The 140,648-nt window shown below is 35.2% G+C and overlaps 8 protein-coding genes, 1 long non-coding RNA gene and 1 pseudogene across 22 annotated transcripts in view; 7 read left to right on the forward strand and 3 right to left on the reverse strand.

Moving 5' to 3' along the window:
• The window catches only part of LOC130046426 (uncharacterized), a 37,868-nt pseudogene extending 10,323 nt beyond the window's left edge, over positions 1-27,545 (forward strand).
• On the forward strand, positions 7,418-13,686 carry LOC125676680 (glucose dehydrogenase [FAD, quinone]-like). Its single transcript, XM_056160193.1, has 6 exons — positions 7,418-7,535; positions 7,892-8,018; positions 8,386-8,594; positions 9,006-9,195; positions 10,756-10,887; positions 13,507-13,686. Exons 2-6 carry the CDS (start codon positions 7,898-7,900, stop codon positions 13,638-13,640), a joined length of 786 nt encoding a protein of 261 aa, XP_056016168.1. The 5' UTR covers positions 7,418-7,535; positions 7,892-7,897; the 3' UTR covers positions 13,641-13,686.
• A 3,601-nt stretch (positions 27,546-31,146) lies between the features above and the next one.
• LOC125674799 (glucose dehydrogenase [FAD, quinone]-like) lies at positions 31,147-45,734 on the forward strand. 8 transcript variants are annotated; one of them, XM_048912090.2, is made up of 13 exons: positions 31,147-31,367; positions 31,478-31,549; positions 34,184-34,341; positions 36,137-36,345; positions 36,711-36,900; positions 37,655-37,786; positions 38,595-38,716; positions 39,024-39,191; positions 41,930-42,080; positions 43,587-43,735; positions 44,315-44,507; positions 44,884-45,115; positions 45,202-45,734. In XM_048912090.2, the coding sequence occupies exons 3-13, from the start codon at positions 34,221-34,223 to the stop codon at positions 45,368-45,370; spliced, it is 1,836 nt and encodes a 611-aa protein (XP_048768047.1). In that variant the 5' UTR covers positions 31,147-31,367; positions 31,478-31,549; positions 34,184-34,220; the 3' UTR covers positions 45,371-45,734. The 8 variants fall into 8 exon arrangements, with proteins under 8 accessions (XP_048768047.1, XP_056016158.1, XP_048768049.1 ...); XM_048912092.2 differs by having other exon boundaries at positions 31,151-31,367; positions 31,478-31,519; XM_048912091.2 differs by having other exon boundaries at positions 31,154-31,190.
• On the reverse strand, positions 44,382-48,965 carry LOC125674813 (uncharacterized). The gene is made up of 3 exons (XR_007370268.2): positions 48,591-48,965; positions 44,822-45,013; positions 44,382-44,500 (listed from the first exon to the last, which is right to left on the reverse strand). It is a non-coding gene; the product is annotated as an uncharacterized LOC125674813 (long non-coding RNA).
• LOC125674798 (glucose dehydrogenase [FAD, quinone]-like) lies at positions 48,221-65,286 on the forward strand. 2 transcript variants are annotated; one of them, XM_048912088.2, is made up of 12 exons: positions 48,221-48,383; positions 49,911-50,067; positions 50,324-50,532; positions 50,642-50,831; positions 51,236-51,367; positions 54,409-54,530; positions 56,612-56,779; positions 57,159-57,309; positions 61,408-61,556; positions 61,898-62,090; positions 62,445-62,676; positions 62,828-65,285. In XM_048912088.2, exons 2-12 carry the CDS (start codon positions 49,926-49,928, stop codon positions 62,991-62,993), a joined length of 1,854 nt encoding a protein of 617 aa, XP_048768045.2. In that variant the 5' UTR covers positions 48,221-48,383; positions 49,911-49,925; the 3' UTR covers positions 62,994-65,285. The 2 variants fall into 2 exon arrangements, with proteins under 2 accessions (XP_048768045.2, XP_048768046.2); XM_048912089.2 differs by having other exon boundaries at positions 48,273-48,383; positions 49,914-50,067; positions 62,828-65,286.
• A 10,616-nt stretch (positions 65,287-75,902) lies between these two features.
• On the forward strand, positions 75,903-96,791 carry LOC125674797 (armadillo repeat-containing protein 2-like). Of its 2 annotated transcripts, XM_048912085.2 has the most exons (21): positions 75,903-76,005; positions 76,277-76,567; positions 79,346-79,421; positions 85,510-85,539; positions 86,160-86,340; positions 86,834-86,993; positions 87,450-87,517; positions 88,254-88,349; positions 88,544-88,719; positions 88,855-88,957; positions 89,079-89,251; positions 89,572-89,622; positions 89,850-89,995; positions 91,047-91,146; positions 92,743-92,883; positions 93,131-93,305; positions 93,903-94,025; positions 94,209-94,322; positions 94,499-94,631; positions 95,007-95,167; positions 95,351-96,791. In XM_048912085.2, the coding sequence occupies exons 2-21, from the start codon at positions 76,338-76,340 to the stop codon at positions 95,521-95,523; spliced, it is 2,610 nt and encodes an 869-aa protein (XP_048768042.1). In that variant the 5' UTR covers positions 75,903-76,005; positions 76,277-76,337; the 3' UTR covers positions 95,524-96,791. The 2 variants fall into 2 exon arrangements, with proteins under 2 accessions (XP_048768042.1, XP_048768043.1); XM_048912086.2 differs by lacking the exon at positions 85,510-85,539.
• Positions 96,792-97,617: 826 nt separating this feature from the next.
• On the forward strand, positions 97,618-110,491 carry LOC125677478 (uncharacterized). 2 transcript variants are annotated; one of them, XM_048915555.2, is made up of 12 exons: positions 97,618-97,761; positions 98,404-98,626; positions 99,761-99,878; positions 103,263-103,428; positions 103,655-103,684; positions 103,961-104,026; positions 104,190-104,345; positions 105,723-105,941; positions 106,240-106,334; positions 106,812-107,819; positions 108,246-108,510; positions 109,104-110,491. In XM_048915555.2, the coding sequence occupies exons 1-12, from the start codon at positions 97,726-97,728 to the stop codon at positions 109,449-109,451; spliced, it is 2,730 nt and encodes a 909-aa protein (XP_048771512.2). In that variant the 5' UTR covers positions 97,618-97,725; the 3' UTR covers positions 109,452-110,491. The 2 variants fall into 2 exon arrangements, with proteins under 2 accessions (XP_048771512.2, XP_048771513.2); XM_048915556.2 differs by having other exon boundaries at positions 97,624-97,761; positions 109,108-109,300.
• Positions 110,492-113,120: 2,629 nt separating this feature from the next.
• LOC125677062 (betaine--homocysteine S-methyltransferase 1-like) lies at positions 113,121-121,132 on the reverse strand. The gene is made up of 7 exons (XM_048915030.2): positions 121,007-121,132; positions 115,868-116,058; positions 115,373-115,567; positions 114,696-114,807; positions 114,256-114,434; positions 113,956-114,037; positions 113,121-113,873 (listed from the first exon to the last, which is right to left on the reverse strand). Exons 1-7 carry the CDS (start codon positions 121,023-121,025, stop codon positions 113,593-113,595), a joined length of 1,059 nt encoding a protein of 352 aa, XP_048770987.2. The 5' UTR covers positions 121,026-121,132; the 3' UTR covers positions 113,121-113,592.
• Positions 121,133-130,276: 9,144 nt separating this feature from the next.
• On the reverse strand, positions 130,277-134,549 carry LOC125676682 (heavy metal-binding protein HIP-like). The gene is made up of 3 exons (XM_056160198.1): positions 134,463-134,549; positions 131,098-131,258; positions 130,277-130,707 (listed from the first exon to the last, which is right to left on the reverse strand). Coding segments are annotated over exons 1-3 (555 nt in total). The 5' UTR covers positions 134,465-134,549; the 3' UTR covers positions 130,277-130,315.
• A 4,924-nt stretch (positions 134,550-139,473) lies between these two features.
• LOC125648164 (uncharacterized) overlaps positions 139,474-140,648 on the forward strand; it is a 3,748-nt gene continuing 2,573 nt past the window's right edge. For 2 of the 4 annotated variants that reach the window (XM_056160201.1, XM_056160202.1), the window contains exon 1: positions 139,477-140,648. This exon is cut by the window's right edge and continues 1,607 nt beyond it. Coding sequence is in view for 1 of the 4 variants with exons in the window: in XM_056160200.1 (XP_056016175.1) it covers positions 139,660-139,674 (15 nt within the window). In the remaining 3 variants the exon portion in view is untranslated. The other 2 variants (XM_056160199.1, XM_056160200.1) reach the window with 2 other exon arrangements.

Consider the following 140,648-nt stretch of genomic DNA (forward strand, 5'->3'; position numbering starts at 1 on the left):
CGCATGTAGCTTTTGATGTTATTATAATTCTTTATTTGATAGCTGTCCAATCTGTTACAGAATGTGTGTAGCACACATTCCTAAAAAATAAGTGTATGTGTGATAATACCTTGCACAATCCTTAATTTTTTAGGGGTACGTGAGATTTTACGGCTAGGTAACACTAAAGCTTTTCAATCAATCGGTGCCTCACCACAGGATCCTTTTGAGGCATACACGCCCCAGTGTGATGACTTACGGAGAGATTCAGATGACTACTGGTTCTGCAGACTAAGGCACTACACTCTCACGGTCTATCACCCCACCTCGACTTGTCGAATGGGAGCCAAGGATGATCCCACAGCAGTGGTTGATCCTGAACTCAGGTTTGCACATGTTTAATGAAACAGACGAAGACAACAAGCAGTGAGCTATACAAAATATAATGCAAAATTGAGAGTAGGGTAAACGCCAACAATTAGAAATATGAAAGGTGAGATCAGTTCCAAACTAGGAGTAAGCACACCAGTTCTATGTCTTATAGAAGTAATGCATTCTAGTTTTACACATTGAATGGTGTTGGTAACGTTAAAAAAAAAAAACAGAAATAGAAAATGGACTTCAATGTGTCAGTTTATAATTGCTATACAACAAAATGAATAGTGACATTAAAATTTGTTGAATATTTGACATATAATTTCTTTTTTTTAAATGCAGAGTTAGAGGAATCCAAAATCTACGGGTTGTCGATGCGTCCGTCATGCGCAATGTTCCTTCCGGAAATCCAAACGCTCCAACCATAATGATTGCAGAAAAAGCGGCAGATATGATAAAAAATATCGATAGTGTGAAATCTATTCGAGAGAAAACCGGACAATTATGATATATATTGATAATGAACATTATTGATGTTGCTGTGAACGAAATATGACTAGTGCAATCTATAACGTTAAATCCATTGAGTCTGGTGCTTCCTAGCAGCGGATATTGCACCATTCGAGCATAATATACATAATGTACATTTACCAATCTATAATATTAATGAAGTTTGAAACTTTACAGAAAGCTGGTTATTGTTTACAAAGCAAAAGGAAGTCACATATTTTCCTGGAAAACGTTTTTAAATGTTATCTTTCCCCAATGTTATGTGAGGAAATTCAAAACTTTGATCATTCACATTTTCCCTTTATCGATGGAGCCATCGATATTGTGTATTCCATTGAGGTCTGGTTCTTCGTAACAAAGAATATACCGTCATTCCAGGATAAATTACATTTACAAGTTTTTTTTAAAAAATTGAAATTTTACAGAACGCTAGTGATTGTTACTAGTGCTTTCACCAGTTTTATTTGTTTGTTTACAGTAGCGCGCAGATTACCTTTCAATATTAAAACTTATACCAATTCATCACAAATGATGCTGATTATTCCTGGAGTAATTTCTATGTTATTCTACTGTTGGTATATCTACAACAACGTTGTATATGATATTTCTATGACTTCGAAAAATATGTGTTATTATACAAATAGTGAAATTATGTATTTTCATATAAATCATATATGTGCCTTATATAAAATAATAATCATAATAAAATACATTCAATACCCTGGAACCATTGGTGGGAATTATGCGGGAGTATCCGAGGATATTTTATATCCCAAATAATAATGTGTATACTTTCTAATAAATGATGAAATTATTTATAAAAAATGATGCTGATTGTACTAATTACCTCGATGAATACAGAAATCCAATAATACAAACTACCAGGTCAAGAGTTGTGAATATATTTCTTCACTATTAATGATGTTTAAGAAAAGATGAAGATAACGAACAGTCATCAATCTCGGAACTCCTATAAGCAATACAAAATAGAGAGTTTGGCAAACATGGGCCCTTGGATATAACGGAAATGGGATCGATCAGATGCCTAGAAGGAGTTAGCATCTCCTGTCAACCAGTCACACCCACCGAGAATCCTATATTTGGATCAGATAAACAGAGTAATCTGCAGTCAGAATAATTGTGTCATGTCAGAATGACTTAACAATTGGCATGAAATACGCCAGATAGCATCTGGGCCAATGACAGATTGTGTCTGCAATCTAGATCGTTATAACGACGATAGAATTTGCGAACGCTGAATATAAACGAGACTGTTTTAAACCCTTGTAACATCAGCTTATTTGTTAGTAGGCTGCCTTAATTCAGAACCTGATCATACCTAGAATATGGTTTTGTGCATCGAATCAGTTGAGAGATATAAGCACCATATGCAGGTGATAATTGAGTATTGGTGCATAAATATGGAAAAAGTATTGTCTTCAGGACCCTTTTATCGCCTTCATTCCGACGTCTATTATGATAAACAGCCTACTATATACTTTGGGCAGTTTTGTATGGGTTTCCATTTCTATAGATTTTTTCTGTATCTACAGGCAGCTGTATGAAAGGTGAAGATAACGAACAGTGATCAATCTCATAATTCCTATAAGCAGTATAAAATAGATAGTTGGGCAAACACGGACCCCTGGACACGCCAGAGATGGGGTCAGGTGCCTAGGAGGAGTAAGCATCCCCTGTTGAGCCCTATATCCTGATCAGGTAAACGGAATTATCGTAGTGAAAATAAGTGTGGCAAGAACGTCTAACAATCGGTGTGAAACACGTCAGACAACATTTGACTCAATGATAGGTTGTGTTGACAAACTAGATCATATAACGACCATATAATTTGCGAAATGCTGACTTTAATTGAGATTGTTAAAACAGCTGTACCATCAACTTATTTGTCCGTAGCTTGCCTCGATTAAAAAACTGACCATACGCAGAACAAGTTCTTGTGTATCGAATCAGATGAGAGATATATGTATATAGTATATATTAGTATCCCACAATGGTTGCACTTTTATTATGCATGTACTTTAGATAGTACTAAATTACAATTTACGTAACTCTAGGTCTCCTATAAAACTTAATAAAAATTGCACACTGAGTACTCAGAATGACTCAGGGTGGGTATCGACGGAGAAATCACATTTTTAAAAGAAGTTATCTGCTCTACATTTGATTTTTATTTAATGAGGGTATTGTAGAAATGACAGATTTTAAAAATGCAACACCTATTTTTTTTGTAGATGAAAGCTGAACATGAGGACCAGTGATCAATCTCATAACTCCTATAATGTAAAACTTATACGGTGCCAATTTTGATGCACCAGATGCGCATTTCGACAAATAATGTCACTTCAGTAATGCTCGACCGAAATGTTTGAAATCCGAAGTAACAATAAACTTGTAACAACTATTTTAGGGAAAAACAGAGTGTTTAAAAGTGGAGTCAAATTCGTCTCAGGATAAAAGCTATGCATAAGAAGAAATTTGAAAGGAATTTCTAAATTTTATCACAGCAATTAAATATACATCCGTATTTTCAAGCTAGTAACGAAATACTTAGCTACTGAGCAGTAGAGACCCTCGGGGACTAACAGTCCACCAGCAGAGGTCTCGACCCAGGGGTTATAATGTAAAACTTGTACGGTACCAATTTTCATGCACCAGATGCGCATTTCGACAAATAATGTCTCTTCAGTGATGCTCAACCGAATTTTGTGAAATTCGAAATAACAATAAACTTGTAAGAGCTAGCTTAAGGAACAACAGAGTGCCAAAAAGTGGAGTTAAATTCGTTTAAGGATAAGAGCTATGCATGAGGGAGACAGATTGATCACTATTCGTTATCTTCACCTTTCATAAGCAATACAAAATAGAGAGTTGGGCAAACTGAGAGCCCTAGACATAAAAAAATGTTATTCTTTCAAACGTACAATCAAACATCGGTTTATTATTTTTAAAATGCACTACTATTTACAATGTAATCGTGCTAATTGTTTACAACGTATACGTAGCATTGCAAGAAATTTTCCAGACGGTATTCCAAAAATAATGACAATGTAAAAACCAATTTCATCATCGTGAAACAACTCGATTGTTGATTACAAATTTACTTACATCTCATTTTTTTATAGAAAATTAAACAATACCCCTTTTACGCAATGGTTTACGAAATCAAGCACTCTGTATGGTGCGTAGGCGTCAGTCAGCGGTCAGTTGTCAGTAGTCAGTCAGCGGTCAGTTGTCAGTAGTCAGTCAGTGGTCAGTTGTCAGTAGTCAGTCGTTTAAACGTCACCTTGCACGATAAGTTGATCGATACGACGTCATCGCGAATCAGGGTCCATAATTGATCGTAAATCGCCGTCGATCATTTGTGAAAACACAATGTAAATAGGCGTTCATATGGCAAAGTCAATTAATGAATAAGTTTACGGCTTCCGCGACGACGGAGAGGCAAACAATAGGACGTCATGGTAAGGCATTTCACCGCAGAACAGTCTCTCGAGTATCAAAACGTCATGAAATTATCTTCAGACAACTTAAACCTAATCATCGATGCTACAGTGTGCAATGGGCGTTTGACAACGGTTCAATAAACGCTAAAACTTGACACCGGTCTCGTTTTCTAACGAATCAAGATTTAAAGTCAGTAATGCAGACGGTAGAATACGAGTTTACCGACGTGTGCATGAACACTACGTGGAACGATTTGGTGGAGGTAGCGTCATGGATTGGGGCGCCATGAACACAAATGTGTCCTTTTAAATGGGTGTTCAGAGGCTCGTGTCTTTGTACACCGTCGAGCTATTGCATATAGTTATCCATTTCCCATAATGAGAAACTCCTGAAGATGTTGTAATGTTTAAATAACAAGATGCTGTGATAAGACAGTAAGACCCCGACAAGCAAGTGTTTTCCTTTATATATATACATATACCCTCCATCTTACTTATGTAACTAGCAAAGAAGCCACAATAGTTGCCATATAACATACATTTGTACACTACACCATATATGTATGTTTGCTGTATACATCACGATGCATTGAGTATTCTGTTCGGTAAGTGTACTGCGTACTGGGGTCATTTCAGACCCTACTTCATAATTCTTTAAATATATTTAAAACAATTGTGGTACTGATCCCAAACTGATATCCATTCCTGTTGCACATATAAGGATCGACGCATTGAGTATTCTGATGGGCAAGTGCCCCAGTTTCATCCCAACTTCCATCATTTTTTATTGTTCAAATATATCTAAAATGGTTGAGATTCACTGATCACCAGGTTTTCGTTCGTGGTTGTTCCACTCCATTTGCCCCTTAAGGTAAAAAATAATTCAAATATGTTATGTGCATTTAAAGGACACTGAAAGATGGCTTGCCTATTGTATAAAATGTAAGAGGGGTTCTGGGAATCAGTTTTACTCGATAGAAACGTCGTTTTTAACCTCCAATTCACCCCGAGGATGTTAATAAAAAAATTAAACCTTATTGCATATCTGCAGAACACCACTAATCCTCTCTCAAAAGATGATTTGGCTGCTATATAAATTGAAAGAGGACTTCTGGTAACCAGCGGTTGTCTCTATATAAAAAAATGTTTTTGCCCCTAATCGGCCCCCAGGGTTAAAATTAAAATTCTGAGACCTTATTCCATATAGATCACTACTAATCAACCTCCAAAAGATTATTTCGCTAAAAACGTATGATAATGAATAGTGATCCATTTCATAAAGCTGGGGGTCACTAAGGCAAACCACATAGTAAAATGTATAAGGGGTTCTGGAAACAATATTTGTTCGTTTTCTCCTTTTTTCAAAGAAATAAAAACAGAGTACAATTGAAAAGCTTGAAACTTTATTGGAAATCGATATGACATCACCAATTTCCTTCCAAACGATGGTTTGGCTCCTGCCTAAATGTAAGAGAGGTTATGGGAAACAGGTTTTATGATCGAGAAAACGTCGTTGTTTTTTTTACCCCCAGGATGAAAATTCCGAAATCTTATTGCAAATCTACAGGACACAACAAACCATCCTCCGAATGAGGACTAGTTACGGCATAAATTGTAAGAGCAGTTCTGGTAAAAAAATAAAACAACATCGTTTTATGAACCCCATGTGGGCTCAGAGCGAAAAGGAAAATTCCAAAACCCTATTGCATATCTAGAACACATCTCCAAACATTTTCCAAAAGATGATTTGGCTACTGTGTGAAATATAAGAGTTATGTAGACGAATTCTTTTTAAATAAAGAAAACATCGTTTTTTACCCCCAGGGTAAATTTTCAAGACACAATTGCACATCTACAGGACACCACCTATAATATTCCAAAAGATTAAATAGTTAATGCTTAAAATAAATGAGGAGTTTGAATATGAATGAAATGTGACAGACGGACGGACGGATCCTGCTAACAACAATGTACAAATTCTTTAGAAAAGGCGGGTATAAAAGCAAAACACAGAGATGACCAGAATGCGGAATCGAAAGTTTTAAGTCGGAGCAGTCGCAGTATCGCAATCAGGAATAACTACAGATCAGCTAATGATTCATGACAATACGTTATTGATTCTATTTTACCTTTAAGACACCGAGAGGCGAACAGTGTTAACAAATCATTATATTCAAACCATTTTAGCTATGCATGTTTTAACTTTATTCATCTTAATACACCGGTATTGACTGTATATCCAGGGGTCCGTGTTTGTCCAGCTCCCTAGTTTGTGTTGCTTATGTTGTGTTGACACCAACAGACAAATCAAGTTTAATTGAATGGATTTCAAGTGCAAAAGAGTCATGTTTAGAACACTGTAGCTCAATAACAAGACTTGGTACCCCATTTTGTCTTATTAATTTCCTAATTCTCCTTCAATGTAGAAATCAAAAATATATACACTTCCCAAAAATGACATTACTCCATTACTCCAAATCTCAGGTGCGAACCTCTATAAGGATTTGAACTCAAACATGTAACCTCGCTATTACATTCGAATCCCGACCAGGACAGACCCAAGTCGTTAAAATGGGTAGTGATAGTTCCATGGACAAACACTCGGCATCAGGTGTGAGTCACGGGTCCTCGGAGATGACCTTATAAACAGATGTCCTGTGTCACAGTAGGTGTGGCACGCTAAAGAACCCTCACTGCTCAATGACCGTAAACGCCGAGCATAGGTCTAAATTTGAAGCCCTTCACCGGTCTTGGTGACGTCTCAATATGAATGAAAAATTCTCGAGCGAGACGTTAAGCAAGATACAATCAATCAATCAATCGAAATTACATGTACAAGGTATCAGTTATCTGGCAAAGTGATGGTTACATGGAGATTTGATATTATTCTTAAGGAAAACATAATTGAAATTCATTTCATCTTATGAATAGAATATTTTCTGATTCGTACTTTCATTTGAAAGGAATATTAAAATGACCTCGGATAATATTTTCATAGGGTGAAAATGACTATGCACCCTTTTTTCAGGGTATGATAAAACACGAACTACCATAGGTAAATAACATGCGTCTCATATAGAGTGTTTTTCTTTTGTTGAAGTGCGATGTGTACAAATTAATGAGTGAACCTTTCTACTGTAGAAACCTGTATATGTTGGATTAACAAACTGTGGACACTGGCAGAGTGGAAACAAGAACGCATATTTGGTAATAAAAATATTTAGCAAATGTCATTAGGCTACGATCCCTACGACGTCTTTTGATACGGCGATATGGTGATGATGACAATAATGCTGGTGAATACATTAATGTAATAATGAAAATAATGATAGTAATAATAATGATCATGATCACGATAACATAATAGTAATAATGCAAAACACTTGAATGTATCGACGTTTTTCAAATCGCAATGATTTACGGCAGGCTGGGTTTAAAATAAATAGGTCACTACTGCTGGCAATTGCATTTTCCTCAATGTAAAGTACATACGCTCGACATTGATGTTTTTTGTCATTTTAGTTGCAATTTGTATTTGACTTCATTGTTGTGGGGATTTTTAGGAGAATATGGTACTGAAGGCGGCCGTGATTGTTTTAATCCTTGCTGTAGCAGTTATGTATTTCACAAAGAACAGAAACAACACAGATGAACAAATTTTGTTAAATTCGTCCTATGATTACATTATACGTAAGTAAAACCAGTATCTACTGAAATCATAAATTCATTTAAAATAGACGAGCACATCTAGAGAATATCTAAATGAAGTTGAAAAAGAATTTCGTAAGATGTTTATTTTCTTTGGAATAATATTTTCATAAATCCTTATTTCAATGACCCTGTTCTTGGAATTACTTAACGTCTCATACGTTTTCATGAAAAACAAAATAGTGTATATGTAAAACTTATAAGGTACCATTTTTGATGCATCAGATGCGCATTTCGACAAATAATGTTTCTTCAGTGATGCTCAACCAAAATGTTTGAAATCCGATATAACAATTATTCAGTAAAAACGATGATAATATAAAACGTCATTCCCTCCAATGGTTCTCAGTAGGAGCAGGTTCCGCTGGATGTGTTCTTGCAAACAGATTGTCGGAGAATCCGGAATCCTCAGTACTTATCCTAGAAGCCGGTGCTTCCGAACTTGAAAATGTCAATATCAGTATCCCATTTGCCGCCGGAAGTGTACAGTTATCAAAGGAAGACTGGATGTTTAAAAGCGTACCTCAGAAAAAAGCATGTTTGGCAATGCGTGACAAGGTATATTTCTATTAATGTACCATAATCACAAGTCCTCTTTCTGACTGACAACTCAAACAATGATTTGGGTATTTTGACAGCTATGATATCTTGTTTGTATGTTGAAGTGCCATAACAAAATATATTGTACCTATGAGTGGCTCACAGGGTTGTAACATTGTGTTTGTGCTATTACCACACCGCCTACCGAGAGTATTTATGGTCACATTAAAAAGACTCGTGCCTTTCGCCTCCAATGCTGGGCGCAAGGCAATACAGCATGCACTATCTCATTTTCATATGTTACGCATGCCTTCCTGCCGGGATCGAGAATCGGGAACCCTAGCCTCTATTGTTCTTTCTATTTTCCAAATGAACCAAATTGTGATTACTATTTGTATATGTACATGGAATAATATATTTGGAATTTAGCGAAGTGCCTGGCCACGAGGAAGAGTTCTTGGAGGAACTAGTAACATGAACTACATGCAATATATCCGCGGCAGTCGTCATGACTACGATGGTTGGGCAAGAGAGGGGTGTACAGGATGGAGTTATAGAGACGTTCTCCCATATTTCATCAAATCAGAAGATGTTCAGATACCGGAACTTCAAAACTCAGGTTGATATATACATGTCAACTGACAAGATACCGTTTTCGTCACTTTCAGTCAGTGATCGATTTTGTATAATAACTAGTAAATATAAATTGTAGAAATGTTTAGCCCCTAACCACCTTTAGAAATTTCACACCCATGCAAGTATCAAATCTAATCAGGAGAAAATTTAAATTACGATTATGATAAAATGAAGAAAATCTAAAGAGCAAGGCGATAATTCGTTTTTTTTGGGGGGGGGGGGGTTCTACAAAAAATATTTATTTGACGCATATGATTGTTATTGTTTTTCATTTATTTATTTGAATATATTGGGAACTACCACCTTATCAACCCAAATATGCGTTATTGTAACAGTGGTGTACCTTTGTAAAAAAAAAAATAAAAATAAAAAAAATAAATTGAATCGGTCTCATCATGTTTGGTTACACCCGAATTGTTTAGATTATATATAATCATTGGAAATCTAAACATCGGTATTTATTGGACAATTAATTGGTGTTATGTTTCAAAGATTTACTAAAGGATGCGTGTTTTATGATTAAGTTCTATCTTGTGACAATTTGGTTTATTATGTATGCAACTAAATCAAAGTTAGAAGCTCTCAACTCTAACTGAGATAGGCATATATCATGTAAACTACTTTTATTGATTGTTGACAAATTGATGTTCATATAAAGATAAGACAGTCTTCGCCTCATTCGTAATGGCTGTGTGCTAGATTATATTTTTTATTGCGGATGGACAGGGCCACATTATAAAATTTCTCATAGTTTGTTTTTCTTAATTCATCATAGAGCACACATCTTGTTGGACAGGTCAATAAGGATCCCTACTCCTCCTGACACCAAATTCCAACCCTGGCATGTCCGGGAGTCAGCGTTCCACTGTCTCCATTTTGTATTCGTAATATCATTTACGAAAGTAATTAATTTGCGAATACAAGCTATTACTGAGTCAAATGCTGTGTGGCGAGCTACATATCATTTTTAGACCATTCTTTACATATTGATGTTGACTATGAATTACTCCATTATAGGACACCCGACATGTGTGACCTGTCATCAGAGGATGATTACTCGTCCTAGCACCTGATCCCACCTCTGATATATCCAATGGTCCGGGTTTACCCTTCTCGTCGTAATTTTGTATTTTTGATAGAATTGTGAGAATGATAACTGTTTGTTATCTTCGTTTCTTAATTAATCGCTGTTTGCTCTCATTAGATAGTCCGAATAGACAGCTTTATGTTTTATCAAAAACAATAGAGTATATGTTTGGAAATAAAAAACGATGTAATATCATTCCAATAACATTATTGAGTAAATGTAATTCAAATGTGCATTTGAGTATTTATTCGCTCTAAGTAAATATGTGACCTGAAATAAGCGCAAATTTAACTCACCTTTGATAATGGATTCAGGTTTTCGTTTTAGAGTGTTTTAAATGTCAAATGTAAGTTTCACATTTCAGCACCTCAAAACACGCCATAATTATTGTTAGATGTCAAACAATAACAATGTTTATTTGCATTACTTATTAATTTTTATATTTTGTATGATCAGAATACCATGGAAAAGGCGGTTATTTGTCGGTCAGTGACGGGACTGCCACACCCCTCAATAAGAATGTATATGCCCGAGCAATGGAAGAACTCGGATACCCCACCACAGATTGTAATGGCAAATCACAAATAGGTAAAATAATAACATTCTTGAGTTTCAGTGGTCTATAAATATATTATCACCTCGATATCTTGTCAGCTTCTGCGTTATATTATAGCGTTACATTGAGGGTGGCATTATAAAAAGTTTAGCCATTTTAGTTCATCAATTAGGTAACATGTAGTTGATCAACTGATGAATTATTCTACTTGTATTGTCTTCCACATATGACAAGGTATGCAAACAATAAAAATTGTTTTCGTTTAGTTCTTAAAATTTCAGTAAATGGTGTGGTGTTCTGCACTTGAAACACACATATACATGTATTTAAAGCCATTTTATTTGTGGTAGGTTTTATGATGATTGAACACGATTGACAGATACATGAATTGGCTTCAACTTTTATCTCGAACATAGAACTATAACAGTACACACAGCGACATACAAATTGGTCACATGGTAAGCAACATTTACAACAGCCAATATCAGTTTCATTTTTCTATTGTTTTCGAAGTCCTGAGTAATTCTACTGGACAATTTCAGAAACAATTTTAAATGATTATGTTCAAGCTATTATCACAGTTAGCTATACTTACTTGGCTGTATGACGCACGCTATGTTTACATTCGTTACAGTCCCCCGGGCAGACTTATTATGTAAAATCATGGTTTCTGACATCTGGTTGTTTGTATTCTTATCAGAGGATATAAAAAGGTATTTAATATTTTTTACCTGAAAAGGGTGGCGGCTGGCGAAATGATTTTGGTGTTATATCGGATTATAGCGTGTATATAAATTCGTTCTGCAAATTTTGATGGCAGTATCCAAGGGTGGCGATATAACGAGTGATGATATAGCGAGGTGACACTGTATACATAATTGAAATTTATATTCAAAACAGGATGAATCTGATTTTATACATAAATAGAATACAACTATATGCACCTTATAGTCAGTTAGATACTTCGAAGTAATCACTATTTCGTATTTGATATATTTTAATTCTGTCATAAATGATTAACCAAAGAGGAAGATGGAATCGTAAATCCACGGCACAAGTATTATGTTATAATGCCCCTTCCTAGAGCAAGAAATTAACAGATAAATATTTAACATCATAATTACTTAGAAAAACATCAAAATTATCTGAAAAGTTTAGATTGAAGGGAATATTCTTATTTATAGTCCTCTTGCCTTTTTTATTGGTGTAGAATTCACATTTTGACTTTGACGCAAACACCCTATGCAGTGTCATATTTCATGAATCATTAATATTCGCCGGCATTCCAGTGCTTTCCATGATCGGGAAGTCGTGAGTTTGAGTCCCGATAGTGCAATGGCCGTGCACAGCTATGTTAAGGCTTCCCGGAGTTTGAAATGCGTTCAAAACATACATTGGATTGCGAGATCGGTTTTTGGTTTTCACTTGTAATTTATATACTTAAGTACAGACAATTTAAATAGAAGGTTCTCTCGGCTATATATTAGCATATCTGTGATGATATCACATGACTTCGTTGATCACGTGACGGTCATTTATAATTGTTTGAAGTGTTTTACATAAATTGCTTCAGCGAAGCTCATTTAACAATTATTTTTAACTTTTTGTTTGATAAATAAACTCATCGTATCCTTGTGTATCCAAAATGTGCTTGGGAAAAATGGCAGTACTACTTGCGTGCAAAATACACGTGTTTCATGAAAAGTTCAACTTACCGACACACTTACCTACACATTTGGGGGTAATCTGTATTCAAACAAAGCCATCAAACATTTAACCAAGCAAGATTCGGGTAGAGAACAAACTCCTCTTACGATTTCCGTAAAAGATCTCAAATGAATCCTCAATTGCCTGCGCTAGACTCTTTTATAAACACATCATAAATTCTACCTCTCATCACTGGTATAAAATAGAGTACATTTCAAAAGTATATTTTTCGAAAACAATGTAAACACGCTGAATTTCAATCAAGGGTAATTAAACAAACTATTTTGAAATATTCGGACATATAAGATATTAAAATACAATTCAGACACGTGAAATTTGCAATAGCGTTCTGACATCTTATAGTCAGTTTGAAATAAGGTTTGAAGTTTTTGACACTCTCCCCGTCATAACAGCTCAAGTTTGCAGTGACTTGACGTCATTTTCCATTATGACGTCATACATTGGTAGTTCAGAGAAGTAAAGGCATAAAGTGCACTGTAATATTCTATAAGGGAATCCTTAACCTACCCGCGTGTCAAACCTACGACGCAAAGATAGGCAGTGATTACTCCTTCGCCAAACACTTGACATGTAGTAGTAAGAATGACGGTCTTTCGGAAAAAGAGTCTATCTACGAGTATTCCCTATCGTCACAGGCTTTGTGACAACCCTCAATGCTTTGACCCTGGGCGCTAAGCAGAGGTTCAAGTTTTAGTACTTTAGTTCTACAGCTGGCGATGTCTCAATACGTGCCTAAAGGACATAAAAGCAAACAAGTAAACAAATACAATCATTTAATTTATGATTTCTTATCAATGAATTACATTGTCCCTCTGGTGTGTCTAGGGGTCCGTGTTTGCCCAACTCTTTATTTTGTATTGCTTAAAGGTGTTATGAGATTGATCATTGTTCGTTATATTCGCTTTTCATTGTATCAATCCTAGGTTACTGCTCGTCTCAGGAAACGGTTAATAAAGGAGAGCGTTACAGCAACGCCAAAGCCTTTCTAAGACCTGTCATGGGACACAAGAACCTTCACGTCTCCATCAATTCTCATGTTACAAAGGCATGTACATAATTATTGATTATTAATTAGCTTTAACTACTTTCTTACGTACTTACTTACAAACATATTGTATCAGTGGTATTTATTTGGTGTAAAAAGAAATGAGTTTTTCTTAGATTCTGATCAACGACAAGAAGGCAGTGGGTGTCATGTTTGTGAACGACAACAGGAAGCACGTGATAATGGCAAACAAAGAAGTTATAGTCTCCGCAGGAGCTGTCAGTTCACCCCAGATCCTGATGCTGTCTGGAATAGGACCGAGGGAGCATCTAAAATCAAAGGGGGTACAATATAATTATCATTAATATGGTTTCAGTTACAAAACAAGGCTGGAGATAGAAAACACACAACTCATTTACTAATAATCATATCCAAAGAAAGTACGTTGTCAAACACCACTCTGATTCGACGCACAAGTACTCTGAAAAAGAAATATGCTAGAGTTTCTCATTGATAATATCTTCGAGGTCTTTGGTGATCAGGTCTTCCAATAGTCTGTTGAAATCCCCATGGGCACGAATGGTACTCCTTTGTTAGCTGGCCTGTTTTTATATTCATATCAAGAATTATTTATTTAAAAACTTCTACCTGAAAAGTAAATGCAAGGTGAAGATAACGAACAGTGATCAATCTCATAACTCCTACAAGCAATACAAAATAGATATTTCGGCAAACACGGACTCCTGGACACACCAGAGGTTGGATCAGGTGCCTAGGAGGAGTAAGCATCCCCTGTTGACCGGTCACACCCGCCGTGAGCCCCATATCCTGATCAGGCAAACGGAGTTATCCGCAGTCAAAATCAGTATGCCAAGAACGGCTTAACAATCGGTATGAAACACGTCAGACAGCATTTGACCCAAATGCGAGGTTGTATTGACGAACTAGATCGTTATAACGACCATAGAATTTGCGAAATGCTGACTTCAATCGAGACTGTTGACATCCCTGTACCATCAACTTGTTTGTCAGTAGCTTACCTCGATTTAAAAACTGACTATACCTAGAATAAGCTCTTGCATATCGAATCAGTTGAGATATATAAACACCATATGCAGGTGATAATGGAATATTGCTACATAAATATGGGAAGTTGACGATGGAGAAGCTGAAATCATCCCGTTTGTCATACAGTTGAGTTGTTAGTTTGCCGTTAATGTCTACTTTCAATAAAATATCTAAGTATGAAACAGAAGTGGACATGATGTATTAGTCGTAGAAAACATTGTGTTCTTGGTTTTAGTTTTACAGCGATTTTCAAATTACGCAATGTTCAACGTATTTCAATACATAACCTATCATTGGGTCAAATGCTATCTGGTGTATTTTATACCGATTGTTAGGCCGCTCTTGGCACACCGATTTAACTACGGATAACTTCCTTTACCTGATCAGGATATAGGGCTAATGCCGAGTGTAACCCGTCGACAGGGGATGCTTAGTCCTCCTAGGCACCTGGTACCACCTCGGATATGTCCAGGTTTCCGTATTTGCCCAACTATCTATTTTGTTTTGCTTATAGGAGTTATGAGATTGATCCCTGTTCGTTATTTTCGTCTTTCATAAGTCATGTGTAGGGAATATTTTGATAACTACATTTAATTACCTAAATGATCGATCACTGTAACTCTGTGGTAGAATGTTCGCTTCGTAGCCGGGGGACGTAACATCGAGTTCCGCTTTTGCCATGACCACGTTAAACCCAAGACATTAAAATCTTAATATGGAGGTCCCGTGTCGTTGATGGCATTGGCATGAAAAAGTACAATCACCCCTATTGCCCTGTGAAATACTCCCTACGGGACGTAGATAAGCAATCAATTAAATAGATAAATGCAGTCAAACAAAGTTATTCAACTGTCAGTGAGATAAAAAAATGATTTATTTCTCAGCACGCAATTTAAGACATTCAAACATTTTTTGTAATAATTGTCTAATTACGTTGAGTGTATGTCAAATTTAGGTATTTTGAGCAAAACCCATGTTGAGGGCACGGCGTTTATCACGGACGACGAAAATCTTCCGCCTCATTTACAGTTTCACTTCTTCAGCTTTTCTTACGTTCCAGAACTCACTCAGCAATTTATAGAGATGCTTAATCTAAATTTAAAGGTATTTACCCCATATTTCTTCTAGGGGTGCACTTGTCGTTAATTTCAAATTGTAAATTTGCAGACAAATTTGCAAATCTGATCAATTCCAAATGATTTCAAAATCATTTCCTGTAAGATGACATGATTTATATATCATTCAAAACTGAATTTCATACACCTGTATAATTGTTCGTTGACTAACATAAAAATATTAGTGACATATGTATTCTATTTTGTAAATACAATGCGCTCTGATTGTGCATTTAAAGTTACAAGAAGGCAAAGAAAAGGAATTTCAAAAAAAGAAAGACAGAAACATAGGAACATTTATCGTGCTACCGATTCTTCTCCATCCCAAAAGTAGAGGGATCATACGTCTTCAGAGTGATGATCCTTTTGATCCGCCACTAATAGATCCAAACTACCTTGATCACCCAGACGACATAAAGACGTTCTTGAGGGGTATGTATATTCTAAAAACAAAGATAAAGATAGCAATCGGTGATCAATATCATAACAGCTATAAGGAATATAAAAGAAAGAGTTGGGAAGCATGTATCCCTGACGTACCAGAGGTAGGATTAGAGGAGCAAAAAATCCCTGCTGACCGGTTACATCCGCCGTGAGTCATATGTATTGATCCGGAAAGCAGAGTAATCCGTGGTCAAAATCAGTGTGTCGAGAACAGCCTAACAATCGGTATGAAACACGTTAGACAGCACTTGAACTAATTATCAATTCAAAACGATACTCAGTAATTTGCTAAATGCTGAGTTTAAATGAGACTTTTGAAACTCCAACAACCTTAACTTATTTTTTCTGTAGGTTGTCTTTGCTTTACAAAGTTTCCGAGACTGCGAATGCATGGAATAATGATAAGCGGTGCAATGGGTCGTCGACGTCGATAATCTTCGAAAATTGTCTTCCCATTGAACCCATCTTCCTAGCTTTAATATTATTAACGAATAGAGAAAGAAATGGGGACCAATTCATACTTTTTATTTGTCTCCTTTTGGATTCTTTCGATATTACGATGAAAGGGGAGCAAATTGAAATACAGTGCTAAGCCGTGACCACAACTATCGTCGGCGATCAAATGAAAACTGTAAACTTTGTATAATAAGTCACTTTGAAAAATGCATTTTAGAAGAAAATATTACATTAAAACATTTGCTTTTGCATTCTTGTCAAAAATTGTAAAACATTCTAGCAGAACCAACATTGCGATGATCGACAATAATTTCAACAAATTTGCATTTTACCTGTCGAGGAACTAACCCCAGCATCCGTTCGGAAATATGGTACTGTTAGGGTAGATAATTATTTGTGTGTGACCTCAGTGCGTCTTCTCGATCGAAGAAGATGTTGACGTCAAGGTATAGGGATTTGATATAAAATTATTTTGATATACACAATGCTCTATGATATAACCCATGTCTACCCTGACATTCTTATTGAAAGATGTTTAATCTGTTGTCAAATATGTGTATGGCACATTCTTGATTATACAGTGTACTTGAATTTTTTATAATACCTTGCACATTCCTTTATTTTGTAGGAGTACGAGCTATTTTACGACTTGGTGACACTAAAGCTTTTCAATCAATTGGTGCCTCACCACATGATCCTTTGGAGGCATACACTCCCCAGTGTGATGACTTACCACAAGGTTAAGGCGAGTACTGGTTTTGCAGACTGAGGCATTACACCTACACGGACTATCACCCGACATCCACTTGTCGAATGGGAGCCCCAGATGATCCCACAGCGGTGGTTGATCCTGAACTCAGGTTTGTATTTGTGAAATGAAATGCATGAAGATGACTAACAGTGGTGTATTTATGGTTTCCTATATATAATACAAGGAGTGGAGGAAGGGATAGTCAGAACTATGAATTCACTAGAGATCAGGTCAGGTGCATAAGAGGGGCGTCCCCTGTTGGCCGGTCAAACTAACTGTAAGGCATAAAAACTGAAGATAGTGAACATTAATCAATCTTATAATTCCTATAAAGAACGCAAAATTACGATTAGGGCACAACATATCTCCTGTATATATCGGTGGTAAGATCTAGTACCTATGAGGAGTAAACAATCTCCTGTTGATCGTTCACATCCGCCCTGAATCACATACCTTGATTAGGTAAACGGAGTGAACAATATTCAAAACAGTATGTAAAGAACTTTCTAACAATGCGTATGAAAGACGTCATTGACCTGATGACAGGTCGTTTTACTAAATTAGATAGTTATAGTTACCATAGACTTTGAACGGGGCTGTTGAAACCCTGTATCATCAGCATATTTGTCAGCAGCCTGCCTGAATGTAACACCTGATCATACACAGACTACTCAAGTACATGTTGAATCAGTTATAGTAATTACAAACCATATGCAGATAATATTGGAATATTGTTACATAGATATGAGGAGTTTACGATGACGAAGCTGAATCCATTCCCTTTGCCATATACTTAAGTTGTTAGTTTGCAGTTAACAGGTATGATCAATACAATATTCAGGAACGAAGCACATATGGAAGACTGTATTTTTTATGAGTTCATTAAGATATATCGCATCGACATATGATTGACAATGATAATTATCTATAAATAAAACATCGTCGATATTTCCAAACGTCAAGTTGAAGGCAACAGAAAGCGGTTATTTTCTTCTCAATTAAACGTTTTTGTATAAATTCCACCTCGAAAGAATAAGGCAACAGAAAGCGGTTATTTTCTTCTTAGTTAGACGTTTTTGTATAAATTCCACCTCGAAAGAATATAAAAACTTCTCAGCTAAAAATGTAACATAATTCCTGCCCATGGGAATTTCAAGGGACTATTGGAAGATATAATCATCGTACATATTGTCAATGAGGAACACAAGCATCTATTTTTAATTTAGAGTACTTTTGCATAAAATCAAGGTGGTGTTTAGCAACGTAGTTTTTTTGGATGACTGTTCACCAAATATAAGAATTTCTGTGTTATTCTTTATTAACGAAGTAGGAGTCTATACTATCAAAAGCCTAGTCTTTGATTTCTTATGAGGAATGGTCATGTACAATATCGAAAAGTCATGCTTTTTGATGTTGTTGATTTTGGAAAAGTAATTTGATTTCAAATCTACTGAAAGTTCCTTGAAATGCTTTAGAATTCAAAGTTGATTGATACCACTTCTTTGAGATGTTGTGCCACACTATGTTTGAAGGTTTTATTTCGTCTCAGTTAATGTTTTGGTGAAAAGCAAATATAGCAACTTGGCAGAACATTTACAGGATCCAGAAATGTATCTCTGTAATGTTTTTTTCTGAAGTTATGAAATCCAGTATAGATCATATATCTTAATGCATTGATGTATCGATTTTCACTAAATGTATTTTATACATTAAATGAAATTGGTGATCTTTAAAACCAGAAACAAACAATGGACTTAACTGTGACAGTTTATAATCAAACTACAAAAAGGGGTATTATAACACAATTTAGTGAATTATTGACATTTTTTATACAGAGTTAGAGGAATCCAAAATCTACGGGTTGTCGATGCTTCCGCCATGCGCAATGTTCCTTCCGGAAATGTGAACGCTCCAACCATAATGATTGCAGAAAAAGCGGCTGATATGATTAGAAATATCGATAGTGTGAAATATATTCGAGAGAAATCTGGACAATTATGATAGGTGATGTAATGGTCAATTGTAGTAAATGATGATACTCGAAAAGTCCAAAGAGAATCTTCCATAATGAATATATTCTGTGATGTTGAAAGGAATGAAATATGACTAGTGAAATCGATAATATGAAATCCAACGAGGCCTGGTGCTTCCCAACATAGAAAATGCCATCATTCGAGCATAATATACATCATGTACATTTACTAGTCTATAATTTTCAAGAATTCATTTATATATATGTTTTGAAATTTATCACAAAATCAACAAAAATTGATCGACTTTTTCAAAAATTCCACATATTGTAATGATGTGATTAGAAAAATAGAAATGATCTAATAAATGGAAGGAATCAATAGCTTAATTTATTGCAGTAATCGTTGTGGAAAATGGCGAAATTCACATGTATGCAAGGTGAAGATAACGAACAGTGATCAATCTCATAACTCCAATAAGCAATACAAAATAGATAGTTGGGCAAACTATATGGAGTTTTTTAGATTTGTTTAGGATATCAAACAGTGATAGAAATAATGTTATTCCACTTTTCCATTTAAATCAAGTTTGTAATGCATACATAATATGCTGAATCATGGAATTAAGGGATAAGCTTTGTTCGGTTCTGTGACCTTAAATGATGTAAGATCCCGATGTGATCTGGCTTAGAATAGGTCCTCAGTACCCCTTTCTTGTCGTAGAAGGCGACTAAATGGGGCGGTCCTTCGAATGAGACCGTAGAAACCAAAGTCCAGTGTCACAGCAGGTGTGCTACGATAAATATCCCTCCCTGCTCAAAGGCCATAAGCACCGAACATAGGCCAAAATCTGCCAGCCCTTCACCGGCAGTGGTAACGTCTCCATATGAGTGAAAAATTCTCGAGAGGGACGTTAAACAATAGTCAATCAATCAATCAATTTATGTATGACTTGTTTCATAAAATTGCTTTCATGGCAATTTTAGATTGTTACCTCTTCCTGATCAAGATAAAATCTTCATCTGTGATGTTTAAAGGGCTCGTGTTTCCCTACTGAAATTTGGTATTCTTTTTCAGATTTAAGAGATTGTTCACTGTCCTTGATCTATAGATGATATGAATACCTATCATTGTACATTTAATATATTTTTCATTATTGGAAAATGAGATGCATTTTGAGGTTTTCCAAACAGTCACACAATCGTATTTCTAAAATATAGCAAATCACACAAATCTATATTTGTATGCATTTATTATGTATGTATGTATCTATCTAACTACCAATATATATATATATATATATATATATATATATATATATATATATATATATATATATATGTATATATATATATTAAAAGAAATAGAATAAACAGTACACAAAGTTAAAAATTTAACGCAAGCGCTTTCATTTTATAATCCTCAGGCGTTACATTTTAAAATAGTTTTGAAATGGTTTGACGTCATAAAGGCGTCCTAACATTTCACGTACCCCTGTGGAAAACATTATATCGGTGAAACTGGAACTACTCTGCGAACTCGTATACGAGTTCATAAACAACACATTTCAGCACCCGAATACAGAAAAATTAAAGTTAGTGAACATATAGATGTGTGTGGCCACGGACAATTCAATGTATTTCCGTTTTATAAACTGTATACAGAAAATACTATTTCCCGACGAGAAAAAGAAAGACACTTTATTAAGACTTTAAAACCGGCTCTCAATAGCTTACTGTAAAATATGTTTACTGTTATTATCTATGACGTCATAATATGCTTAACGTAAAATCCTTTTCCCTTCATTCGTTTATGACGTCGTTATGTACGTGAAATGTTAGGACGCCTTTATGACGTCAAACCATTTCAAAACTATTTTAAAATGTAACGCCTGAGGATTATAAAATGAAAGCGCTTGCGTTAAATTTTTAACTTTGTGTACTGTTTATTCTATTTCTTTTAATATTTTATACCGGACACTGTGATTTTTAAAAAAAAACACAATTTGGATATATATATATATATATATATATATATATATATATATATATATATATATATACATGTATATATATGCATCGAGAGATCCACTCTCCTTATAAAATATCTTAAACACTGAATGACACAGCGACTGTGTGGGATTGCATCAGTGTGTATAAGTAGCGCTTTAGGAGCATAACAAAGCTTCCTTTCTAGGGAAGTCGTTGTGCCCGAGTGGACTTACGCACGGGTTTGACAATCTTGCTAGGCGGTGGGTGCCGTACGTCGCCGGTTCGACCCCGGGCTGGGGCAAAAATTTTCAGTACCTAGTTGTGATTATTTAGTGCTTTATATATATATATATATATATATATATATAAGGTAGAATAAAATTCACCACATCTAGATACTCACTTTGGCACCTACTTGGGGATGAACTTATGATCCGCTTATCCAAATATCTCAGCAGCGCATGGCCATCACTCTTGACCGCATGACAATTTATACAATTTAAAAAAAAACATGTCTTCGATGACATTTGATGGAGCATTATGGTATGCAGAATTATGACATGTAAATACTATTAACCATCGACCACAATCAACATACAGTAGATGGATAGTTGCAGGGTTAGAGAAAGATGTGACGTCCGTCAACGAAAAGCGGGAATGAGAGGGAAAGGTTGTATAGAGACTGAGTGCATATAATCTAGAAATTCAGCATGCAAAATCGACAATGATAACATTTTCTTTTCCTATCCAAATTCAAACCTTACGCAGAAGATACAAACACCGACAATGATGGTCGGAAAATTGGGGTATTTCAATACTTTTTATAGGACAGGAGAATACAGACCCTAAAGCGTGAATGCAGTGTAAAAGAGAGAAAACCGATGGGTTCCCACGATGGGACATAGGTATTGTGGGGAAGTTTGTTAGGGATTTTTTTGAGGGCGATGCAAGAATATAGCGATTCACGGCCTCAACTGTGCGCATATTTTTCTGCGCCGTAAAAGTGTTTTAGGAGAGTTGGGTCTTAGCTCCTACAGATAGATGTACGCACCTTTATCTGTACATTCTGTATATTCTGAAAAAGTGAAATATTTTCTATGTACTTAATCGAAAAAAAATCACAGCTTTGCATATTCATACTTAATAAGAATTAATTTATGAAAGGTGTCACAGAAAAGATGCATGTGTATGCAGTGACAGCTTACACCAAATGGGAAGATCATTTACAAACTTCAACGAAACTATCAAGAATGACTCGGTTTCCATTTCGTTTAGACACGAGACCTCTTACCATATGAAATACTCGTCGTTGTGCATAGATTGGTATCTTTTTCAGTGTAGATACCCTAAAATGCGACACTGATTACTTAATATTTGATACATTTGAATTAAAGATGATTCTACATGCATGCATCATTTAAGATCTGAACCACACACGACATTCTATAAATATTTCAAAACTGACCTCATGACACGCACTGCTTTACAAGACACACACCCGCAGTTCTACAGCATATGGGGATATCATTACACCGAAGCTGCAATGGATTATCACAGGGGAAAACCCCCAGTAGAAAATGTAAATACAAATGAATTTGTATATATGTGTACATGGATCGCGTGGATACAACCAAATATTTAAATGTATAACAAATGCAGAAAATCGATGTTTTAAGGACTATGTTCTCAAATCATTCATAATATAAAATATTTCGCTTAATACCGATTACTTTGTGTTGTATTCTGCCATTTGTCCATTATACATGTAACATGTCTTGTGAAAATAAACTGTCAATTTCATTCAATGGATGAATATTAAAGATAAAAAGCTTAAGTGCTTGTCTCAGATAAAACCATGCAAAACAGTCCAGAAGCACATGTTACCAATCCTTGTAATATTTTACATGGAGAATCATCTATGGGTTCTATCTCCATTTACAAAATATTTCAGTGATATATCCATGCATGTTCTTTGTATACAGCGCCACCTATTCCAGGCATATTGGTCTCAATTATCAAGCCAAAATACAGCTTTTTCAGCTATTTTTGATATCCGAAATATAGATAACTGAGATAGGCAGTCCAATTCTGGACAGATCTGAAAAAGTACCTCCTCTATGCTATAAGTGAAACTAAAATTGAGGTGAAAATGTTTTATCATAATCGAGTACCGATGCCTTTATTATGTGTACCCCCCACAAATAGCTGATTCAGCATTTTTTCCTTATGTTTGGAGCCATCAGCCTTCCAAGGTAGGCCAAATTTGAGGGTTTTGTGTTCATTTAGTAAAAGCTCTGTCGTATATGGCCAACTCATGAAAATATTGAGCTCGGCAAATAATATTGTCCAATTCATCAAGGGATGCGAAGAGACTACCATTAGAAGATCTGAAAAAGTCGATAAAATCCACCACACAATGAATTTCACATACCATACCAACAATTATATCAATACCAAAGGAAAAAAAAACATTCTTATTTTAAGAAAATTTTAATAAAAACTAATTTTGAAATTGGTAATTCAAAGTATCTTATACAAATCATAGTAATTATACACCAAAACTGTATTAATATGCACAATTTCAAAATAATCCACATGTTTGACCACATAAATCTGATCCCCTGATCGTTAAATATATTTCTGTTACTCCAACTCCTTTAACCAAGTGTCTTAAAATTGAATAGGGTTTATGTACTAGGATACATCAGCTTGCCTTAGGAAACCTATACAGAAAAGTATTTTCTAATACCATGTCTGTCTATAAACCAACTGAGAGATAGACCAATATGTGCAAAGCAATACACCAATCTTCTTTCAAGGAGAGTTAAGGTGGCTCACTACAATTTAAAGAGTTTTTCAAATCAGCACAAAAATGATTTCATCATGAAGGATATGATACATCATAAGTATATATGTCAAAAAGGCAGACAATATGCAATTTTGGATAAAAATGACATGATTTTAAAAATTAATATCATTAACTATGAAAAACAGCCTATGGCGGATTTGAACTCAGGATCTAAGGTTCATCAGCCCAATGCTTTATTCACTGAGCCACAATGATAGACATGCAACCAAATCAATCGATAAAACAATTTCACAAAACATTCAAATTGCTAACTTGTGATATGAGCCTTGGTGTAATGAGCTACCTTAAATATCTTGTAGATGAAACAATCTACAAAGATGTTTTTAACAATGTACATAATATTTAAAAATCGATAACAATCAAAGCTGTCTAAATGTTTGAGGGATCTTGTAGAATTACTGAAGTAGAAATAGATACAGTATAGTAATATATAAATTTAACCTCATCCCTGAACATGGACATAATTATTATTTCATGAGATTGACTTTTGTGCAAGATTTAACAAGTGTAACATAATAAAAACATCATTTGCATGAAATGTATTTGACCTTACATGTAAATGCGACCTTAAACATGACTTTCATTCATTGGGTTTCTATCGATCTATTTGTAAAAAAAAAAGTGACTTTGAATATGGCCTTTACTTTCATTAAATTTCATTTATCTTGATTAAGCTTCAGTCCTTCACTACAAGTTTTATGTTTTGAAGGTAAACAATAAAACATTGATATCAAATAAAAAAAAACACATTTTCATCCACTAAGTTTTAACAACCTATCTTATGGAGCATTTTGAGAGAAAATTCAGTTCTTTACAAAATCCTTGCATTATGTTTAATGAGAATGGGGCCTAAAATGAAAATTACCGTGTTTCCACTGTTTTGAAATTATACCTCCTACCCTAGAATTTAAGATAAAATATATATTGTATTGATTTTAGGAGTTATGAGTTTGATCAATATCCGTTATTTTCACCTTTCATAGTTTAATGAAATACTAACGGCAAACTGACAACTTTACTTTATGATAAACGATATGATTTCAGTTTCTCCAACGTCAACGTCCCATATTTATATAGCAATATTCCATAATCACCTGCATATGGTGTTTATATTTCTCAACGGATTCGATACGCAAGAGCTTCTTCCACGTGTGATCAGTTTGTAGATTTAGGCAGGCTACTGACAAACAAGTTGAAATGATCTCGTTTAAAGTCAGTATTTCTCAAATTCTATAGTGGTTATAATAAATCTCGTTTGCCAATGTAACTTATCATTGGGTCAGATGTTATCTGACTTGTTTCAAACCGATTGTTAGGCCGTCCTTGATTCACTGATTTGACTATGTCAACAGCATATGAATGTTATTTCAGGTATCATGAGCAAGACTTACCTCGAGGGCATGTCGTTTTTCACTGATGGCGAAAATCTCTCACCTTACCTTCAGATCGCATTTTACAGTTTTATGTTTTTTAAAGAGATTGATGATAGTTACATAGATGCATTTAATCTTGACCATAAGGTAAACCTTTTCATCAATACTTGATTTGTGTTTGATTTGGCAATAGGCTACTTTGTAACAAAATATATAATTGACTGTTCTCCTCCTTTACAACAAAAATCATTGCAAAGTAGTATTTGAAGAGGATATGTCAGTAGACAGCTGTCGGTTTTGATTGTTCTGGAGGTAAAACAGATTTGCTTTACTCTTCAATATAGTATTTTTCCTAATCGGTTGGAGAATATGAAAGCCTATATATTGTACATGTGGATGCGAATTGCTAATTTACTGATGTGTTGTTGTATACATTTTGATTATCAACTTAAATCAATTTCTGATTTCTGCATATATCATTTGTACTATGAAGCTCAAAGAAGGTAAAGAAAAAGAATTTCAAAGATATAAAGACCGAAATATAGGAACGTTCAGCATGCTACCGATTGTTCTCCATCCTAAGAGTAAAGGGACCATACGCCTTCAGAGTAGTGATCCATTTGATCCACCACTCATAGATCCAAACTACGTCGACCATCCAGACGACGTCAAAGCATTTTTAAGAGGCATGTACATTTCAAAATAAGTTTCACAGAGGATTATTTGTTGTTTATATCGATAGACTCTTACGACCTATTGTTAATATCATCATATATAATTGCCTTTAATATATCATGTACTAGTAAGTTAGTGTTATCCCTACAAATACCAGAAATTAGAGACAAAGTAAATCCTAAACCTACCGACTTTTATTACATGTCAGTAATATGATAAAACATTAAACTACGTTGTATTCAAATTAGCTTATTTCCAATAATACATTCGAACGTACAGCGTATTTTAATTCAAAACATTGCCATGGCGTTAACATCGATATCATGACTAAGAAAATCGTTTCATCCCTAATAATTGTGTATATACTTATCACCTAATATTCCCTACCTTGTTTGATTTTGTTTCTAGGAGTGCGAGATATTTTAAGGATAAGTGACACTATGGCATTCAAGTCCATTGGTGCCTCACCACAGGATCCTTTAGAGGCATACACTCCACAATGTGATGATTTACCTCTAGATTCAGACGAGTATTGGGTCTGTAGAATAAGACATTATACCTATGCGATGCTTCATCCGACTTCCACCTGTCGAATGGGAGCCAACGATGATCCGACGGCAGTGGTGGATCCCGAGCTAAGGTTCGTCAGGTTTTTAAAATCACAACTTTTTGGAATCAATATTTGTAGTTCGACCTGGAAAATTAGCATTGTAGGTGAAACAGTTTAATCTAACACATGCATGTTGGTCTTAAATGATCAACATGACTAAATTTGTTTTATCTTGCAGAGTGAAAGGGATACAAAATCTGCGAGTGGTCGATGCTTCCGTCATGCGCAATGTGCCGTCTGGAAATACCAATGCTCCAACAATTATGATTGCAGAAAAGGCAGCAGATATCATCAGAAATATCGACAGTGTGAAACATAGTAGAGAAAGAAGTGTCAATTTATAAGAAAACAGGTTTAGCCTGGGCCCTTTGATAGAAACAATTGCATATTCAACAATCTATCAATATTATCAAGTTACAATTTGAAAATATTCATGTATATATCCATGAATATAGTGAAGGACCTGAAATGGACTGACTCATATATATGCCCTTGTCTGCTTTCGAAAGTTGGAATTTTCTTTACAAAGAAATGCTGATCTGATTATTAAGATTCGGTATAAATATTTTTGATATTTTCAATTTTATTTCAATCATAAGAACAAAAGATTGTCGTTTACTAATTAACTTTTAACATCCAATGCATTGGCATGATCATCTACAAACAGGGTTCACAAATTTCAAAACTTAACCCTGTTAATATTCTCTTCATGTACATCATCATCAAAAGGAAGCTTCTATTCATCAAACATTGTATGCAAGGTGAAGATAGCGAACAGTGATCAATCTCATAACTCCTATAAGCAATACAAAATAGATAGTTGGGCGAACACGGACCCCTGGACACACCAGGGGTGGGATCAGGTGCCTAGGAGGAGTGAGCATCTCATTTGATTTAAGAGTGGAAATGGCACACAAACTAGGTTAACTTTCTTATTTCCTAGAAAAGAATTACGCTAGCATATATTGGATGGCCAATACTTGCTTTCGTCAACCATAAAGTTTGTGTTTCGCTTTTTAGACCATTATCATTAGCATTAGAGTTTTTCATATTACGACAATCTCTCATCGATAAAAACGTATAATTAATGACATCTCTTAATCACATCTATATCGCTATTTCCCTTTCGCCAAATCCACTGTATGACCACTCGGACTCTTTGTAGCAAGTATTGATCTCTCCTGAAAAACCTCGACCGAGATCATGACCTCATAAGTACCCTCAAAATCGTTTACAACCAAAATTTCAATGAAGAAAATCTTCGCACATTGTGGATCAGGATTTTGGGTGACTAGGACTTGTTCTAATTTACTCCCTAGAAAGCATTGATTGGGGAGCCCAAACAATAAACATAGAATACTAATATATACAGTGTAAATATGTTTGTAGATTTAATGTAGTTTTAGTGCTGGTTTCTTTTATATGAAAGGTGGAGATCACGAACAGCAATCAATTTCATAACTCCTATAAGCAATACAAAAGAGAGAGTTGGGCAAACATAGAACCCTGTATATACGAGAGGTGGGATCAGGTGTCTAGGAGGAGTAAGCATCCCCTGTCGTCCGCCCACACCCGCCGTGAGCCTTATGTATATACAATAAAACTCTGATATAGCGAATTTCTGGGGACCCTCTATAAAAATTCGCTATAAGCGTAATTCGCTATACGTTTATAGCGAATTCATAATTCAAATATAACGAATTCGTTATAAAACTGATTTGTTCTACATGTATAAGGGTTATATAAAAAAGCAGCAATTGATATACTTGCGTTTGTATTGTCTTTAAGTGAAATGAAGCCTATATATTTCCGAGAAGAAATTTTTATACAAGAAATATACACATTGATTTAAATATGATACATGTAATTTACCTTGATAGATTATTACAATGTAAGTCATGCAAGAACATGTGGAGAGAGAAATGTCAACAAAATTTTGCGCAATACATACATGTACAGTCGATTGCAATTGTCATTTACTTGTTGCTTTACGCAAATAAAGGAGTGTACAATAAAATAAATGCAATCAACCTTCAAATTTAATTAACGAGAATAGTAAACAATACCGACAATATATTTCCTAAATGTAGGTGTAAGTATTGTTTTGCGCTAACAACCTTTTTTGAAAAAATATAAACAGAAATTTTGTAATAAGTGTGGATCCTTTATGTCAATGGAAAACGATTGTTAAAAATCACAAAGAGTTTAAAATGAAAAAAATAAATTCGGTATAAAGGGTGATTTTTACGTTCATTTTTAATTCAAGGGGAATTGAAATTTACTTCGTTATATCCGTAAATTCGCTATATCCGTGTTCGTTATAGACGTAGATTTTTATATATAGAATATACAAAGAATTTGCCGGGGAAATCGTTTTCACTTCGCTATAACCGTAATTTCGCTATATCCGTGTTCGCTGTATTCGAGTTTTATTGTAGTTAACCATCTTAAGTAAACCCTTTCGTTTGTCCTACGAAAGAGACAAATCGTCCAGACATTCTGTACTACGGCCCTGAACACTAAGCATAGATCTAAATTTGTGTTACATCACCTACAATTGCGGACGTCTCAATATGAATGACAAATTCTCGACGGGGAGTAAAACACACAGAACATCAGATAAACAACATTACAGCATTGCTACTCAAATAATACAATAAAGTGGAATCCAAGACTGGCTAACTTTTGCATGACCCCTGCAGCAGTTTTGTGTGTCGAGGTAGCCCCTGTTGGTGAAACATACACAATGTATTAATTACAGCGAAATGTAGAAACTCTTTCAAAAATAAAGTTAGTCGGTGGTAATAGATTTTGAGGGAGTAAGTATCATGACTTTGAATTTAATTCCATTGTGTTTTAATGAAAATAATTAAAGCACGCGCAAGCATGATTTTTTCGGCAAATGTTTATAACTTTAATTTTGTTTTGATAAGATATAGGCAAAACGAATGGGTTGTATCCTGTTTAACACCCCTTTCGAAAATTTTTCACTCATATGGACACGTCATCAATACCGGTGAAGGGCTTCAAATTTAGGCCTTTGTTCGGCACTTACAGCAATTGAGCATCGAAGGTTTTTTAGCGTGCCACACCTATTGTGACATGGGACATCAGTTTTTAAGGTCATTTCCGATGACCCGTGGCATTCACACCTGATGCAGAGCGTATGGCAATGGAACTATCACCACCTGTTTTAACGAGCAAGGTCTGTCGCGACCGGGATTCGAGCCCCAATCTTCTGCATGCTGGGCGAACCCTCTACCACTAGACTAATAAGTCTATGATATTCCATATTAATGGTCTTCGGCGATTGGCTGAGAAAATCGGTGTTTCATTAGACAGTACGTGAGAAATATTAAATTTAAAAAAAACAGAATCAAATAAATCAGATTGCAGTGACAATTATGATATTTATTTCATTATCTATTGTGATGTCATTTAAAAAAATTGAAAGTATTTCAGTCACTGCTGGCCGTTTCCCCGAGTATTTGAAATGCATTAGTGGTAAGAAGGCTTTTTCAAACGGTACCGATGATAGAAAAGTAAAGGGATTTCACTAGTAGTTTGATGACAGAATATTTACAAGCGCGATAGACCAAATGAACATACGGACAAACGGCTGCCATCAATGCAGTCCATGGAACCTGAGAACGGTATTCGCTGCATGATATGTCCGTGAGAAGGTTATACAGGGTGTTTATTATAAGATGTATGTTCTGTGACATTGATTAGCAACATGACATAAATGCCAGGAGTTGTAGAGCTTTTTTTAAGGTAGTATCAGCCATCATCAAGCTGTGATATACTTTGCTTTGTAACATGTGAATAAAGGAAAGTCAGCAGTATTTCACCTGAGGACTTGTAGCTGAAGTTTTATTTCTTTGAATTGCCGTTTTTTGGTTGTTACTGTTATTCATGGTAATTCCGATCCACAACAAGGCTCATATATTTGTGTTGCTGTTTTCAGGTCCAAATGAATTTTGGAGAAATTGAGAAATTCTAGTCCCATTGTTGTCTTTAAACAATTTTATTTGTGTATGTGACATACTGGTTGATTGACGATTTCAAGAATGCAACATTGTCAAAAGATATATTCTGAGATAAAATGAAATGATGAAATCCTTAAAGTCTGTGTATGTAACACTTTAATGAGCAACAACGCTGTCTGCTCTGAATAATGGGCGCTGTAACTGTATAAAATTTTGTAAGGGTGCTGAAATTGATATTGCACAACGGTGATTCCATAAATAAATTGTGTGTGTATGTGAAGCGAGACAAAATTCGGGTTTACGCTATATAGGTGAGCCGTGCACTTTTTTAAAGTTAGTCTGCAATATGATCTCATTGTTCAGGTTACGGACTGTAAAAAGGCATGCTAGTTTGTCACTCGACTTTGTTGCATAATAGGCATGTGTGTGAAGTGATTTGGCATTACAGATAATTGAATGATGAACGTATTGATTGGGATTATCAACTGGTAAATATGTTTTCTCATCTAAATAAGTAGTTAAAGCTGAAACGAGTATATGATTTTGTTTCATCTTTCATATCTTTGTATTGAATTGTGTGTATTTTATAACTGTTAAGGAATACAGTAGCAGTATAGATCCGACGTACAGCAGACCAAACGTAAGAAAAATACAGGAATTCCATAAAAATGTATGCAGCACTTTCGCACATTATATATATCTTTGTGTGGTGGAGGAAGTGCATGTGCGCGAGCGTGAATGCATGCGTGCGTGTGTGTCTGTGTGTGTGCGTGCGTGCGTGTGTGTGTGTGAGAAAGTGAGAGAGTCAAGACAAAATTAGGCTTCAATAAGAAAACAACGGCTATTCCCCCTTTTTCACCAAGTCTTTATTAACAATTATTAGCAAATAAGAGGTTGGCCATTCAGGTTAAAATCTCCGCGGATACCCCTTCGTAATAGATTTGCAATTTTGTTCCATAATATAGTTCTGATTTTGTTTTTATCTCAACTTTACGTACAAGCCATAAGTGACACTGACAAAGGAGGACTGCATGTGGTGATTATCGTAGACACATCAACTGCCACTCTGAGGTCCATTCTGTGATAGTTTGAATAAAATACACATTTAAGTATGATGATCATCAATGTCAGAACCCTCATACAGCATGGTCTCTTTCTTTTATGAGGAGATATATCCAGCATAGATCTTAATGATGGCGACCCCACAATATCAGTGCTTATCACTGCTTATCACTTATTCCGGTAGAATAATATTCGTCACGTTTTCTCCGGTTTTCATTAAGCAAAGAAGTTCACTGGGTTTTTTTTTTTAAAAACCAGTTTGTAGCTTTCCGAGAATTTATTGACCGTTTTAGAAAACAAAATTAAGCATAACTCCCTCGATCTTTAATCACAGACATTGATTTTCATTTTACATCGATCCAACGTCATTTTAATGCTATCACCTGTGATGTGATATTTTAAGTGTGCATTAACATAGATTAAAAGACTCACATAAATTAGATATAACCCGTGTGTAACTGCCTTAAGGTCCGCGGACAATGCTGACATTTTGAGGAATACACTTGGTTAAGTAACGTTCACCACGGATCAGACAATTTCTCGGGTGAAACTCGCTCATGAATCTATCCAGTTTAATTATGGAATAGATATTACCAGCATTTGAAAAATGTAGTTGAGTGCACCCCGTAACTATTTTCAAAGTCTGATGACAATATTTCACATTAACACACACTTTCACATTGTTGACTTTAAAAAGAAATGATATAATAATTAATAATGTAGCAATCTCAATTACGATTCTACTATGCAACTGGTTTTTTTTTTTTTTTTGATAAAATGTGCAATTAGTACTCAGTAACTGGCATTTGTTTTGTATTGATGCATCTAAATATGTATATAAAAGTGATACGATATTTAAAAGGGGGTGTCCACTCTGCGACGCCATACCTGATTAAATAAATGAAGTTTTATTGAAATGATTCATGTTTTAAGGTAACTCCATACTTGGAGTTTTATCTGATACAAGTTTAGAAAGTGTATTTATTTCCATTCATTAGAGTTAAAACTAACAAATTATCAAATAAAATACATAGGTCATCACACTTTTTAAGATGTGAGACGTACATAATCAGAATCATATATCACTGTCAGAAAATTACAATTTTCCTTAAACAGCGTTATCAAAATCTCATAAAAACTAGTTATGACGATATAGTAGCATTCATAACAATTTCATGAAACTGTATCTTCACAAAAATATACAAAATGTGTGTAAAAAATAAAGGAAATCATCGCATAATAGACTTGACAAAGAAACCAATAGAAACAGAGTTATTGTCCTTGGATTCAATATTTTGAAACGTATCATTGATTATTCATCTATAACTTAGACTTTTGAAATATTTTATTTTTAACAAGATTTTTTACAATACCTATAGGAAAAGACTCCAACAAAATTTATGTTCCTATCATGTATAAATCTGAATAAATCATTGATTTTGCAAAATCTGATGACATCACAGGAGGGTGGAATTACTTTAATTTGAAATCAAACCTACAAAGAATGTCAAAAACTCATTGTGCTGAGAGGAAACAAAAACAAACAATAAACCCAGTGACCTAGTTGCTAATCAATTAATTATATATGCATATATGATTGCTTTCATTTGTAAAGCGCAATTAATTTTGATTCCATCTGAGTTTATCAACATTCATTCCGTATAAAAAGCTGCTGTTTTAAAAATCGCTTTTTTGTCAATTTCTAAAATTTCACATATCGTTAAGGTATTTTATCAAAATTCAAAAGGGAACTAAAAAAAGTGGAAATTAGAGATAAGATTTTTTTTATTATAATTTGTATATTATATATGTTTGAAAAAAATATATCAACCAAATTAATAAATTACAACTAGTTACAAGTCTCAACTACTTGGATCATAAATTATAAAACTGAAATACACGTACATGAGTATAAAATAGAAGATACATTGCATGAAACAGAAACTGTAATATCATACACATTTAGAACTTTTTGATTAATCAATCTTTCCGCCACAAAATATAGTCCACGCCAAACCCTTTCAGATTGTGAATTGACACACTTTTTTTCAACTAGGTATGGGGTTTAGTAATAGATGTGTAATATGTTTATACCAATGATATCAATATTGAACCAGTAAAGTCATAGTTGTAGCATCCTGCGTAATTGTACTCAAAAGCTCAAGAGCTAATTTTCTTAAGTATTTTCTAAAAATATCTGTAATATTTCTCAAACAATTAACAGTTTTTTTATTTACTTCAGATTGAAGCAACGGATCAAAACTTTTTATTTCAAGAAAATGGGATTTAAGGTAACCATAGTCGTTTTAGTCCTTGCTGTAGCGGTGGTGTATTTCACGAAGTATAAACACAACACGGTAGACCCTGTCATACTCAACTCCTCCTACGATTACGTCATATGTAAGTAATGGATACAATGCGATTATGTAGATATTTTTATTATCAGGGTCATTAGAAATTTAAAAGAGGCAGAAACAATGTTCCATCACACGGCTTTCTGTCTGCATATTGTATACACATTGCTTTATATCCCATTCGAGGATTTTCACTCGTGTACATGTTATATACGTTATTGGCTGTCGTATATATGCGAAATATATTGATTTCATGAAATATTACAGGGGAGTCCATGTGAGATTCAATTTAGCAAGTTCTAGAAATGAAACTCCAGTTCAAACTACTAAAATAACTATGCACTGCGTAATAGCAAATGAAAAAGCCTGTAAAACCATTGATGAATTTTTATAGCATATCGTTTGGCAGAACTACCTGTTCCTAACGAAAAGGTGAAGATAAGAAAGACTGATCAATTCCATATTTCCTACAAAGAATATATAATTGAAAGTCCTGCAAACACTGACTTCTGAAAAATAAATCCTAGGAGAACTAAACATCCCCCATTTGGCTGATCACAACGTACGTAAGCTCTATATCTTGATCAGGTGAACGGAGGAATCCCAAGACAAAATCAATATCAAACAACGACTTAACAATTGGTAGGAAACACGTCAGTTAGAAATCAATCTAATGACACGCTGTATTTGCAAACAAGAGCATGATAACCATAGAATTTTCGAAATGTTGACTTTAAACGAGACTGATAAGATTTCGTGACATAATTTTTTTATCAGTAGCTTACCTCGGTTTAGATCATACTCAGAACATGCTGTTATGTATATAATTAGTTGAGAGACATGAACATCAAATGCAAGTGATAATAGAATATTGATGCATAAATATGGAAGGTTAGCAACGGGAAAGATATCGTATCCCCGTTTTTCATAAAGCTGAGTTGATAGTTTGCTTTTTGACGTTTGTGTTCAGTACAATATTCAAAATAAGAAGCTGGTGTGGAAGCCCCTGTGATGTATTCTATTTGGAGTACATGAAAATGTGAAGATAATGAACAATGATCAATCCCATAATTCCTGTGAGGAATACAAAATTAAGAGTTGGGCAAACACGTACCCTCAGATATACAAGAGGTAGGATCAAGTGACTAGGAAGAGCAATCGCCCCTCTCAACCAGTTACACTGACCGTGAACCCCATATTTTGATCAGGTAGACGGAGTCATCTGTAGTCAAAATCAGTGTAACAAGAATGGCTAAAAATATGTATGAAACACGTCAGACAACATTTGACCGTCAGGTTGTATGGCAAACTAGATCGTTGGAAGATCTACAGACTTTAAGCTGTTGAAACCCCTGTAACATCGATTTGTTTCTCAGTAGTCTGCCTCGATTAAAAAACTGATCATACATAGAACATGCTCTTATGTATCGAATCCGTTGAGATAAATAAACATCATAGGAAGGTGATAATGGAATTTTGCTACATGAATATAGGGAGTTGACGATTGAAAGGTGAATTACCCCTGTTTGTCACAAAGTTGAGCTATCAGTTTGCCTTAAACATCTATGTTCAATAAAATATCTAACTACGAATCGAGATATGGATGAAAGTAAATATTGTGAATAGACAAAACTCATGAATTCCATCTTGAAAGCCATGAAAAAAAGCATTATTCTCAATAATAGAGGTAGGTAAACAGGCAATTGAATGAAATACTCATACTCACACGCCGGTAATGTTTTAAGATGGACAACACCTGAAATCCGTATGTGCATTCAATTCACTCCCGACAAATCACAGTGATTATTCCTCCTTCGAATTCATTATTTCTTGTTGCCTAGTGGGTGCAGGTTCGGCTGGCTGTGTCCTTGCGAACAGACTTTCAGAAAATCCAGAATCAACGGTACTAATTATAGAAGCTGGGGGTTCCGAAGATGGAAATTTTAACATCAGTACCCCATTCCTTGCGGGAAGTACTCAGCTATCCAATGAGGACTGGAAGTTCCGAACCGAACCTCAAAAGAAAGCATGCTTGGCAATGCATGAAAGGGTATCTTAACTAAATCATTGATGTAAAGATGCAAAATAGCGATCCAAATTACAAAAAAAAAAAACATGACAAGCAAAGAGTTCATTGGAATGAAAGCCAAAATATTAGAACATGTATGTGAATGATATAATTTTTACCTGATTATTATCTTATTCTATGCATCAAAATTTATTATTTATTGGATAATTGATAGATGTTTACTCCTCCTAGGCCCCTGGTTTCACCTCTGGTATATCCAAGGAGCCGTGTTTGCCCAACATTGTTCGTTATCCTCGCCTTTCATTGTATAATTCATAAAATAGAAAACAAATAAATGCAGAGATAAATACATGTAGATGGATATAGATATACATTATTATATTTAGAGATCCTACTGGCCACGAGGAAGAGTTCTTGGAGGAACTAGTAACCTTAACTACATGCAATATATCCGCGGCAGTCGTCATGACTACGATGGTTGGGCAAGAGAGGGGTGTACAGGATGGAGCTATAGAGACGTTCTCCCATATTTCATTAAATCAGAAGATATGCAGATTCCAGAGCTTCAAAAGTCAGGTAAATTTGCATTGTCTAGGGTTTTCGATTTTCAGAGATAATATGGGGCTCACGGCGGGTGTGACCGGTCAACAAGGGATGCTTACTCCTCCTAGGCACCTGATCCCACCTCTGGTGTGTCCAGGGGTCCGTGTTTGCCCAACTATCTATTTTATATTGCTTGTAGGAGTTATGAGATTGATCACTGTTCGTTATCTTCACCTTGCATGTGCCGGTTAAACAATAGTGCAACGAAGGTATATGTATATACCATTCCCCCGGTCATGTTAGTCTGTAGTTTCAATTGGAGCTCTAAAAATTCATGAGGCAGAGTCCACTTTCTGGAGGAAAGAATTTTAGTTCCGCACATATACACTGTGTACATATAGAGTTTCTCGTTGGCTCTGATGGTAGCACCGTCAACATATTAGCACATGTTTGAAAACAATAGATTTATTTATGAAATAAAGTTTTGAATCAGTTGACTTCCGTTGAGATTCGGTGCTACTTAGTTGGATGTTTAAATTAATAATGACTCATTATAAAAATGAACGAGAAAGTAAAAAAAAAATGTGCATATGTTTTAAAGGTAACAGTGACTGACACGTCTCCAATTTCAAGAAGTGGATACCGTAATGGTTCCGGTGATTTGTCTTATTGTATAGTTACAGTAGATTATGAGAAAATATGGATACATACGACATCATATATCACAAAATATTCTGCTTCATTTCCAATATTTTGAAGAAAAAAAATCATTCAATCATCTTCATAGACTATCATGGAATAGGGGGCTATTTGTCAATCAGTGACGGGACTGCCACTCCTCTCAGTAAGAAAGTGTATGCCCGGGCAATGGAGGAACTCGGTCACCCTACCACAGATTGTAATGGCAAATCGCAAATAGGTAAGTTTGATTTATACACAAAGGTTTGATAATTCCAAACATATTTCTGGGTATGCTGGACATGTATTTGCAAACTACTTGCTTTTACACAGGACGATCACATTGATTTTCATTAACGTTAGGTAGCTGAAAATCATCATTCAATAACAACCTTCTTTTACCATAATGTAATTTCCAAAATACTCCACTATGAGACTCAAAAATGTGTGAAAAAGTTAGATTTATTTAAAACAATACAAACTGTAACTGACGGTAATTTTAACACCTAACAGTATAGCAATGAAATCTCCATGTTTTGGTGAAAAATTTAGCAAAATAAATAGCGGATTATTGCTTGAGAGCATACCTACAATGAGAGTTTCATATATAATGCGTGACAGCCTCGGACGCATGTGTCGTATACTCCGACAAAGAAACGATTCTGAGAGTGTTTAGGACGGCTACAATCCACAAATTACAAAAAACCTATATTAATAGCAATAAGCCCTCTGGGGCACTCATATGACCTAACGACGCTACTCGTATTTGACGTCATACAACCAATGCACTGTACGGGATCTGAATCCCAGGCAGATTACGACCAACAGCGGCTGATAACTAGTTGCTCTTAATCATTTGTGTAACTTTCGGGGGTCACATATATATATCATTCAAATATTTGTGCAAATTTCTGTTACAATTTTTCTCTATTTTATGTCTATCTGTCTGTCTGAGAATTTTGTCTCTTAAGGATTTCAATTCGATTGTCCGTAGCTAATGTGAAATATTATTTTCTTAATCCTAGGTTATTGTTTCCTCGATTATGTAGGTTATTGTCCAACCCAGGAAACGGTAAAGAATGGAGAGCGCTGTAGTACTGTTAAAGCCTTCCTAAGACCCGCTATGGGACGCAAGAACCTTCACGTCTCCACGAATTCACATGTTACAAAGGCAACTTTTAAGGGATATTGAATTCAATTTAAACAGTGAAATTGATACTTTATTTCTTATATATGCATTTCTTATACTGACATTCAACTTTAGAGAGAGAGAGAGAGAGAGAGAGAGAGAGAGAGAGAGAGAGAGAGAGAGAGAGAGACAGACAGACAGACAGAGACAGACAGAGAGAGAGATTATTCAAAATAATAAGAACCAGATTCTATCGTATTCATCTCATCGACTAAAATTCATGAATATGACCTATCTCTGCGTAATTCAACACAGGCACTTTAAAACTGAACTAACAGTCTTTTTAAAGATCATCATCAAAGACAAGAAAGCCATAGGTGTATCGTTCGTGAGAAACAACAGGAAGCACGTGATAATGGCAAACAAAGAAGTGATTGTGTCCGCGGGAGCTGTCAGCTCACCCCAGATCCTGATGCTGTCTGGAATAGGACCGCAGGAGCATCTGAAATCCAAGGGGGTATGACAAACCAAAGTTATCATATTTGGTATTGATAATACAGTTTTACCAGTTAGAGAATAACTATCTTCTCATTTGTTATTTTCGAGCGTTAGCACTGATTTGATGGTCACAAACTGAAATTTACCGACGACGTGTTTTCATTGCAATGCAGTTTATTGTATATATACCCATCAATAATCCGTGTTTTGATACTATTAAACAGAGCGATATCCATCCTTCCGAATAAACACATTGTGGTGATTTAATTTCAGATCATGTCTCCCTGAAACTTATGAATCAACACGGGTTTTTTTGTGGAAAATGATAGACCATGTCATAAACAAACACTAATACTAATTAGGAATGCATTCATAATCATATTCCTTTGCATTTAAAATTGGGGATTCTGAGTTAGAATAGGTCCTCAGTATCCCTTGCTTGTCGTAAGAGGCGACTAAATGGGGCGGTCCTTTGGGTGAAACCGTAAAAACCGAGGTCCCGTGTCACAGCAGGTGTTATACGATCAAAAACCTTCCCTGCTCAGAGGCCGTAAGCGCCGAACATAGGCCTAATTGTTTTCAGCCCTTCACCGGCAATGATGAGGTCTGCATATGAGTGAAAGGTTCTTGAGAGGGACGTTAAACAATATCTAATAAATCAATCAATCTAAAAATAGATAAGGATTATACATGTATATGATAAATTTATTATTACAACTGTAGCCATTCGAAGATTCGGATCACATCGGGTTGACAGGCACATATCACCAGATCAAACTGAACGCTTCGTATATGGTTTGATCTCATAGACCACACCTGTCAACTGGACATGATCCGATTCTTTGCATCAAGTTACTGAAGTATTAATATATATAAATGCTTTTTGTTTGATGTTTATCCCTTTTCTGATGTATCCAGGGGGCCGTGATTGTCCTAGTCTTTTTTATATACTTTATAGGAATTATGAGTATTGACCTGAAACTGTTCGTTGGGCTTTTCTTCTCTTTTTTCATCAAATACGAAGAGGAGATGTTAACGTATGATGTGATGTTTTTACGTCACAATGGAACACTTTCCATCTCGTTAATGCTCTTTTAACTGCCTCAAACATCAGTTGAGCAGCCGATAAAATGCAGCTAACAAAACAGACTGAAGATTCAAAGTTTATATTTGCTTTTGGGTTTTTGTTAATTAATTTTTCGATAATTCTGGAGTTCATTTCACTGTAATACATAGGAAAAGGGGGCCTAAATACTAAACAGAATCTTTTTGTGGAACAAGAGTTTTCAATGAATGAAATCAACATACCTGCATAATATCGATAGATTCTTAGTGTTTCATACATACATATCCCATGCATGCCATATATATCCTGTAGTCCATATTTTGTTGATACTTTCATGACAGTTTCAACGGGTTCTGCACATATGTCGTCGTTACTCGATACGAAATTATGACATCATCAGTTTGCTTTCACACTGATCATTCAAAAAGTAAACGATAGGAGAAGGATGTTAATATTTTTTCGGTCTTTATAGATTAGTGTTTATTTTATGCATAAAACAGACTTACAGCGCAATTTACATTTATTTGTTTTAGTTAGAAACATTATAAGTGCAATTAACCTACCTTACCGTAAACTGAGAAAGAAAATATCTGATTGATTACGAGACTAGACAAGAAAAAAACATCATGTTCACTAGATCGAAATAAAATATTTAAATCCCTTGAACTTGTTTCATAGAAATTATCTTGCATGAAAACGATTCAAAAGTTAATTGACAATAAAGTTAGATCATTTTCAAATGAATATATTTAGAGGATGTAAAGAAGACGTCTGACGTCATTACACAAATCCATTTCAATTCATGCGCACAGGTTGAAAGCAGATATATATTGTGTTGCTGGTGTTATGTGTAAATATGCGTGTAATGTATACTGGACGCATATTAAATCTACCAAACGATGTTGTGTGATTCGCTTCCATAGTACATATTCATATATTCTATTTGTTCTTATTTGTAAATAGAACATATCATTACGTTGAATTTCGTGTATCATTGCTTCACCGTTCTTTACATACTGATTTTGACTAGGGCTTACTCGATTTACTTAATCAAACTGTATACTTACTCCTCTTCATCTGATCCTACATCTGGTGTTTAAACTAACCCCACCTCTGGTATTCCAAGGGGTCCGTGTTTGCACCGTTCTAGATTCCGTATTTTATAAAGTTACGATTTATGAGATTGATCGCTGTTTTTCTCATTTTTAATATGCACAAAATAATAGATTGATATAATATAATTCATACATTGATTTTTCTGAAAGCTCTGCTTTGTGTTGCAACAGTGCACGCTCCATAACAATGTGTTAGAACGAAGCCAATTTGTATCAGTCTAATCCTGACAATACCCTTTGCTTGCCCCTAAAATTGACTGAATATCTTCATATTTATTTAATTGTATTCGATTGTTATGAGATTTAATTGTTGTGATAGAATATAGAAATTCATTTCAAAAAGTATGATCTCCTCCACGCATGGCTTTTATCTTCGACGAATTTGGCTCCACTTTTTGGCACTCTGTTTTCCCCTAAAATAGCTCTAACAAGTATGTTGTTATTTCGGATTTCACAAAATTCGGTTGAGCATCACTGAAGAGACATCATTTGTCGAAATGCGTATCTAGTGCATCAAAATTGGTACCGTATAAGTTTTACATTGATCACTGTTCCTTATCGTCGCCTTTTATCTAGATCCCAGTGATTGTTGATCTTCCGGTCGGACAAAATTTACAGGACCATATCATGACGATTTTAGATTTCCATGACAACACAACAAGTGTGACTACTATAGAAAAGCTTATGTCACCTATCAGCATATTCCAGTATTTGGCATTTAAGTCAGGTAATTTCATTCTAACTCGTCTTTATTTCATATAAGTAGGGTCCAGAAATGAAACGTTTTATGTTTATTTGAATGACATGTTTCTCTTTCATTCGTTTCTCCTCTTTAGTTTGAATTCACTGGGATTAAATGTATCACGTGATCACTGGACACTATCAACTTGGAACAGGATATCTATCTGTGTTATATTTTGTCAACCTTCAGAGCCTACAATACAAACTTATTGAATATGGAATAGTATCTGAGATGACAATGCGCTATGGATAGATTTAGCTCAGAAATATGATAATATCAAAATCAAATGAATTTGATCGACTTCAGTAATTCTCAGTGTATGATTACAGACTTGAGAGAAATGTAAATCCATGTCCGTGTTTACAGCATCTACATATCATTCTAGGTATTAGTTAGGGCTGTGCGGTGCACCGAAAATTTCGGTGCACCGCGATTCATACCATTCGATTCGATGCACCGATTACAAATTCCGGATTTCGGTTCGGTTCGGTTTAGATTTTACTTACACCAAAACAACAAATATGGCGTCCGAGTGATGTGAAAACATGTGGTTTTTTATGCAACGGAGATTTAAATCCCTACTGTGTTAAGAGTTAGCATTTTCACCACTCATATACCAACAGAATATGGTCCGTAAGATCATTGCTGTTTATCTTTACATGACATATAGCATTTCTGTCAGTGGTGGAGTGAAATCAACATCGTAGGTAATGACACAGATTTGACAGTTAACATGAGAGAAGTAAATCAACAAAGGAGAGGTGTTCAAAGACTCTCAATTGATAGAATTGTTGAATTTTTGCATATCAATGAAAACAATATCATATACATTTTAGATTCACTATAGATTTGTTTAATAATCCAAAACTTATGCAGCACATTAATATAACAAATTTTGATAGACTGTCAGCGTTTTCTTTTTTCTATCAAAGTTATAAAATGCCATTATGAATAGATATGATGTTTACAAATGACAACATATAGTTATATAACTTGAATTAAATCAAATCAAATATGCTACTCATTAAAATTGTTAATTTTTGTGGTGTCATTAGATAAATTGGACCTAACATGAACCGAATCGAAAATAACCGAACCGTGCTGTTCTGAATCGAAACCGAACCGAATCGAGCTAACCCTGAATCGTCCCAGCCCTAGTATTAGTACAACATGTACATGCTATTTTAGGCATTACTATGATATATATTTGTCATTTTAGGTATTACTACAACATATATACATGCTATTTTAGGCATTACTATGATATATACTTGTCATTTAGGTATTACTACAACATATGTACATGCTATTTTAGGCATTACTATGATATATACATGTTATTGTAGGTATTACTCCAACATGTACAAGTCATTTTAGGTATTACTATAGTATATATATATCATTTTAGGTATTACTACAGTATGTACATGTCAGTTTAGGTATTATCAATATGACTATAGAATATATACATGTACACACATGCTATTTCAGGTATTATGAGCAAGACTCACCTGGAGGGCACGTCATTTATCACGGATGACGAAAATCTTCCGCCTCATCTTCAGTTTAATTTCTTCAGTGCTATGTTTCCAGCGAAATTTGTTGATACATATATAAAAACTTTTAATCTTGATCATAAGGTATAGTATTTTTGACATGAAACATGAAATTTGATTGGTGGCGGCTTTTGTGATATATGAGATTGATGTACATTGACATTATATATTTGATAAATTAGAAATACGACAATTCTATGTATAGAAACTTGAATATGGATGCACAAGTTTTAATTTGCTGGATATAATGTTTCATGTGGATTTAAATAAAATATTTAGAATTCCATGTACGTTGCCGCAGATTAATATAGCTGGAGTTATTTACAGTCCTGACAGAATTCAATAAAATATATGATGTTGAAAAACATATTGTAATTCAAAAAGTTTTGAAACATCATTGTTAGAATGAAAATTTTTTTGATTCAATATAACATTTTTATGCAGATTATATGTAGATATATAAATACATGTAGATACATGTGAATAGAGAGATGGGTGAGTGTGTTGGTACAAGAATTCGTCATGACATTTATTCAATATTCTTTGCTTTCCATTTGAAAAAAAAATAAAACAAATTCGAAATGCAACACAATGTATTCTAGATATCTACATCAATCATATCTGTATTTGTATCTATTGTCCTCAATATATTTCATTTTGAAGCTAACAGAAGGCAAAGCAAGGGAGTTACAAAGACATGAAGATAGAAAGATAGGGAAGTTTCTGGCATATCCGATCCTGCTCCACCCTAAGAGTAAAGGGACAATACGTCTCCGGAGTCGTGATCCATTTGATCCGCCACTCATAGATCCAAATTACCTCGACCATCCCGACGATGCAAAAATACTCCTAAAGGGTTTGTAAATTCAAAGGGTTTTCCTTGATTTGATTTTACGATAGTGTATGTAATGGAATATCGATGAATTAACAAATGTATTTGGAACTCATAATCAATCAAAATTAAGCCTGAAAACTGTTATTCATTTTGAGTATCGCGTGAAACATGCATGTACAAACAATTTGTAAACACAACATAAGCATAGACATAACCACATGTGTACTATTGATCAAATTTGTAAGTGTTGCAAAATCAATTTTGACTAATTATGCCTCACGTTGACATTTTTGTTTCAATTTGATACCGCCATTGCCAATAATTGAACTTCCTACCTTATTCATTAGCAGAGATGCGTCGATTTGAATAAAACTCTTGCACCATACCTATTTTGTAGGAGTACGTAAAGTTTTAAAGCTCAGTGACACTAAGGCTTTTCAGTCAATTGGTGCCTCGCCACAGGATCCTCTGGAGGCATACGCTCCTTTTTGTGACAATTTCACAGAAGATTCAGACGAATACTGGATCTGTAGAATAAAATATTACACGTTAACAGCGTATCACTCGACCTCCACTTGTCGAATGGGAACCAAAGATGATCCAACGGCAGTGGTTGATCCTGAACTCAGGTTTGTCTGTAAACTTTTAAAAGATAAATTATTGTGTATTGTTCTGAATATCCATGTTTTGAAAACATCTTATTTTTTTGGTACAGAGTGAAAGGGATTGAAAACCTTCGAGTTGTCGATGCTTCCGTCATGCGCGATGTGCCTTCCGGAAATACGAACGCCCCAACCATAATGATTGCAGAAAAAGCAGCAGATATGATAAGAAATATAGATAGTGTGAAATCTATTCGAGAAAGAATTGGACAATTGTTATAAACTATGATGCTGGTCAATTGTTATTATAATAATGAATGAATGAATGTAACCAAAGAAGTCCAAATAGTTAATTATGCATCGCGCAATCCAATGTTAACAAAATGAGTTATGAGAATATATAGCGGAGGGGGACTGTTACGCCGCGGAGGAAAAAAACTTTTTTAGCACTGCCTTACAAAAAAGGTGTCCATGTATTTGTATTGAAATGATATGCATGCACTTACCAACTGCTTTTTAAAAGATATATAGTTTTTTTTGTACCAGAATTCTTCCTTTACTTTGTCACATGTACATGACAAACTGATTAGATTATCTATATTTGTTTATCCAAGAAAATAAAAAAATTCTTAATTTGTAAATGTGAGGAATCGATATAAACTTCCAGTATGAGTTTATATATACCAGTAAAGTTGCACACATCATATTTGTAATCAATGTATTTTTCTTATGAACTCTGTTGTAGAGTTTAGAGTTTATGGGTCAATGATATGTAAATCTATGGGCAATACTTGGTACGGTGTCAAACCATGATTTGACCAGAATATGTGACGTTTGCTGAAACATTGAAAATGACAAGTGTCAAATTCCCCTGATCTAAAATACTTGTCGTTTTAAGACAAATATGTGAACAAAAATAAAATGTTGCTAAAAGTACAGGAATAAAAGTCATTACAGGTTGCGTAAGAGTGCAGTCTGTTATGACATACGTTTTCAAACTGTACAAGACATACGTTTCTGCGGAATTAATGTTTGCCTTTCTGTGGAACTGATGTAAATGTATTCTTAAAAATATTTCAAAATCAATGCAATATGTACTTTTAAAATAAGGAGTTGAAATTATTGTTGATATTAGCCTTTGAGTTGTATAAACCTTTGAGATAAAGCCGGCGTATTAACATGAAAAATGGATCAAAATAGCAGTTGTCACTTTCTACTGCGTTTGTTTCGGGTTCAATTTATTCCATTTATTAATCTATGTGATATATTCAATTCATGAAATACAAAAGGGTACGTAGTGTTTTCTGGATGTAAAACTATTTTATGTGATACATTCAAAAGTTTCTACTAACTGATTTGCTAACTACAGCAACTACGATATCTTCAATAAAATATGACTTCACAATTCTTCCTGAAGGGATGACAAATGTACAAAATATACACCATCAGTGTGGTCCGGTCTAAAGTAAAATAGAAAAAGAAAAAAAGAATGATTTCTTTTCATCTTTTAGGGCCTGATATCTTTGACGCTTTCTCGAAGCCAGCTGTAATTTTTCACTGAATCGCATGTACCCAAAAAACTGTGGACTTTTCTGCAGATAAAAAAATGTGATCAAATGTCATTGCGTTTTCACTTATATATCTGTATGGTAAATGTGTACACTATAGAACAAGACAACATGTATTGGTATCGATAAAAAAACAATTAAGTGTAGTTTTAATGTCATTATTGGGGAAGATTATGGTCGTCAGCGTTGTAGAAAAAATTGAATGACGCGCTTTGATAGCATATGTACTTGTTTTCCGTTCATATGCATACTTAAAACTATCAATTTCGATATCTCTCATATACATGCATACTGAGTAACAAGAATTGAAAGTTCATTATCGGTGAAATAGTGTCGTCAGGACAAATAGAAAAGATTTACAAACGGTGGCTAAAGACAGTAAAACATGTGTAGCGTACAGTATAGAGGGAACTAATTTTGTCTAGCAATGGAGCTAGCTTTTCTAGTGATGTGGTTGAGTCTCTCTCTCTCTTGACCACGCAAGTTAAGCAACGGCGAGCGTGATCAGCACTTGGAAGGGTGACCAATACACGTTAAAAATTGATGACAGATTTGGTGGGAGGCATACTTCAGGTAGAGTACAGACGTGGCATAGATAGATAGATAGAAAGAAAGATAGATAGATAGAAAAACATAAGCAGCCTAGGAAATCGAATCATCATCAGACATTCCCGTACTGATCATGTCTAGTGTAGATGTGTAAAATGAAAATGAAATACGCATATATATGTTTATCACTACACCCCTTTAATTTTAACTTAAGAACCAAGGGGGCGCAATAAAATGACCTGGGTGATGTCGTGAAATCACCAGTGTACCCAGGCCCAGGCTGAAGCCATGGTAGGGGCTAGAGATGAGGGGTAAGCTCCCTTGAAGCTATAGTGTTCTGACAAAATTAAGAAGTACATGTATATAGATAGTTATATAGATAGATAAATAGATATAAAAGCACTCAGTTCCAACAACACCCGATACTTAAAAGTGTCGGATCTACAACATGGATACAAGGTCAAATACAAAAAAATTATACAAAGCACTAAAATGACCAACGACACAAACACCACATTGTGTGTGTGTGTGTGTGGGGGGGGGGGGGGGGGTCACGGGTGTGAGGAGCTCCGTCTGGACCGCTGGAATTTGTTCAGTCACTATAGATAAAATCTAATTTTTTTTTATCATACATCTATATGCATAATTTTTGGTGAGTAAAGCCCATCGACACAAACATCACATTGTGTGTGTGTGTGTGTGTGTGTGTGTTGTGTGTGTGGGGGGGGGGGGTCGGGGGTCACGGGTGTGAGGAGCTCCGTCTGGACCGCTGGAATTTGTTCAGTCACTATAGATAAAATCTAAAAAAAAAAATTATCATACATCTATATGCATAATTTTTGGTGAGTAAAGCCCATCTTAATTTGAAAATAGTTTTTCTTTGAAAGATTATTAGATCCACCCCTACATAATCATTTATTTATAAATATTTTAAATGATCAATTCAACAATGTTAGGGTGTTGAATAATGTTACACAACTGTGATTCCATAGATAAAAACCAAGCAAGGCACAGTTGGGGTTTATGCTAAGTAGGTGAACTGCTCTCTTTTTTAAAGGTATGTTTACATTACGAGCTCGTTTTCCAGGTTAAGAAAAGCAGAGGCATACCAGCTGTCTCTCACTCAACTGTTTTGTCAAGAGATTCGCCACGGATTGCAAACTCGATCTCGATCTGCGGTAAATATAACTGAAATCTGCTTGTGAACTTTTGTTTCAACTATTTTGAATCATATTTATTTTTAACCCTGGAACTAAATACATGTTATTTATTAATTAGGTTGTTAGTATGACCGAGATTGCAGAAAACAACATGTTTAAAGTGCAAAAACAATCATGTCAATAGATAAAAATGCTACTGGAATACAGGTTGTGTTGTATACGAACCTTTAATGGGTAACTAATATGCTTGTGTACTCTGGATGGGAGCAGTCTTCACTATAGTGCCTCCTTATAGATCCTCTTTGAAAAAGATTTTACGTCGCCATTGGTAGATAGGAACTACAGTTGACCAGAACTGACTAATCATGATTACAGTATTCAGTGACGTGGTTAACATAATTATACTATATCTATACTAAATCTACATGTATACTAAAACAATGTCTCCTTAGCTCTATACTTAAACCTTCTTCATTCGTCTCTCAGATGTTTATAAGTCCAGATCCTGCAGAAAAACTAATAATAGTTACATCAAATGTACGATTCCTAGATGACAAGCAAATACATTGTAAATTCAATTCATGAAAAATAAAAGCCTGTTCATTAGGTGTTCCTTCTATGTTGGGTTTCCCAAACTTGTTTATATATAGATACATTATTTTTAATTATATATCGCTATGGTTATCCTGTTTTTGAATAATAGTCGTGATTGATCAGTTCTCCTTTCTACCAATCGTGACGTCATGTTTTGTGCCTCCCGCTCAAAGAGGTGGTTTAGTACAAACTGTCGTAGGATAATTGTTTTTCCACTATATCTTCTTTTGAAAATATCAGACAATTCGCATTATTTTTCAGATAGAGGCAGTTTAACAATTGTCTAAAAATTCTTGACAGGCAAAATTTACAGGAAAAATGAAATTGATAATCTACAGATACCTCTAAATTCTAATGCATGTGGGGAGCGGTGATAATTTACTACACGAGTTGATTTATCCATTGGTTCCATCGTACGTTTCATTCATCACTCCTACAATAATATAGTAAAGTGGAACCAGCTAATAACTCGAACTGTGCATGTCAAAATAACGGGAAAAGTACATTGTCAAAAAAGAAGGGCAAATCCCCTTCCGTTGCTATGTGCTAAAATATTACCAAATGGCCACAATCACGTGTTATATGACGTCATAGTGTACTATACTTCAGTAAGCAAATGAATGACATAAATACCGTAAAGAGATACGTCATGACGTAGGCGAATATTTGTCCATTTAAGTGAAACATTCTGAAAAAGAAGTGAAATACCAAAGACTTCAAAAATGCATTACATATAAGAATCTCCCGTGAGATAATAGTGACGTTGATATAATATCGTCGGTAGATACGACGGCAAGTATGAATCAATATGTAAACTCTATACATGTAATTGTCACAAGCAGATTCAAAGTGAAAGAATTTTCATATTTCAGTGAAGGGACAGTTCTGAAATAATTTGTAGAAATATCTAATACATGCAAAATATTTCTAATCAATCTATGTTTTCGTTAGAAGCAGCGGATCTACATGTTCCTGTTCAAGACGAAAATGGGAGTTAAGGTAGCCATAGTTGTTTTAATCCTTGCTGTAGCGGTTGTGTATTTCACGAAGTTTAGACAGAACACGGTAGACCCTGTCATGCTCAACTCTTCCTACGATTACATCATATGTGAGTAAAATAGAGCGGGTGATTGTGTAGCCACTCTCCATTTCATCAAAACAATGAAACCGAAATTACTTACGAATTTATAAACAACCGAAGTTAACAAACGGTAAAATTGAGAAATAAAATGATATCTAATTCATTCTGAAGAGGTTATAGATGAGAGGTATGTAGACAAACATATTCTGACTATCAGTTAAGTTAAGCAATGCATGAACTGCCCAGACACATTCATTTTATTAGATTTTTTCCTGTTCATTAGTGGGTGCTGGTTCGGCGGGGTGTGTCCTTGCAAACAGACTTTCGGAAAATCCATATTCATCGGTACTTATAATAGAAGCTGGAGGTTCCGAAGAGGAAAATTTCGACATCACTGTTCCAATTGCCAGCGCAAACATTCAGCTATCCAATGAAGACTGGAAGTTCCGAACCGAACCTCAAAAGAAAGCATGTTTTGCAATGCATGAAAGGGTACCTACTACCTAGAATAATGATACAGGATGACAACTTAAAATGAGAGCTTTACTAAAATGTACAGTAGTTGTGTATTAGATCATCAAACACTTTTTTTTTAATTTAGAGATCAGCCTGGCCACGAGGGAGAGTCCTTGGTGGAACGAGTAGTTTGAACAATATGTTATATGTCCGCGGCAGTCGCCATGACTACGATGGTTGGGCAAGAGAGGGGTGTACAGGATGGAGCTATAGAGACGTTCTCCCATATTTCATTAAATCAGAGGATGTGCAGATTCCAGAGCTTCAAAACTCAGGTACATACAAGAGAGAGAAATGAGATAGGAAGAGAGAACTCATACATATCATAATATAGTACTGAGAGAATTATTTCTTTTCAATGGAAATTACAGTTCGCCAACCGGATATCCGTTATTTATTACCGACCTTGAATTCAAACATCGGTTACTTGTCGAACTGTACGAATTCAGAGGACGTTTGCTGTCACATAGCATTTAGAACTCATACAAGCTTGTTGAAATGCTAGACAATAAATGTATCCGATATTCTGAACGCTTTCAAAGCAAATTCGTGCCTGTCCATTTTATAATGTAACGAATACTCATTTGTCGAAACTGTGTATTCAATGTGAATGATAACTTAGTTGAGAGTAAGAATATGTCCTTTTTTTGTATTTCACAAAAGTGTTACTTATTGATAGCCTATCATGGAACTGGAGGTTATTTGTCCGTCAGTGACGGGACTGCCACGCCCCTCAGTAAGAATGTATATGCCCGATCAATGGAGGAACTTGGATACCCTGTTACGGATTGTAACGGCAAATCACAAATAGGTGCGTATGCAATTTTCAAATACAATTATATATATGCCCTTTTTATTTTTTCACTGACATTCCAAAATAAATGACTCCATTATTACATTTAGACTTTTATTTCCACTTACAGATTTATTGATCAGTGTTATACGTATGCAATGCAGTGCATACAACAGTTCTCTTTAAATTGTGTAGTGTGTTTGCAAATATGCTGCGGTAAAACAGTTTTAAACTTCTTGGAAGGAATTTTACCAAAGACCTTGAAGATAAGATAGCATACTATTACTTTCATTGAAACGTTATTAGGATCATGGGCAAGAAAAGACTTAACACCTAGCATTAAGGAGACTTAACACCCAGCATTAAAGAAACTTAACACCCAGCATTAAAACGTTACCACATCCTAAGCTGGTACACGTATTTTATGCCTTGTCTGACCTTCCAAAGAGAAAATGAATAATATATTTTTCAAATCTATTTGGGAATATAAGACAGCAAAGGTAAAAAGAAAGAAATACACTCATTGGTAGTTATGATGATGGTGGGTTAATTACGGATCACATACCTTCTTTCGTTTCATATATCACATTAAAATCTGTTAAAAGGTAAATGACCAAAAATGAAGGTGCCTGGCAGCATTTGTTACATGACATTTTTCATCTGAAGAATATTGTTTTTTGTTATCCAAAGACAAACTTCAAGAGTATGATCTTTAGTTATTAAAGCATTAGAAAAGGTTATTATCAACCAATCTTTCACAAATGCCAATCTTTTAACACTGCAAAATTTTCTAATGTAATAGGTAGGTTGATGTTTAAACTTCAAGGACCTGATGTCTAAAAATGGAAACATTAGATGTTTAATGAAATGCAAGGAGTGCTTGGTACTAATAATTTTTTTAACTATATTTTCATGTGATATCAAAAATAACCTCCACCCAGTCAAATATCATTGAAAGAAGGTAGAATTTATAAAATAATGATCATTTTCAAATAAGTATTTTACAAATACTGTTGTCAACATGTATTCTCAAATCTTTACATCAAGTTTGAAAGTGAAGGCGTTTATAGCCCCAACCTCTAAAAGGATAAGTGGGAAACATTGCTAGATGAACCCATTTCAAGGAAATATTGGGAACTTTTTAAATGAATCATTATGCACAAAGGAAACAAATATACACTGTAATTCACTTTCAATACCAAATGTAGGGCCTCCGTGACCGAGTGGTTAGAGCATTGCGCTCATCATCACACGGCCTCCCACCTCTGTCGGCGCGGGTTCGAATACCTCTCGCGCCGGTAAGTGAGAAAGTTTCCCAGTTTACTTTCGGAAGGTCGGTGGTCTCTTCCCAGGTACATTGTGACTGGGTTCTCTCTTCCACCAGCAAAATCTGAGCGCCACCAGATAACTGAAAGATTGTTGAGTGTGGCGGAAAACATCAATCAATCAATCAATACCAAATACTGATGAATTATATTGCTACCAACTCCTTTCTTCACAAAAATTAAAATTTCAGACTATAATATATGTACATTTTGTGTAATTGTGAAGCAGACACAATAATAATTCACATATTATATGACTGTGTATATGTAAAATTACTTTGGAAGGATTTTGAGCAATGGTTCAATGCAAACTGAAAATTATTATAAAATATCAGGAAAATTGTCTTACTTGGTCATACAGTAGGAAGTTGTATAGAATATTTTCTTTTATGCTTATATATCATTCCATATCACAAGGTATTAGGCACGAGTTTCCCTGGGCAGTGAATTTATCTAAGTATTATGGAAATATAGTGTTAAGGTGTGTTTAAATGTAAAGCCAAAATACTTACTAATTGAACAATATACGATACGATGAAAAACCATTTGTTATTATTACTTTTAGTATCAATTTGTCGATATATATATTTTCAACATCTTTAAATTATGATTAGATGTCAAATACTATTTTTGGCACACTGTTTTTCCCTATAATAGCTCTAACACTTCATTGTTATTTCGGATTTCAAACATTTCGGTTGAGCATCACTGAAGAGACATTATTTGTCGAAATGCGCATCTGGTGCATCAAAATTGGTACCGTATAAGTTTTACATATATGTGGCTCACGGCGGGTGTGACCGGTCAACAGGGGATGCTTACTCCTCCTAGGCACCAGATCCCACCTCTGGTGTGTCCAGGGGTCCGTGTTTGCCCAACTATCTATTTTGTATTGCTTATAGGAGTTATGAGATTGATCACTGTTCATTATCTTCACCTTGCATATTAGAGTTATAGTTACGATTGATTGATTGATTGATTGAATATTGTTTAACGTCCCTCTTCAGAATATTTCACTCATAGGGAGACATCACCATTGCCGGTGAAGGGCTGCAGAATTTAGGCTTATGCTCGGCGCTTACGGCCTTTGAGTAGGAAGGGAGCTTTATCGTGCCACACCTGCTGTGACACAGGACCTCGGTTTTTACGGTCTCATCCGAAGGACCTCCCCATTCAGTCGCCTCTTACGACAAGCAAGGGGTATTGAGGATCTATTCTAACTGGATCTCCACGAGACTATAGTTACGAAGAAGTGCCTTTCTATGGAAGATTGTTTGCATGTGTGTGTTTTTGTGTGTGATATCATGTGTGTATGTTATTGTAAATGTCCGAAAAAACATATTAATTATACAAATATACAATGTGTAGGGATTCTTCCCGTCTTCCCTCCCCTCAGTACTTCTCTCTGTTGAATTATATAGATCTTTATTTTGCCTCTGGATAACTCTGTTTGCCCGATCAAGATATCGTGCTCATGGGAGGGGGGGTGACCTGTCCATAGGGAATGCTTATTCCTCCTAGGCCCCTGATTCCACCTCTGGTATATGAAAGGGTTAATGTTTGCCCAGATCTCTATTTTATATTGCTTAGAGGAGTTGTATCACAGTTCGTTATCTCCGTCTTTCATCTTTCTGTCTCCATTCCCCTTTACAATCTTCTATTTCCATTTTTGTCCCATTCGTTTATCAGTCATCGTATTTCTAATCTTTAAGAGATACAATTACTTGATTTTAGGTTATTGTCCAACTCAGGAAACGGTAAATAATGGAGAGCGCTGTAGTACTGTTAAAGCTTTTCTAAGACCCGCCATGGGACGAAAGAACCTTCACGTTTCCATGAATTCTCATGTTACAAAGGTATGAAAAGTGGACTTAATTTAGAAAATACAAATCTTATTAACTGATTAAAGATAGACAGGGCAGTAGTAAGTGTTATACGTTGCATAATTGGATAGTTAAAAAATACCGTCAGTTACACCTTGTATTACTTTAAAAAAAATTCTTGCTCTACCCCATGTATATTATTGTGTATTGCTATTTGAGCTAGATTGTTCTAAAAAGTGATACTTGCTTGTAATTGACATCTGTGACTGGGATTGTTCTAGACTCCGTGTTATTTTTAGTAGAAAAATTACGTAATGGTTGCATCATTGTCTTTCAAAAATTGTACTAGAAAATTGATTCCCGTTATAAATACACTGAAATTCTTATGATAAAAAGCTCTGGTTAGACACTTTCGATTCATTTGAATTTCAATAGCCGTTCCTAGCAAAAAAGGCCCTTGTCTTATCCAACAATGTTTTTTTTTCAAAAAACGTCATAATGAAAAAACGTAACGTCATTTTTTGCATGCTTGTAAAGAAAACAAGTCATGATTACCAATCACAGGTTGGTTGTCATCTTTGATTGAATGCAAAATTTCAACAACAATCAAGATTGCTCTAATAGTTTGAGGGATGTTCTCTATAGTTTACACTTTAGCACTAATGTATTTAAGGGCCGTGTTTGCTAGGAACGGCTCTTATTATACAGTACTGGGAACTACGATTTTTGTGTATTTGGATTTATTGTTCAACTACCGTAAGTTAATATTTTGCTATTGTAACAATTTTCTTTCAATCGTTAATTGTAAATAAATGTTATCAATTGCCTTTTACTTCAGACTGTACCTTCGATGCTAATCATTATACCAGAATACGCAATTTCCTAGTTGCCCGATAGTTTTTTCCATTTGTGGAACTCTTACGCACATTGAGATGCAAAACATACTATCGTCCACATGCGGTGGGTACAAATGCTTATCGCTGCCTTCATATATTGCCTAAATGCGATTATCAGACACCATGCAACAACCAAAACTGCAGGGATACACAATATTAGTAAGTTTGTTAGTATTTAATAATAAAATAGCTCAAACAAAAATCGATAATCACCATTTTTCTTTGATTAAAATATCACTCGTGCAGAAGAGGAAATAAAAAAATCATTCCATATTTAATTTAATTACCGAATTCAATCAAATATATTCTTCATATGGTCATTTTAATGTATACCAACGGCTGCTATAAACAAAATTTACACTTTCTTTACTGTTATCCGTATTCACATAGCTAGTCTATAGTATATGTGTACGTCTTGTACCCACCAAAGCGTTCAACAGAACACTGAACTACCTCTATCACAGAAGGGCTGATATCTCGGAAGTTGCGTATTCCAATGAATAATACAAGTTATATTGGCGGAAAACCGGATTTCTTTATTAAAATAACACAAATATCCCAACAATCATGTGGCCGCCGTGGTGGTCGGGAGGTTAGAGCGTTCACCCCACAGGCGGAAGAAGCGACAATCCTCAGTCGTTATAACAGGTACATGTAGTGACAGTCCCATCGTCAAATACTCGGCACCAGGTGTGAATGTCACGGGTCCTCGGGGATGACATTAAAATGGGTGTCCCATGTCACAGAAGGTGTGGAATGCTAACGAACTCGCTGCTCAATGACCGTACTACATTTACTACTTTTAGACCCCTTTACCCGTCTTAGTTACGTCCCCATATGAATAAAAAAATTCGAAAGAAACGTTCAACAATATACAATCAATCAACCACCAATCATGCCTTGGCGATGTTCTTGTATGCTAACCTTTGAAAGCCTTATCACTGTGACATCACAATGCACTCAACAGCATAGCCTAGTACAAGATGTAACGTACTTCAGTAGTATTAATGTCATAGCTAGTAGAGCAAAAGAAGCCCTTATTATAACGTTAAGTCCCTTATTATATACATCAATCACGTGATCAGTATCTTGCATATCCAAAGTGATAAAGCTGTGCATAATACCGAAGGTTGTTCTTGTTCGCCCGACTATCTATTTTGTATTGCTTATAGGAGTTATGAGATTGATCACTGTTCGTTATCTTCGCCTTTCTTATAGATTATTATTCAAGATAGAAAGGCCAATGGTGTATCGTTCGTGAGAAACAACAAGAAGCACGTGATAATGGCAAACAAAGAAGTGATTGTGTCCGCGGGGGCGGTCAGTTCACCCCAGATCCTGATGCTGTCTGGAATAGGACCGAAGGAGCATCTGGAATCCAAGGGGGTATGCCAGTCAATATTGATGATATTTAATATCGATGATAAATACTAAGTTACTCGTTATGATTCTAAGCATGCTGTATATATCTTTTGAATCCCTGCTATAATTTCTTTTTCAAAATCAGTTGTTTACTTCAGTATTTTTTCTTTAGCCACACATAGAATTACCAGCACAACTTAATAATAATTTTTGTATGTAAAGATAATAAAACCATTGTCATTTGCATATTAGAAATTCCTTCTTAGATATCGTTGAAATCGCTCGAAAATCAATGCTTGTATTTGAAACATGAATGACAAAAAATTTTGGTTAGAATTGTTTTCTATGAAATACTGACAGAAATTGATGTTTGACTTAAATAACTGTCTTTGTTGTTATATAGATCCCAATGATTGCTGATCTACCTGTTGGAGAAAATTTACAGGACCATTTAATGACGCTTTTAAATTTCCATGACAATACCACAAGTGTAGCTACCTTAACCAAGATTCTGTCACCAATAAGCAAACTTCAGTACATGGCATTTAAGTCAGGTGATATTAGCTGAACTCTTTTTGACTTAGACTAATAAATACACCCAATGTCTCTATTATTTTTTTTTTACTGTTCAATCTTAATCGTTTTAGAAATATAGGGATATGTTGACGTTTGTTGAATACAAATGTTGAATATCAATATATTCAATATTTGTATTCACCTGAGGATGTATGTTAAAATCCAGAAAACGCTAGAGATTTGAATATAGTTGGGAATTGCATATTTTCCTGCTTTTCAATTTAGACTGTGTGATATCAACTCTTTCTATTTGGATTATATATATATATATATATATATATATATATATATATATATATATATATATATATATATATATTTCTCACATTATCACCAGTGTGAGATCGACTTTACCCATGTGAGACAGCCATGTGAGATTTTTCTGTCTCACACTGCTGCGACGTCATTTGATTGTGACGTCATATATTTTCTATGATTTACGTTACACGGTGAAGATTTATGTTACACAGTGAAGTAAAAATACTGTGCATTGTTATCTTTAAATTTTAATGTAGTATAGCTTTCTGGTGGACAACCTTGGTTTTTTTTAGTTACAATGTAAACCATTTTCGGGTATGCTCTGTCTGCCTATCTAATTAGTTTTTGTATCGAAGTTCAAATGAGGATTTTGATAATCTAAAATTTTCTGAAAGCTCCTAATTTTATGCACTAAACTGTGGTTAAAATGTGAGAAAAATAATCCTTCATTATTTACTCGTGTGGGATAGGGAAATTCCACCTCTGGAACAAGATTCGCTGTCTAGGACTCGGCAAAGCCTCGTCCAAGACTGCGAATCTTGTCCCCTCGGTGGAATTTCCCTATCTCACACTCGTACTAATGAAGGATTCTATTATATATATATATATATATATATATATGTGTGTGTGTGTGTGTGTGTGTGTGTGTGTGTGTGTGTGTGTGTAAGACTCCAAAGTGCGATGGGACTCGAGAGTGCGATGGTCACGCCAAACCCCGATGGTCTGCTCCAAACCCCGATGATGTGACACGCCAAAGTGCGATGCTCCACACTCATGCGCCAAAGTGCGATGGTTTGACACGCCAAAGTGCGATGGTTTGACACGCCGAAATCCATTGGTTTGTAAACGACACAGTGTTTTGGTACAGACTGTACCAACCGTATGTTGTTTCACTAAAATATCAGTGCAAAATCCATGCATAAAAAATAAGAAGTTCAACTTATTTCGTTACCATCTAGTTGTTGTGTTATTAAACACAAAATTTTCCAACGCGAAATCCTATAGAATGTTTTGCATTATAGCATATCCCCAGGATTCTATTACGTGTACGTCACGAGTAATAAATGATCATGAATTAAAGAATGTTTGGGCGAAGTAGATAGTTCGACAACAAATGTACTTTGCCGTTCTCAATATCCTCAACCATGTATACCTTGCTGTTGCTGTCGTCCGTGTTGCATTTCTTCGGTTTTATTTTGAAAGACGTTAAGAATGGCGTCATAATGACGTGACGTCACAAACGTTATTGAACTCTGCACCATCGGACTTTTGCGTGGCCATCGCACTTTGGTGTCCTTAACGTTAACGAACCATTGCACTTTGGCGTGACCATCGCACTTTGGAGCGACCATCGCACTTTAAAGTCTCACACACACACACACATATATATATATATATATATATATATATATATATATATATATATATATATTGGTGACGTCTCCATATGAGTGAAAAATTCTCGAGCGAGACGTTCAGCAAGACACAATATTAGTAGGGATGGCAATCGAATATAAAGAATAGTCTGTTTATTTTTAATTAGCAATAATGTGATAAAACAAAGAAAACAAGAAAGATGCACAAGACTTCAGAGAAAAATAAAGACCAAAGACCAAATTTCGCTTCTAAGCTTTCACCATCGTCAGAACTAATATTTTATTTGCCATTTTCGTTCAAAAAAATATTTGTTCAATAACAGCTGAGGATTGGCAACTTGTCAATTTGTTTACGAGGAGAAATATCTTTTGAAATACTTCCATACGTGCGATGTCGAAAGTGGCGACATGTTCAATGACAAATCGAGGTGTAACAGATACATACTACATTATGTAAAACATTTAAATCAAAAGTACTCAACACGGATTTTATGTTTTGAAGATTAAAGAAACATTGGAGAGTTGGAACAGTGAAGCGGATTTCAAACATTAATTAGCACATTTCCTTGCGTGCCGTCAATACCGTTAATTATCTCAAAATTAACTGATTAGATACGTGAAAAGGCAAACATAGGACTATCTAGAGTTTTTGGAAATGGACTGGGAAAGAGGGTCTTGCACAGAAGCGGTAATATTCCCTAATGGCAGCTTTTTGCCTTGTATTTAAACACCGGTGACGTAAAACGTTATTTATCATGCTTTATTTTTAGACATTTACAATAACATATACATAGATGATCTGACACACAACATCACACACATGCATGCAATATCTTCCTTACAAAAACTCTTTCTACATAAGCTAGCAGTAACTTAAAACTTACTTTCATTCCTATTTAAACTCTTATTACGCATTTGTCATTTGAATACCTGTGGGATTCCCCAGTACTATGGGCAAGCCTAAAATATTCAATGTGTCCGTACATAGTCTAAGCATAATTTTTGACATCGTGAAAATTAAATTGTTTTAATTTTTCTGAGTATTAAACACAATGCATAGGGTTACGAGTGTATCAAATATTTGATATTCTATGATACTACAGTCTAAAAACTCTTATACTCGTATGCATTATTTTTACAACCATCTGTACATAACTCTGACCACAGAACAAAATATGGGAAGTTTAATACTCATTAATAAAGTTCAACAAACTTCCAAGTACATGCACCTGAAAACATTGATTACCATAGCAATTTTCTACCGGAATACATGTTGTCTTATCCATTCAAACTGTTTAACAGTTATATACCTTGTTTGAAATTTTTCTGTCAAAGCTTAAAAACCTATGACTTCTCGTTAACAGCCTTGACTTTTAAAACACAGGTATCATATGCTGTGTTCGACGTGTTTGTTGCGACTCCCATTCACAAATTAAACAGTGTCTAGGTTCGAATTTTATTTCAAATTCGGCATATTGTAAGTGTGTTTCAATTAAGAAAAAATTTAGATAAAAAATGCAATATTAAAAAAAAAACCTTACCCGGTCGTTAAAAGGGGTATCTTCTTTACACTTTGAATTCTACGATCTTATCCACTGAACCAAGCAGTAGAACTTAAGTAGCAATGGAAAAATAACGTAGAGGTGAAGTGGAAAATGGTATCAATGAAATCGTGTCGATGTTTTGAAATTTACAACAAAAATGTCCTTGTGAAACAATATTTCAAAGCGACAGTTTTTTAGTGCAAAACTCAAAGAACATGTTCATGCTAAATTCATTTTGTTTCACGGAGGCAGCTTTTCTGAAATTCGGGGATATCCCTCTATTTTAACACTAAAAATCATAAAAATCCCTTATTACTTGATTTACACTCAACTTATTTTGGCTAGTTCACGTCTTTTAAACTTATTTTTAAAAATGTTTGAATCAAGACATGAGTTCCAATTGATTTTATCATATATTTGATTATCTTTATTGTATCCATATCTCACGCAACATCTTATGCTATTTTATTATTTATATTCAATTGCTGTTACAAAATTTAGAAATTCATTTCAAAATTAAGGATTATCTCCCTCATGCATAGCTCTTATCCTTGGACGAATTTGGTTCCACTTTTTTGGCACGCTGTTTTTGGCTATATTTAGCTCAAAAACTTCATAGTTATTTCGGATTTCAAACATTTCGGTTGAGCATCACTGAAGAGACATTATTTGTCGATATGCGCATCTGGTGCATCAAAATTGGTACCGCATAAGTTTTATATTATTACTATTTTTATTTCGATAAACCCATTACGGATTTTGCAACCGATTACCACCGTTCCGACCGAATAACCAGTTAACCGATTAAAAATTACCATCCCTTATATATATGGTAATTTATATGGTATATATATATATATATATATATATATATATATATATATATATGTTATTTCAGGTATCATGAGCAAGACTCACTTTGAGGGCACGTCGTTTTTCACGGATGACGAAAATCTTCTGCCACATCTTCAGATCACCTTTTACAGTTTTATGCTTCCAAATGAAAATGTTAAACTGTATTTAGATGTTTTTAATCTTGATCATAAGGTATGTTTCTTTTTTAGATCGAGACTTCAGCATTGTGGCAAAATGAAAGTTTCTGAACAAGAAAAAGAAATACTTTTTTACAACATACATTATGTCCAATGCAGTAATTGAACGAATATCATTAAACACTTTCGACATTACCAGCCACTGTCAGCTTTGTTCGGCCAATCGGTGAAGCATTTTTGTTTCACTCTTAACAAAAATATAGTTTTGGTCCTCGTCAATAGAAATGGAAGTCTATATATACTATATGAAATTACTGTGCTTTGGTACTTGTATTCTATCCATGTCAATTATTTAAATACTTAGACAAATTACTAGTTTCTGCATATTTGTTGAAGCTAAAGGAAGGCAAAGAAAATGAATATCAGAGAAATAAAGACCGAAACATAGGAACTTTTATGATGGTCCCGATTTTTCTCCATCCTAAGAGTAGAGGGACCATACGTCTTCAGAGTGATGATCCTTTTGATCCGCCACTCATAGATCCAAACTACCTTGATCACCCAGACGACATCAAGACGTTTTTGAAAGGTTTGTGGATTTAGATATTAAATTTTCAAAGTACTGTTTAAGTATGACGTATAATGTTAACATTTAAATCAATACCCGTAGATATACCAAATACCAGAATAAAGGATGAAATTATCCATCCAACATTTAAGACTGTGTACGTTCATGGCATGTTATTAATCTGATGAAAAGATTAAATGATAGGCAATAAAAATGTTTTGCCTAGTTCGCAAAAAAATTTCAAATCTAGATTTTCTTTCCAACTCACTATTATTATATGCATATCTTGTCAACGTCATTGCGTATGTATCATTTAATTCCAATTTTTATGAATACCCTTATCCCTTTTATATTTCATACCGTCTTTGATTTTAGGAGTACGAGATGCTTTAAGGATAAGTAACACTAAAGCATTCAAGTCTATTGGTGCCTCACCACAGGATCCCTTGGAATCATACATTCCTCAATGCGATGATTTAACTCGAGATTCAGACGAGTACTGGATGTGTAGAATAAGACACTATACCCATACTTTGTACCACCCTACCTCCACCTGTCGAATGGGAGCCAAAGATGATCCAACGGCAGTGGTCGATCCTGAACTGAGGTTTGTCAGGTTATTAAAATTACAACCTTTTGGCACCAATAGTCGTAGTTTGGGCAGGACAATCTAGCACTACAAGTGAATTGCCTTAATCTTATATATACATATGTTTGTTTTCATTTATTAACCTGGTGTAATATTTGTTCGTTTACAGAGTAAGAGGGATCCAAAATCTACGAGTTGTTGATGCTTCCGTTATGCGGAATGTGCTCTCTGGAAATACCAATGCTCCAACAATAATGATCGCAGAAAAGGCAGCAGATATGATCAGAAATATAGACAGTGTGAAATATATCAGAGAAAGAAGTGTCAATTTATAAGAAAACAAGTTTAGCACGCTAATTCTAATTATAGATTACTCCGTTTACCTGATTAAGATATAGGGCTCGCGCGGATGTGACCGGTCAACAGGGAATCCTTACTACTCCTAGGCACCTGATCCCACCAGAGGTCCGTGTTTGCCCTACTCTCTCATTCTATTTCTTAAAGGAGTTGTGAGATTGATCACTGTTCTTTATCTACACCTTTTCATATCGATATTGTATATGAGTATGATGAGATTTATCATAATCAGTATATCTTTATCGATTTTATATCTATTACATAGTAAAGTTTCAGTGTAATGCAGTTCATTTTATTCCCTATGATAAATATTAGATTTTATCTTAATAATGTGATTATTTATTTCAATACTGTAATTGATGCTATAATAATATTAGATTTTATTTTAATAATGTGATTCATTATTTCAATACTGTAATTGATGCTATAATATATTTTGTAGGTTAATTGATTGATTGAATGTATATTGTTTAACGTCCCGTCGAGAATTTTTCACTCATATGAAGACGTCACCGTTGCCGATGAAGGGATGCAAAATTTAGGCCTCTGATCGGCGCTTTAACGGCCTCTGAGCAGGTAGGGATCTTTATCGTGCCAGATCTGCTGTGACAAGGGGTCTCAATTTCTGCGGTCTTGCGACAAGCAAGGGGTACCGATGACCTATTCAAACCCGGACCCCCACAGGACTGTCTTGTAGGGTATATATTATGCATTAATAATCTTCAAAGATCACAAATATAGAACCCAATAAAAACCTACAAACTATGTCATGTAAACTTAAATTCGCGACGGTAACAATATAGACAACCCACATAACATAAGAAACATTGGATTGCCTACTCATCTGAGACATAAGTCGGGTCGGGAAACGGGGTTCTCTGGTTTGTCTTGGTTTGTAGACGAAAAGTTACTGCATTAGTTATGCAAAGTAAAACTGACAAACAACGAGTGCTACTGTAGATGTTGTTCAAGTACATGTGTAGAATTAAGTGGCTTGTGTATCGATTACTACACAAACTGATATCGTGTTATAATTGTTTGGTAGGAACGTATTTTTTCCAGCTAGTGTAAAAAATTAAAAGTAGGATGTAATGTTAACATATACTTTTGCATTAGTGGGTTGTGAATGCTGGAAATCAGTAAACAGTGGAATAATCTTCTCTACACTGCGAAGCTACAAAAAATGTCATTAAGAATTGCATAATTCACGTTACTGCTGTGGGAAAAGAAGGCAGGTCTTTGCAAATTTATGCATTACTCACGAGGGAACTCACAAGTTTCTGTGTGATGAACGCCCTCTATATTGCGAGCAAGCCAGTGACATACTAAATATTGACCCAACAATTTAAAAATATTTATCACCTTCCGAAAAATCAAAGGGGCACTAGGTGATAAAATCATGTTTGCCCATTATTACCGAAAATTGTTAAAACATCTTAACATGATATGAAAATCACCACTACTCTATTTTAAAATGTATACAGCCTGCAACCTACATGTATTGTTGTAATTTTGAGCTTCGTTTCATTAAAACGAATTCAGGGTCGAAACATTGTGTGGAAGTATATAATTCATTGATCCGATTACGTGCCGCGTTTTTATGATATTTATCTCTACTCTATTTGATTTTTCTCATTTTAAAACATATTACTGCATTTCAACTCTTGAAAACCTTAAGAGACTCCGTTTGTCATGAAGTTGAATTCTTAGTTTGTCGTTTACATCTATGTTCAATAAAATATCCAAATATGAAGCAGATATGGAAGATGTGGTGGTGTCTTTTATTTAGATTCAATGGGAATCTAATTATCAATGAAAGTGAGAATTGTTAAATGGATGAAACATGAAGATAACGACGTGATCACTCTAATGAAAGGTGAAGATAACGAACAGTGATAAATTGAATAAAGAGTACAAAATTAAGCGTACGGCAAAAACGACTCATGGAAACATCCAAAGTGCCTAGCAGATTGCAAGCATCCCTCGTCAACCGGTCATACCCGTCGTGCATGTGGGCCCTATATCTTCAAGTAAACCTACATCTTGATACAATAACAATACATGAATTTAACAAACGTTGTCCGAAGACAATGGGGTTGCCAAGTGGGTTGAAATCTGTGAAGAGTCATAGTGTTCATAACAAAATCATTATGTTTATTAGTGTGTTCTGGGCACACATTTTAAATATTAGTAAAAATGTTTGGATTAACATCCTGGATTTTATTCAATATGCAACACCACTATGTGCTATATTAATTTCATTATTAAATCTGTGAGATTGATTACTATTCGCTATAGTCTCCTTTCTCTTTAAGGTGCACTGAATTATTATTACACAACTGTGATTCCGTAGAATAGCTAGGGTTTAAAGTTATATAGGTTAATTGCATTTTTAAGGTTTCTTTGCATTACGATATCGACACTATTGTTACGATAAGCATTTTGTCAAGCGATTCTCCATACATGTACATAATACATATACAGGGATTGCCAACTGGTAAATATGCTTAACAATGTTTAATTGAAATCTGCTTTTGAAGTTGTGTTTCAATTTTATTGAACCATTTTTTATCATTAGCCCTTGCACTAACTTGATGTATGAAGTGTGCTCAAAGTACTCCCGTTTGTCAACAATAGTTACCATCGACAGTGGTTCCAATGTTTGTCGATAAAAATTTACCGATGGTAAACATTTCTGCAGACATCCTAGAGCTCTGTTAGCGTTGGTAATTTTATTTATGACGTAATCAAAAATGGTGGGCATTGCGTACACGCTGAAGGCAACACATTTTCTATGACACTTTTTCTGTTAAATCTTCGTAGACATCAACCGAAGACAGTATCTGATCGGTTGCGTCAAACATGTCCCTGGAGAGGCGGAAATGGGTTTTAAAAACATCGAGTGCATGCAAGGTGAAGATAACGAACAGTGATCAATCTCATAACTCCTACAAACAATACAAAATAGATAGTTGGGCAAACACGGACCCCTGGACACACCAGAGGTGGGATCAGGTGCCTAGGAGGAGTAAGCATCCCCTGTTGACCGGTCACACCCGCCGTGAGCCTCATATCCTGGTCAGGTAAACGGAGTTATCCGTAGTCAAAATCAGTGTGCCAAGAACGGCTTAACAATCGGTATGAAACACGTCAGACAGCATTTGACCCAATGCGAGGTTGTATTGACGAACTAGATCGTTATAACGACATTATAATTTGCGAAATGCTGACTTCAATCGAGACTGTTGACATCCCTGTACCATCAACTTGTTTGTCAGTAGCTTACCTCGATTTAAAAACCGACTATACCCAGAACAAGCTCTTGCATATCGAATTAGTTGAGATAAACACCATATGCAGGTGATAATGGAATATTGCTACATAAATGTGGGAAGTTGACGATGGAGAAGGTGAAATCATCCCGTTTGTCATACAGTTGAGTTGTCAGTTTGCCGTTAATCTCTACTTTCAATAAAATATCTAAGTATGAAGCAGAAGTGGACCACTCTGTGGTGTCCTTTATTTCGAGCTCACAGGAATATATCAAATCGACATATGAATGAAAGCTATCATTGTTAATAGACAAAACGTCATCGATATATCTAAAAGTCGAACTGAAGGTCACAGCGAGAGATTTTTTCTTCTCACGTAGAAGTTTTTAAATAAATTCTGCTTCATATGAATATAAAAACAGGTCAGCTAACAAAGGAGCACAATTCGTGCCCTTGGGAATTCCAACAGACTGTTGGAAGACCTGATCACCAAAGACCACGAAGATATTGTCAATGAGGAACTCTATCATGTTTTTTATTTCAACTTCAGAGTACTTGTGCGTGGAATCAGAGTGGTGTTTAACAAAGTAAGTTTTTGAATGACTGATCACTAGATATGAGTATTTCCGTTTTCCGTGTTTGTTGAAGAAGCAACTGTCTATGATGTCAAAAAGTCTAGTCTTTAATTTATCGTGAGGAATGGTCGTGTATAGTGTTGAAAAGTCATAGGTTTTAATGCTATTGATTTGGGAAAACTTCTGTGATTTCAAGTTTACTAAAAGTTCTTTAGAATTTTTTAGAATCCACATTTGATTAACACCACTTCTGGCATATGTAGTCGCACAGTAAGTTTGAAGTTTCTCCTTCACAGCTGTTAACATTTTCGTGAGGAGCAAAGATAGGGGCTTGGTAGAGCACTTACTGGATCCAGCAATGTATCTTTGTTTGTAAGGGTTTTTATGTAGTTTAGGAATCCAGTATAGGTACGGAACTCATATTCATTCGACCCATGTATATGATGCTTAATAATCGCTCCTTCGAGTTTTACAAGGGAATCTTCGCTAGTCAAGGGTTTTTGGTTCGCCCCTCGCCCCATTTATGGACTAAAAAACCTCTGATAGTGAAGATGGAGAAAATTATCTGCATGAGAAATAACAGCATGGTACAGGGGTTTCAAAAGTCTCGATCGAAGTCAGCATCTCGTAAATTCTATGGTCGTTATTACGATCTAGTTCGTCAATACAATCTTGCATTGGGTCAAATGCTGTCTGACGTGTTTCATACCGATTGTTAAACCGTTCTTGACACACTGATTTTGACTGCGGATAACTCCGTTTACCTGATCAGGATATAGGACTCACGGCGGGTGTGACCGGTCAACAGGGGATGCTTACTCCTCCTAGGCACCTGATCCCACCTCTGGTGTGTCCAGGGGTCCGTGTTTGCCCAACTGTCTATTTGTATTGCTTGTGGGAGTTGTGAGATTGATCACTGTTCGTTATCTTCACCTTGCATTAACAGCAATTAAAAACATATTTCTAAACGCATCTTCTTGCTGCAAAATTATATAAATAGACATGAATATATCTTTGTTTGACATTTCGTGCTAATTGATCAGCCATTTGTATACCAATGATACCATTTTTCTTTTGGATCTCTCAACATTTGTAACCCAAACTCGTTTTAGAGTACACAAGGATCCAATGGTACCACCGATTCAAATATATGCCATTGGCAAATCGGTGATGGTACCACTGGGTTTATTCTGAACGCACCCCAAAATAGTATACAACAAATAAGTTGATGTTGCAGTGATTTCAACAGCCTCGTTTAAAGTCCGCATTTCACAATTTCTATGGTCGCTGTAATGATCTAGTTTGCTAATACACGCTAGCACTGAGTAAAATGCTGCCTAGTGTTCTTTACATACTGATTTTGACTACGGATTACTCCGTTTACCTGAGTATAATATAGGTCTCACGGTGGGTGTGACCGGTCAGCAGGGAATGTTTACTCCTCATAGCCACTTGATCCCATAGTTTATCCAGAGGTCCTTCTTTCCCCTTCTCTTAAATATGTTCATTATAGGATTTATCAGATTGATCACTATTCGTTATCTTCACTTGTTCATATACATTTATTACAATGTGAACATGGCCATGCCCTCAATTACAAGAAATGACGTGTTTAAACTGTAAGCAAGAGCTCAGGGCATTCCCGCGCAATATAGACAATCAGTAAATGTAAGTGCCGTAGTGACTTGACCTTTGACCATTTCACCTCAAAATATGTTGAGTTCTTCCTCTCTTAATAACAAAGATACATGTGAGTCCCTTAGCGACTTTTACCTTGATCAATGTGATAATAATGTAAGATCATCGGTAAATACGACAGCATGTATGAATCGAAACATAAATTTTATAGATGTCACAAGATCGAGGAGTTTTATATTTCAACGAATATAAATCTACGAAATGATTTTGTGAATTTACACATGCATCTAAAAATAATAATACACTTAATTGCTGTCTATGTTTTCTTTAGCTCTGAACGAAGCTACGAACCAAGGTAGCAAAATGGGATTTAAGGTAGCCATAGTTGTTTAGTCCTTGCTGTAGCGGTAGTGCATTTCACGAAGTTTAGACACAACACGGTAGACCCCATCAAACTCACTTCTTCCTACGATTACATCATATGTAATGTAAAACTTATACGGTACCAATTTTGATGCACCAGATGCGCATTTCGACAAATTATATCTCTTCAGTGATGCTCAACCGAAATGTTTGAAATCCGAAATAACAATGAAGTTTTATAGCTATTATAGGCAAAAACGGACAACTCGCCCCCAAGACAACTCGCCCTCAAGACAACTCGCCCCCTCATTGGGACAACTCGCCCTCAAGACAACTCGCCCCCTCTTTGGGACAACTCGTCCCCTCTCTTGAGATAACTCGCTCCTTCATATCATACATGTTTACAATTATCATTTTTGGTCTAAATCCAAGAGGTGAATTAGCAAAAATTAATGAATTTCTTATAGATAGTATATATACATCACAAACAATAAGACGTGTTCACATAAACACTGAACTTCGTGTCTTTTTATGCAAGACGAAAGATTTTAGTGAAAATCCAGTGTTTGGGTTCAGTAAGTTCATCATCACTTTTATGTACATGTAAAATATATAATTTCAGCTGAAACAAGTTAGCGTTTGGTATAGGGAGAATATTAGCTTGGTCTACAGCTGACGTAGTATAATTATCAATAATCTGCGTTCTGTTATTAAATCTAATTGTTTGATTTCTTCCCAGCTGTTATAAATTTACTTCAAACGTTATGAGGTACTCATCATCAGAGTTCTTTACACTTTGAAATCGCCGCGTAAAAAGAATCAGTAAAGCAAAGCCGTTATAAAATTTCTAAAATGGGAATTTTATTATTTTTCAACGGGAATTAGTTGAGAAACACATTAAAAGATAATTACATGTATCAGAATAATATTCATGCTTCACATTTACACTTATGTATACTATATCGATAAAATAAACACCCCCACCCCCCACCCCCCAAAAATGTACTTTTTAACTTCATCCAATCATATTTGTCCCTAACGCTGTTAGCTCCCTGTGTATATAGCATTTTTTAATTGACAGGCACGGGTGACGTACATAATAGATGGAAGACAGTATAAATCACTGATTTATACATTTCAATTTAACATTTCGTCCAAGTTGCATGCTTTTTCCGCCATCTACAGGTTAAAAAAATTCTTATCTGTAGCTTTGGTATTTCTTATTTCCCCATTAATCGCAGTTAACTACAATAATGCCTCTGGGTGGGGCAACCCATGAACTTGTATGAAAGCTTGATAAAATACCTAAAATTCACAGCAATCATGCCTTGCGTTGGTACCTTAAGGTAAAGTTCACCGATTGACCTTTGGTTGACCCCTCAAAGGGACCTAACTCACGACGAAGTGTCAAACACATGTATGTGTACTGGACATGGTCGCATGTATTCGTTAATTTATTTAGTCATCAATTAATTATGTGTCGATATTTAATTACTTTTTGAAAAAATGAATTGATATCTACAATTCGGTCTCTACGAAAACTCTTCTAAGACAATATATAGCCATATCCGCTAAATAATTTTACAGATTTTCTAGACAAATGTCATGAAAATTTAGATTATTCAATTCAATTCAATTCAATTCTTTATTGGCACTAAAGCACATTATATAAGAATGTGTTGCTAGCCATACATAGATACACATATATATTGATACATTACAAAATATCAAACTGTTGAAAACTTATTTCTAACATTAAAACGGTCTCTGATGTATAGACAGGTTTGTTTTGTAGATACAAGGTTATGTGGATTTAGTAAACAAAATAAGGTATTAATATCTAATAGTTTTGAATGCATTTTTCTAATATGTTCATACACAGGACAATCAAGTAAAAAATGTTTTTCATCTTCAACAATAGATTAAATAGAAAATACATATTGAAGGCGCAATTCATCAGAATGCATTTTGAATAAAGAGAGAGAAGGGGGAGAGAAAAATGATACTCAGCCCGGAGTAAAAGGGGGAGATTATTTAAAACACCTAATCAGGGACATAACTAGAGGGGATCAATGTGGACTTCCTAAATAGACGGGGGGGTTAGGGATCCCCAATGGGCCCATGTTGAACCTCAGGTAGGGACCCAGGGGTAGGGACGAGCTGGGATCTGAGAGCAGGTGAAATCTTGGTCTGGAGTTTAGCACCTTTTGGAGGACATGGAATTCATATTTTACGTATTTATCTTTACGCTTTTAAAAGAATTGTGCATTGTCAAAAGTCACACACTTAAAGAAAAGACATGACTTCCAGGGTGTAGCTGTCTATACGCAAGTACGCAGTTGCGTTCAAATCTTTTGTTTTGAGAGAGAGAGAGAGAGAGAGAGAGAGAGAGAGAGAGAGAGATTTGTCATTAGGATGGTTGTGCCTAAAATAACTGCATTAGATAGTGCCGGTGTTGTACAGTAGCCTTTCCCCCTAGCCATCTTTCCCTCCGGAAAAATGGCTATATAGTACCCCCCCCCCTGGGAAAATGGCTATATAGTAGATCTTCCCCCACGGAAATGTGGCTATACAGTAGGATTTTCCCCTTTTTATAGCCAGATGACCCCCACGGAAAACCTACTATATAGTAGATTTTCCCCCTTCTTTTCATCCCGGTTACGTTTACGGCAGACGATTCCCATACATATTCTTTCCATTCTGAAATTAATCCTTTTTTGGCTATTCATTTCTTTTATATCCTAAATGGATAGTTAATTTCCAAATTCCCTTGATCGCTCTCTCGTTAGACATGATTCTTTACACCCCATGAGGGGGAAGTAGGATTTTTCAATTGAATTAGACGTTTTTGAGAGGACCCCCCCCCCCCCCCCCCCCCCAACTGATCTCAGGTCTTTGGTGGATTAATAGATGTGAATATGTTATCGATATAATCGTAATTACTCCAGGCGGTGCAACTCAGTTCCAGCTGTACTGTCAGTACTTTGATTTATACATATTCGTTTACATAATTTCTCCATAGATGAATTTATTTTGAATCTGACAAATGGAAAACGTCATCATATTTCATTCTTACATGTATACGAAGAATAATCTGGAAAAGTTTTGATTTTTAGTATGCATTCCTAAAACGTTTTTAGCTCGCTCAACTGAGTTTTTCTGATCACCTTTTGTCCGTCGTCTGTTGTAACCTTTCCACATTTTCGACTTCTTCTCCAGAACCACTGGACCAATTTCAACCAAACTTGGCACAAAGCTACCTGGGGTAATGGGGATTCAAGATCTTTAAATGAAGGGCCACAATAACAGCAAAATAGGAAAAATGCATTGACGACTTTTCAAAATCTTCTTCTCCAAAACCACCGGGCGAATTTCAACCAAACGTGGCACAAAGCATTCTTAGATTAAATCTGCTTAAATGAAGGGTTATAGGCCTCTACAGGGGGATATGATAATCAAATAATAAATTTTGTGTTGTTACATTTGAATTTTTTTCCTGAATCAAAGTACTAGTATAATGATAGTTTTGCTCAAGCTTGTTTATTGCTAGGACCTGCTGCTCAGGTGAACAATGTTTGCTTATGGGCCTCTCGTTACTTTTTAAGTTTCATATAATAATTTTATAAAATTGTAGGATAGAATTATTCAAGTGTTAAAACTGCAGTCCTGCACACACATTCATGTGCGTTTCTCTCTGGTTTGTGGATTTTATTTTGTTAATATTCTTTTACAAATAAAATGAAAAAAGCGACTATTCTTGAATGTTTCAAACTCATTTCTATAATTCAACTGGAAATCCTATAAATATTCATTTAAAGCTGAATATAAGAGATTCACTAATTTCCTCCCTATTTTGTCTCCTTGCAAAATGCTAATACCCTGATACTTGAGGAGCCGTTTTTGGAACATAAATTACGTAACTGTTCTCCGATACAATTAAAGTCTTAAATGATCTCAGTATAAAATCTTATAAATACCATTTATTATAAACATTTTAGGTCACCTGGGTCACTCTGGTGACCTATTGCTATTGGTCTGCGTCAGTCGTCGTCCCTTGTCCATCGTCCGTCCAGTGTTAACAACTTCTCAAAAACTACTGGACCAATCTTTACCCAATTTGATATGTAACATCTATAGGAGAAGGCAACCAGAAAATGTAAATTTCATGACCCACCTTCGAATGGGCCTTAATGTTGGGGTAAAAACTGTAAAATATATGCAATTCTTTAAAAATCTTCTCTACTCCTAGGCATATAGCAGACTAACTGAATATATAGTAATGATGAGCCAGAAAGTATCTACCAAAATTGTAAATTTCATGACCCCTGGGGCAGGGGTTCTTTTGTTAGGGCGTGGCCATATTAGTCATATAGTGACAATTCCTTCAAAAATCTTCTCTACTACTAGGCAAATAACAGACAAACTGAGCAAGGAAACCTCTAACAAAATTATAAATTTCATGATCTAACAAAATTGTTTATTTTGTAAACCAGGTTGCAGGGTTTCAGGATGAGGAGGGTGGTGGTGGTAAAATGGTCAACGAGAGTTAATGTTTATAATGTTTAAAACCTTATAATGTCTAGTTCTTTTCATGTTATATGAAAACTAGATAAATAAAAAGATGAAAGATGAGGTGATCAAGATGCTGCCTACCCGAATAATACTTTTGGGGAAAGACTTTGCTGGAAGGGGAGGTGGTGTCTGAAATTCCGTCAATTAATCTGCCAAAATATATTGAGATATTGAACACTGAATGCTTTTGTAAAGAGGTTACATAATGCAATCTACCAAATGTTTCAATTGTAAAGGCTTTGGGGGATTGTGCATATAAAAGCCTTTCAAACAGGTCCATGCATGGGCTCACTTGACCGTCAAGGCCTATTGGCCTTTTGTTAATTCAAGATATCGATACAATTTAAGACTGCAGAACATCATTAAACATAAAGATGTCCACAAAATGCTTTTTATGAATTTATATATAATTTCGCATATGTTATACTTTTTCAGTATAATACTGTTAACTATATCTCTAAAATGTATTTCTATGAAAATATATGTATCTACATTCAAACTATCGGCAACATACACTCTTCGATACTCAAATATATGCAATATCATTATTTGTTGTACAAAGCCTGCATGATTGACTTTCCATAATCTGTTTTCCAAAATCAATACCAAAAAACGTGAGGGGGAAACCCTGCTATGGGGGAAGATCTACTATACAACACCGGTTTATAATCTAATCAACATCATGATGTCCATTCATTCAAATTTAAAGTCCTTTTGAATTTCAAATCCTTAACATCATGTCGAATGTTAGTTAATTTACATCATGTATGCACGTGTACATGTATTTGACGGATTACGCGGTAGAATATTCTTTGTTATCAGTAACATTTACCATCTATACCAGTAGTCGAAAACAGCACCCCCCCCCCAACCAAAAAAAAAAAAAAAATCGCACAACTAATGTAACGCCAGTCAAGGTTGGCATGATAAAACATTTTAGAAAATAATTTTTGTGCATTCTTTTATTTTGGAAATTGACAAGAAACTCTGTTTCTATGCACAAAAATATGTCTTTTCATTGGATAAACCCACGAGTTTCAGGGGGGCTTTGCCCCCTGTGCTTCCACCAGGGCTTTGCCCTGAACCCACTGCCTGTCTCAAGGTGGCCCCCAGACCACTTGACATACTTTGTGTACACAATTAGTTTTTTTTTTCCTTTTTTTTTTTCTGGCTACACGCCTGGTTTCGTTTATTTATTTATTTAATTTTCTTGTATACATTTTTTTTTGCGGGGGGGGGGGGGGGTTTGTTTGTTTGTTAGATCACAGACAATTCCACAGGAAGGAAACCAATGTTCTCTCCTCGAAACAAAATCAACAATAACTTTATCCAAGTCAATGGAAATTCCATCATATTTGTAAAAAAAAAAAAAATAAATAAAAAAAAAAAATAAATAAATAAAAACATAAATAATAAAATTTAAAAAATGAATAAATAAATAAATTTTCATTTTCATTTCATTTAAGTTTATTGCCTATGTATTTTATTAATTGGAGTACGAACGTACACCTCAATACACCCCTGGTAATGCTTGACAAACACCAACTACATGTATACTCAAATGTCGAAAATGGAATCGTATATTTTCATATCGTTGCAAGCCACGGCTGAAACGTACCCTCATCTCGTGAAAGGGGAAAGGAGTGTACATTTCAGTCGTGACTTGCGACGATGATATTTTCAAAATCCGACCAATACTCATTGTTCTAAGCCCGGATTTTTCACTAGCCAGACAGGCTTAATTATTCTTGTTTGTTATTTTGCTTGGGGGGGGGGGGGGGGTGTGGAGGATGGTGTATATTAATGGGGGGTTGTCAGGGTAATATTTGGTTGCGCGCGTGCATAGGGGGAGGGTGTGTGTGCGCGTACATGTGTTTTCTCTTAGGGACCGGCCAATATTTATTGAGGAGTAGGGACCAGTGCAAAATACAATAGGACATGTGTATTTATTTTGACTTACATACTGATAGGACTCCAACTTTTTTTTATTTTCAACACTGATAGGACAGCTGTATATTTTTGCAAAATCAGTGATCAAAACATATTATAAAAAGGTATTTTGAAAAACTTTTAATTCAACTAGCTTACAAACAATAATACTGAATTCTGTGCATGTTTTATATCATGTCCAAGTTGAATATATTATATAGAAACAATTTGCAATAAAATATTGGACCTTTGAATTTTGTTTATATATATTAAAACATGTAATTAAAAATGACAAAATATTAAGTATTCAGCTATGAATAGCATTGCAAAAATTACATACATGTAAGTTTTGAATGGAGTATGAATTTCAATCATTGAAAAATAAAAATGGTATATCATGTTAGTCATAACTTGAAGGATAGAGACCAGAATTTAACTAAGATTCGCACCGTAATCAATATTTTAAATCACGACTGCAGATAGCTCTAAATATATTGATCGAATTAGTTCGTAAACGACTTGACAACATTTGGCCATATTCAATGCGCATGCGCTTGTATACATTCCTTCCATCCAAACAATCATTACAATGAACAAACTTTTGATCCTTTTATTTTCTACTACGCATAGATATGAAAGATGTAAGTTGTACTGAACAGGTGATGCTGCATGAAGTTGTGAATTTTTAACGTGATTACTTGATGAGCACCACAGGGTCGTTCTCAACGGAACATGTCGATGCAATATACGAATGTCGCGTCGACATTACTGTCATTACATGATTAGATTCTTGCTGAAATTCAATTTTACAGAATTGTTGGTGATAAAAAAAAGTCTGATGCCTAATGGTTGGTAAGATTTTTTTCTAATCAATGTACGGAAAGGTAATTACAATTTCTCTTTTTTTGACAGTAATTATTCGGGATATGTAAAGCAAACTAAGAAAAAAAGGGGAAACTCTGAAAGGATCAGAATGGAAAACAATGCCCAAAGGAAACGACAGCCTGATCGGCCATTTTACCTTCCACAAGGGGACACAACAAGTTCAAGAATTATCACAGAAGCAAAAGAATCTCTGAGCAGTCGCACAGGCCTACAAGCAGTGGTCACAAAGAGACCGTGTACACCCAGAGACGCTACAAGATCATTATTTGGTGCGACAAGCACCAGAACCCCAGAAAACCGCCCGCCAAGCTCTTTCAGGTACTTGATAACTTTGTATGAAATGTAGGTGAATTATTCATATTGTATTTTACCACATTGCTCCAAAATATTTAGAATAACTCTGGTATTTTCTGGTACTTCAAAGTATCATACTCCATCCATGTCTTTATCAAGTTTATGGTAGGTAGGGGAAAGTGTTGATATTTCGGACAGTACAAGATGTATTTTGGATATGCTCATCATTTAACCACTGAACCTAGGCATATATCGGTTGATTCAACAAACATTCTAGATTGTTTTCTCGGGTTTCATCGGATATTTTTCTGCTATTTATGCCACATATTAACAGATAAACAAAGTCAGGTAGAAGGTTGTAACTTCAGACCATGGAGACAAGAGTCACTATAAACAACTGTGTAGTTTCCGAAAGAAGAACAAAGTTGATAATCACTGTTCTTCCATCCTTTTTCAGTGATGAGTCTAAAATTGAACTTTGTCATAATGATAACTTTTTAATTCATGTTTTGAGGAAATCAGATGAAAGATTATGCACTGAATGTTTAGGTCTATACAGTGACAGAGAGATGCAGTGTTGAGCTTCCAGGGCTTGAAACTAACTTTTTATGTCACCAGTCCAGCCGACTGATAGGGTATAATTTCAACCAGTCTGCAGAAAAATTTACTGTGTTAGCGCTAGATGATCGCCACTTCGCCAATGGCGAAAGTAAACTGCATGTGGTGAGGTAATTTTATGCCTCACTCGCCACTTTGGCGAACGAGATTTTTCTACTTTCATTTCTGTTTTGCACTTTGAATTCCGATCTCGACTTTTTGTTTTAATGTTTCCGTCATTCGGAAACTCGTAATGATAGCGTTTAAATACACTGTATGTTATGACCGAGTCACTAAAGTTTGACGTATGATTTAACCATGTTAACGGAAGGTGATGAGTGAGGACGGGAATGATAATCGGAATATGCTGTATCAACTATTGAGTAACAATGGCACCGTTCTTGAAAAAAAATGTGACTGTGATCGATTTATTGTAGATTGTTTAACGTCTTGCTCAAGAATCTTTCTCTCATATGAATACGTCACCATAATTGATAATTAGAGAACAGATGCACTGAACATTTATTTCGGAAAGAGGATTTAATTTGTTTACATGTAGCAAACCATTTCAGTATATGGGTTCAAATTCATTTCCGGTGGGTCTGGTCTCTACATTTTCTTCTTTACTGTTACATTAAATATCATTGTTATAATTATATTGGAAAATTGAGGGGTATTAATGACATTACAATGTACCCACTTATGAATCTAATAGTAAATGGTATTTTGTTAGGAAATTTGTTAAAGTACTCTGCATATATAAAGATGTGACTTGTTTCTTACAAACACTGTGATCAGGTTCCTGTCTTAAGATTGAGTATCATAATTTTACAATGTGTTTTCACTATTTTTCCCCTTTTATTTCTGACAATCCTCAGATGGTGATTTGAACTGTATGTGTTTCAGTGTATTTGGCAAATTATAAAAATCTTTGAACCATATTAAATTCCCTTGTTACAAATTTAGTGTGGCTAATGAAAATGAAATGTGGCTAGAGGAAATTCTACACTAACGCTAACACAGATTTACCAGTGCACTAAAGTTTTTCAGAAATAATTAACGTATTTCGTTAATGTTATTTTAAAAATAAAATAACGGAATTTAATATGCCTCTGACAATATTGTAACACTTATGCAAGATTTAAAACTAAAACGAATGTCAGTCAGTCCGCCAGACTTTTAACCAGTCACGGACTGACAGGCATATGTTAATTTCGTGCCCTGGCTTCTGTTATGTTTTGGGGCTGTGTATCCTACTATATATGCTGTTGGAACTGTAAACGTTGTTAATGGAAACATGAACAACAATGAATATGTTAAAGTTCTTGATAAATGTCTTAGTTTGTGTGACACTTTAAAACAAATCGTCACTGGATCCCAGTCCATGTGAAAGTTTTTTGGACCACACAGGACATTCGGTCCTGTGTAATCAATGAACACACCGGACCGAACCAAATTTTGTCAGACCGAAAAACCTAATGTAAAAAAGTGAAACACGTGAAAATGCAAAACCAAGGAAATCTTATTTATTATACTAGTAATACTATACCAGGGATACCTCCCGTATATTACTTTAGATGGTCCATGCGGTTTTAATCACATTCATTTACATATTTGGATTTGTGTGCTATTTTTTCTTATAACAAATATTTAAATGACTCCGCATCAAAATAGTAAAGTTCAAAACCGGACACTGAGACATCGGACATTTCGGTCCGGTGTAAAAAATGATGCATCGGACCTCAGGCACTGTACATCGGTCAGGTCCGACGGTCCGATGTCTTTCGCATAGACTGGGATCCGATCTTGTAAGAGGACAACGTCCCTTGTCACATACCTCTGTGCTGTAATCAGTGGAAACAGGTGAAGATTATTAACAGACTTCCTTGGCTTCCACAGAGTCCAGACATTAAAATTATTGGAAAGTTTAAACTTTGGGTGAGAGGTTGACAAATGAGATCTGAAATGTCAGGAATGTGGAGAGAGTTGGACCTGTAAACCTCCTTTTAGATCACATTCAAAGCCTTTGTCACAGCATACCAAGATAAATTCAGAGTGTCATAGGTCCAAATGATGGGTCACAATCAAGCAATATTTTGACTTAGGCCTAATTTTGACATTTTTATGGGTCAATTAATTGATGAAGAGAAAGGATACTTAAAAATTGTTAATGTTTGTGATAACATAGATTTTATTTTTTTGCAGTCTCGGATCTCGTCACTTTGATGGATCAGACACTTCGAGACCAACCTCAAGGACTCGCCTACAACCCATCAATCATGTAAGGATCATATTCTGAAGGGTTTTTTTTGAAATTCTTAATTCTAATCACCTTCTTTAGCTCTGTTTGAAGAGTGATTACATGTTGGTGTTTCAATTTCTGTAATCCATTCGTATGGAAAAAAAATTTCACTGTTTTGTGATGATTACTTTCACTCTGAACAAGTATTCATTACTTTCAAATTATGCTGTATTCATATTTTTTATAGTACAAAGCAGGATAGATATAGAATTTTTTTTATAATATATATAGGATATCCCGATTTAGGGCATTATCATAGAAAAACCTCCTTCATTACTTTCATTTTTTAAATATTTTATTCCTGTTTCCATAGAATCACCTTCTTGGTTATTTTTATTAGTCCCCAGCTGGCAGAGCTGGAGGGTACTACTACTAGTGTGCACTCTGTCCAGCCTTTCTGATCGTCTGTTATATAAGTTTTCTGTACTCTGTCCAGCCTTTCTGACGGTCTGTTATATATAAGTTTTCTGTACTCTGTTCAGCCTTTCTGACCGTCTGTTTTATCTAAGTTTTCTGTTCTCTGTCCAGCCTTTCTGATCGTCTGTTGTATCTAAGTTTTCTGTACTCTGTCCACCCTTTCTGACGGTCTGTTATATCTAAGTTTTCTGTACTCTGTCCACCCTTTCTGACCGTCTGTTGTATCTAAGTTTTCTGTAAGTTACTCTGTCCAGCCTTTCTGATCGTCTGTTATATTTAAGTTTTCTGTACTCTGTCCAGCCTTTCTGATCGTCTGTTATATTTAAGTTTTCTGTACTCTGTCCAGTCTTTCTGACGGTCTGTTATATCTAAGTTTTCTGTACTCTGTCCAGCCTTTCTGACGGTCTGTTATATCTAAGTTTTCTGTACTCTGTCCAGCCTTTCTGATCGTCTGTTATATTTAAGTTTTCTGTACTCTGTCCAGCCTTTCTGACGGTCTGTTATATCTAAGTTTTCTGTACTCTGTCCAGCCTTTCTGACGGTCTGTTATATCTAAGTTTTCTGTACTCTGTCCAGCCTTTCTGATCGTCTGTTATATCTAAGTTTTCTGTACTCTGTCCAGTCTTTCTGATCGTCTGTTATATCTAAGTTTTCTGTACTCTGTCCAGCCTTTCTGACGGTCTGTTATATCTAAGTTTTCTGTACTCTGTCCACCCTTTCTGACCGTCTGTTATATATAAGTTTTCTGTACTCTGTCCAGCCTTTCTGACGGTCTGTTATATCTAAGTTTTCTGTACTCTGTCCACCCTTTCTGACCGTCTGTTATATATAAGTTTTCTGTACTCTGTCCAGCCTTTCTGACGGTCTGTTATATCTAAGTTTTCTGTACTCTGTCCAGTCTTTCTGATCGTCTGTTATATCTGAGTTTTCTGTACTCTGTCCAGTCTGTTACATCTGAGTTTTCTGCATGTGGTTTACTAATGTACATGTATGTTTACAAATTAAGTTCAGATATCATCACACTTAACTAATTTTTAGCTCTCCTGAGCTTTTCTGATTACCCGTATTCCTCCGTCCGTCCGTCTGTAAACTTTTAACATTTTTTACTTCTTCTCAAAAACCACTGGGCCAATTTCAACCAAAGTTGGCTCAAAGCATCCTTAGGTAAAGGGAATTCTAAATAGTTAAAATAAAGGGCCAGGCCACCTTTCAAGGGGAGATAATCAAGAAAAGGTAAAAATAGAGTATGGTCATTAAAAAATCTTCTCAAGAACCACTGGGCCAGAAAAGATGAAATTTATAGATAAGCTTTATTAAGTAGTGCAGATTCTAAATTGTTAAAATCATGGCCCCCGGGGGTTGGATAGGGCCACAATAGGGGATCAAAGTTTTACATACAAATATATAGGAAAAATCTTTTAAAATCTTCTTCTCAAGAACCACTGAGCCAGAAAAGCTGAGATTTATATGAAAGCTTCCTGATATAGTGCAGATTCTAAATTGTTAAAATCCTGGCCCCCGGGGGTCGGATGGGACCACAATAGGGGATCAAAGTTTTACATACAAATATATAGGGACAATCTTTAAAAATCTTCCAAGAACCACTGAGCCAGAAAAGCTGATATTTACATGAAAGCTTCCTAACATAGTGCAGAGTTAAGTTTGTTCAAATCCTGGCCCCCTGGGGTAGGATGGGGCCACAAGGGGGGGTCAAAGTTTTACATACAATATATAGGAAAAATCTTTTAAAAAAATCTTCTCAAGAACCATCGGGCCAAAGAAGTTCACATTTACATGAAAGCTTTCTGACATAGTGTAGATTCAAGTTCGCAAAAACCATGGCCTCCAGGGGTAGGTTGAGGCCATAATAGGGATTACGGTTTTACATGCAAATATATATGGAAAGTCATCTGATATGAACCAAGGTGTCTCAGGTTAGCGATGTGGCCCATATGATTTATTTTTACAAGATTCATGAGACTTTCTGTACTCTGTCCAGTCTTTCTGACCGTCTGTTATATAAGTTTTCTGTACTCTGTTCAGCCTTTCTGATCATCTGTTATATCTAAGTTTTCTGTACTCTGTCCAGTCTTTCTGACCGTCTGTTACATCTGAGTTTTCTGTACTCTGTTCAGCCTTTCTGATCATCTGTTATATCTAAGTTTTCTGTACTCTGTCCAGTCTTTCTGACTGTCTGTTACATCTGAGTTTTCTGTACTCTGTTCAGCCTTTCTGATCATCTGTTATATCTAAGTTTTCTGTACTCTGTTCAGCCTTTCTGACCGTCTGTTGTATCTAAGTTTTCTGTACTCTGTCCAGTCTTTCTGATCGTCTGTTATATTTAAGTTTTCTGTACTCTGTCCAGCCTTTCTGATCGTCTGTTATATCTAAGTTTTCTGTACTCTGTCCAGTCTTTCTGATCGTCTGTTATATCTAAGTTTTCTGTACTCTGTCCAGCCTTTCTGACCGTCTGTTATATTTAAGTTTTCTGTACTCTGTCCAGCCTTTCTGACCGTCTGTTATATTTAAGTTTTCTGTACTCTGTCCAGCCTTTCTGACCGTCTGTTATATCTAAGTTTTCTGTACTCTGTCCAGCCTTTCTGACCGTCTGTTATATTTAAGTTTTCTGTACTCTGTCCAGTCTTTCTGATCGTCTGTTACATCTGAGTTTTCTGTACTCTGTCCAGCCTTTCTGATCGTCTGTTATATCTAAGTTTTCTGTACTCTGTTCAGTCTTTCTGATCGTCTGTTATATTTAAGTTTTCTGTACTCTGTCCAGCCTTTCTGACCGTCTGTTATATTTAAGTTTTCTGTACTCTGTCCAGCCTTTCTGATCGTCTGTTATATCTAAGTTTTCTGTACTCTGTCCAGCCTTTCTGACCGTCTGTTACATCTGAGTTTTCTGTACTCTGTCCAGCCTTTCTGATCGTCTGTTATATCTAAGTTTTCTGTACTCTGTCCAGTCTATCTGACCGTCTGTTACATCTGAGTTTTCTGCATGTGGTTTACTAATGTACATGTATGTTCACAATTAAGTTAAGATATCATCACAGTTAACTGATTTTTACAATATCTATAAGACTGATTTTTACAATATCTATAAGACTGATTTTTACAAGATTCATGAGACTTCATGCCAAATGTAGTTTTATGGACTTTTCTCTACACTGCTTTAACTTCGGTAGCTGAAATGTTATATGTGGTTATCAAATTGAGTATATGTCTACATTACTTACTTACTTAGGCCTGTCGTTCCCTGAGAAACATAGGCCATCAACAACAGTCCTCCAACGAACTCGATTCTGTCCTGCTCCTTTAATTCTGTCTCAGAGTCACGCCTCCTGGTCAGGGCCGTAACTGCCGATGAGGCAGACGAGGCAACTGCCTCGTCTGATTTTTTGGCAAAAAAGAAAATAAAAGTCAGAGAAAAAGAGGAAATGAAGAGGGAAAATTGAGTAGGAATAGTTAAACTTATAATGACAGGTGTTTACTTCAACTTGATGTGGATTAGTAATCCTTAATTTAATATAAATGTTATATTATAGGATATATGTTTAAAATGAAGACAAGCACCTTTGTCTTTGACACCATATTACGATTCTTTACATAGTACAAATGAAACACAAACATGATAAATTGGGATTTAAAAAGTGTCATTTTCAGTCGTAAAGTCAATCGGCGGCCCCCAATCCCCTGCCTCCCCTGATTTAGAACCCTACTTACGGCCCTGCTGGTGTGTGGTGCTGGAAGTTGGCTTCCTTAGAGTGTGTCCAATCCAGCCCCACTTCCTCCGTCTGATTGGCATGTCTAAGATTTCTACATTAAGTTCAGCTTTTGTCACAGTTGAATTATCCTTTAAAAATTAGTTTCATGGTTGAGTTAATTGTTGTACTCTGTCAAGTTCTCTGTACATTTTTCATTGTGTGACATCCACATAAAATTAAACCTCATTATCTTAAATTTGGTAGGACCAAGAAAAAACTTAAAGATATCCGAGGATTCGAGATACCCAGAGTACAATACTTAAAAATAAGTGATTGAGGCTTCTGAATTACTTTGACATGTCCATGGTATTCAAGATATCAGTGTTTGAGATACATGTACCAAAGCTCAACTATATTTTGCTGGGGGGGGGGGGGGGATATGAAATAAGGGCATGCTTTCTGATCATGTTTGTGGGGTTTCTGTATCTATTTACACGAGATTGAAACCATAGTTTGTGGTAAAGCATAATTAACAGAAACACAGAAAAAAGTTGACTAAAAACATAGGACATATGCAATAATGTTGATCTTTATTATTGCTTCATTGTTCAGAATACTGAAGGTGAGATTGTCCCCAAACACGGCAGTAGTGCTGAGGATAGGAATGAAGCATTGTTTGATGTGATAATGAAGACATCTTCATTGGAAGATGATCGTTGACATGTTTTAAATTTAAAGAACGAAAACTGAAAGAAAGAAAAAAAAATTCAATTAAAATTTCAAGATTGGACATAGTTTGGGCATATATGTATTGACTGTTAAATTCCATTTTCTTATTCAATGCTTTTTTTTAAGTATACAAAAGTCTCATTCATCGGAGTAAAATTAAAATAAATCTATACACTTTTGAGAAATGTTTCGACTGTGTTATCGATATTCTCCAGCCATGTTTCACATTCACATCTTTTTATTATACATAAACTGTTGACGTAAGATTATTCATGCAGGATATTATACAAATGACTTGACCTTGGGTGATATGGGGCATGTGTTGCTATGCAATACTTTCAAATTGCTTACAAGTATATTTTGATAATTTAACCCAGTTTCCCTAGAATTACCCCTTAGTTGCTTTAATCTATTTTTACATTTTATACCTCGATCTTTCCATAAAATTGTCTACTTTGTTAGTCTTATTTAGTTTGATATTCTAATCTTATTTCACCAAATTCATTTCATTCATTAATATATATATATATATATATGTGTATAATTATATATATACATGTTGAAGCCTATCCGTATTTCACTTGAAAAATTGCATGCAATTTATAGTTTAGGTTTTAAACTTGTATTACTGCAAGAGTTTGATAAATTGTTATTGACATTCAGTCAACACGAAATTGAAAATAGAAAATGTACGCTTAATGTCTCTACACAAGCATTAAGAAGAGGAATGGCAGACTTTTTAAAAAAAAAAAAAATTCTTGAGATTCATTTACCATCTATTTTGAACTTATTAAAATTGGAGGCTTGCTTTCCCAGTTTTTTTCTTGTAAGAAATCAATTATTTATTAGTACATTGCACTGTGACTAAAGGTAGGAAATGTTGCTTGTTTATTGATTTTCCATCAGAGTCACTGAACAGGTCATATTTCCCTTATCTGATAACGATAAGACTAGCTAGTAAGAATTAGGAGTCAGAATTCCTGTAGTGTGTTTTATATACCTCAACTACAGAATGAATGAATTCATTTTAAAATGAAAAAAATCTCACTTTACTTTAACCTGTTTAAGATATGATCATCAAAGAGAGGTATTAGATTAAAATGTATTTTAAGAAAGAATGAACTTTGGGAGCTTTTTTTCTAAACTGTTGCTTCCATAACTTATTCCATGCATGTCTCCTTATGACTGAAACTAATGTAACCATGTCTTGATTTCAGAATCCTTCTTTCTCTGCCCTCTCAGAAGAAGTAAGCATGTCTGTGTTTTTCTGTTTGTAGCATGCTGAAATATACTGATCTCTATCAGGGAATGGGGGCGGGGCAGTAGCACACAATGTCCCAGATAGTTGCTGTTTAGTTCCATGCTTGTAGAACATACGAATAAGATTAATGACACTCTGAAAGAAGCTCAGAAGGGTGATGGCAAATCAAAAAAGAAAGCATACACTCAGTAGTATTAAATTGGGACCACTGTTATGTGTATTAAACTTGAATGTATGTAAATCCATACTAAACATTATTCTCTATAGTATACAATAATTGACATTACAACCCCCATTTACATTTTAACATAGTTATAATGATTCAATTACATTTTTAAATTAAAATGTTTTCTTAATTCAACTTCATTTCTTTGTTGTTTTGACACATATTAACTTAATATTTATTCTTCATGTATGTACTTGTTTTTTGTGAGTTTTTTTTTTGTTTTTCTGAAACCTTAAATATCATTATATTATAAATCTATTGTACTTGTATACATAGCAAATATGCATTACAAAACTGCTCTATAAAGATTTCTCCATTTTATGCATTTTGTATATTGACAATTTCTTGTATTAAGTTGAATTTTTTTTTCTGAACTTTAGAAACCTAAACTTCCATCAGAAGATGAGGCAGAACCAGGGTTACTTCCCCCAAAGCCACCGTCTGACCCCAACAAAGTTCAAAGAGGAAAGGTCACCAGAACACGTCTGCAACAGTCCACCAGTGTAGAGGGCTCGATAAGCTCAGATGCCAAGTCTCGCCTAGATACCAGCCCTTCTGATGGTAATTGATGTACTGACTTTAAATGATCTTATGCATTGTATATCAGTATCCAAAGAAGTTTAAGCTAGTGTGAAGTTTATCTATCTAGACAGTTTATATAGCAAAATATACTTAGTCTAGACTAAGTATTGTTTTGGCAATTTGACATTCTCTCTATTGATATTTTGAAACAGCTCTATATATGAAAATTACAAACATTTAGTTTATTACTTGGCAGATGTTTTAATATGCATAGGTGGATCTGGAGATGGGATTGTAAACTACCCACCATCCACTATGGTTGAATATATTTAATAGAAAAAGTTGTTTTGTGTCACTTTGTAGTCTGCAATGCCTGTTTTTTTTAGGAGGAAAAAGATCATAATCTTGGGTCATCAACCCACCCTTTGAACATTTCTGGACCCGCCTCTGAATATGTGAAATCAGCCTTGCTTGAATATTTTTGTGTGCTCCACTATATACATATGACACTGTATTTCCTTTTCTTGTGTAGGAAACCAAGTGATAAAAAACATTGATGAGCCAGTTAGGAGAGCACATAGTGGACCCAAAGAAAGATCCCCACTTCCTGTGGAGGAGAGGGGGGAAGGAGATGGGAGGGAAATGCCTCACAGAGCACCTAGTTCAGCCTCAGTCAGAAGTCCCCCTCACAGGTAAATGCCCCACAGAGACATCTAGTTCAGCCTCAGTCAGAAGTCCCCCTCACAGGTAAATGCCCCACAGAGCACCTACAGTAGTTCAGCCTCAGTCAGAAGTCCCCCTCACAGGTAAATGCCCCACAGAGCACCTAGTTCAGCCTCAGTCAGAAGTCCCCCTCACAGGTAGATTGTACATGCAAAATATCCCTTTTCAGAGAATCAGTTTGTTGTAACCTTGATAAGATTTATAATCCCAGTGATGTGTACTCGTATGTCATGTTGTTATCTATATGCTTGATGAAATCATCCAGCACCATCCATTAACACCATAAAACTAAATTCAAATAGAGGAGTAAATCGTTGTAAAAAAAAAAAAAAAAAAAAATGTACACATGTATATTGTAGTACCCATTTCAAAATAATGATCAGAGAGATTCTAAACAGAGCTTTCAATGTCTTTCTGTTCTTTAGTGCCGAGAGTAGAGGGGGAAGTGGTGGAACGAAGAGGACCTCTAGTGCCGGGAGTACAGGCAGGGGAGGTAAGCAATACAGATGGCATGCAAAGCGCTAATTTGAAGAAGTGGTTGACATCTGTTCTTACTCACACTGTGAGGAAAGGTCTCTTGGAAATTGGAGGGTTCCCACTCTCCGATGAAATATGATGTATGTGCAGTTTGCTAATTCTCATAAGATCCGATATTCATGTCTGTAGACAAGCTATTCAATCTTTCAAGACTGAACTGAATCATTTGTAATTAAAAACAGGTTACAAGTGAGAAGTGCTAGTTGTTAAGGAATATTGTTTTGCAATATTTGGATTGTTGGGCAATAACCGTAGTGTTGTATGGTTTTAAATAATCATTATGTGATGTAAAGGGGTACGTAGGAGATTTTACAACGGTGGCCTCTGTGGATGATTTTGACAACTGTGGCAGAATTACTGGTAGCTTTATATCTGTTTTATGATAGGAAATGTGTATTAGTTTAATGTTCATATGGAGCATGATTGCATCCAGTCTTAGCCCCCAACTGAGAGTTTTGAAGAAATTAAATAAAATGTGATAGTATTGAAAAATATTCATGAAAGTGTAGTATTGTTGTAGTGCTATAAATATGGTTAGAATCAAGAAAAGAGAGGGTTTGGTTGCTGAAAAAATAATGTTATGCTTTCTCATTCAACTTTGTGAAATTTCTCTCTCTCTCTCTGTTACATATAGTTATTATACATTCAAGGAACTGTTTTCAGAGAATATTTCCACTGATATGATATTACAGGTTCAGCGGGCAGACGAGAAGAGGAAACAGCCGAGGAAGCGCTATTTTACAGTCAGAATGTATCTCCATTGTTGGAACGAATGGCTGAAGCCAGCAGTAAGTTCTCAACAGCCGTGCTTCATTGTTTACATGCAGATTTGTAAAGTGAACTTTACAGTTTTGGCGATGAAAGTTAAACTACATTAATGGAGAGGGGTGGAACAGGTCCCTGTTCTTCCTCTAGGTTGAATGTTTTGAAATAAATTTTCATGATGTACGTTGATTGATGTAATTCATATACTCCATTTTAGAGAAAGACCCCAAACGACTAGGACAGGTGGCAGATGATTTGTATTCCCTCCTGCAGAAGGAAAATTTACTTGGCAGGAATTGTAAACAACGCACCGTGATCTTGAAGTCTGTATTTAAACTCCTGGATGTAGATGACACATGTGCACAGCTCAAATTGGCTAAACTCATTCTTTCTGTAAGCAGATGTTTTTCTTTTTTAGAATCTCTTTCTCAAGAATATTTTGCATAGTGTTTTGGCTATTTTACATAAGATGGAAAAAACATTAGAAAGACATGGCTTAAGTTTTGTCTTATTCTTTATTTTTCATAGTTCAAAATCACAGGAAATAATCTCCTGAGTGCTTGTAAACTAGTCTTCAAAATCAGCAGAAATGAGAAAAATGATCCAGAGTTTCTCAAAGGAGATGTGCTAGGTATGCTAATTTCTGTTTTTTATCGCTTATGACTTGGATGTTTGGGGGGTTAAATTGAATTATTGTTAGATTGAAATATCAAATGAAATAACTACAGAGCTTGATCGTGTTGCTGTTTCAGACGTTCTGATGGACACATTGAGGGGCACCGACCCGTTCAGTGCTAGTGAAGCCCTGGTATTCTGTATAGGCTCATTGAAGCTGTTAACAGGCAACTCTACGATAGTTAAACAGCTAATCAAGAAAGACTGCATAGAAAACCTGGCTATTCTCTTCAACAGTATTAACAAAACCGTGAGTACTTGTATTATGTGGTGTTTTCTTGGCAGTCTTTGCCTGTAAGCTGTCATAAGTTGTCTAATGTAGTCCGACACATACTAAAGCACATGAAGGCAGCATATATTTATATAGAGAATTTGTAGACATATATTTATATGGAGATTTTGTAGACATATATCTATATAGAGATTTTGTAGATATATATTTATGTAGAGATTTTGTAGACATATATCTATATAGAGATTTTGTAGACATATATTTATGTAGAGATTTTGTAGACATATATTTATGTAGAGATTTCGTAGACATATATTTATATGGAGATTTTTTTGTAGATACGGGAAGGCAGCGAACCAACAACACAACTTGGAAACATTTTAGTCCAGGTAATTTAATGAAAGACATCCTTAAAAGATAATGGGGTATATTTTTTAAGTTAAAAAGAAGAATGCATGTATGTGACACTGTATTTATTTTGACACTGTATTTATTTTACACAATATGTGCAGCATTTAGAGTAATTGGTTCACAAGTAAAATATTTGTTTTTTTGATATTGATTATTATGATTGATCCCAATTTATTTTGGATTGTGTTTTATTGTCCTTGTATAGGCGACAGCAGCCTTGAGAAACCTTGCTGATGCAGGCTCCAGTCGGGAGAGGTTGCTGGGATGTCAGGCTATAGAATCCCTTTGTCTTATCATCGATAGCTTCACATCTGATGGAGACCTGATGCTAAACATCTCCAGAATATTCAGGTATCTAGCATTAGTGCATTGTCTTATCATCGATAGCTTCACATCTGATGGGGATCTAATGCTAAACATCTCCAGAATATTCACATATCTAGCATTAGTATATTTTAAAACTATATTCTAAAGTATGTTATGAAATAAGAGTGTTCCAGCCAAGAAAAAAACAAACTTGCTACCAAGGAAGGGCAGTTTTAAAACATGGTAGGGTGATACATGTACTTCAAGAAAATTGCACATAGCGTACCATATACATGGATTTTTTTTATGGCAGGACGCAAATTTGGCAGATTTGGGTTTACATTAATTTTGGTGGATAAAATTTTGGTGAACTCAATTTTATTTATCTATACAATGTACATGTATACTGATGTACTTAGATTTAACAACTTTTAGTTTGGAGAATTTTGGAAAATTGTCAAAATAGGTCAAAGGTTTATACCCACCAGGAAAATGCTCTATGGTTGATGTTGTATCATAATCTTGTGTTATAACTGATTCTATAATGGTTGGTTGGTTTCTTTGATTTTCAACTGTATTAATTTCATGGCAGATGTTATCTGTGACTTAAAGTTGCTAAGTGACTTAAAGTTGCCTGGTAACTTGGTCATTTTTTCCTGTCCACACCTGAGTTTTCACTGCCACTGATCAATACCAGGTTCTTGAAGTTGTGAAGTGAAGTAAAGTAACCAATGGAATGAACATGACGTGCATTGAATAAATTAACTCTAAGCTATTTTTAATTGATGTGTATGGCCAGTATGTGAATATTTTGTATTGTTTTGTATTCTCATAAAAAATCAATAGGTGCCTGAATTCCACTCAAAGATACTTTTTTGGATGAATAATTGCTTTAAAAAATCTATGCTATGCCACTTTCATGTTTTTAGTCTGTAATGTTGGTATCTGAATTAAATCTTGACAGATGCCTATGTTATATGATACACAGATTATAGTAAAGTGTCTACATTATATCATGTTTGAAACATAGCTACTTTATATGATAATTAATTACAGTTTCTTGCCTGGTCATGTAATATTGAATCCTTCATTGCAGTAAGGTGACCTTACACACAGACTGCTGTACTGCGTTGGCTGACCATCCTACCTCCTATAAGTCATTTGTGAACATCCTGCAGAAGCATCAACACAAGTCTGTAAGTTTAACAAAAGTTTGCAAGTCATAACATCATCACAAGTCTGTAAGTTTAACAAAAGTCTGCAAGTCAAAACATCAACACAAATCCGTAAGTTTAACAAAGTCTGCAAGTCATAACATCATCACAAGTCTGTAAGTTTAACAAAAGTCTGCAAGTCAAAACATCAACACAAATCCGTAAGTTTAACAAAAGTCTGCAAGTCAAAACATCAACACAAATCCGTAAGTTTAACAAAAGTCTGCAAGTCAAAACATCAACACAAATCCGTAAGTTTAACAAAAGTCTGCAAGTCAAAACATCAACACAAATCCGTAAGTTTAACAAAGTCTGCAAGTCATAATATCAACAGAAGTCCGTAAGTTATAACATCAACACAAGTCTCTAAGTTTAACAAAAGTCCGTAAGTTATAACATCAACACAAGTCCGTAAGATAAGAATTTAACAAAAGTCTGCAAGTTATGACATCAACACAAATATATACATTATAACATGAGCACAAGTCTACAAGTTGTGAAAGTCTGTAAGATTTGTCAGAGACCCCCAGCAACACAAGTCACAAGGTTATCTTAGCAGCAGCCGTCTTTGAAAGTAGTATTTAAATCAGCTGTAGGGTGTAGATTGTTGTGTGAAAACAGTTAAACACAATTATGTAAGTTGTTCTCTGAAAGCATGTAGATGTCCTGAATTTGTTCACTGTAACATTCAGTTAGTTACTCTCTTTGATATTGTAACATTCAGTTAGTTACTCTCCTTGATATTGCAACATTCAGTTAGTTACTCTCTTTGATATTGTAAACATTCAGTTAGTTACTCTCCTTGATATTGTAAACATTCAGTTAGTTACTCTCTTTGATGTCGTAAACATTCAGTTAGTTACTCTCTTTGATGTCGTAACATTCAGTTAGTTACTCTCTTTGATATTGTAAACATTCAGTTAGTTACTCTCTTTGATGTCGTAAACATTCAGTTAGTTACTCTCTTTGATATTGTAAACATTCAGTTAGTTACTCTCTTTGATATTGTAAACATTCAGTTAGTTACTCTCTTTGATGTCGTAACATTCAGTTAGTTACTCTCTTTGATATTGTAAACATTCAGTTAGTTACTCTCTTTGATATTGTAAACATTCAGTTAGTTACTCTTCTTGATATCATAAACATTCAGTTAGTTACTCTCTTTGATGTCGTAAACATTCAGTTAGTTACTCTTCTTGATACCATAAACATTCAGTAAGTTACTCTCTTTGATGTCGTAAACATTCAGTTAGTTACTCTCTTTGATATCGTAAACATTCAGTTTAATAGTTACTCTCTTTGATGTCGTAACATTCAGTTAGTTACTCTCTTTGATATCGTAAACATTCAGCTAGTTACTCTCTTTGATATCGTAACATTCAGTTAGTTACTCTATTTGATATCAAAACATTCAGTTAGTTACTCTCCTTGATATCGTAACATTGAAGGTTTCTATTTCAAGTCAACACTCAATCATATTTTTAAAACTTATCAAGTCTTTCTTACTGTTTCAAGCCTATGCAATTTTCCGCGTATATTGCATTGCGTGTTGTTATAAGCAGAGTGTTTTCTCTGTAGGATGTGGTGGTGAGGGTGAGTTTTGTGCTAGGTAACATGACAGCAAAGAACGAGGTGGCCCGACTGAGGCTCTTCCAGGAGGCGGGGTCCTTCGACATCCTCATGTCCCTGTTTAGGTTTTACTTGGAACAAGATATTAAGGTTTGGAACTGGTCCTTATTTAATTCCCGTTACTTGTATTACTAACGTTTGATCATTTAAGCATATTGTTTATGCTTTGAAATGAAAAATTTTGCCTTAATATATAAAAAATAATTAGCAAATGTAAAGATAGAATACTATGCCCAAAATATATGCAAATGTAAAATTTCTTTTGTATATATGATGCCCTTTTGTGTAGATGGTTTTTTTTTTCTTCGTAACATTTCTTAATTTATTTTTTGTTTAGAATCAAGGGAATGAGGTCAAAAAGGAGGTAACAGAAGATGGCAGCACTGTCAACAAGACTGAGGATGTCCTGATAAAGGTCATAAGGGTCATAGCCAACCTGTCAATCAATGAGAATGTGGGACCTGTAATATGTTCTAACTACCAGTGTGTTGACTACCTGCTCAAAGTATTAGGTAAAGGGTTGATTTTATAATGTGGACAAGAACCGAGCATCCTATGGTACCATTAGTGTAAATGCTTTGTTCAAGTTTGTTATAAATTTGGCAAAATAACAGATTGACATCAAATCGCAAAAGTTTAAAATCTTTTGTGCTATACTTTTTTTTTTACTATTTTTATTCAATTAATACAACTTTGGGCAGTACAGCCCATCAGTATTTAAATTTAACAATAAGATAAATACATAGTTATTACTTAAGGAGTCTAAAAAGGGGGGATGAAACCCCTGATCAAGTGTTCCTCTGCTTTATATTTCATGTGGGTGAGTTAAAGATAAGAAATCCATGGTATTACTCATGTTGACATCAGTACTAGGCAATATCATGTGCGAAAACTTAAGTGAGTTACATGTAATTCTCAAGCACTGGAGATTTGAAAGATATATTCACACAAATTGCGCTAAAATAACAGAAATATCCCACAATTAAAGCCCTAACATTGAGAACCAAATCAAGCAGTATAATGTATTGTACCTTTTTCATTAAAGTTCTTCCACCATGGAATACACTTATCAGGAGTAGATACAATAGTAAATTTGTTTTTGATTTCAGAGAGTAGAGATGTATCCTGTAGTGAAGAGCTTGTACTTAACACCGTAGCAACTGTCAACAACCTGTCATTCTACAACACTAAAACCAGTGCCATTACTACCCTCCAGATCCGAGTATTAGAAGGTATGGCTTCTCATAGATAAATCTAAAGAGGTTATTGTCACCTCCCAGAAACATTGTGCTATACATTTTATTGTGATCTTGTAAGGATACTGATGTTTGTTTTTTTTGTTTTGTTTTTTTCAAAAGAAATGAGTGGATTACGGGAGTTTTCCTGTATTTGTTATAAATGGTTTTATTTTGTAGCCCTATTAAAGCTGGTGTTGGCTAACAACATGGAAGCAATGGTAGAAGCATGTCGAGTGTTTGCCAATCTCACTAGGCAAAAGGTGGTGAGGGACTTCCTCACCGAGCAGAAAAGTAAGTCCTGCTGAAGAACTGAGATCGAAGAATAATCTTACAAGTGATGAATTTGTTATTATCAAACCAGTTTAAACTGATTTAATCAGTCGTTAAACTATCAATAGAAAAGACTTGTTTTAGAAAAGTGCGTATGTTGATTGGGAGAACCAGTACATTTTGTGTATTCTTTGTAGTTGACAGAATGCTTGTCACCATGCTAGACTCGGGAAACAGGGAAGTAGTTTACATTTCTTGTGGAGTTCTCATCAACTTTATGGTGGATGAGGAGAAGAGACCAATATTGAAACAGGAGCATGGCATCAGAAAGTAATAATAGATAAAGACACGTCATTTTCATATCTTATCTGCTTTAATTTGTGATATTTTTTTTTTTTTTACATATTTAGTGCTTTTACATTACAGCTCTTACAGTGCTGTTTAATTTTTTTTAAATTATTCACATGTGCGCATCTATTTTATATTATCTTTTCTTTCACATTTGTAAAGTGATTACAAATGATTGTTTAGAGAACTAATGTTAATAGGGCGCTATATAAATCTTTCAATTACAATTATGATATAGAGTTAATTATTTGATGCAGAAAAAAAAAAAAGAGAGAAGAAAGAAAATTAAGAGATCTTCTAGAAATTGACATGTATGTAAAGTAATTACCATTGACATGTAAACTTCCTGTTTTATAGATTGATAGAGGTGCTGCGAGACTTCAGTCGGACGGACTGGGAGCTGGCCAGTCTAGTGTGCCAGATTCTGTGGAATTACAGCGGGAAAATCACGAGCTCCAATGACTCTTTCGGACAGCAGGAGTCTCAGGACCTCATGGAATTGCTCATGGAACTGCTAGGTACTTAAATTCATCTGAATTATCATCAAATGTGCAGGAAGGTTAAAAAGAAAAAAGGATATGCATTGAATTCAATTTTGATTATTCAGACAACACCTGTATTAAAAGTGTATTAAAAGGTAACTTTTAAAAGATTTCTCATCGCGTTTGAATTTTGCTGATATTTTACACTCTTTCACACAGATCGAGACTCTGCTTTAGATTTATCATTCAAAGAAGAGGTGGATGAGGAAATGACAGACTATTTCGAAGAAACTTGGACTGAACAATTCTGTCCTGTGGCAGAACAGTTGCTTCAGAGAATAGAGACTCACCAGTCGGACCTCGAACCTTTAGAAACCCCAAGTGGATCATAGTAATAACTTTCACGTAGATTCATAAATTTCTATAAAAAAAAATAAATTCAGAATCAACAAAATTCCTATTTACAAAAATATGCATAAATATACTTTTTAAATAAATGCTAAGGTGAAAGTCCAAATACCCATGGTGTTACTGGATTTTGACATTTTCTATACTGTGAAGAACCGTTCATGTAGACGACCAATACTCACAATGAAGAAAAGTATGGATATTCCCACTAAGTCTACTCCATTGTACTTTACACCAGAGTGATAGTGCTTGTTTTTCTCAGACATTTTTCGTTTGTGTCTCTAGTCTACTGAGCTACAGGAAGTTATTTATTGGTGTATGAGGTGGTGTGTTTTGTTAAAACATATCAGTGACCAAATCATTCCGTCCATGCATTGTTTTAATTTTATACTGACATAATAAATCTACTGTGTTCAACTGCCAGAAAATCCGTCCATATGCTTTTTTTTTTGTAGGCGCTAATATTTGTGAATCGATAGCAGATTCTTATACCTACTATAGTGTCATATTATACCTACTGCGATTTGAAATTGTAGTTCTTTCGTAGACAATTTTTGATGGAGATGAACCAGACAATGGTACAAAAGTCAATTTCTTTATAATGTGTATGAATGACTATCTTGGAACATGACCAAATTTGTCGTTATCTATTGACTTGTACAAAAAGCATGGTAATGGAAATTTGAAATGACACTTGAAATAATGTGATATGTATACATGTATTTGTATATCGAGTGCTACTCAATGTAAATAGTGAATGTAATTATTCTGTCTAAATTAAGTTATGAACTCTATTTATATATATAGTATATGAATGTATGACTGATGTTTTAAACTGTTTGATTTCACAGTGATTGTTGATTGTTATGATGCTGAAAGAAAATTATCTTGTTGATGAATGGTATCATTAAGCACTCTTTATCATCTCTATAATGCAAAGTTTTTAAAACGATTTCTTGTGAAATTTAAAAGTACGAATTTGCCGTCACCAGTATGATTTTGTCTGTTCATTTTGAGGAGATCGTATTTACATGTATAAGTGCACCAATGTATTATTTTAAACCTTCATGACAGAAGAGAGAGGTTGCTATCTCTGTTCTGGATCTCGATGGATTTGATGGATTTTTCCTGGATCTCTCGATGGATTTCTTCTGTGTGAATGTGTTTTATTGTGAATCGCTTGATATACAACTTATCAGTATTGGTTTTTCACATGTAACGACATACTAGCCAATAAAACAAAAGAAATACACCGGGACTTTTGTGTTTTATTTATTGAAAACTTCATAGTTTTGAGGTTTCACATACTTTTAGGCTACTTCCAAGTCACATATAGATCTTGTACTATTCCAGATAGATCGGCTACTTCCAAGTCACATATAGATCTTGTACTATTCCAGATAGATCGGCTTCTTGTCAGTGTACTGACGTTTTGTAATTGTTACTAGGAAATGTCCAAGATAAGCTTCGCACAAGTTTCAATGCCAGTAAAGTGGGCAGAAAATAGTTTTATATTCCAGAATAATATTGGGGATGAAATGAAAGTGCTCTAAAATCTGGGCGGCGCAGGTTCGTGATGGAAGACGAGGAAGTGCTGTGTACTTTAATTTTCAGACTAATCGGAAATGCACAAGTTATTTTTGATAAGCGTCCATTGTTGTGATGTACACATTTAAAAAGAAAAGGTGTCAATATTGAGTACATGTGTTCCGCAAAAGATTCGGTCGCTATATAACACTGAATGTATTTGATTATGAAAGATGGTTTATGTATTTTATACATCACCCCTTCCACCTGTACGAGAATTTTACTGCATCTCTTTCGTGGGTGGTATGGGAAATACAAACTAAAATGATGGAGGGGAGGGTGAGTAACAAGTGATGCTTTCTTAACGTGTACAATATCCCCATCTAGGAAGTCAACGTACCCCAACTACGCAAAGATAAACTGCTTGTGTATACATGTACAACTAACGGTTGTTATCTTTATTTAGGACAGTGATACACACTAACCTTTATTTTCATGAGCCAGGTGACATTGTTGTACAGGTATACATGTATATATATTTAGGCCTCGCCTCAGAAGCCTTGCGAGTTTTAGACTTCCTGTTCGTAAGGTGTAAAGTTCATTGCGTGTGTATGCTTCACCACACATTTGACGGCTGACGGGAACCCTCTGGGGGGACCATGGCTACTGGATGCGACTCGGAGGATGATCCATCAGTACGTAATGTAAACTATACAACTAGAATACTTGTACTGTACATATTTAAAACTAAAAGAAAAAAATGTGATTTTCAAATTCATTTTCATTTTGTCGACATAAATCTGATAGTACGTACATGTATTATAAGCTATGACAAAGTACTCGAACTATACATATTTTAAACTGACTAAAAAAAAATGTGTGATTTCAAATTCATTTTCATTATGTCGTTATAATTCAAATATTGAGGGTGGTTGTCTGTGAAATATTGGAGAAATGTAGACGGTCATTTATCAGGTCTGATTCTTGACCTGATATCATTTTATGCCCTTGGAAATGAAGTATAAAATTCACCAATTCGTCCTATGTTACAATTAAATTATTTTTTTTATTTATACAAAATGACGACATATACAAAAATGTAATAATAAACACAAAGTAGTTACATGTAATTGATGAGGGGAGGGGCCTAAATAATCAAACCACACACACACACACACACACACACACACACACAGAGAGAGAGAGAGAGAGAGAGAGAGAGAGAGAGAGAGAACACTCATACAAAACGTTATATCTACATGTATGTAAAGTAAGATTCCGTGTTTAGTCGTGATTTTAGAAATTTTAAAGAACTGTATGAATGCATTATATTATAGGAGAGTCTACAGTTAATGTTTTCCGATACCAAGTACAAGAAATGTCATGAGCTGTATGAAGAGGCTGACCGAGCTTTTAGTGAAGGTCAACTGGATACACTGGAGAAGTTAACGCTTCAATATCACGTGATGAAAAATGCACCGGTCACCATTAACGAGGTTTTAAAAAGAAGAATGGACAGTCTAAAATACGAAAACCGTGAGCTGCGTGTTTACATAGCAGGTATTTAACAATGTGACCCCCCCCCCCCCCCCCAATGGTTTACCACAATATGTACAACAGTGGTTCTGAGGCTCTGTCAGAACTATACAGAGGTTATGTTATGCCAAAGGTGGAATTTCCTTGTATACCGTTTTCTATGTCAAAGTTACTTCCACCCCACCCACCCCCCCCCCATTTCTATGCCCCCGATCGAAGATCGGGGGGCATATTGTTTTTGTCCTGTCTGTCATTCTGTAATTCTGTCATTCTGTCTGAAACTTTAACCTTGCTAATAACTTTTGAACAGTAAATGATAGAGCTTTGATATTTCACATGAGTATTCCTTGTGACAAGACCTTTCCGTGGGTATTGAACCTTTTGACCTTGACATTTGACCTACTTTTAATTTTTTTTTTTACATTGGTCATAACTTCTAAATGGTAAATATTAAAGCTTTCATATTGTACATAAGCATTTCTTTTGACAATATCTTTCTACTGGTACCAAGATATTTGCCCTTGTGACCTTGGCCATCTTCGGAATTGACCATTATCGGGGGCATTTGTGTTTTCACAAACACATCTTGTTTTCTATTTCATAACTTTACACCCGTCGCTCGCCGTAGCTTATTAGTTACCTAGATATAAATGACGCCCACTTCGCAACTAGAAGGACTGGGTTAGTTTTCTCGATCTCGGCGCCGTGTGAAACCCAAGTCGTGTTTACGACGTGCCCGTTCATTTGCAAACTGTTCGACACTAGAAGTCTGGTATTAGAAGGTCGCAATATCTTTCTGATATAACCTTAAACGCTGGAGTTCCTGTGTCACTGTAGGCTCGGACACTATAGCGAGCCCTCACTGAACATTACAACCGTATGCGCCATCATGCACATATCACATTTTCTGACACTTTACCTAAAGCTGGTAAAGTCTTCACACGAGCAAGAAACTTAAAACAACCAAGAAACAAAGAAAACAAATCTTCTAGATCTATGATCTATACATTCTCATTATACTACATGTAACAACCCACATATTATATGTATTCCTTAAACACGAAGAAGCTATATTTAATATCAAAGTGAATTATTTTGAAATGTTATCATAGTCTTATTTGAATGAAACTACATGCCTTTTTTTTTTTTGAAACACAGGAGCAGTAGGGGTGGGTAAGACGACCTTTCTGAATTTGCTGATGGGTGGAGACTACCTGCCGACAGATCATGGAAGCTGTACAAACATTCTGTGTGAAGTCCACAATAATCCTGTCAGGTATTACAATAATCCTGTCAGGTATTACAATAATCCTGTTAGGTATACAGTAATCCTGTCAGCTATTACAATAATCCTGTCAGATGCAATAACCCTGTCAGGTATACATTAGATCTTTCATTTATTACAATAACCCTGCCGGTATACAAAAATCCTTTCAAGTATTTACTAATCCTTTTGGGACTATATAGTAATTCTATCAGACATTTAAGAAATAATGATCGCGTTTTCGTGTATGTTGCAGGATAATCTCCAGGTCGAGAAATGTTGTTTGAAATTTAAAAGCCGAATCTTTTATATTCAAACAACATTTCGAGACCAAGGAGTTTATCCTGAAACATACACGAAAACAAGAACTTTATTTCTATTCTACAACGGCTCAGAAATATACAACCGATCATTTTCCTATAACTACAAATTAGGTCACTGTCTAAATCTATTTTGAAAAACAAACTTTCATGTATTTAGTTTGATGCTAACCGATTATATCAATTACTTTGATTACAGTTCAAGAAAAACTTGTTTGTGTATCGCCATGTTTACATGTGTATCGCTCTCGGAATACAGACGATTGGTTTATACTAAACGACAAATGTTCCTCAGCTATTTATAAAGTTTTACAACATATATTGATTGATTTTTATGATCATGAAATTGAATCATCAGTCATCGAGTTTTATTGTTACATTAACAAAACTCGAAATGCAAGTGAGATGTGTATCAATTTTCTCATAATCAGTTAATACGCATGAAGGTATATCGTAGAATAATGACCGCAGCATTCCTTTGATCTTTGCAATAACCGTGGTAGAATATACAATAATCTGGTATTTAATAACCATGACAGATTCTCTTCAATAGTACTGATTTGTCTATATTTATAGCACTTATCCTAAAGTTGCGTGGTAAACTCCAAAAATAAGTGAAGAAAGCAATAAACAAGTTTTTAAAAAAAATGAAGATTGTGATAGTTTATTTTATATACTACTCAAAATTTGATAAGGATCACTAGGTTATGTGTGTGTAATTTATCACTAACATAACAAAAGACAAATTAGACTCAGAAACGTGTTTACTCAAGTTATGAATGAAAATTCATGAACGGCATGAACTTTTATCAATACGGAATACTTGAAATCTGATAACACCAAAAGGCATTTCATTACGAAAAGTTAACAGCAAACCAGAGAAAGAATTACATAGTTTTTGGGGATAGTCCATCATTACACTTAGTTGATGAAGTGTCAATACCGGGTATGGCCTCCCCTTGCATCAATGACGGCTTGACAACGTCGAGCCATGCTGTCAATAAGCATCTGGGTGTTTCCAATGGGAAGGTTGTTCCACTCTTCCACGAGGGCGTTTCCGAGCTCTGCCAAAGTCGTGAGTTGTGTTCTACGGCGTGAAAGGACAATCTGCAGCATGTTCCATACATGCTCAATCGGGTTCAAGTCCACCCCAGACCATGATGGAACCACCACTATAACGGTCATGTTCACTGATGTTGGCATCATGGAAACGTTCACGTTGTCGTCGCCACACTCGGTGCCTCCTGTCTGTAAAGTCCAAACAATACCTGGACTCATCGGTGAACAGAACTTGAACCCAATCGTTCTGTGTCCAAGTGACATGATCTTCAGCCCAGTCCAATCGCTCCCGCTGGTGTCGACAGTCAGAGGGACTCGAACACATGTCCTTCTCGAATTGAAACCTGCATTGTGAAGCCGATTCCGTATCGTCTGAGTGGACACACTCACCCCGAAGCGTTCAGGAGGTCGTTACGTAGCCTGGTTGCTGTCCAGAAGGGATGGCGTCGTGTCTGAAGAGCCACACAATGGTCTTGGCGTTGGGTTGTCGACCTCTGACCTCTGACGACCACCCCCTATGTCGGTGTGCTGCTGTATCAAAAGTTTGCTGTTCCCTGGATCCCAGGCCCTGTTTACAACGTTCTGGCTGACGTTTAGTGCATTTGCAACGTCACATTGTGAATAGCCAGCGTCAAGCATTCCAATACATCTGCCCAGTTGTTCTGTCGTCAGGAGACGCCTTACACGTTGAGGGGGATTGTGTTGCTAAACCTAGTGTAAACACGCAAGTGAGTTTGAAATTTTAGAAAGAATCAGACACCGATGCCTGAGTGAAAATCGTGCAATGGTAGCAAAAGCATAAACTGTGATGAGAAACGCATTCCCCATGGCATGAAATGCACGTGCAAGTTTGTTGAAGACGTTTTTTTTATTTCACTTGGACACAATATTGCCAGTTATGCAGCTATTGATTTTTTAAACAGAAAAATATCCATGATCCTTATCAAATTTTGAGTAGTAGATATATCTTTCCATGATGAAAACAGGATTTTGAGTAAGAACATATTGCTTGCTACTAGTAGTGCGCATAGCTAGATATTATGATAATCATAAGACAACATAAATAGACACATTTATACCCAAGGTTTCTGAAGGACTAATCAGTACCAGGCGACATATAATAATGGAATTACTACTGTAGAATCATTGAGATTTTACGGTTTCGTTGGGGTGTGATTTCGTCGTTACAGTTGTATACATTGTGTGAGTGGATGTGGTTTGAAGTTGTTGGGACATTGGGATACCCATAAAATCCACGATATTTGAATCTCGAGAAGCATAGTTTTACATAGCAAACCACTGAAAGCAATTAAGGTACACGTAGATAAGTAACAGTCCATATAAGAAATGATGCAGAAATTGAGTTTTTTCGCATTCTGATATTTTGTTTTTAGGATGCTCAAGTAGCAAAAATAAAAAAAAAAATAAAAAATTTATAAATAAAAATAGTTTGCCATTGTCATATCACAACCGTTTGACGATAATTGGTCCTAAATTGGAAATAAACATATTCTAATGAAGACAATTTCATATTATGAAGATCGGAGTTGTAAAGCAGAAATACCAGGAAATACTAAAGCAAATTTATTTGTTAGGTACTCTAATTCGTTATTTGTTAGGTACTCTAATTCGTTATTTGTTAGGTACTCTAATTCGTTATTTGCTAGGTACTCTAATTCATTATTTGTTAGGTACTCTAATTCGTTATTTGTTAGGTACTCTAATTCGTTATTTGCTAGGTACTCTGATTCGTTATTTGTTAGGTACTCTGATTCGTTATTTGTTAGGTACTCTAATTCGTTATTTGTTAGGTACTCTAATTCGTTATTTGTTAGGTACTCTAATTCGTTATTTGTTAGGTACTCTAATTCGTTATTTGCTAGGTACTCTAATTCGTTATTTGTTAGGTACTCTAATTCGTTATTTGTTAGGTACTCTAATTCGTTATTTGATTGTTTCACAAATGCATGTCTAGTATCTCCTAAAATTTAAACGCATTTCTGAAATCAAATTTTAGGTTAGGGGTGATCCATTACGAGAAAGGACCGCCGATAGATATCATTTTGACGGAAGACGGGGACACTGACGAATGGCAACGAATTCAGAGCTGTATCAAAACCAAACAAGACAATCAAATCAATGTTTCAAAAGTCCAAATATACTGGCCTCTTCAGATCTTTAAGGTATCAGTTGTCTTCAAGATTAAAGTATAATACCTCCGATACTGGTAAAGTAATTATTGTGTCATTTCTCCTGGATAAGTAAATTGACCAATCCCGACAATGTATGAGGTACAAACTAGATAATGCAACTTAATGTTAGATGCATGTCTTATACATAAAACGTGCTTTTGTTGTAAAGGAATTTTATATAAGAAACGGTTTGTAATGATCCAGAGGTATCTTGCAGAGTGTGCATGAAACTGAGGTCAAGGAAGAGGTTAGTCCACCTTAATCAGACAAGTATAGTCCACCCTAATCAGACAAGTACAGTAAAATATTTAATGATTGAAATATACAGTTAATGAATGACTAAACTGAGAAGAAGTGCAGGATATCTGGAGGATATTAAACCTTCACCGTTTGAATTGCCAATGTCCATGTTACTTTATTGCAATATAATTCGACGTATGTAATTTCAGTTCTAATTCGATAAAATATTAACCTTGTACATGTATTCCAATGTACCCCAAATTATAGATTCTGACTGTTATAGATCTACGGACGAAATTCCAGCGGAAGCGTCCACCTTTCCTCTGACGTATACAGTAGTAGTGGCCCAGTAAGTACTTCCAGGTTTAGTTTTTTACCAATTTTACAGATTACTTATTCTATTTGTGGTTTTTTTTTTTAAATCTTGTTATGTTTGATAGGTGTTGTTTTATTGTAACAGGATATTGTTGAATTTGGTCATATTTTCCAATCCGTTATTGTAATATTTTCAGAGGAAGGGGACACTCCCTGTAATATTTATGGATTTTCCAGGCGTTGATTCCGATGATAAAGAACTATTTCAGCCATATCTACAAAACATTGACAAATGTCACACTTTTATTTTTATGATTGACATACGCAGAGATCACGGGGTGCACGGCCCGACGGTAAGTCTGTCCACCCTGAGCTTCTCTCCGACATCTCCATCACTAAATGTCTGAATTACCGATTTTTTTTGTTTGGGAGTACATATAATATTCCTGCGAGAACTGTTTGCAATTTTCTTCTTGTAAAGCGCCCTAGCAGGATTTCACTCATTTTGGAGATTTTTTTTGTAATGGAGTTGCGTCGATATGAAGAGGATCCTTGACCGTGCCTACACTACTCGGGTCTAGTCGTCAATTTTACAGCGTTTCACCCAACGTTCACATCAGATATTGATTGTTTGCCGAAGTAGTGATCGCCACATTTTGACTTACTGCTCATGAAGCAAGCACAAGAGCAAAGCTATATGCAAGGTGAATATAACGAACAGTGATCAATCTCATTACTACTATAAGCAATACAAAATAGGGAGTTGGGCAAACACGAACTCCAGGACACAGCAGAAGTGGGATCAGGTGCCTAGGAGGAGTAAGCATCCCCTGTCGACCGATCAGACCCGCCGTGAACCCTATATGCTTATCAGGTAAACGGAGTAATCCATAGTCAAATCAGTATGCCAAGAACGATCTAACAATCGGCATGAAACACGTCAAACAGCATTTGACCCAATGAAAGGTTGTATTGACAAAATGCTGACTTTAAACGAGAAGGACGAAACCCCTTTAATGAATGGATCTATCTTCATCAAAACATATTGACTTGTCATTCATGAAGCGAGCACTCTAACCGAGTTGTCATGACGTGTTTGCTTTGGCCGGCAATATATGTAGGCTAATTATTTAGTGCTTTCTTTAAGTTTTCCACCCAAAGTAGTAATTTCTTCATGTAATATTTAACAGCTACCTTAAATACTTGGACTTTATGTCCATTCTCAGTTATCAGACGTGAGTTACATTCGATCTTATTAAACTTTACAAATTTGCTCTTTATCCTCTGGTAGAAAGTTTGTATACAATTTTGAAAATTCTTTTTGAATTTAGCTTCTTCAAAACATTGTAAAATCTTTTAACAAAGTGTCATCATTTCCAAAAACTGGCTTGTAAGATCGCATATGCTTTCATAGCTACTAAATGATAAACTGAACAATGAACATTCGCATGATATTTATCAGAACTCCCTTAAAATGATAAGGTTCACATGACACGTCCAGGAGAGCACTTAATCATTAAGTACTAACACGGGTTCATTCAAAAAATCTCAACTTGATTGAAATCTTACTGGGCTCCGTAACAACGAGAAAAATAAAATGCATTGCACGAAAGAGCATTTCATGTAACAAATTCAATAATTCAGTGGTAAGAATTGCGCATGATCATCATCGTTTTTAAAATCATTCTAAACATAAATGTATACATGTACTAAATACAAGTATTTTACAGCTGCAACAATTGATGTCGGATATTGCTACTACAATTTCTATGGAGATTACGACTCTAGACCCAGAGTCTGCATTGTTTGTCTGTACAAACTGTCCCACGAGTGTTACGAAAGATACAAAGAAAACGACTGCTCTCATTGACAAGATTCTGAACAGGATTCAGATGTGTTGGCCGATGGTAGTGAGAAGTCAGATTATCTTCATAGATGATATGACACAAGTGAGTGGCTTCTACATTCAGCTAAAGAAGAGGGGAAAAAAGTGTTTGAAAACTGCACAGCAGTTAAACTACAGTGTCCTTTTAAAAACAATTACATATAAATTCATATAAAAATACTATTATAAAAAATTACTATTTGATACCTTTTAATCCTTCAGCGAATACGATTTTACACAAGCATTTCGTGTTTTAATTAATCATATTTCTTTTCTTTTTTCAAAGAAAAGCTGGACGTTCTCCAAACTTTGACTATTCCGAACTTCCCATGTCCTTATGGCATGTGTTTATTATTTTTCAGATGAAAAACGATCCCTCTAGGTTCCTAGGTGTCCAAGAAGAAATGGTAAATTTCTTGATGAAAGCAGAACGGCTGTTATTAGAGGAACACTGCATGTAAGTGGATCCAAGATAACCAGCACGTAAATGTTTCTAATAACTCTCGCGCAGAAAATAAACTTTGATATGTTCATATATGAACAAGTGAAGATAACAAACAGTGATCAATCTCATAAATCCTATAAGAAATACAAAATTTAGAGATGGGCAACACAGACCCCTGGGCATACTAGAGGTGGGATCAGGTGCCTAGGAGGGGTAAACACCCCACGTTGACCGGTCACACCCGCCATGAGTCACACATGTATGTATGCGATTGATCACTGTTCGTTATCTTCACCTTTCATTGTTTCATTGTACAACCACAGCTGATGTATAGTTTTGTCCAAGACATTGATATACTTTTACTGATCATATTGCCTCATTGTGTAATCGTTTTTACAAAGACAGATGGAGACTTTTGACTTTTATCCAAGAAAAAAAAAAGGTTTTAAGTATTGAATTAACACTCTCATTCTACAAACTCTTTAACAGGTGGCTAACAAGTTTGTTAGAATGTACATCAGCTTATACAAAGTTTGGAAACCAATGGAAATCCGTGGAAGATGTCCATTGTATTGATGTTCGATTACGCGAGTTTCTCGAGCATCTTCTGTCTTTCCATGATAGCTTGACATCTAATTCCGCTATAATAAAAGAAATAAGAGACATTCAAGTGAGCTACGAAGACAAAATACGTAGATATCTAGACCACGAAATACAAGTAGATAAACTCACTTTTACCGAAGTCATTTCGTTGAGAGATAGAGTCGGACCTGGTCTACAAAGCTTCGTGCAAGCTTGTGATAAAGAGATAGAAGATGTTTTAGAAAGAGTGATGAAAGAATTTCAAGAGAAATTTGTATTTGGAAAAATTCAAAAAGTAGAAAATAGAATTGGCGATACCTCGGTCTTTGGTAACGTGCTAATTCTTGTTCTGTTGGCAGTGTTTATTTGGCCCGTTGGACTGGGAATGGCTATTTTTGCGGTCTCGGAATTTGCCGCTTCTGTGATGGAGAATGATACCATTTCAAAACAAAGTCTCGTAAGGAAAGTGGTAGCCAAACTTCAGGAAAATGTAAATGGCAAGTTAGATGCAATTCTTCATGAGATGAACAAACAGAAAGAAGACCTTGTTCACATTCTAAATCAAAACCAGAAAAACAAGTCATCAACAGTTCGAGAACATCGTTTGGATTTGTCTGAAAAATTCAATGGCATCGCCAAAAATCTTTGGGACGTGTATGTTGGTTTAATCATGAAACATGAATTTTCCTCCCATGAGATTAAAGTCGATCATAGTCAGGGCATTAGTAGACAAAATATAAGAATGAACACATATAAGGCTACGATAACATCACGAAAAAATGAAATATTCGCAGTGAAGGAAATTCAGATTAAACTCCAAAGACAGTCCATTGAAAACTCGACAAAGGAGAAAGAGGACGATACAAGTTCAATGCTTTATGATTCCTCGATATTCCGGGAAAGATACCTATTAAAGTAAGCACGACTATTTATCTTGGAAAGGAAGCATTACTTATTTATCTATAAAAAGATTTCCATCATTGTAAGTATTACCTCTTCATCTTTAAAAGGACCTATTAATGTAATCATGACTATTTATCTTCAAAAGATACTTATTGAATTAAGCATTACCTCTTTATCTTGGACAGATGCTTATTCAAGTAAGTCTTGATCTTGGAAATATGTGAAATCCATCAAATTGATATTTTCATTAAATATATAGAAGTAATACAACTGAATGTCAATAACGTATCTCTTGAATGGTAACAAAACTACGGTATTTATTTTATCATAACAATTCAATTTTGATATGCTAAAATTTATTCTTTTTTCAAGTGCTGAGGCGTACATAAAACGTGTCTTAGAGATTTTTTCCACCAATCAATGTTGGTTGACTTTCAGGCATTTGTCAATGAAGAAAACCGATGAAGACTACCCCTACTTTGTTCGTTACGAGGGATCTGCAGACCGTGTTGACAAAGGCCATTATTATCTACAGCTGGTTATGAAGATGTATAAATGTAGCCTTTTAGATGTAGTATTAGAGGGTGCACAATCAATAGACCAACAGAGGAAAATCAAATATGCGAAAGGAGCTGCTCGAGGTCTACGATTTCTTCATAAACACCGAGTGATGCATAGAGATGTGAAACTTTCCAACTATCTGGTAAGTCTCATGTCTTACAGTATACAGGGAAATATTCGCCCCGTTTTATTTTCGTCCCTTTCGCCCTCATTGTCATTTTAGAATTTAAGAGTTGGTGAAACTGTTTTCTCTCATATCTCTCTTTTAATACAACTATGTCTGGGCGAATTTAGAACGGGGCGAAACTGTCTGCAAATGTAGTACGGCGAAAATAACACTGGGCAAAAATAACCCTGTATACAGTATTCATTTTAAGGAGGTATATAACATCATACTATTATGAAATGAAAGTGGAGTAGCAGGGGAAAACTTAAACTCCTGCGAGATTCGAAGATTTACTGATCTGCAGCTCTAGCCAGTGAACTAACCGGCCTGGCAATACAATCAAAGGGATAAGAAATGCTTTATATCAATTTTCTTTTATATTACTTGAAAAGAAGTTATGACGATGCGTTCTTCGTTCCGAAAAGTTTCACAATGATTGGAGAAAGAAGAGCATGTCTAATGTAATTGTTGAGTAATGGTAATGAACTGATCAATTTTTATTTTTAATTAATCAATAGCTTGGCTAAGTGAGCTGTTATCAGATAAAAGTCACATGGTTATTTCTTTAGGTAGACGATGAGGACAATGTGGTCATTTGTGATGTGGGTCACTCAAAACACATAGATGCTGTCCAGACAATTCATGGTCGAGGAACATTTATATATCTGGCTCCAGAACTTCGAACTTTATCTGCTAATCCACACACAACAGCTTCTGACATATATTCGTTTGGGATTATGTTGTGGGAGCTTTTCAATTGCAGGCGTATTGAACCTGGATATTTTGATGTGAAAAGTATCTTGAAAGGAACTAACGGGGGAGTTGAAAATTTGATCCGCGCCTGTCTTCATCAAAATCCCAAGCAAAGACCTACTATTTTTGAAATCATAGCTCAACTCGATACAATATTCAGTTAATAATGAAAATGAATAAGTTACACTTGGTTAGACTGGATGTGAAACAAAATGAATGCATCGAGTCGAAGGGTAACAAGCTACAAAAAAGGTGTTATATGTTGATGAGTAACATTTATTGAATTCAAATCAAAATGTGATTCTGTAATGTAATTGGAATAACATTCTTTGATCCGTTCATAATCTTATGTGACGAAATAAGTTGGTAGGTTAAAGGATTCGATTCAAACAGAGTTTGCAAACTGTCAGTATGAAATAACCCATACAAAAACGTTGTCAATGCACTATACGAATATTCCTCTGAAGAGTATATCATATTTACCTCTCAGAGGAGTAAAAACAAAACATAATTGCAAGATGATAAGTAAGTAGAAACGACCGATAAATTTTACAATGGGGACTGGATGTTCTTGGAATTCATGAAGAAATTTATATCTACAAGAAACGGTATGCAGATACTCATAGAATTATGTACTACTTTGTGAAAAAGCTACATACATGTTCACAGCGATTTTGTTTGAAAGTGCCTTAAAGCACCATACTTTCGTCAGTAACGACAAACTTGAACAACACTACTTCTTTAATTGTTGTATTATATACAATAAAAATGGAAATAGGAAATATCCATATCTTATGGTCAGTTATCCGAAAGATTGCTTTGTTAAACAGTACGCTGATTCTGCACACAACTACTCTGGAGTTCATATAAGTTCCTCAGGTGATCAGGTCTTCCAACATTGTTAACATTCCCATGGCCACGAAGTGTGCTCCTTTGTTTCCTGACCTGTTTTTATATCCTTACCACAAGCAAGAGTAGTAAATTCGAACTCAAACGATACAATTGCCTGTGATTCTTACGAGGCGGAATTCATTCAAAGCTCCTACATGCCAAGGTGGAGAAATTGCTTCCTGTGGCCTTCAACTAAGTACAGTATTTAGATCAATCGACGACGTTATATCTATTCACAATACTCATATTCATTCATATGTCGATGTAATATATCCTAGAGAAATCGAAATAAAAGACACCACAGAGTCTTTCACATTTGCTTCATACTTGAATATTTTTTTTTTCAACTTAGATGCTTACTGCAGCTAAGAAATTAACTTTCTGACAAACGGGATAATTTCAGCTTCTTCCTAGTTAATTCCCCATATCTATGTAGGAATATTACAATATCGCCTGCAAATGTTTGTCTCTTAACTGATTCGATTACACAAAATCAAGTTCTGCGTATAATAAGGTTTTAAATCGCGTCAGGCTACTGACAAATAAGTTGACGTAGCAGAGCTTTCAACAGTGTCATTTAAAGACTTCAGCATGTCGCAAATTCTCTCATCGCCAGAACGATCTAAATTACAAATACAACAGGTCAAATGTTGTCTGACGTGTTTCAAACTAATTGCTAGGACGTACTTTACACATTGAATTTGACTACGGTTTACTCCATTTCCTTGATCAAAGGCGGATATGTGGTCAACAATGGATGTTTACCCCTCCTAGGCACCTGATTCTTATCAAGAATTACTTGGTCAGACGAGGTTTACATGAAAGCTTCCTCACATAGTTCAGATTCTGTTCAAATCATGGTCCCCAGGGGTAGGATTCCCTTATCCTTCGACGAATTTGACTCCACTTTTTTGGAACACTGTTTTCCCCTATGCAAGGTGAAGATAACGAACAGTGATCAATCTCATAACTCCTACAAGCAATACAAAATAGATAGTTGGGCAAACACGGACCCCTTTTCACACCAGAGGTGGGATCAGGTGCCTAGGAAGAGTAAGCATCCCCTATAATAGCTCTAAAACTTCATTGTTATTTCGGATTTCAAACATTTCGACGAATTTGACTCCACTTTTTGGCACAGTTTTTACCTATAATAGCTCTAAAACTTCATTGTTATTTCAGATTTCAAACATTTCGGTTGAGCATCACTGAAGAGACATTATTTGTCGAAATGCGCATCTGGTGCATCAAAATTGGTACCGTATAAGTTTTACATGGGGCCACAATAGATGATCAAAATTTTACATGTTTATACAGAAAATCTTTAGATATGGGCAAAAGTGACTAATGTGAACGATGTGTACCTTGGGCCTTTTGTCATATTTATGTAATATACTTTAGGTCTATATATTCTGAATGAGAAGTATGAAGGTCAACAATGGATTAATTCTCCTCTTAGGCATTTGATCCTACCTCAGGTGTTTCCAAGGGCCCGAGTTTCAACGATCCAATCACGAAATATTCGGGATTTGGTTGTCTTGTCAGCACCAATTTCATATTCTTTATCTATAAAGGTCGAGAAACAAAACGCCCATTTTCGTGTTCAAAAAATGGCCGGTACATTTATTGAGAAGTAGAAATAGGAAAATCAGATTACATTTAAGATACATGTATAAAGTATGATTTTGTGAGGGAGAGCAATTATGAAATCAAGAATAGAAGGTTGGTAGACAATACATTAAATGAAAAAGTGTCGGTAAAAGTGTTAGTAAGGCGAACGTATAAAACACTAAAAGGTCTTACATATTACAATACGATTGATATTTCGGGTTCAGCTAATTCGTCTAGAACAGTCACTTTTTACTGTAATTCTTTGAAATATCGAAAACAAAAATATCGAGATCTGTATATGCAAACATCAATAAATCAGCAATATCAATAAATCATCTTCACTGTATGAATCGCTGGATGATATGGAGAGAAAACACAGCATCCGATAATTTACCAAGCCCTCGTCATTATAAGAAAAACTCAATGGTCTCTCTATAGATAGTCTCGTGCCACAGCAAGCAATGGTGCCTCTAAAAATCATCACTGTTATAACCGTGAGTGCCATGCATTCTAAATAGATCATTCAGGGTTACACTTAAACATCAAACTTGAAAAAGAAATTCAAGTGATGAAAAGATAAAGGAACTTCAAAGCCATAACATTCACAGTTTGGTGCTGACCAAGATGATTTCACAACAGCAATTATCTAATCTTTAGTGATTACAAAAGGGACTTCCAAACAATTAACAGAAGGAACTAACAGGGCTTGCTAGGTGCATGGGTCATTTTATGTCCATTTGACTAATACTTAAGCAGTTGAATAGAATTTAAAAAATCAAATTATACAAATCATCAGACTTGCACTTCCTAAAACACGTCAATTTTTCTCAAGGAAAAGGTATACAAAATTGTATACTAACGATGAAATGCAATATTAAAACCCCTCCGCTCACTCAGGCAATTAAATGCATACACTGTGTCACAATCACGCATTTTAATACATATGCATTTACCCAAAATTATGCATTTCTTTCTCTATACGAATATAGATTAATACCACAAACTGGAGGACAATAGATTAGTTCAGCTGATAATTAGCTATCCAAATTACATTAACATATTCCTTATTCCTCTTCCGAGATCAAAGATCATGGTGATATCGTTTTGGTCGAGAATCATAGGTCTTTCGGATATAACCTTCCACTAGGAAGTCCTGTGTCGCAGCAGGCTTTGGCACGTTAACGAACCATGTACTTCTACAACCCTGAGCTTTAGGCATAAGTCTACATTTGTGTTACTTCACCTACAACCCAAAATGAAACGTATTCCATCTTTCTTTGGTCAGAATTATTTTGTCCTTGCAATAACTGTAATTTACAAGTTGACAAGAATAAACATTCCACTTTTTAATGTTTGATTAACTTACAACAAAAATGCACGTATCGAAACTCTTTCTATTTGACGCATTTAAATGCCCCTGAACATACAAAATTCTCTAATTTCCATGACGATGAAAAGTAATTTTTATCATACAAGTTGCACTATAGATCTAATAGCTATACATATAAGATATAAAGACTTGAAATCAACAATAATTATATCAATTTTCCCAGACCATAAATTTTCGATAAAAATTTCTATGATGCATTTCTTTAAACGGCCAAAATAAGTTTTATCATAATTCTGTCGAGGGATGGAATTTTGGGATGGAAAATAACAAGATAAATGATATCACTTAAAATTTTTATCTAATATCAAGTAGGTCAGTTCAATATGCGTAGTGACTTTAAAATGTCAGAATCATATCCCCTCAACATTCTTAATATACTTCGTAAAAAGAGAATTCGGATTGCTCCACCATTTTTACACCAGTCCAGCCATAAATTCCTTGGTTCTTTTGGAATATCTATTTATTTTTGCGGCATCTTCTCCGTGCACCTCAGAAAGTTCCATTTTGATAGAGTATCTGCATGCTTCAGGCGACCGTCCATACGATTCCGCGAGGTCGCGCATTAGGAGTGCGCAATTTCCGCAACAAAGACCAATGTATTGGACGCCTATACTTTTGGCTTCCTCTCCAAACTTTGTGATGTCTTCGGAATTGCATCGAGCACTTTCTAAATTACTTGGGTACAGGTTCTTTCCTAAACAAATTTAAGGGAAAAAATGATAAGACCCTTCTATTTGAAATTATGAATGAGAAGACAAAACCCGATCGTGTTGTACCTGTTTCGCTGTCTTTGATGTTATAAAACGTACGACAGTTCTCATAGCATCGGAATGTTACAGGCAAAGCGGCAATGGGACCCTAAAAATGGATTTCAGAAAATTACGTTTCTTATTACTTTGAAAATAAGTTCATAATCGGACAAGATTACGATGGAGATATTTTTGTGATGTTTATTTTGTAGTATTCTATCAGATAAATAGGGATTTACATGATACATGTATTAACTCAGAATTGTACACGGACATTGACGTCTGGCATAAGGAAATAATCAACACCCACGTTACACATATACTCACCTTGCATGTTGTACGAATTTCTTTGAGCAAAGGTATCATCGTTTTAGGACCACGGGCACAGTTAATCCCAACTACCACTGCCCCTGCTTCTTCTAATCGGCGACATGCTTCTGGTATCGGTACGCCATCTACCGTCATGTCAGGACAATACGCCACTAGTGTAATGACAGCGGGTTGCCCTGTTATGCAAAAAAGCAATCTTTAGATAATCTGATATCTTTCCATTATTTTTATACTTCCATCAAGTCTACTTACCACCGCTAGTTGTTCTACTAAGTACGTGATGATAAACAAATATTCACTGCTCACTGGCAGTAAGCGCCGAGCATAGGCCTAAAGTTGAAGCTCTTCACCGGTCCTGGTGACGTATTCCATATGAGTGAAAATTCTCGAGCGAGACGTTAAGCAAGATACACTCAATCAATCACTCTAGTCCATACCTTTACCATACATTTTGATACAGTCCAACGCAAGCATGGCTTCCCCGAAAAGATCAAAGGTTTCTCCTATTATGTAATCTGTCCCAGCCTCTACAGCCCATTGAATCATTTCCTATTAACGAAAATTTATATGAAAGCTTTAAATTCAAGATGTAAATATTTGTAAAATTTGCATGCTCCTCATGGTGCAAAATTGAAAAGGGTTATACATATGCATCATTTAATTGATAGTAGTGCCAAAACATTTCAAAATATTGAGCAGACAATATATTACTATGTCCAGTTTAACCCTTGACCTTTGACCAGGTTACTTCAAAATCATCAGGGGTCTTATATTCCTGACGATGTACCAGTGCACTAAGTTTATGTATGTCAAGCAAAGGGTTCTCAAGATAATGAGCGGACAGTATAGTCCTATGTCCAGTTTGACCCTTCATCTTTGATATATAAAACTTATGCGGTACCAATTTTGAAGCACCAGATGCGCATTTCGACAAATAATATCTCTTCAGTGATGCTCAACCGAAATGTTTGAAATCCGACATAACAATAAACTTGCTAGAGCTATTGTAGGGAAAACAGAGTGCCAAAAAGTGGAGTCAAATTTTAGGACTTGCTCATGAAAGAGTTGCTGATCTTCCAATTATCCTGATATATTCGCATCACACTTCTCTCACCTTGAACATTTCCCTGGCCTCCGCCACTGCCTTGGGGTCGTCTTCGTCATACACCCTTGTATGGCAGATTCCACCGGCAAACAAACTTCCGGTCTCATACGCAACCTCTCTAGCTATTTGAAGCGCTTGCTTGTTCAGTTTCGTGACGTCATCTTCTTTTCCTATTTTCTTCAACCCTTTACGGTGTCCATAATACTAGAGAATGCAAAAGAGAAAGCGTTTTCCATGGCAAAAATATTGAGTTTGAACATCGATCGATGTATTTTTTTATGCTTTAAGTCCGCGTGTGTAAGCTATAATCAATAGGGCGGATTCACACAGTTTCAGGGGAGTGATTGCGATCCAAGTCTGTACTTATCCGCCCAAAGGAGGGGGTGGGGTGAAGATACCAAAATGGTATGAAAATTGCCAATGTGTTAAGTATCTTTAACCAGATGCAAACCCCGTAAGCTCCTAACTTCTAGATCCACCACTGTTCATTTATAATCTTATTACCGTAAACGCCAAGACAACATCACTTCCAGCATGTACAAACTCGTTGTGCATTGCCCGAACAAGGTCTGGATGCTCCAGTACTACTTCCGGTACATAGCTCCCACGAGAAAGATATCCTCTTCTAGCAAATTCGAACATATATCCCTCCGCTACTAATACATCTTCTCCAGATTTCAGTCTTTCCAATAATCCTGTAATATCAAACAATTATTACTTATGCGAAAAATATTTGCATTCAAGATAATTACTTTCTTTTTTATTGCGATATTTTATTTGTAGTCATCATATTTCACTCAAAATATTAAAGGTATTTTTCATTCCGAGGCACTTTATTCTCTCTAAAACAAAACCAGCATCTCCTTTCAAAATGGGACATTTTTTATCATTAAAGCTGACATGAATTAATAAATACGTACACCTTTCTCATCTTATCCGCCATATTTCTCTCAGGTAGCCTACAATTTGACTCTACCCGTATATACCCCAAATGTGATTGTCACACCTGAGTGATTTTTCTAGGTGGACTCGACCAGTGTACACCTCCGATAGTAATATATAGGGAATGAGAAACAAATAAAATAACATTTTAAAACATTATGCTTTGCTCAAAATTACAAAATATTTATTGTATACCAATGCAACATTCTGGAAATTTAGATAAGATAGACAAAAATGCATCCAAAACAAAAGCTTTTCTTGCATACTTGCAAGTGCATGCAAGTATTTGCAGTTTCTTATAAAATAAATGCGGAGAAATCATTTGCCAATTACATACTGATAGAATGGAATAAGCAAAGAGCATAAAATATTTTATTTATATCAATTCTTGCAAATTAAAGGTGCATCCCATATGCATAATATGTAATGCACACGGTATATTCGCAACAAAAAAAAAAACAAAAACGTATCAAATACGGACGTCTGTTCAACAGGTATCGGAGATGTGCACTTACCGAAAATATTAGATTCTCTTTATTCTGATAAATCCACGAAACAAAATGATAAACTCCATTTGTTTCTCGTTAGAACTTTACAACACGTTGTCATTCCATTATACAAACTGCGACACACTTCACCCATGCCAAACAAGGTGTCTTCAATCAGGGGAGAATTTGTCCTGTATTGAATGCTTGTCTGGTCGAGGTTTTGCAGTTTATAGAAATCGGGAATCTAATATCTGGTTGGATATATTGCGTGCACAATTCAAAATTTATCGATGATTATATACAAACTTGGATATACAAGTAAGGGAATAATGATCGAAAATATATATCTGTGTGAAAATGCGTGTATTACATTTGCAATCCATAATAAACAGTTAATCACACAAAGACACATTTACAAGAAAATGTATAAACGAAAATATTGTTTTGTTGTCTCTTTTGGAACCACATAATTATTTATGGTCCTTGTATGTCCATATTCCTTGATTGAACAGGTGAGAGAGAGAGAGAGAGAGAGAGAGAGAGAGAGAGAGAGAGAGAGAAAGAAAGAAAGAGAGAGAGAGAGAGAGAGCGAGAGAGAGCGACCATCCTACTTCGATGTACAATGTATCATTTCACAGCAGGAAAGAAAATTGATTACTGATATAAATATAAGCTTACAAGCATTAAAAATGTCCAGCTATTTAAAAATTTGTGATTGACAATATATTGGAAACTTACAGGAGTTGATGCTTATATATAATTGAATTCATTACAAATTTTAAAAAAAAGATATTAGTTTGAACTGTGAATGTAGGAAATACTGACTTTGTATGTTACAATAACGGAAAAAAGTAAATTGTCAAAAAAGTGAGGATAGCAGACTAGTCTTCCTACCCACCCCAACCCCCTGTATACGTGCCTGAAACAACATATCAATTCGTGTTGAAAGAAAGGTGCATATCTGCATTTCATTAAATTCCAAAGGAGCTCGAATTTATGTGTTCCCCTATTAATTATTTTGTATGCAAGATTCGTTCCCGAATTTAGAACCATGCTTTCAGTGAGAGCAGAAATGAATTCATTTTAAAGTATATCTAGTTTAAATGCAAATGTTTCGGTTCCTCCTTTTAATTTCATCAGACTCATTAGAACCCCCTCACCCAAACTATGCAGCTTTGTTTTTATTGATATCTAAATTGGTATATATGAATCAGGATATAAATTATATAATGTTTTTTTCGTGATCATATAGATATTAATACTAATAATGAAAAAAGAAAATGTTTATACTCTTGCCTTTTGCATATCCTACTAATGCATTACAGTATATTGACATTGTATCATATCAAATAAAACCTCAACACGAATTTTACTGATTTATTAATACTAACATATTATCGAATACATTTGAATTTGAAATTTCGACGTACAGCGGTATGGCCATTGCGCAAGATCTACGAAATGAAAATATTTATGAATAAATTACACTCAAGCGTGAAAGTAATCATTATGACATGTTACAGAAACGTTAAAACACACATATGCTATAGTCCTACAATGCATGCATGCGATTTTTCTAAATACATCTGTGTATGTATTCGTGAATACGCTTGAAAATACATTGGTCTTTATGCATTTTGTTTTGTGATTTTGGTTTACCATTCCTTACACTGTGTAAATGAAGGAAAACTTGGTAAAGGGTGCAATTCTACACCATACAATTAGTATACATGCATCTGTTGCAAAGCAAAATGTAATTTAATAACCAGACATGTATCGTCATTTTTCATAGGGGGGGGGGGGGGGGGTACAACAGGGGAAAAAATGGAAAATTAGATTCTTCAAAATTTCTTGCAATTCAAAATAATAACTAAAAAAGATGAACGAAAACAGCAATAAAATAAAACAGAACACCCAAACAAACCAAAATGTTTTGTCCTATATTCAAGTCCTAATGTGGGGTTGAAGGGTTAAATAGTCTTTTACTTTGACTGGCTTAATAATTCCTCCCTACACTTCATTTTCTTCAATCGTTGGGGATGGGATGGAATGGTTAGAGTCCTCTACTATGAGCGCCTCATGATATCTTCATTTTCTTAATTGGTGGTGGTGTGTGTCTTCTACTATTATATCAGAACTTTCAAGCTGGGGTCAAGTGGTGGGAGGGGTTGTCACCAAATATATCTTTTATTTGCAATGCAAAATAACAAAAAAAAAAAAAGGATATTGTTATTAAAGGTGGGGACAGACACTCTTGTCCCCTCCCCTTGATTCTATATGCTCGATAACGACGCATAATATGATAAAATCGATTATTACATTTTGCATTAGTACAATTTGCCTCGAGTTCAACGCAGAATGTAATAACGCAAAATGGCATAGATATATAAGATCTATTGAGCGCCAAATTAGCATAAAATGAAGTAATTGAAAATAACATTATTTAAAAGTATGCTTAATGTTTAATTATTGCGTGCATTAAATGAATCAAATAAATCTGTATTATCAATTAATGAGAGTAATATTGAGTTACTAGTACTGTTCTCTTTTATTGAATTAACGATATCATTTGTCTTAATAAGAGCGCGATTATTACAAGATCATCGGCTCTCTCTCTCTCTCTCTCTCTCTCTCTGTGTGTGTGTGTGTGTCCCTGTCGTTAACTCTCTCGTTGTTAGCTCTCTCTCTCTCTCTCTCTCTCTCTCTCTCTCTCACTCGTTGTTATCTCTCTTGTTATCTCTCTCTCTCTCTCTCTCTCTCTCTCTCTCTCTCTCTCTCTCTCTCTCTCTCTCTCTCATCCCATACACTCGTACAGTGTTGTATATGTAAATTATATATGCATAAACAATTTATGTACTTAAATGATTTCCTCATTTATACATTTGCACCAGTGAATCATATGGTATAAGGATTATGCACAATAGAAGGTAAATATTATACTCTGATACTTCCCCTGATTGAAGATAGCTGATCGGCACGGGTTAAGTGTGTCGCAGTCTGTACAAAGGACAATTGTATTTACTGTTGGAATGCAAATGGAGTTTATCGTTTTGTTTCATGTATTATGCAAATAAAGGGAGTTTTACTACTACTTAGAGTGTTTTCGATAAGTGCACACGTACATCTACGGTCCTTTACAGATATTACCAGTAGACCCAGGTAAATAGTCGTCCGCATTCGATGCGTTTTCATGACGAGCATACATGTTATGTTGATAAGTATAGTAGTATTTATGCATTTGCCTTTTACTTGAAGTAATTGTGAATGGTATAGATTGTATACCCTTTGCTTATTCCATTTTATCAACAGATAATAGATGAAATATTTCTCCGCGTTTTTTTGTATAGTTTTGACATATTTACTGCATTCACCTAAAGAAAACGCATTCTATATATATTTATCCAGAGCTTTTAGAATGATTTACTACTGTACGATATGATTATTATAATTTTGAGCACTGCGTGGTGTTCCAAAACGTGATTTCATTTCTTCTTGATGTCCTATACATTAGTATCGGAGATGTACGTGTTACCTGTAGAAGCTACCCGCATAGGTAAATCGAAGACACTGATGTGAAGTGAAGCGTAGCAAAACTCGTCCCCTTATATACCATGCGAACCCTGATATATATAACAATATATTATCCAACTAATATGGCGGATTAGCAGAGAAATATGGCAGACATATGGAATTATACTATATTTATTAATTCATATCAGCTTTCAGTCGAAAAGATTTTTGTCTTTCAAAACAATATATCTCTAAGCACGGATTTCTGCAGAACTTGTGTTTGAATATATATTCACCGAAACATCACTGGTTTTTTTTTATAGCCAATCGATTGAAAAAAGAGGAAATAAACTATTTTAAATCTCTCTCTCTCTCTCTCTCTCTCTCTCTCTCTCTCTCTCTGTCTCAAATTAAAATAAACCTTTTGCTTTAACTTCATATAACTCTTTCTATATATAGACTAATCATATCACTAATATTTTTTAACATTGAAAAATACGCCTATTTCTGTATTTGATGTTATCCCTCTCTGAATATGATATAGGAATTCATATATCTCTTAAAAATCATATAAATTAAAGCTGAGTGGGAATCTGTCAAGCATTTGATCATTAGACCTTTAACTGAATATTAACTGATACCAAAAGGAAGATATTCATCACTGAATCATCTAAACCACAAAGCATTTTATGATAACACTTACCCCGTCTTGCCACTGCCATTGTCGGATAGATGACTTTACAACTTGGATAAAAAATCGTAACAAATCAGCTATGTCCCATACTCAGAGTAAAACGAGGTCAGAAAATATGGCTTGGCGTAAAGCTCTAAATGGTAAACAAATAAGAGTTTAATCGAAGTACTGAAAGTAGTGGAAATGGATTAGCATGGTCAAATTTTGATATTGAAGTACTGACTTAACTGTAGGGCTGAGACGATGCGCCCCCTTCACGTTGAGATACGTATTGCAATACGTATGCCACAATTCAACATTTTCAATACGATACATTTTACAGAAGAAACCACTACTAACTATGAAGAAAAATTTAATTACGAAAATCCACGGCCACAATTTCAAAAGCAAAATGTTTCCAAATCGTTGAGCAATAAGATGCCATTGGCGCTGTAAACTGATTAAGTTTTGTCCTATTCGAGCCTAACAACAGTCTGATCGTTATAGGATAGCATTTTATCGTTCGTGCATGTAAAAGTATTGCGTACAGATCAAACCCAATGTATTTTACCAAACCTGATTTTAAAAGATATGTATCAAACCGAAGATCGAGGCAATGAATCGAACATTGAATCGAGCGTTCATATTTAACACTATCGATATTTCGATGAACCCCGTTTCAGTCCTACTTAACTGTACAGTTCAGGTACAAATAGGATCAGACAAAAGCCATACATTATTAATCTAGCAATATTTAACTGAATGACGAGGCCACTAACACCTTTCCAAGGAACATGAGTACATTCTTTTATCAATTGATGCCATAAATGCATTTTCAATCAATTCCTCAACTCAAAGGAGTAGCATATACCTGAAAAAACTATCATAAATGTTAAATTATTTTACAATTTCAATGATATCACATTTTGAATATAATTTGCAGGAGAAGAGGTAAAACAATGGAATCAAACACATGACCCCCACAGTTTTCTAGTCCACAATCTACACTACTACACAATGTATACAAGTATTGCTATATAAATGGTCACGTTGACGGTGTACTTTCATTTGAGATGTATGTGATGACGTAAGTTACTACCTTACTGAATGAAGACGAAATGTATCTAATTTGACTATGAAAGGTGAGGACAACGAACATTAATCAATCTCATAACTCCCACAAGCAATACAAAATAGGTAGTTGGGCAAACACGGACCCCTGGACACACCAGAGGTGGGATCAGGTGCCTAGGGGAGTACGCATCCCCTGTCGACCGGTCACACCCGCCGCGAGCCCTATATCCTGATCAGGTAAACGGAGTTATGGAACAAACGATGAAATGAAAGAATATGGCAATCATGAATTCAGTCCTGTACTCTATAGAGACAAACTCTTGAAAGTTACTATTTATGCATATTCTTCATATCGGAGAAAATGTATATCAATTGTAATTTTTTATCACTTTAAAGGGGAATATTTCTAAAACTGTTAGAGAAATATCGTGGATCATTAAGGAGTGGTAGATTAATTGATTGATTGATTTATTGATTGTATTTTGTTTAACGTCCCTTTTGAGAATTTTTCACACATATGGAGACGTCACCAAGACCGGGGAAGGGCTTTAAATTTAGGCCTATGCTCGGCGCTTACGGCCATTGAGCAGTGAGGGTTCTTTAGCGTGTCACAGGACATCCGTTTTTAAGGTCTTCTCCGAGGACCCGCGACATTCACACCTGATGCCGATCGTTTGACGATTTAACTGTCACTACCTGTTTTAACGACTTAGGTATGTCGCGGCCGGGATTCGAACCCCAACCTTCTGCATGCGGGGTGAACACTCTACCTTTAGAAGGAGTCTTTATATCTGGTATTGATGATAATTCTGTAAAAACATTTCTTTAGGGAATACATGTATTCATAACAATTGTGTTCAATTACAAACAAAAGCTAATTTAGATTTACACACATGATTTGCGGATCTCTTGATTACTACTTATACCTATATGATTATGCTTTATATTTGTTTACAAAATCACAGTATTCTGACTTCTTCATGCAAGGTGAAGATAACGAACAGTGACCAATCTCATAACTCCTACAAGCAATACAAAATAGATAGTTGGGCAAACACGGACTCAAAGGCAAGATCATGAAATTTATACAAATTTCCAACGATGTTTACAGCAGACTACTCATCCATTTAATAAATGTTCAGATTTCAATTCTTGTCATTTACAAATCTTTTTTTTTTAAATTATTTGTTTTATACCACTTTTCCTTTGTTTTGTTTTTCAGTTTCAATTATATAATATTCATAAATCTACTTAATAGTTTCTCAGATTAGTATCGTAATAAACTACTCTAAATCAAAGTTTGTCATAAACCTTTCAGAAAGTTCTCATAATATTTTCTAAGTTCATGTTAATGATCTCATCTCATTATTATTCCCAATGTTTCTTATAAACATTGATATCCTCTCCTGATTTGTTTCCTGAAAAATAATCCCCATAGTTTCTCAGCGTATTCTCCATATCTATGATCATTAGTTTCTCATAAATATTCTCAATGGCTTGCTGTTCAAATTTAATCGTTGTCACAGTATTATCTCTCAAGATATGTAAAGCAAAAACTGATGACCCAGGCCAATAATGAAGACAAATGTCAGCAAACAAAACAAAACCGTTCAAGATAAACAGAACCGTTGATAAAACAAGAGGCCCATGGGCCACATCGCTCACCTGAGTCACCTCGGTCCATATCAGAAGATTTTCCATATCTATTTGCATGTAAAACCGTAGTCCCTATTATGGCCCCAAACCTTCCCCTGGAGGCCATGGTTTTTGCAAACTTGAATTTACACTATGTCAGAAAGCTTTCATTTAAATGTGAACTTCTTTCGCCCAATGGTTCACGTTGACCCCCTATTGTGGCCCCATCCGACCCCCGGGGGCCATGATCTTAACAATTTATAATCTGCACTATATCAGGAAGCTTTCATATAAACCTCAGCTTTTCTGGTTCAGTGGTTCTTGAGAAGAAGATTTTAAAAGATTTTTCCTATAAATTTGTATGTAAAACTTTGAGGCCCCCCTTGAGGCCCCATCCAATCCCCGGGGTCCATGATTTTAACAAACTTGAATCTGCACTATATAAAAAAAAAATTAAAAAAAAACGGGAAAAAAACAAACAAAAAAAACCCCCACTTTGACCTTAGTGGTTCTTGGGAAAAAGATTTTTAAAGATTTTTCTTATATATTTGTATGTAAAACTTTGATCCCCTATTGTGGACCCAATCCCCGGGGTCCATGATTTTAACAAACTTGAATCTGCACTATATCAACAACAAAACCAAAAAAAAAAAAAAAAACCAAAAAAAAAACCAAAAAAAAAAAAACCCCACCTGTGACCCCCTATTGTGGCCCAATCCGACCCCCGGGTGCCATGATTTTAACAATTTAGAATCTGTACTATATCAGGAAGCTTTCATATAAATTTCAGCTTTTCTGGCTCAGTGGTTCTTGGGAAGAAGATTTTTAAAGATTTTTCCTATATATTTGTATGTAAAACTTTGACCCCCTATTGTGGCCCCATCCGACCCCCGGGGGCCATCATTTTAACAATTTAGAATCTGTACTATATCAGGAAGCTTTCATATAAACCTCAGCTTTTCTGGCTCAGTGGTTCTTGGGAAGAAGATTTTTAAAGATTTCCCCGATATATTTGTATGTAAAACTTTGACCCCCTATTGTGGCCCCATCCGACCCCCGGGGGCCACGATTTTAACAATTTAGAATCTGTGTTATATAAGGAAGCTTTCATATAAATCTCAGCTTTTCTGGCTCAGTGGTTCTTGAGAAGAAGATTTTTAAAGATTTTTCCTATATTTTTGTATGTAAAACTTTGATCCCCTATTGTGGCCCCATCCGACCCCCGGGGGCCATGATTTTAACAATTTAGAATCTGCATTATATAAGGAAGCTTTCATATAAATCTCAGCTTTTCTGGCTCAGTGGTTCTTGAGAAGAAGATTTTTAAAGATTTTTCCTATATTTTTGTATGTAAAACTTTGATCCCCTATTGTGGCCCCATCTGACCCCCGGGGGCCATGATTTTAACAATTTAGAATCTGCATTATATAAGGAAGCTTTCATATAAATTTCATCTTTTCTGGCCCAGTGGTTCTTGAGAAGAAGATTTTTTAATGACCCTACCCCATTTTTACCTTTTCTTAATTATCTCCACTTGGAAGGTGGCCTGGCCCTTTATTTTAACAATTTAAAATTCCCTTTACCTAAGGATGTTTTGTGCCAACATTGGTTGAAATTGGCCCAGTGGTTGTTGAGAAGAAGTTGAAAATGTGAAAAGTTTACAGACGGAGAGACGGACGGACGGACAGACGGACGGACAGACGGACGGACGCCGGAATACGGGTGTTCAGAAAAGCTCACTTGAGCTTTCAGCTCAGGTGAGCTAAAAAACGTTAAAAATTAACAACAAAAAAACCCACACCCGAATGTCGCAGAATTTATATTGTATTCATGGCCGTCTGAAATACATGATATTTAAAAATATTACGTCTTGCTATGGTTTACATTTAGTAGTAAGAAACATGCACCGTCTACATTACAGGCTTGATACACACTGTATGTATACCAGTCTTATCTACAACGAGGCTTCGGTATTTAACAGCCAAGCGGGTACATAAATGTAATGGTAAAATAATGCATTAGAAAACATTCCCGTTACCCAGTACTCTGTCTGCTATCTATGCTATCTTCTTTGTAAACAATGTATTAATACGTATCCTTGTCAAAGACATTTATGGCCAACAATCCGATTCATAAAAGGTTATTTTGTTTATTTTTATTTATTTATTTACATGTATCTGTCATTTTCATCTTTCGAAATAAATGCAAATTTGTATAATTGTTCACTTTTCTCCAGTTAATAAAATAGTTGAGAATTAAGTTATCTTCATTACCAACAGCTTTTGCCCCTGAAAGTAACCGTAGAAATTGAAGCGAGCGATCAAATACAGCATTTCGGGCACTTCCGTCAGAGGTCGGAAAGGTCACAGATGTTGTTTTATTAAACACTCCTTGACAAAGCACCCGCGGGTGCGTACAACATTTGGTCACATGATAGTACAAGCGTGTACTTATCGTTCAACAATTATGCAACACAAATCCTTTGATAGAACACATAATTCATTGATCAAACTTTGATTGCGTCTTTCAATTAAATATTTTTTCAATAACACTTTTGGTGTTGTTGTACATCGCAAAAAGTTGTGTATTTAAAGTTTTGCTACAATTGGCTTACATTTGTCGCTTTGAGCACTCATTGAAATCCGTACATGAATAATGGGAAAGAGGAGAAAGATTTGAGTGCATGAAAAAGTGAATGGGAACACCCAAATCAGCTTACATGTATTAGTTTTCACGTCACATACCAATGTCCAAGTTACCCTGTGTCCTAGCATGTTAGTGTTCCGTGTGTATTGATCAGCGCCGCTACTCTCAAAGCTGATAAAAACGGATCGACAGTACTGGTTAGCGGAGAAGACACTCATGCTGAGAAAAACGGATCAGAACCACGGGCTATTGAAGATGACACTCATGCTGAGAAAAGCGGATCAGAACCAATGACTAGAGTATTTTACTCATGCTGAGAAAAGCGGATCAGCAGCACTCGCTGGTGGAGAGAAAATCATACTGAGGTATGTCATTTTAAAGTCAGTAATATCAGAAAATATTCTCCAACTCATAGTTTCTATAGATACAAAAAACAACAACAATGGAAACAGAGGGTTAATTTCTGCAGAGATTACTCCTTGTTTCGATTGTTTATACGAAGGTGAAGATAGCGAACAGTGATCAATCGCATAACCCATATAAGCAATACAAAATAGAGAGTAGGGCAAACACGGACTCCTGGATATATCTCTTTCTCAATCATACCATTGCTTCGTAAGTAATTTGATGAGTTGCTGATCGCCTCTATTTTGTCAATTTTTCTTGTAAAAACATTTTTAGACGTTGATAAATGCACCTTTTGGTGACGCATGTGAAGTTTGTTACCTTGATTCGTAAAATCAAGATGATTTTGTAATTACTTGAACCATTATGAAAATAAGTGATTTGACGGCGAGGAATTTCGAAATTTGGAACCATGTCGATGAAATGGATTATATATCTAATAAACTATATGAGAATGATTTATGTAAGTCTTATAAATTGTTCCTATTGTACTAATATCTTGATAAATTTCAAATTAGATAAAACATCAACACATAACTTACATAAAAACTTACCCCCTATCAAATTGTCGTTCTGTATAATTGCATCAAGCATTTAATATTGCATTGAATAAGGTATAAAAAATTCTAGATAGAGATTAGGATCATGAATCTGTTGAATTTGGTCGAATCCAGCTTTTTCCAGATAGGAAAAAACTTATTTTAATCAAAGTTTTTTAAAATCCTATTTTGAACTTCAGTGCGGTTTTTTTCTCGGCTCCCACACAGTTGGATTTTTTTTTGCCTAACATAATTATTCTATTGTGATCAGACATAACAATGGGGGTACTACAGTTTTACATTTTATCAGGTTTTATAGTATGGAGATGTCTATAAGTGTGCTATAGGAGTTAGTAATTGTAGTAGGTGATTGTATGGCTTGTTTAGTCCAATCTCCTCTACTATAACACCAGGAGACACTGTTTATATCTCTTGCTAGGTCATCAGCCAAGTAGGTGGGTGTAGATGAATTAATTTTCCATAATGATTTCAAACCATATAATTAAGTAATTACTTAACTCAAGGTCATACATGCGGCTGTATTTGACCGACTTAGAAATATAAACCATAACTCCACTACCGTATTTACGCACCCTAGCTTTGTTTTCAGACATGTAGTTACTGCATTGAACCTGAGGCCCATACAATACATATCCATACAGAAAATGTTTTATCAGGGTTAAAGTGGATACTATGGGAAAACGTCAGCTTGTGCATGTATGTTTTCACCGGAGCCCATCAGAACATCGATCGGCCTTTTCCGTCAATTCCTGAAAGGGGCCTTCCCGATTTGACGGAAAAGCCCAAACGATATTCCGTATTGCACTGAAGCTTGATGACGTGACCTTTATTCATAGATTGGAACCTTACAGGGTACCACGTGACCATACAATCAGCTTGATTGGTTATCAGAATCAGCAATGTTTAACAAACATGTGAATCAGCAATGTTCAATAAAGGTTGTTCATATATTAAAATGGGCATCATTTCAGAAGTGATACTGAGCTCTTTTGTAATGAAAAACTACATGCATGTTTGCTCATCTCGAGCATCAATGTTCATATCATTCAGTGGTGGATCCAGAAAACCCAGAAAGGTTGTGTGTATAGCGACCCATATTTGTGTGTCTTTTACCCAAAAATGAGGCTGCTAGATACCACAGAACGGCAAAAACGTTGCCCTTCTTTAAACTATTCGGCTAAACAAGAGGGTTACAACTCCTGTAGATCCGCCACTGTATTGAGGTATTATAACCCTATATCAGGTACATGTGTGAAACATTAATGCGGCTTACATCGCATCAAATGGGGAGCTGGACAATCACGGATCCTTGGGCAAACCAGAGATAATATAATGTGTCTAGGAGCAGTAGCACCTGTTCTGAGCTCTATATCTCGTATTTTGATTGAAAAATTGAACACTGTTTAACACTTACACTGTTTTACAGTCTATTGTTCCAACTGTAAGAAATATTAGGCGTAAAGTTTTAAAAGTGTTATACAATAAACGACACAACTGCTACAGTGTAGTCATAAATACTATACATTTCCTTAGCATGTAAATAATTCTTTTTTATTTATTAAGCGTAGCAATCTCTGTTTTACATGCTGCTATTTACTACTTTAAATTATGCTCAATTATATTTTAAATCTAATGTACCCGTGACTTTAAAGCAATACAAGCTGTAACTGAGGGGATTTTGTTAACAATATAATTATGCATCGAATGACACCTATCTGTATCACTAATATAATCCCCAAGATCTGATGAAAAATTCAGTAAAATAAACAAGGGAATATTGTTTGAGTGCATACCTAGAATGAGAGTTTCGTATAAAACGCCATTGTGTCGTATATGCCGACATGGGAATGATTATTGCCGAACATAATCGGATTGCTGAAACCGGTGTCATATACAAAGACGGAAACTGACGTGTGTAACTGCACGTGTTATCTGTTCTAAATATTATATCTGGTGCATCAAAATTGGTACCGTACAAGTTTTACATTATGACCCCTGGGTCGAGGCCTCTGCTGGTAGACTGTTAGTCCCCGGGTCTCTACGGCCCAGTAGCTAAGTACTTCGTTACTAGCTTGAAAATACGGATGTATATTTAATTGCTGGGATAAAATTTAGAAATTCATTTCAAAATTAAGGATGATATCTCCCTCATGCATAGCTCTGATCCTTGGACGAATTTGGCTCCATTTTTTAATTTTTTTTGTTTTTGTTTTTGTCACTCTAGTTTTCCTTTTAGCTGTTACAAGTTTTTTGTCACTTCGAATTTCCAACATTTCGGCTTCAGCATCACTGAAGAGACATTATTTGTCGAAATGCGCATCTGCTGCATCAAAATTGGTACCGTATAAGTTTTACATTACAGCGTTTCACGAATGACTGAAACTACTAGAAGTGTATGAAAGTAATAATTACGCCAATGTGCCACTCGAATGAAATTTCGATTGTGAATTCTCTATAGAATTGGCATGTAAATTGTTTACAAATCTGATACGTGCTCAGTGCTTCTCTTTCGTTTCTTTCCGAACTGATGACCTTCGAGGGCAATGCACATGAAATATTATGAGCAGGAATTACTGAAACGATAACAATAATTTATGAATCGAAAGTTTTTCCTGATTTGACTTGTTTATTGCTTCAGATTCACTCTGATTCTATAAAGTTACATGTATTCAATCACAAATATGTTGAATATTTGTTCTTTTATTTTTCAATTTATTTCCCCTCAGGTACAGGTTGTTTTGCTTTAATATATTCATGATAAGGAGTATTCCAGAAATGTTTCAAATGGGACTTACGATTCTAATGTCTATTTTTCTGCCCCCCCCCCCCAAACGTGGTCGCAACCTCAAAATGGCTGAAAATGACTTGTAAATTATACCACCATAGAGATATGCAAACCCCATAACCCCACTCTAGATCCGCCAATGCATTGATTAATGTATATGCCTTTCTATAATATATGAATTCAGATATAAGACAAAATATTTGATTGCTTTATTTTTCTCAAGCAATTTAATATCTACAACTGAAACCCGGAGAACGACGACCAGTCAGCGTATGCATATTTCCCTTCCCTACCATATATCCTTATCCAGACCTTGTCCTTCTTCTTCATTCTAATCACTGCTGTAGTGGAGGAAGACTCTTGATGGGAACTACCACTCTTACCGTCAGCATTATTATAGCCAACCAATTTTCCATTGATGACAATTTGCGTGTTAAAATATGACCCAGGCTTCGTCAGAATAGTCCATGTGAAGGAGTAGATGCCATCTGTTGGTGCTGTGAATATCCCTGTGTTACCGTCAAAGGCGGATCCAGAGTTTAGAATTACTTTCCCAAATACAACAACAGCACTCCTACCGAGATTTTGTAGACTGGAGGACATTCGTGCATGGAAAGCTACGACTCCTGTACATAAACAGAGTTAGCAGTGTGCAAACATTAAGACATACAATGGCTCAAAGTAAAATTATTTATTGAGTTATATCAATAGCACGTGTTTAATTATTTATTCACACACTTCAATCAGGAATTCATACAAATAAATTTTGTAATACAGATATATGATTAGACTTGCTCAAGTGTCTATGTTTCATAATCAGTGCTCTCTTTAATACTTGTTGATGATGCCAAACATAGACTATGTTTGGTGACATTTAAGTATGGTAGAGAGCTGATATTAAGATTTCTGAAACACAGTAAAATTTGGACGAAATTGTAAAGTAATAAAAACAGCATAGAGACTTGAGCAAGTCTAATATATGTTCTTCTATACATAATTTATAATTAGATACATACGGTCATTTCTTCCCTGGCAACTTCTTGTTTCGTATCCCAATCCTCGACAGACGGTGTTGTACTTATTGTATTTACTGATGAAGTCCTGTGTTTCTTTTGCGTACAGTTCAGTCAATATTACCATTAAGACCAATGTCACCCTGAGCGTAAGCATGGAAACCCTGTACAGATAATATTTCAAGTATAAAATATATTGTTATCATGGTTTCCTTAAATAGATATTCGGCGTAGGCAGTGTATACGTGTTTGACACATATATAATATATCATCAAATGTAAATGGAATCTCATTTATAACAGTTACTTAGCAAAAATCAACCTAAGGACATAGATCCAAGCGATAAAGGAACAGAGAATTATTTATCTTCAAAAATCAAGTAATTCAACAAACATCCAAATGTGTCTCGTTCTGTTCTACATGTATGCGCTATGAGATTGATTACTGATCGTTATCTTCACCTTTCATGTGATGTATATTGCGGGTTTTGTTTTTATAAAGGAATTGATTTTGTATACAAAAGTCGATAACCGTTAAATGGTCATAATAAGAAAAAGTACATCGTGCTATCACATGAAATATGCAATCATCAACGGGTACCATTTTCATACAATCCGTACTATATAGCAAACAATTGATAGTGCACTCTATGTCTATCAGAGCATTAACTGGACATTCAATAATTTATTCCAACACAAACTCATCAACCACTTCGTTTGTGGTACTTAAATTGACAGTTACGAAATTTTTGGAGAATTATAATCGATATCCCCGTGAATTAAAGTATAAGGTACGATTGTGACTGTATTCAACCAGCAAATCGCGTACACTAGTGTTTGTTTCCTATAAAGTGAAAATACAAGGTAAGATTGTGACGGTATTCAACACTAAAATTGCGTACATTAGTGGTCGTTACTATAAAGTGAAAATAAAAGGAGGTATGAACGCAATGAACGCAAAATTAATGTACTTTTTACTTAAAACGCATATAATTTGTGAATGTTAAAAGATGAAGATAACGAAGAGTGGTCAACGAAAGGGTAGAGATTATGAAGTGATCAATATCATTAAGTCTATATAAAGAATACATCATTAAGAGCAGGACAAACATGCACTCTCTGATACAAGAGAAATGTAAACTCATAAAGCATACAAAATAAAGAGTGGGAAAATACTTAGAGGTGAGATTAGGTGCCCAGGAGGATGAAATAAACCGTTTCAACAGTCATACAAACCCTGTGTGCACGGAGTTGATATTTTCGTGAGAATAGGACTTGTTGAAATATCTACTGGATTCTTTCTTGGGAAGTCTTGGAATCCGATACAAGTACGGTAACTTAAATTCATTCTTTCCATTAACTGGAACAGCAGATATGTTTCAAACTGAAACGTGATTTTGAAGGATTTCGCCTTGAGAAAGTGGACTGTTAAGTATATGTTTGTAACCAAATGTGATGACAAAGCCACGTTCTTCTAAAATATAGTTCTAATAACGAACCTTACAAACAAAGACAATATTGTTACAAGCTCTGTCAACTGGGCCCAATATATATTCATCTTTACAAAACACAGAAGGATAGATGATATATATTTTTGTTTCAAAGATGGATGGACGCTACGATCGATGAAAATTTACTCGTTCTTGTTATAGAGAAAAGTGTGGATTAAATTTTTTTTCACATGATACACTTTGTATTTACATCACATCCGACCATCAAATTCGTGTTCGTAAATCTAGAGTGAGACGAATGCACACGTATTTCATATGCTATCAATAGCCAGGAAAAACGGAGTGAGATAATCGAGATTTCTGACAACTATGTCTAGCCAATTCAACATTTCGACATAGGGTAGCGATTGATCAATTAGGAGAACAACCGCAAAGAAGAAAATCGAAATTTCTCGCCGAAAAAGCTTTTTTCGTCAAATCCATCAGCTGTGGCGCTATACTGATAGTTGAATCACGTGATTCGTAAATAAATACAGAGCTTCTGACGTGTTTTGAAATTAGAGAGTGAAGATGTCACCAATATATTTATGCGTTAGTCTTTGAATTCTTAGTTTGTTGCTATGTTTTACATGTATCAATTACTATCATACCATCAATTAAATATCTAAATATCGTTCTATTTCACCAACATCCCATCCATGCCCTTTTTAACTTATCTAATACAATAGTTTGATATCCCTTCCGTGTTCTTTATCCATTGTGTTAAAGTGTCAAGGACATTTTCTTTACATTTAACCCATCGGTTGCATAAGACGTCATCGATCAGATGTATTGCTGACAGTTTGAAAAGAATTATGCTATGCAGAAAATTAGCAATTTCAGCACAACTTCAGGTGAACAAAAAGAATTAGCAAATCCGCTGAATAACAGACATATGGTATGCCTTGTAAATAGTTTACAATATTCTGTCTTTTTAAATATATCTTGATTTAATGCCTATTTTAGGACTACGTTTATTGTTCGAAAATACTTTTTTTGTCAATTGTGATCAAACTTTGATGTACCCGACATATGGGATGTCATATTTTAATTGTTCAACAAGATCTAGGGCGGATTTCAACTCATTGCATTTTCATCTATTAAAAAAAAAACAGAGTAGAAATAATGTGATATGAAAGAATAAAAATAGCAAACAGTGATTAATCTCATAAATCCTTTAAAGAATACAAAATAATACAATAATGGTACAAGTTGAAAACTCAAGGTCGTCATCCAAGGCCGAAACAAAAGCAAATAGCTGTACGTTCAACTAGGTTATATAAGACATTAGATAAATTAGATTAGGACGAGTCAACCAACAAACATGAGTCAAACTTCAAAGACAAATAAACGAAAATAATGGCAAACAAATAAAGTGTACGGGGTTAATTGAAACAAACTATGCAACAAACAAGAAAGTTTGTATACAGGCGGATCAAGATGATGCAGTGGATACATGATGATACAAAATAGACTAAAGTTCACCAACACTAGATACGTAGCTGTGGCGGATCCTATTTATCGTATATTGGTAGTATACGTAAAGTATCACACTGAAAACCAAAACCTGGATAATCCACATCTTTATCTATGTAAAACTTATACGGTACCAATTTGTATGCACCAGATGTGCATTTCGACAAATAATATCTCTTCATATGTCTTGAATGGGTTGAAGGAATGCTTGAATGTCGCAATGTTTTCCTACCCACCAAATATGTAATGGCGATCATAAATAAGAGTTATCCCTCATTGAATGTAAATAGTTCAACAAAATGAATAGACTACTTGAGAAATTTGAAATTATTATGTTTTTCTATCAAGTAATCTATTACAGATATAGGAAACGATCATAGAAAATAGCTTTTGTGATACTTACATGTTGGACAGCGATATCCCTGCCTATTGTCTTACAATATACACTGTAGCTATATACAGGATATGTCAGTATGCTGTTTAACACGGCATTTTAGTAGCCCTGTTTATATATTCCTGAAGATCCATTAAAATGTAACAGTAGTAAAGTGATCGTGAATTGAATCCAACATGTAATATACATACAGTGTCGATGATATCACGCAAACAGGACATTAAACTGGTCGATGTAAGTATAAAATGCATTCATTTTTTCTCTCGTCTTCTTCTTTGTTCATGACTAAATTACATGCTGCAGTCTAAACTGCCATGTTTCAGGGATGGAACTATAGAAGAGCTCCTTCGTGAGGTATTTGTACAGTTTGTATGAAGATCCATTGTATATGTTTATTTGAAAATTAATTACTCAATGATACGGGGAAAAAATTCATTCAAATCTTAAACGACAGGTGGCATGTTGCGACACTAATTAATTCATTTGCAAAATTATGTGTTCGCATGACTTTAAATGTGTATTACATAAAATATTTTGTGTAGTCTTTGAGTTTGGAAGGGGCGAAATTCAGATTTTTTCCGCCATTATTTGTGATGTCATATGCAACGGCTTGAATACAGTTGGTAGTCGTTTTACAAACGGATTAGATTTAAACAACAAACAAGCCAATTGTCACATTAAATAATATTGCATCGGGTGTTTTGTTCCCTCTTAAGGGTGTAATAACTGTCAGAATAGGGGACAGAGACTGATTTTTTTCACAATTCTTCGAAGGAAAGTGTGGGAAAAATTTTTAAAGTAATTTTTGTAAACGCAAGGAACTTGTTATAAAAAAACCTCGTTTTTGTCCATGCAATTTTCCAAAGCGCAGTTGGATAGAGACATAGTTAAACTGTGAGGAAATGGTGAACCCCTGGATTAAAAACTGACTTTGTATCATCTTCTACTTGTGCTCCCAATTCCTGCCAACTCATAAATTTCCAAATCTTAACAATTGAAAAGAATTAAACTTGCATTTATCGATCATAAAATATTGTAATTCCTAACTTTAATTTGAATTATGATGTTGTAATGAAGTTGATTCAATTTTGCTGATTTAGCGTTTTGTGTTTTTCGTTTGTTTTGGTTTTAATGCGAATGGGTTATCGTAAGAGTGAGTCGGGTGTGTGTTATTTTTAGTTGCTAGTATAAAAGAGACCGGTTTGGCTGGTTGTAACTTAGATAGGGCACGGTAACGACATCAGCCGGGTGCCACGTTGACAGGTCCTTGAAGTTCAGGGGATGGTTATCTTCCTGTCATATTTTATGTAGAACATTGTGAGAAATATAACTACTAAAATAGGAGTTTGTTTGGAGGGCACATCTTTTTCCTAGCCGTGCGTACATGGGTGTTTAACAAAATCAGTTTCAACCCGAAGGCAGGCAGAGAGTTGTGGGATTCAGATATACGGACGTCCATGCGGATATCGTGGTACAATATGGAAGGGCGTGGTGTAGCTCCGTAGAGAATAACCCGAGACTTGGGATGCATCGGAATCCTGGTATATTGTCAGGAATTGACGATAGCTCGTGCAAGGCTTGCATGGTGGTGGATTGTTTTCCACTCTGGGCGTGCTTATCGCAAGTTTGCGGGAAACCGGAACAGTGTCTTCAGAGTGCAGATTAGTTGCATTATAAAATTAAAGTGACTCGAAATTTAGAAACAACCCCAAAGAATATTATATTACAGAAAAGGAGAATTGAATATTTGGAACTTTTTCTAAATTATACTACTTTTGAATATTGTTTTAACTTAAAAAGTTAATACCTGTACATTTGCTTTACATCTGATACGTACTGTCGAACTTTCCAAAAGAACTGTTTACAACGTATCAGATATTTATATTGCCAATTGCTTATTCATGTAAATTTGTGTTGAGAGTGAAAGGAGTGAGTGTGCATATATTTTTATTATTTATTTAAACAATAAATTTGTTCTTGTTTATTCTACAACTTATCGTTAGTCTTTGCTCAATCTGACAAAATCCAAAAAGAACTCATTACATATGTTTTTAAAAAAATAAATACAATAAAACTCATAACGTTAAGTACAATGTAAAGCCACGCTCAGATTTCTTAAGAATGTCTAGATCACTTGTAAAGATCACAGTAACGAAAGAAAGAAAATGACCTTGTTTGTGCTAAAATTTCTACTTTAAACTAAAAAATATTTCGAAATACACCCTTGGTAGTAGGCCTTGTTATCAATGATGTAACACGAATGATGGTTTTTCTAATCCAAAAACAAATATTGAGCTCACAGTTTCAATATTTTCAAACAACGCCAATGATTACCGTTGTTTAAAGGAATAACGTTTCCACATAGTGATAAGACAGCGACTCATGTAAACATATACTCGCAATTCCCGATTTCATAGTCGATTTCCTCGTTACATTCATGGGTATTTACTTCGCTATTTGTGTGTATAGGTGACTAAAGCACACTGTATACGGTTTGGATATCAAGACTCGGGACATTTATATGATGTCCATGCTGAATAATAAAAAGTTGATCTTTTTACTCTCATAATCAGTTGATCAAAGAAGGGTATATGTGACTTCACTGTAGCTCGTGATTAACAAACTAATTAACGAGATTTTTAGAATCCGGACTTAGATTTAAATTCGTATTGGAACCCAACAAAATTAGTCGGGTGATGATCGACAGGCATTTAAAAGACAAGAAGCAATGGACAAGGGACACGCAGAAGGGCGAATTTTGAAAAATAACTGTAATTATCATTTGAAACTATCGCGTAGTGTTTTTCGAATCAAACAACATTTAAACTATCCGGAATTTGCTGAATTTATTTCAATCTGTGATGTAATTGGCCTAACAGAAGCAAAAACAGATGATTCTGATGATATCAAGATACCTGGCTTTGTGACCTTTATGATAAAAAACGCAAATTATCGCATACAAGATGATGTGGAATTATAATAGCTATAACATTATTGTCATCTAAAAACCATAAAGACTGTTGTAGATTTATTTTCTGGTTCAAATTCAGCTAATCAATTGTTATTATATCTGACGATGTTATCACTGTAGTTATATATGCACCACCTTAAGGAAGTAGACCTTCTTCCCCTGACTGTTTAATAAAATATCGAACAAGAAATTCTGAATATTGTTAATGATACCAAGTATGTATGTTTGACTGGTGATTTTGATGCTAGAATTGGTCATTTTCGTGATTATTGTACTCCTGATGATTTTCTAACTCTTGTAATGCATTGTCAGATTCAACCAGAAATTATATGTAGCTGTTCAATTTTTGTCAAGTACCATATCCCTTTAGGTAAAACTGTAAAAGATTCCTTTGTATATAATTTTAGTATAAACTTGTTAATATTCATATGTTTGTCTCATAATAATTATATCTATACATATATGTATATACAGTAAGCAGGCGGGTAGGTAGTGATAAACACATAGGTGAACTGACTTGTAAAATCAGCAGCATTGTGTTGACTATGTTGTTGCCAGTACACACATTTTTAATATAATACAAAGATTTGATTCTTATGATTTCACCCACTTTCATTTTCATTTTCCACTTGTAACACAACAGATAATAGATATCTAGGTGAAAACCAACCAAGTGTAAAATTGTGGTGTCCAGACAAAGCAGACAATTTTCAACGCAATATTGAATTACCTGAGTTGGTCTTAATTTAAAATGAACAGGATCATATATCACTCTGTCCAAAGCTATTTGTAGAGACAATGTTAACAAAACAGCAACGGATATTTGTAACATTCTTGTCAATTCAGCAATAAAGTCTTTCGATTTTTAAAAGGGAGGTGATAATATTTCGTTGGGCGATCCAATTCACCCCGTAAATCATCGTCCAATATCTTTACGTATTTGTCTAGGGAAAATAGTAGCTTGTACTCTTATAACAGATAGGAAGCTTTTGCAAATGAAATTAAATCTAGTTGACGAAAATCAAACGGGCTTCAGGGGAAATTATTCTACACTAGATAATATACTGACTGCCTTCTTTGACTTTAAACAAGCATTTGATATGCTATGGCAAAATGGTCTATCAACAAAAATGCACATAAATGGTATAAGTGGAACATGTTTTCAATCTATTCAAAATATGTACAAAGGTATTACGTCCAGTGAGGCATGGATAAAAAATTTCACCATCCATTTTTATTTTTCATTAATATAAATGATCTTGAGGAGTTTCTATTCAATACAAATGTCGTAAGTATACAAAGTACTGATAAAACCATTGAGAATGATTTACTAATGCATTTTGAACTTCTGGTTCTTTTTATGTCGACGACACTGTTATCACGACTGAATCTGCTTGTGAATTACAGGAGTGAATATCAGATATACTGATCACAATGGGAGTTGGAAGTGAATGTTGACAAAACAATGATAATAGTATTTTCCAGAGGTTCTATGTTAAAAACAAAAATTTCATTACAATAATTTGGTTAAAGAAAATGATAAAGAATTATGATGTTTAGGCATTGTATTTTCTCGCACAAATTCTAAAACAGAAAAAAAACCATGTGAGCAAGCATGTGTGGAATCATTACAAAAATGAGACAATTTAATTTACATAGTATAATAAATGCTATTTTAATCTGTTTGATACAATTGAAGTCAATGTACCAGTATTGATATACGCTTCTGAAGTATGGGGCTATATTGTCGAACTTATACATTTGAAATTTTTAAAACGTATTTAATCTTAACACCCAGTGTAAATGATATATGGCGAATCAGGTCGCTTCCCCTATTCATTTCGGTATGCTGTAGAATGATTTCATATTGGGCCAATCTTTTTTCTCTCTCAGAAAATAAAACTGTATTCGTATTGTAAATACATCTGTTTAAATGGCACTATAATGGAATTTTAACAAAACCATGTTTGGATTGTTTACAGAATATTTTTAATACGTGTGTTGTATCAATTATATAGCACGAAGAAGGTCACAATATAAATGAGCCGTCCCATGCAAAAAGGGCCCTTATGTATATTGACGTCATAATGAGAAAAACGCTGGTAAAGATAACGTCATTATTTGCAAGTTGCGTCTGTTACTTATGTTTGCAATGCTGTCAATATAACGTGATTGTGTTTATATAAATCATCTGGAACGATGCCGACATGTACCTGGAATTAACAAGAGGAAAACATGGACTTTTTAGAGGTGAGTTTTATATAAACAGACATAACCAATATTGTCTTGGTGACAATTAGGCCTATAAAATATTTCGATGCACAAGATTTGGGATCCGCGCATATGTTGACGGGTACTGCAGGTGCACTTCAATCTAAGATCATATGTATCCACATATATATACATGCAATTTTACGCATTAAGCAGATTAAACAAATCAAATGATACAATTTAGAGATTTGTCATTTAAGTGAAAAATACTTATTTTACCGATATTCATTAAAACATAAATCAATGACGTACGTTTGTTTACATTCGCGATTGTTGAGCTCCGTGCATGTACATGTGTTTATATATGTCCCGCTTGTGATATCCTAGTTATTTTTCATAAAGTTTTTAAAAAGACAAATAACTAATTGTTCTTATATCATAATGGGGTTATCATCTGGCTTTCTAAACTTTATTTAGTGCCTAAAATGACTTGTTTTCATCGCGGCTATTTATAGGTAAATGGATAAAATTTAGAGTTACGTCCCGCTGTTTTCGTATCTCATAGGCGGATTCACCGGTGGCTACTCAAAAATTAAATAAACAATGATCATATTAAATTCAAAAAAATAATAAAGAATTAATCTTTTCAAATTCATCAACAATTTTTAAAGTAAAGTTTTGTTTCAACAAATAAATATATAAATATTTGAATACATAAATCCAGTTTAATAAGAATGACCATAGTGGATGACCCCTTATTACTCTTACTGAGAGAGAGAGAGAGAGAGAGAGAGAGAGAGAGAGAGAGATCTGGGACTTCAAATTAGAAAGGCTGAATACAATTTTTTCTATCAAATGCGGTTATTATTAATCGAAATATGCAGAGTGCAGAGCAGTTTTCTGCATGTAGAATTGCGATCAAAGTAGATTGATAATATATATGCCGTCGTACACGTTTATTCAGATAAAATATTTCTGTAGTTAGGTGCTTATTTCAGTCTTGTATTCAATTG

Source organism: Ostrea edulis, chromosome 3 (assembly GCF_947568905.1).
Source record: "Ostrea edulis chromosome 3, xbOstEdul1.1, whole genome shotgun sequence".
NCBI lineage: Eukaryota > Metazoa > Mollusca > Bivalvia > Ostreida > Ostreidae > Ostrea > Ostrea edulis.

Excerpts from the sequence above, each read along its gene's own strand:
- LOC125676682 (XM_056160198.1), bottom strand. Across the intron at positions 130,708-131,097 it reads TTGCCAGGGAAGAAATGACC|GAGTCGTAGCTTTCCATGCA; the intron begins GTATGTATCTAA and ends GTTTATGTACAG.
- LOC125677478 (XM_048915555.2), top strand. The coding sequence starts at position 97,726 with ATGGCTACTGGATGCGACTCGGAGGATGATCCATCA. Across the intron at positions 97,762-98,403 it reads ACTCGGAGGATGATCCATCA|GAGAGTCTACAGTTAATGTT; the intron begins GTACGTAATGTA and ends ATTATATTATAG. Across the intron at positions 108,511-109,103 it reads TGAAACTTTCCAACTATCTG|GTAGACGATGAGGACAATGT; the intron begins GTAAGTCTCATG and ends TTATTTCTTTAG.
- LOC125676680 (XM_056160193.1), top strand. The coding sequence starts at position 7,898 with ATGGTACTGAAGGCGGCCGTGATTGTTTTAATCCTTGCTGTAGCAGTT. Across the intron at positions 8,595-9,005 it reads GTTTGGCAATGCGTGACAAG|CGAAGTGCCTGGCCACGAGG; the intron begins GTATATTTCTAT and ends TTTGGAATTTAG. Across the intron at positions 9,196-10,755 it reads ACCGGAACTTCAAAACTCAG|AATACCATGGAAAAGGCGGT; the intron begins GTTGATATATAC and ends TTGTATGATCAG.
- LOC125674798 (XM_048912088.2), top strand. The coding sequence starts at position 49,926 with ATGTTCCTGTTCAAGACGAAAATGGGAGTTAAGGTAGCCATAGTTGTT. Across the intron at positions 50,068-50,323 it reads TTCCTACGATTACATCATAT|TGGGTGCTGGTTCGGCGGGG; the intron begins GTGAGTAAAATA and ends CCTGTTCATTAG. Across the intron at positions 50,832-51,235 it reads TCCAGAGCTTCAAAACTCAG|CCTATCATGGAACTGGAGGT; the intron begins GTACATACAAGA and ends ACTTATTGATAG.
- LOC125677062 (XM_048915030.2), bottom strand. Across the intron at positions 115,568-115,867 it reads ATGTTGTCTTGGCGTTTACG|TATTATGGACACCGTAAAGG; the intron begins GTAATAAGATTA and ends TGCATTCTCTAG. Across the intron at positions 114,038-114,255 it reads AAATTCGTACAACATGCAAG|GGTCCCATTGCCGCTTTGCC; the intron begins GTGAGTATATGT and ends ATCCATTTTTAG.
- LOC125674797 (XM_048912085.2), top strand. The coding sequence starts at position 76,338 with ATGGAAAACAATGCCCAAAGGAAACGACAGCCTGATCGGCCATTTTAC. Across the intron at positions 88,350-88,543 it reads ACGAATGGCTGAAGCCAGCA|AGAAAGACCCCAAACGACTA; the intron begins GTAAGTTCTCAA and ends ACTCCATTTTAG. Across the intron at positions 92,884-93,130 it reads ACTTGGAACAAGATATTAAG|AATCAAGGGAATGAGGTCAA; the intron begins GTTTGGAACTGG and ends TTTTTTGTTTAG.
- LOC125674799 (XM_048912090.2), top strand. The coding sequence starts at position 34,221 with ATGGGATTTAAGGTAACCATAGTCGTTTTAGTCCTTGCTGTAGCGGTG. Across the intron at positions 37,787-38,594 it reads TAATGGCAAATCGCAAATAG|GTTATTGTCCAACCCAGGAA; the intron begins GTAAGTTTGATT and ends TCGATTATGTAG. Across the intron at positions 39,192-41,929 it reads AGCATCTGAAATCCAAGGGG|ATCCCAGTGATTGTTGATCT; the intron begins GTATGACAAACC and ends CCTTTTATCTAG.